This window comes from Marmota marmota, unplaced genomic scaffold, assembly GCF_001458135.2.
Source record: "Marmota marmota marmota unplaced genomic scaffold, marMar, whole genome shotgun sequence".
Lineage (NCBI taxonomy): Eukaryota > Metazoa > Chordata > Mammalia > Rodentia > Sciuridae > Marmota > Marmota marmota.
The window spans coordinates 87,363,286-87,507,464 of NW_026000026.1; the positions used below are offsets into that span (position 1 = coordinate 87,363,286).

At 38.1% G+C, this 144,179-nt stretch overlaps 1 long non-coding RNA gene across 1 annotated transcript; it reads left to right on the plus strand.

The window, feature by feature from the left end:
- The first annotated feature begins 11,329 nt into the window (after positions 1-11,329).
- On the plus strand, positions 11,330-102,842 carry LOC125619132. Its single transcript, XR_007350657.1, has 3 exons — positions 11,330-11,433; positions 100,081-100,156; positions 101,720-102,842. It is a non-coding gene; the product is annotated as an uncharacterized LOC125619132 (long non-coding RNA).
- Positions 102,843-144,179: the final 41,337 nt, after the last annotated feature.

The following is a 144,179-nucleotide window of genomic DNA, read 5'->3' on the forward strand; positions in this document are numbered from 1 at the left end:
CATAAAATATTTTGCCTCGTTGTCATTATAATCCTTGCTATGTAAGTGTAGATAGTGGTCAAAAGGTGAACTTAGTAAATAACATCTGCTATCTCCAAATTCTGGAAGGACCTCCAAACTATTGTCTCTCCAGAAAAGGTCTTTCTCATGGAAACCTGCAGATATAGACTTTATTCATTCAGTAATGGGTTCAGGGATTGTGATGTTGTTTCTCAGCAAAGTTGACCCTTGATAACAAGTGTTTTTTTTATAGATGTCAGTCATTGCAAAACTGGAGAATGAGCAAGATTTTGCCCATGGGACTGAGTGACAATATTTAAATGGTTGATAAGACATTTGGAATCTGTTCTATTGTTGGAAGAACCAGGTGACTTCTAGCTGGGAGCTACCACCTAGTGGAACCAGGTGAAGCCACCTTGGTGCTTCACAAAGGCCATGAGCTGTGGATACATCTGTGACCACAGGAGCATCCCTATTTGTGAAACTGCTCATGTGGTTTCTTTGCTCACACAGTTCTTTTATATGGAACCACCACATAACAGGGGTGGGGGGACTTACAAAAAAATATAGACTCTATTAAAACCAGTTTTTATTGTGGGGAAAGCACAATTTCTTATTTGGTACATGGAAAAAATCAGAAGGAGACATACTATTCCATATAATCTCCATCCCCACGTGAAGCACCCTCCCACTCCAGGAACCTTCTCTAGTATCACTTGATCAATGACACAGGTAAATTTGGCAAAACTCATGGGAGTGACTTGCTGTGGCTTTTGAGACAGGTTAGGGTAGGGCCTCTTGACATAAAGCTTCTTTCCCCCAGACATGACAAGACTGCTGAAGAGAGAACTGACAGTTATTCACAGTCGACCAAAGCTGAGACCTCATTCCAGCAGAGGTTTGATTAGGAGAACTGCCAACCAAAGTGACTGAGTTTTATTTTACAGAAGAAAGAACAGAGCAACAATGAAGACACAGAAGGAAAGGAGGTCAATGTGCTTTTTCTTAAAAAAAAAAAAAAAGCCTGGGCCTGGTTTCAAGTGGATAACATAGTTAAAGAGGTGTCAAATCCACACAGTAATTTACCCTGGAAGATTGAAGAAGAACAGTCATTGATTCATCCCTTTCCCCTGCCCCAGCTATCTCTACTGAGTGCCGATACCCTTGGAGCTGAATTTATTTTGATTTGGTTGATGTACATAAATAGTAGTGAATGTTAGGTTATCCCTAGGACTATTCTTAGCTTTGAAGCTGAAGGCCAGCGAGGCTTGCACATCCCCATCCTCCAGCCTTGTGTCATCAGGATGCCTAAGCAATGAAGAAGTGTCTCTGAGCAGAGTCCACCAATCATATAGACATTTATCAGCCAGTATCTTTGCTCTTCATTCTGAAGAGTTCTCTCTCTCTCTCTCCTTACCCTCTCCCCTAGGTACATAGCTGGCTTCTCACATGCAAAAGGCTCATTTCCAGATCTTCCAGCATGTTTGCAGCCTTATCTTCTGACAGGTGGCTCTATGTTATGGAAATGTGTGGAAGAAGGGGACTTGGGTCTCTAAGTCCAGCAATGATGAGGGTAGTTGACCATCTCATGTTCACTTAAGACTCACAAGTTTTTTCATGTCACTCCCAAACCATTTTATGTCTTAAAACTCACAAATCATATAAATACCAACATATTGCTAACATTCTCATGATAGGAAAACAGCAGGAACAGGCTTTGATCCTGTTGAGTATTCATTTATTTCCACACACATCACATCATACCATGCACACTAAAACATTTCAAAATGAATCACCACAAATGTTGTACAGGCCTACTGTGTGCCAGAAATTTTTCTGGAGATACATGAACAATGAAGTCACTACTCTCATTTATTCTCAAGAATAGCTTTCTTTGAAAATATGATAAAACTGCATTTATGTATTCTTATTTCATCTTTTAAAAAGCCTGATGAACAATACTAGTCATGCTTTATTTATCTTTAGCTATATATTTTGCAACATTTATTGCATATTCTACTCTTCATATTTTTTATTAATATATTTTAATTGCATGTATCAATGGAGTTTGGAGTGATATTTCCATATATGCATACAGTGTGCACTGATCAAACCTAATCACGCTTTTCTCACCCCAACTCCTACCCCCACCCACCTCAATCTCTACTAATCAGGTGGATTTTTTAAACTTCCACATATGAGAGAGATCATGAAGTACTTGCCTTTCTGTGTCTGGCTTATTTCACTTAACACATTGTCTTCCAGTTTCATCCATTTTTTTTTTTTTGCAAATGACAGGATATCATTCTTTGTTATGACTATATAAGACTCCACTGTATGTATGTATGTGTATATGTGTATATATATATATATATATATATATATATATATATATATATATAAAACACTTTCCCTATCCATTTATCTTTTGATGGACACCTAGACTGATTTCATATCTCAGCTATTGTGGTTGGTGCTACAATAAATGTGGGACTACAGGTATGTCTTTGGTATGACAATTTCATTTTTATGAATATATAAACCCTGGAGTGGCATATCTGGATGATATGGTAGACCTACTTTTATTTTTGATGGACCTTTTATATAGTTTCACATAATGACTGAACTAATTCACATTCTTATTTACTCTCTCCACATCCCTCCTAGCATTTTATTTTGTTGTTGTTGTTGATAATAACTATTCGAAAATGCAGTCAGATGGTACCTCATTGTGGTTTTTGATTTGAGTTTCCTATTTATTAAAGACATTGTTCTTTACCCCATGTTTGTTTTTGGTGACTTTGTATAGTTGCTTATAGATGTACAGATTCATTTCTGGATTCTCTATTCTGTTTCTTTAGTCTGTCTATTTTTATGCCAATATCATGCTTTTTTGGTTACTATAGATTTATAGCATATTTTGAGGTCTGGTATTATGATATCTCTAGCTTTTTTTTTTTTTGGTCATCTTTTTCTAAGAAGATGCTGAAAACGCCTCAAAAAGAAGGTTTGGGGTTCAACTACAAGAAGGTAGCAGTAGTTGGGGCTGGTGTTGTGGCTCGGTGGTAGAGTGCTTATCTCACAGGTTTGAAGCCCTGGGTTTGATCCTCAGCACTACATAAAGATAAATAAAATGTAGGTATTGTGTCCATCTTCAACTATATATACATTAAAAAAAAAAGAAGAAGAAGAAGAAGAAGGTAGCAGTGTGGTAGCCAGCATTCTAGGTGGTCCTAGTGATCTTGCCTCCTGGTACTAATGCTTTTGAGTAGTTCCCTCCCTGGGTCTCTTTTTTTTCAGTGCTGGGGATTAAACCCAGGGTTTTCCACATAGTAGGCAGACGCTCTATCATTGAGCTACATCCCCAGCCATTTGAATTCTTTAAGACACGGTCTTGGTAAATTGCCCAGACTGGCCTTGGATTTGTGATTTCTGCTGCCTTAGACTTGAGAGTAGCTGGGATTAGAGGGATGTACCACTATTCCTGGCCCCACAGTACCCGTGTATAGAACCAGTGTTGTTCTTCATGACCAACAGACATGATGGAAGTGATGGTGTATGACTTGTAAAGATAGGTCACAAACCATCACTTTTTTGTGCTTTCTCTTGGGGCAATTGCTCTGAGGGAAGTTACCACCCAGGCATCCAATAGGGACATCTATATGTCAAGGTACTGTGGCCTGCTACCAGTCACCAACACCAACTTCCCAGTCTGTGTAAGTCATTTGCATGCACATTCTTTAGCTCCAGTCAGGGCTTAACATGAATGCAGCTTTGGCAGATGTGTTAACTACTACCTCGTGAAAAATTTCAAGCTAGACCATTCTCAAATTCATGACCCACAGAAACTCTTGAGCTAATAAACGATCATTATTTAAGCCACTGAATTTTGAAGCAAACTGTCTGCAACAATGGATAATGAACACAATTAGAGTTCTTAGTATCCACTGGGACTTTCTGATGACTGATTTCCTTTTTAGTAAAAGCATTCAGTCTGAGGACAACTATAGGAACCCTAATTCCAAAAACTTCAGGTAAATCTTTAGACACATTGTTTCACGTATCATCTCATTAATCCATACAACAACTCTATGAGGTGGATATTCTTTATTACTATGTTTTATAGATGAAGAATTTGGAGTCCAGAAAATTCCGAGGTCATTCATGTAGGGTTTGCTAATGCAAGGCTCATGATTTTTTAACCTCCAGTGCCATGTGATCTCCCCGTCTAACTCTAATTCCACTTTAGTTATTTTATATCCACTTTTATGTGAAATTTTAATTTGTTTTCACCTTTGTCTAAATAAGATGCAAAGTGAGTTACAGACACACAGCTATTGAAGTCCCCCTTGTCTGAAACTGGAATAACACAATGAACTAGGCTTCTGTGAAATCCGAACTCAGAACATAGCATCTGTGATACATGTAACCATTCCCTTAGTAAAGCAAACCAGGTGGGAGGAAACATATTTCTTATTTTTAGACTTTTAGTTAAGTTGCCTAAAAATAGCTTTGCCTATACTAAGTGAAAAATTCAGTTTTCTAGAAATTATCATTTCAATTCATTCACAGAACTATCAGCTTTAGCTTGACCCTGGAAAGTAGAATTCATCACACAATCAGAAAGTTCTTTTCATGTCTTACATGAAACAAAGGTAGTATTTGCTCTTTAGTTATGAACTCTTCTCATAAATTTTGCTTTGCTTTTAAATAACTGTTATCTTTGTTATACGCCATATAGCTAAGTTGTATAAATGTGCCTTAACACTCCTCACACACACTTTTGTGTGTGTGTGTGTGTGTGTGCTGGGGATTAAACCAAAGCCTTTGTGTACTAGGCAAGAACTCTACCACTGATCTATCCCTAGATTTTGAGCACATAATTTATGAAGTCAGTACTAACGCTATACTCATTGATAGATGAGAAAAATGACGGTCAAGGAGATGAAGCCGTTGCCCAACAACACCCAGCACCCAGTTTGTAAGTGGCAGACTTGAGATTTGAACCCACAACTGCATAGGCCCAGAGCCTGTGCTTTTTCCCACCATTGCTCCTGCCTCACTCTGTAAGGACTGACAAAAAATACTGAACATATAAGAACCAAATGGTCCAATAGAACAGAAACCCACCACAAATAGCTTTGGGATTCAGATATGGTTGTGGAGTTAAAGGGTTTCCATGGTGGAGAGCAAAACCAATAACATGGAACTAGTTTTTGCTATACCAGGAGTTTCAGGGCTCACTTTCACTTTATTTTAAAAAGGCAATGAGCATTGTGACATATAGATTTCCTGGGTAACCAAATGCCTCAGGCTGTAATTCATCTGCCTTTTATTTGTAAAAACGAATTTCCAGTCAGCTAGGGTACATTTGGCCACAGACCTTCTTAATGTTAGAGTCAGAACTGGAATGTGAGTTTGCAGGTGCCAAAGCTGGTGGTTTTTGCAACACACTCATCTTCTTAGTAAAGTATTTTAGACCTAGAAAGTAATAATTTGGGGAAATACGGACCTAATATGTATACCTTTTTTTAAAAAAAAAATTAATGTTGGGAACTAACAGTTTTTGTTTGTTTGTTTGTTTGTTTGTTTGTTTTGATACTAGGGATAAACTCAGGGGCACTCAACTACTGAGTCACATCCGCAGCCCTATTTTGTATTTTATTTGGAGACAGGGTCTCACTGAGTTGCTTAGTGGCTCGTTGTTGCTAAGGCTGGCTTTAAATTCACATTCCTCCTATCTTAGCCTCCCAAGCTGCTGGGAGTTCACAGGCATGTGCCTCCATGCCCAGCTAACTAACAGCTATTTTAAGAGTAGCCCTCACATATCTCAATCTACTGTAATTTCTGCCAGATCAGTCTTTGATTTTTTTCCCCTATGAAGTCATTCTCTTTGAGTCTATAGTTATTAGATTTTGAGGGTAATAAACACATAAATATTTATGGAAGTAAAGGATAGTTTAGTTTTCCCAGAAACAGACTTGAATGTGATTTTCCCCCAACTCATCTTGGTTTCCTTTGGACTTAATGTTATTGACACTTGAATACTGCACACACACTCAAGACACACTGAGAGTGACCCTACTAGGTTTCTAGTAAAAGAAATGAACTTCACAGGTAAACTTCTCCTCCTGAAAGTCCAGATGTGGCATACATACTTCAGAGGGAGTGAAAATGTAGTTAGAGAATCTTTTTAAAGGACAGCAAAGTAAAGAAATTTGATGAAGTTTATTGGGAGGATAGATTACAGCTATACTAGTTCTCCAGAAACATCAGGATGAAAAAAACCAATGTAACAATAACTTAACATGACTTCCTTAGAATCAGGAATAATAAACACAAATTAAGAAGTAACTGATCTTTAATGGTTTATTCTTCTGTTGTATGTTCTTTTCCTAATTTACACACTATTTTAATTTAGTCTTTCTCCTTTACTAACTACACAATTATAGAATGGACAAATCCAATTTCATTCAGTATAACACACTTTTGACACCTTATTTACGACAGGCACAGAAATCTTTCAGATGTGTACAAATAACATTGAGCCTCTAAAAACATAGCTTCATACATTGTGACTGTGACGTACTTTTGAAAAAATGACAAGACTTTGACAATAGTTCAATAATATATGAAGTATGAATGAGTTCCAGAGTGGGTAACAAACTGTTCCCTTTGGACAGTGGTATGTTTAGAAGTTACAATAATTAAGTCACTAATTAATGAATATGATTTTGTTTGTCAACTACCTGCTCAGGCATGCTGTGCCACATGTAATCCACCTGCAGTGGATTTGGAGCTGTCTCCTTTGGATTTCGGATTTGGAGCTGTCTCCTTCTCCTTCTTAATTCTGGACCTTTCTCCTAACATGTGTAGAGAGATAATGAAGGAAATATCACCTAAATATTCCATATCTCTGAACAGTTGTCAGAAACATGGCTAGTCCTTCTCTGTGATCTGTGTATTCTTTGTATTGGGCTCAAGGACATGAAGAAAATCATTTTTATACAGCAAGAAAGGATGGGTGGTAGGAGACAGGGTCCTGATATTCTCCATACTGCAATCCTGTAGGATGGCAAAGACTGAAATGGGTTAATGATCTGCAACTAGTAACTAGCTATTTTAATTTGTATTGGCAAGAAAGGCAATAATCAAATGACTCCTATGGGGATGAATTATAATGATGTTAGCAATAAGCCTTCAAGTGAATTATACTAATTAATTTCTGTAGGTCAGCATTATCCATCACCTCCATCATAAAAGACAGCAAAGCCTCAATCCCAGAAACAAAGTTACATTTCAAAAGCTTTTGAGTGGGCATCCAGGGATTGGAATTCATAGCTTTGCTTTCCAAATGGGATGTAGAGTTCACAGAGTCAGGACAAAGCCCAAAGGGTTAGCTCTTTTCCTTCTCTGTAGAGATCCTGCATATGGGAGAGAAGGAGCAATATCTGGAAGGACAGTAGAAAGCTGTAACTGCCATCTTGGCTGGACTTGTGCTGCAAATAAACAAACTTCAGTCCAGAAGGCTCTTTGGTGTGCAACTTTAAAGGCATGAAATTCGCACACACAATGGTGATTCAATAGTCTAGTGCCCAGTAGGATTACTCTTTAAAAATTAAAATAAGATTGAACTTTCTATAAGAGGAAGCAGTTCTGCCCAAGAAATTGGTTTTACTTGGCCTTTTGAAAAAGAGCTAATATGAGTCTCCAGAGAATATATTTTATCAGAGCATTGTCTTATATTAGTGTAAATGGGGAAAAGAACAATTGTGTAGGAAAGAGAATGTGAGATTTTATTCTTTTTTGTAACATGTTTTTATTTTATATTACATATAATTGATGTGTACCACATAATGTTTTGGTATACATAATGAAATGGTTACAGCAGTGAAGCCAATTAATATATCCATAATGTCACATATTTACCCATTTAAAAAAAACTTTGTGCTAAAAGCATCTAAATTTCCAGGATTCAGTACAATATGAACAGTAGTCCGAATGCTGTGTGCTGGATAGATGTCTAGACTTATTCATCCTACATAACCACAGCTTTGTTCCTTTGACTTACATCTCCACATTATCTAATGTCCCCCTCCCTAGCATTCTCTTTCTCTCCCTCTCAGGCCCCTGATAACCACCACCCTTCTACTCTCTGTTTTTATGTATTCATTTTTTTTTAAACAAAAAGACCCTACTTATAAGTGAGATCATGCAGTATTTGTCTTTCTGTGCCTGGCCTATTTCACTTATTATAATAACATCCTCCAATTTCATCTATATTGTAGCCAATGACAGAATCTCTATCTTTGTTAAAGCTAAAATTCCAATTTACGTAGACATTGACATTTATTCATTCCTCCATCAACACTGGGTGGTTCCATATTTTGGCTGCTGTGGAGAAAGATTAATGAATATTGGAGGGCAGTTATCTCATCAACACATAGATTTCATTTCTTCTGAGTCTCTATTCAGAAGAGAAATCACTGGGTGATATGATAGTTCTATTTTACTTTTTTTGAGGAACCTCTCTGCTACTTTCCATAATGGTTGTACCCATTCACATTCCCACCAGCAATGTACAAGGATTTACTTTTTTCAACATCCTTGAAAACACTATTTATCTCTTCTCTTTTTGAGAACAGCCATATTAACAGGTAAGACATGATGTCATGCTATGGTTTTGATTTGCATTTCCCTAATGATTAGTGATTGTGAGCATCTTTTCGTTTACCGTTGGCCATGTGTATGCTTTCTTTGGGGGAAATGTCTGTTCAGTTTCTTTGTCCATTTTAAAATTTGACCATTTGTTATTTTGCTATTGAGTTGAATGGTTTCCTTCAACCAATATTGGATATATGGTTTGCAAATGTTTTCTCTCATTTTGTAGGCTGTCTTTTCATTTTTCTCATTGTTTCTTTGCTACTCAGAAGCTTTTTAGTTTGCTATAGTACAATTTTTTTGCATTATTTTGTCTGAGCTTTTGTAATATACAAAATCATCACTGCTAAAACCAGTGTCAAGGATTTTTTCTCCCTTGTGTTTTCTTCTAAAAGTTCTCTTTTTTAAAAAATTTAATTGATTTTTATTTTTTAAAATACATGACAGTGGAATGCATTACAATTCTTATTATACATATAGAGCACAATTTTTCATATCTTTGTATATAAAGTGTGTTCACGCCAATTTGTGTCTTTACACATGTACTTTTTTTGCATTACAATTCTTATTACACATATATACCATAATTTTTCATATCTCTATTTGTATATAAAGTAGGTTGAGGAATAGGTGAATTGTAGATAGGAAAGAGGGGTGAGAGGGGAAGGAAGGAGGGAGGAAATTAGCAAGGATGGTGGAATGTGATGGACATCATTATCCAAAGTACATGTATGAAGACATGAATTGGGTGTCAACCTTCTAGAAGTTCTCTAGTTTCAGGCTTGATGTTTTGGTCTTTAATTCACTAAAAGTTGACATTTTAGTGTGTGATATAAGAGCCTGATTTCATTCTTATGTATGTGGACATTCCCTTTTCCCAGCATAAATTATTTAAGAAATGGTATCTCCCACTGGATCTCCTGTTGGTTCTCTTGTTGAAAATTTGTTGCCTATATAGCTTTAGTTTATTTCTGGACTTTGTATTTGTGCCCTTGGTCTATGTATCTGTTCTTATGCTAGCACCATATTCTTTATTACAATAGCTTTGTAGCATAATTGAAAATCAAGAAGTACAATGTCTCCAATTTCCTTAAAATTGTTTTGGATCTTTGGGGTTGCTTGTGGCTCTGTATAAAGTTTAGAGCTTTTTTTTTTTCCTATTTATGTGATGAATGTCATTGAAATTTTGGTAGGGATTACATTGAATCTGTAGATCACATTGAGTTGTATGGACATTTTAACAAGATTAATTCTTCTACTCCAACACAGGATAGGTTCCTATTTATTTGTGCTGTCTTCAATTTCTTTTATCAGTGTGTTAGAGTTTTCACTGACCAGATCTTTTACCTCCTTGGTTAAATTTATTACTAAGTATTTTATTCTTTTTGATGCTTTTAAAAATGGGATTTTTTCCTTCATTTTTTCTTTGGATAGGTTGTTAGTATTGTAAAGAAATACAAATGATTTTTGTTATGTTGATTTTGAATCCTGTGCTGTTAATGAATTTGCTTATTAGTCCTAACAGTTATTTATTTAATGGAATCTTTAGGTTTTCTACACAGTCATGCCATCTGCAAATAAGAATAATTTTTCTTTTTTCTTTCTGATTTGATTGCCTTTTATTTATTTATATTTTAATTTTTTCTTGTCTAATTGCTCTTGCTAGTGTTTATAGCATTATGTTGAATAGATGCTTTGTACCTGATCTTAGAAGAAAAAATTTGAGGTTTCCCTCATTGGTTATGATGTTATTTGTGAGCTTGGCATATATGACCCTAATCATGTTAAGGAAATTTCTTTCAGTATACATATTCTTGAGTCCTTTTATCAAGAAATGACACTGACAATTCATCAAATACTTTCTCTGCATCTACTAAGATAATCATGCAGTTTTTGTCCTTCATTCTGTTTGTGTGGTATATCATATATAGTGATTAAACGTATGTTAAAGCAATTTTGCATTCAGTTGGCCATGCACTGGTCTCAGTACTGTTGAAGCCTGTAGGTATTTGTAGAAGTGAGGAGGAGATGAGGGATCTTTCTGTTTATCTTTGTCTCACAGATCTTGACTGAGAGTTGGGCAACACAGGAAAGGTGTTTCCTACACTTTTTTTTTGGTGCAAACATCCTTCTTTCTGTTCTCCACAGGATTTTTGCTACGCTTTGCTGTACTGTGCTATGCTCCCTTAACTATTTTAATTGGCATGTAGTATTTACTTCCTTTTCTCTATGGAGGAGATAGGATCTTAGTTTATCATCTTTGCTGATGTTACTCCTTGAGAATTCATTCTTTAAGTGATAAGACATTGATCATTTGGTTTTGTTAATCTCAAACAGGATATACAGACACACTTACAGCTTTTCTGCCATTTTAAAGGGCATGTATGGTAATACAATTTATTTGAACAAGACGGAAAACTGCTAATACTGGAAGACTTTTATGTCACATTAGCTCAGGAATTCAACTTCTAGCCATATTGGCTCTATGAAAAATATGCTTGGGACCTCAATAGCATAATGTATTTAAAATATTGCACAGTTTCCAAATTGAAGGGCACTATGTTCAGACACTCCCCTCCCCAAGAGTACTTGAAGCCATTTGCTATGAATAGCACAAGAGCTCATGTAAAAGTCTTGTGCTTTGGTGCTAGGCCATCTATCTCTGGGAGTTTGTTAGCATTTTATTCCTCAGTGACCATCAGCTTTCTTTGAAGAATAGTATTTGATGTACATCTTGCAACCAATTACAAGATAAAGGCATATAATTCATGAGTAAGTTGTCTTCATTTTGATAATATGGCTACTTTGGACAGTTGGTTTGAACTTTTATATATGATATTCAGATTGAAATAGTTATTTCTCTTATGTAAAATTTTCATCAACTCTTCCTGGGACATTGATCAATTTTAGTACTTTTCTGTCTCTCTAGAACTGCAGTATTTTTGGACTACTGTCAAAAAAGACTCTATTGCAATCCTAAGGGCTATATTCAAGGTCATGTGACTGTTTACTGCTTCAATAAAAAGGAACTTATAAATGCAAAATGCTGCTCACTATTTATTCATCTCATGTATTCATGAAATGCTCGTTGGCTTACTGTGGTGTTTGCTTGATATGTATTCCACAGAACACCTTTTGTTTCTGCAAAACTGCACATTATATCATTTTTGCATCTGACACTGACCTTCTTCTAAGGAAATGTTCTAATAACAAAAGGAAGATGAAAAGGCTACAGTGAGGAGCTACTAACCCTTGCAGATTTTCTTAACTCACAGAAAGGAAGGGAGGGAGATTTTGGATGGCACACTGACCTTGACTACTGAGAAATCCAACAGCAAAAACTATTAAACCATAGTTTATTGCCAAATCTTATCATGGTGCTTTCTAGTTTGCTTGGTTATTTTCATGTGAAGTTTCTTTTTACCCAGCAGAGATACATCATGGTTTACATATGTGAAACTCCAAACAGTTATGGGGAAAACCAACATATTTATTCTTTCTCCCATGAGAATTGAGACTAGTGACTTTAAGATTACTTCCTTCTCTTTTCAAGACTTTGGATTTGAAGATTAAAAGAGAGATTTCTCTAAATTCATCAATGTTAGGAGTGCATTTGGAAAGTTCTGCTCACTCATTCTCATAATTAATCCCTATAGACTTGAAGTTTTTATCTTAACCCTGGAATCAGTATAAGATCTGGGACAAAACAGATCTCAGTTTGAGTCTGGCTTCATTGCTACTGAGTTGTATGAAATTCATAGATCATTCTCCTCTGAACATTCCTTTTCTCATCTATACAATGCTGATAAAAATATCTACTTTGGAGAATTGTTGTACTTGTGTGTATATAACAGAGACTCAGCAAATATTGGTTCCTTTCTCATTTTCTTTTCCTTTAGCAAGGGGAAAGTAACTTTTCCCTCATGTTCATTCACATCTCTGAAGTAGTACTAATCACAATAATATAAATGGAAATTATTGAGCTGTAGTAATGCAACGATATTGTCTTTTCAGACCAAATGCTAATAGCCAAATCAAATGGCCATCAGGTATCTCAGGTATGGTGGCTTTAAGAGACCAAAAACCCAGAATTTAGATCTGGGTTCCTCCACATCTTAGTTGGGCAACATCTTCCAATGTAAGTCTGATTTCCTCTTCAACGGAACAGGGATTTAAAAAAAAAGAAATTCTAGTAACAATATCCTTAAAGGTTATGCAAGATTAAATTGGGTCATGTGGACAAGTGCTATAAATGTTCAGCATAGAGCAGGGACTCAGACACACTCTTCTCAGCACACCTAGACACTTGCTTTTTGGTCAGGACTCTGATGAGTTATGGTCTTGAGGATTATAGGTAGAGACCCAGTGATTCAATCCCATATAATTTAGCCATATTGGTAAAGATGGGGCCAACACCAGAGGAAGCATTTATTATCATCTGTTCACTAAATTATGCCACTTTTGTTTGAGGGTCAGGCTGCCAGCTTGAGTAAATGGTGGCTGCCATGTCACATGTCTGGGTGGCTCCACTTCATCAAGCTAGAAAGGATGCTTAGGATTCCAAGCGTGGAAGAGGGAGATTTGTTTTCTCTGCTAATTGCTTGAAGATGAAACTCAGTTTTAAATGATATCAATGTGTGCTACAATGTTTATTAGCATCTCTCAAATCTTTAGTTTGAACACCTTGAGGGCCTCATGGAGAAGCTATGGGCTTGCTACAGGGCCACAGGGTCAGTGTGCATAAAACAGCAGTGACCTGTGGGCTGATGATGAAGGGTAAACCCCCACTGTGTTCTAGACATGTATTCTCTCCAAAGGTAAATACTGCTGGACAGGAGGAAGGGCTCTCAGGAGTTCATCTGCAGCAGAGCTCAGAGTGGTGACTGTACAGAGATTGGGGGACAAGGGATCTTGTGTTGTTCTTTGAACAATGGCCTGACAGAGTGCTTATTTTTAACCATTTCCAGAGGGGAGCAACAGAGTCACATGGGAGATTTATTTCTTTTACAACAGAAGTCAATTGGGCATGACACTAATGTATTGTTTCAAGAAAAGTCTAACTCAACTAAATCGAGACTCAGTAGGAAATTTAAAGAGAAGCAATTTCTGTTATCGGTTTTAATGAATACCATTAAGTGATAACCAAAAAGAGAGAAGAAAAAAAGATTAGGGATTGCTCAGAAAACATCCTTCCCACTCTTCTAAATTATCATGACAACACAATCTTCAGCTGTGAAGTTAATTTCCTCCGTAATTACATTCTATTTAGAGGTGCGATTGCTTAGAAACACCCTCCTGGTGAGGGAGCTTTTCTATTCTAGTAAGGGATGAAGAAGAAGGGGTCCCCAGCACCATGTGGCAACTATTTGTTTTCTCTGTTTTACCCTTGGGCACTTGCCCATCGGGGTGCCTTTGGAGTCCCTCCTGTCCCTGTGGCTGCCTCTCATCCTGAGAGCTGTGGGCAGAAGGATTTATGTTGGAGAGACTCTCAGGAGAAACCTTCATCAGCAGGATGTGAATGGTACTTGCCTTGGGTTCTAGGGGCTCTCCCAAAGCACTCAATGCTTCCCCTGTCCCCTGGATTGCATGAAGGAGAGTTGAAGGGACCCTGGCCTTGCTATTACAGTTGTGTAGGTGAGAGGGCTGTGTACTTAGAAAAGAAATCTTATTTACAAAAAAGTTAATGCTGGTCTTCAGCTTTTAGGAAGCAGTCAAATCATTGCAAGCCTGATTGTACAATGACATGAATGAATGTATTTTTAACATTTCCATCACCCAAATCCTTGCTTATAAGCATTTCTTTCACAGTCCTTGGAGTGGACGGGGGGAGGTGTGGGGGCGGTGGGGAAGCAAAATTACCACAAAACAGGCTTGCTGTCTTTGAGTTGTCATGAGGTCTTCACCCTAAGGACTAAACAACAACAAACATAAAAGCTAGGGCAAGATAGTTTGATACGATGTAGGCCAATTTCCTATTTTCAAACCACCAGAAAAAAAAAAAAAGAAAAAGAAAAAAAAAAAAAAGAAATGAGGACATAGGATTCTGATAAATGATCCTAAGAGATAATCCCAAGGTCCTTTCCCATGTTTCACGCAAGATCAGACAGTGCTCACCACAGTCCTGAGTCCGGCTCGCGGAGCCTCTAATTCTATTACTGCCTCATCCAGGCACATTATTTTTGCTCATTAAAGAGATGGCATCATAATGGAGCATGCAGCAGCCAGAGTGATTAGCAAAGCGCCTCCTTCCATTCTTCAAAATGTCATCAACACACTGGTCAGGAAACAAACTCATTTTCTGACTCTGCCATGATTTGCAGGGTTTCAGGCACTGATGATAGCTTGTCTGCTTGGTTTAAAAGAGCTCCTGATATAACAGAACCTGACACTGTTTACTTCAGCCTATTATGCCTGCTGCATTCACTGAATGCTTCACTGGAGAAGAAAAATCGAAAGAAGGCTATTCATTGTAATGCCAGCTGCTTTTTAAAAAAGGAAATCAATTTTTGCTTGAGCTCAGAATGTACTCTGCAGGTCCAGAGTGACCTACCACTTTTGATGTCAACAACAAAAGGATCTGCCTGAATTTTCCACCACAATCGCCCAACAGCTCAAAGAACATTGAAAATCCTAGATTAGTTTCATTTTAGTTTATGTTCAAATTGGTATCCACTCATCCCAACAATATCACAAAATACAAAGGCCTGGGTGACACAGCCCCTGAAAGGCAAGTGCTAGGGGAACTCTGGGCTTTGCCTTCTCTGCCGGGTTTGTTATAAATTACTTGGCAGGACCATTTTATGACGGAAATAATTAGTTATGTTTAGTATTTATAGCTAGTATCATGATGCCTTTCTGCACTGCTAATTAATTATTTTATGGCCAGTATGTTTCAAATGCAATTAGTTAGGTATGGCAATGATCATAATATTTTGCATATTCATGACAACATTCTGCCTATTTACAGCAAAACTTGGGTGTCAAAATCAGTTATTTTCCTTTTATTATTAGGCAGAATAATTACAGGAAACAATAACAATGATCTCTTGCATGTGAATAACATTTTACAACCGAGCACCTCCATTCATGTCCCCCAAGCTTGCACCCCTGTGGTTTCTCATAGGGAAATGGAAACTCCATATGGTGACAAGTTTTGGCTGAGTCTTTAGCCAGCTTGAAGGTCACCAAAGGAGGCTTTTGCTCTTTTTACATGTAGTTGGAGCCTGATTTGGGGCTCTGGGATGGACTGTTTTCTAAAAAAGGAGTGTTGAGAAAGAGAATATTTGGGCTGAATAAGGAAACAAAGGAGTCAGTTGGTCCTCTGTTGCTTTGAACAAAGCCCCCAATTTTTCCTTCACTTTTACTATTATTATTTTTACAGTAGGCATGGAGTTGCCTCTAAACAAATAGAAGCAAAACCTCCTTAGTTTTTCTGTGTTGGGGGGCTAGGAAGACAGATTGAATTATTGTTTAACCAGACTCTGTATCAAGCACTGCTGTATTCGACACTGTCTCGTGTCGAACTATTGAGCACTTCTTAAATCCTGAGAGTCTAGAAATAGTATTGCCCTGCAAAGCCTGGGAATGTTCTCAATTAGCTTGAGACAAGATCAATGACATATGCTCTCTTCCAGATCTGTGACTATTTCTCTTCCCTTTAACCCTCCCTGACTAGTCATAATCCTCCATTTCCTTTTTTCCATATGTGTCTGCAAAGTGCTGAAATGGCGAAAATCAAGAAAAATATTATCCACTCATAACTGAGATTTAGTTATGAATTTCCTTTTATGGTATAGGGTATGAAGGCTTAGAAAATAGGAACAGGGTTTGGAAATGAGATATTTACATCTTTCCAGCTTTTGCTTCCCACAAACTAGACTATTAAAGAGAAAAAAAGCAGTGTATGATTTCAGATTAAAAAAAAAAAACAAAACCTTTATTAAAAACTGCATATACATGTGGACTCTATGACCTCAGGTTGCCATATTTCTCTCCCCAAAGGACATGAAATCCTTCCTTTCCTCTCACCAAATTCTCTCCTGCTTTTAATTGAAGCCATTTCCATTCATTGGGTTTGTTGCAGACATGAAGAGCAAACTGGCTTTGAAGTTAATAATCATTATTTTCTCATTTCTTGGGATGAAGGCAGAAGGAATCCCTTTAGTATTCCCTCAGAAACCATTCTTTACCCCTTTAATCATCTTTGTCACGTCTCTGAACTTATTCCAGTTTCACCACATCTGCACGTTTTACAAATATGAGTTCTCAGTGTTCCTAAGCACAACCCAGCTCCATGCTCAAAACATCTGCCCATATGCAGGGCCAAGTCTAAAATCGATCCTTCTGTTTTAACAACTCTGGTAGGGGTCACAGGCTGGCTGTTTTGTTGCCTTTGAAAGAACCAAACATAACAAAAATGAAAAGTCAAAACAAAACAGAAAAACCGGCAGGGAAGAGATATTTTTAAGGTGAGCAGCCAACTTGGGGAATAGCAACTTTCCCCTGTGATCTCAAAGAAGGGCTGTCTTCCAGTTTGAGCCTCAAGATTCCAACCAGGCCAAGGCACAGAGTTTAGAAAGTTTGCTGTTCAGAGCACCGGGGAGTGGAGAGGTCGGGGTGGAGGTTGACTAGTTCCAAGTGGATTCTGAGAGTTTTGTTCCACTCTGGGGCCAGCTTAGGATGGTTTGAGAGTATAGTAACCTCAACTGTTAGTATCTGCATGACAAACTGAAAAGGCAGAGTATAAAAAGGAGTAGAAATTTCTTATGAGACAGACATTACAAGTATGTTTGGAGGCAGATTCAAATAATCCATTCTTAATAATTGATGATCATTTGATTTACAGATTGTGCCACAACAAACTCTTCTATTCCCTGTCTAAGACTTTCAGTGACCTTCTCCAACTCCTCGCCTTTAACACTACTATATCCTTTACTTCGTGGCCCCAAGTGCTTCTGCAACATTTAGAAAAATTAAAAAGTGACTGATACCTGTTGAAGGTTGAATAACTAAAATTCATTTTCCTGTAAGAATTCCTCCCAGCTCTCTCTCCATAGCCCCAACTGTAGTTGCAGATGTTCCCTTCCTGAGAGAAATTCAAAATACAAACATATTGTAGTCCTGATGAGCTATTCATGTTTTTTTTTTTTTGTCATCAAAGAGTAGCATAAAAAGAATAATGCTGGTGCTGTGCTTTTAGTAATTGAGAGCCTAATCAATTCCACATTGTAATTGCCCCTGTCATCTGTTTACACACCTTTCATTGGTTCACAATCCTGCTCTTGAAAGGCAGGCCTGATGTAGCCCCGCAGGTTGGAAAACATCTGTATTCCCACTCTCTGAGCACAGCGTAAAGGTTATGTTGGAAGAGAAACATCAATAACGCTTTGCAAACAGATTTTGTACTCATTTAATTCATAATTGTGAAATATTAGTGCTGGGCATCACTGTCTGCCCAAACAGAAAGCTTTCCTCTTGATTTGTATATGACAGTTGATATATTGAGATAATCTGAAAGATTTTACTGGATGCATTATTAGTTTACACTATGCTAATGTCATTTTGAAAAATTTGCAGGCTAGTTATTGTCATCAAACTGAATAATTTCACATATTCCAAGTTCAGCTTAAAATTTTAAGGGTTTCTTTTTCTCCAATTATAATTTTCACACCTCTTATATTTCTAGAAACTCCACAGGCATCACTAATATATTTCCATGAAGATTGACTTGTAGCAGCCTTCTATAGGGATTAGAGCTGACATCTGTGTAACAGTGCCTGAGAGAAAAAAAATATTAATATAGCTCCTGCTATATGATGATAGACATTAGAAAGTCATTAACAAACCAATTTCTGAAATAGAAACTGACTCCATATTGGGCATTCTGATCTTGGTCTTGACCCAGCAATGTGATCTGGAACCAAGACATGATTGCCAAAGATCTATAAACAACCAATTTAAGAAGGAGCTTTTTTTTTTTTTTTTCCTTCTTTAAACTTCAGGCATGTGATATGAATGAAATTAGAGAAAGCAGTGTGTGTGGCTTTTCTGGTTTTCTTGTTTTAACTCCTGTTTTCACAGGCCAACTCCCCCACCCCCTGCCAAAAATATATATATTTCATTTTCCTTGGGAAAAGAGGATTAAGAGTAGAAAACTAACCACACACTTTTTAATACTTCAATTCATCTGAAATGCATGTAAATGTAGCAAAGTCAAGTGAAAAAGAGAAGCATGGTTGATCTCCGTGGTCTCTAGGCCGTCCTGGTTATTCCCAGGGATGATCCACTTCGTGCTGCTCATTGGTCTGCCTGCCAGGCCCTGCACAGCATTTCCACATGTAACATCTTCAACTTGAATGAGGGCAGGTCAGACTGGCTTATTCTGCAGTTCTTCAGTGGATATTCCCTCAACTCTTCCAAACTTTATAAGCTTACAGATACCATTTTAATCAATGCAAATGCTTTTCATCTTGCTTCATTGATTTAATTTACATACTTTCCCATCAACAAACATACATGAGTGCCTATTACTTGCAAGCTACGAGCGTTTCTACCACAAAGCTTCTTCATTCCTAGCCTGTTCATTCAAGTTGCTTGTCATCCAGGAGTCAACAGCTATATAATTAAATATGTCCTTAACTGGGTCTCTCTAGATCAGTCCTCTATTTTTTAAAATTGCATTTTCTATTATCATAAGGTTGTTTGACTTGGTTTGTCAGGGGATTACCATCTTTGGTTTCATCTATACAAATCTTCTCTTGATTGTGTTCATATTACCATTCGGATTTCATAATCTCCCTTTGAGAAAGTAGAAGTTTAAAAGAGGTGGGATCAGCACCTTTGAGGGAATAAATAAGGTGATCAGTCTCCCTGTTTCACAGGTGAGGAAGTTGAATACAAAAAACCTCAGAATGAAAAGTCCAGCTGGATACGAATGCACTGTGGCCTCTGGATGCACACACCAGGATAATTTCCCTTCCTCTTATGGATTGGACAGAACCAAACATTCCAGGAGTGATTGTTTGCAGGCCATGCTAAAGGTACCAGAGCAATTCCCAGCACTGCGATTTCACCACACAGTGTAAACAGATGGCCGTGGTTCAGAGAACCAGCTGAATGCTTCAATCTGTCTGATACAGCCATAAGGGTAGGCAGACCATGTCTGAGTCACACTGCAAGCCAGAATGCCATTGCTGCTGTTTGATCATTTTAGATTTAGGGACTTGCAGAGAAAATACCCTTTAGCCTTTTTATAATTTAAAAAAGATCTTTTAGAAAGTAGGAAGCAGGGAAGTGTCTTTTGTTGTTTTGTTGTCCCCATCAACTAAGAATGCATTTTTCATAAAAGAATTGTGTAATTATCCTTTTGTCTTGAGCCAATTGTTAGAAATTAATTTCCTCTGTTTTCAGGGCAACAACGACCTTGACCTAATGGGTGCCTTTGCTCTTTATGTGCACACAAAGTCATGAAAATCATGCAATTCTGTATTGATACCCCTCACAACATCTGAGGAGAATTCATCCAGTTTGGAGTAGTTCAATTTGAAAGGAATTTAATTGCCATAAACTGTATTTGTAAACTAGTTCTTTCCACCACATCTAACAATTTCATGAAGTAATTGTTAGCAGAAACAAAATCTGTACTTATTAATGTTTATTGTTTTTCAGCCGAAATTAATTTTCAAAGCATACTTTTGAGTGCCATTTACATTCAAAAATAAATACAGCAGATGTGTTATTAGGCCAGCTTCAGGATATTCCAGGAGGCCTAACGTGCCAGCATTTCCTGCATGAAGGCAAATGAGTAAAGCTCCGGAGGGCTTGGCTCCGCAGAACTAATGTTTTATCTAATCCACTGCTTGAATGAGACATGAACAGATTTTTGCTCTGCTACAATACTGGCAATTAGCAAAGTCTCCCTAGGTCTAGTTCCATTTAGTATAAAGTAAATAATATTTATGATTTGGCCATTTCTGATATATTCCTGTGGCTTCTAAAATTGAAAGAATGAATTAAAACAAGCTGTTGTATTGAACAAGCACCATGAATGATTTTCTAAAGAGTGTAGGATTTGGAGGGGAAATCTGATGTTTCCTATACCTAAGCAGGGACTTATGCTAACTAATATCCACAGGAGGGCTGCTTAATGTTGGTCTTCAAAACCTCCAGGAAGAACCATGTGTATTTTTAACTACAGGGAACTGATGTTTAATGATATAATTTTCATTCTTACTTTCTGGCCTCATTGCATAGGACCTGATAGAAGGTTTCCTGTCTCCACTTATCTTTTGCGTATTTCTTAAGATAAAGTGGACATCTTGTTAAAAGATGACAAAATACCCATTTTATTGCAAAAGTCTTTCTTTCCACATAAAAGTTGAGTCTAGACACAGGTTCTCAAATTGCCAACCTTCCTCAACTAAAGAAAGGTGACAGAGTGAATTAGTTCCCCCTCCTTCAGAACAAAGCTTTCCACACATGGTTGTCTGCTGAGACTGGGCCCTACCTACCTGGGCAGGCAGGTCATTCTCCATGACAGGGGAGACATCTGTAGTACCTCCAGTCCCCCAGAGTCCTCCACCTTCAGGAAGTCCCAAAGGCACTACCACGAGACTTTTCTAGCTGCTTCTGTCTTGATGCAAAACTTGTATTTTGAGGAAGGAATTTTCCAGTCTCAGACATTCCAGGATGCCTTTTGATTTTCTCTTTCACAAGATGGGGTTTGAATGTTTAGAAACAAAGTTTCAAGACCTTTGATGGGGTAAAAAATGAGTGTGAATCCTAGGAAAAATTTAAGATTTTTGTTTGCTAGGTTTCAGAAGTATGCTTTTTCCTTATGAAGGTGTAGAGAAACATTCCTCACCTCAGTGACTTTTAAATGTTGATGTCACTCCCTAGCAAACATTCAAAGTTGGTTTTGTTTTTCTTGCCTAACTGACTAATCGTCAGTTAGTATAGGGTTCATGTGAAATCTCTACTCTTGGACAATTTCTTCATGTTTCTGAGTATAGAAGAGTAATTGTGGAGTGTCTATGGGCTCAGTAGTTACGTGTCACTCTGACGCTCTGATTATTTTGTTCCTCCACCCTTTAGGCAGTGATACCCCACGGGGGTAGGTAGGAAAGTTGGACAGAGAAAGGCTACTTCATGAGGCTTTCATGGGGAATCAGATGACTGAATGCCTAAACTCATCTTTTAGGGCAATAGAAAAAACAAAAGGCTCTTTCAATATGTATATTTATGCAACGGCTCCAGATCAGTGAATCTCCTAAAATATGTTTGTGTGTGTGTGTGTGTGTGTGTGTGTGTTTGTGTGAGTACCTGAGTCTTCCTAGTCACAAACTGTGCCAATAGCTGATGAATTGTTGTAAAGAGTAAATATAACTTGAAGCATCAACTCTAATATCTGGCATGTAATAAGGATTAAATAAATATTAGTTGATACCGAACTACAAAACCTTATACACAAAACTTTAACACAAATTCTCCTAAATAGAGAATTTTATACTTTAAAGATGGCATGATTCCCTTTTAATGCTGTTGGCAGTATGAAATATGAACAGTCTAAATATTTAATGTTACTATCTTTACCTTTGAAATGAAAGGAACAGAAAGAATGTAAAAGATTAGGAGAACTGAGGGTATGTGGTCACAAATGAGGCTGCAGGAGAATCTGATTTGTTTCGTTTTGATTACAATAGCAGAAGCCGGTGAATTAGTTGTTCAAGGGATGACAGCAGTTTTCAAAGGCATTAATCTTTATTGTTTAATTTTTCAAGTAATTTAAGGCTGCCCAAGCTGTTTATCTTTTGAAGTTCTACATTGGTGTTTTTCAAAGTGGGGTCTTCTGATATCTAGGTGTCCCAGGACCCTTTTAAGGAGTCTGTGAAGTCAAAACTCTTTGTGTAATAATGCAGATACTTAATTTGCTTTTTTTTTCACTCTACTGATATCCACCCTGATTCTAGAAAAGCAACAGTGAATAAAAGTGCCTCAGCATAGTCATGGGGACAGCACTAAACAGTGACAGTAGCTATAGAATCACTGCTGTGTACTTGCAGTTAAACAAAAACAAAAGCAAGGCCAGTTTTTTTTTCCTGTGAATATCCTTAATGAAAAAGTAAAATTATTTATTTTTAAAATTAAATCTTGACTCTGAACACATGTCTTTAATGTTCAAAGTGACTAAAATATGCACAGAGTGCTATTGCCGCTGAGGTACAGCAGTCCTTTATGGAAAAGTATTGTGCCATTGTGGAGTTGGAGCTTGAACTATTGGCTTTTTTCCTGGAGCACCATTTTTTCTTGAAGAATGACTGACATTCAAACTGTGGTTATTCAGATTTGAGCTTTTGGCAGGCATTTCGTCAAACATGAATGAAGTGAGCTGGTTACTTCAGGAAAAATGACTGATAGTGCTTGTTGCCAATGATAAAATTTGAGCTTTCAAGGAAAAAAAAAATGAAAACTTTAGAAAGCTTGTATTTGCCATTATGGGCTTGACAGCTTCTGGAAACTTAAAGGCATTTCTGGTGAGATCAATGGTGATATTAACAAATGCGATTATTTGATATTGTGTCATGAAATATGTCAACTTTTGAGACATCTGCATAACTTAGGAAACAAAAATTTTCTAAAGGACCAATGCATCTGACAGCATCATACATGGGTTGAAGATCCATTAAAACCACAAGCTAGACCAATGGCTTTTAATAAAACACAGTATAAAAAGCTCACTTATACATTTCAGATTGCTTATTGCAACTAAAACATATCATTTTTAATGTTTTGATGTAATATTAAAGAAAAGTATTCACAATTATGTGAAAAAAGTCACTAAAATACTTTTCCCCTTTTTTAATTTATTAAAAAAAATTTCAGTTGTAGATGGACATAATACTTTTATTTTATTTATTAATTTTTATGTGATGCTGAGGATTGAACCCAGTGCCTTCCATGTGCTAAGCAAGTGCTCTTGCACTGAGCCACAACCCCAGCCCCTCCCTTTTCAACTACACATATGTGAGTGACCAGATTGTCTTAATATTCTTAAACCAAAAAACTAAATTGCAACTGACTGAGACAGAAATAGACATGAGGATACAGCTGTCTTCTATTATACTAGACATGAAAGCGATTCACAAAAACAATGCCACTCTTCCCACTATTTTTTAAAACATAGTTATTTTCATTTAAAATATTTGTTGACATATAGGTGATATAATATTATAATTTTAAAATAAGTTGATAAAAATGCTTTAAAAACTTTCCAGTTTTTCTTTCTAAATGGATAAATATTGACAGGTGTAACTCACAAAAGCAAAAACTTTCTGGAGGCCTCAATAATTTGTTCAGAATGTAGAGGATTTGGAGACCAAAAAGGATGAAAAATGTTATGCTGGGTAATCTCCCACAGAGAGTTGAAAAAGTTTACAAAAGTATTCAAGTTTTGCATATGGAATTTTCAGTCTGTGGCCTAATCCATCCTGGGCAAAGGTATTCATTCCTGGAATCAATTTAAAATGGGAAATGTTATAGATATTGTGCTGAATAATCTTCCCCAATTCCTCCCCAAATCAGAAGTTTCAAGAGTACATTAACAGATTATAAACTCTGCAAAAGAGTGAACATATTGGGTGAGGGAATGGTGTTCTGGTTGGTAAACCTTGAGTGATGAATGGTGTACTAAAGAAACATTTTGAGTTTTCCCACCTAATTTTTTTTCTTTCTTTCTTTCTTTCTTTCTTTCTTTCTTTCTTTCTTTCTTTCTTTCTTTCTTTCTTTCTTTCTTTCTTTCTTTCTTTCTTTCTTTNTCCTTCCTTCCTTCCTTCCTTCCTTCCTTCCTTTCTTTCTTTCTTTCTTTCTTTCTCTTCTTTTCTTTTCTAACCACAGATTAAACCAGAGGTGCTCAACCACTGGGCCACATACTCAGTCCTTTTTAGTATTTTTTATTTATTTAATTTTTTTATTTTGAAACAGGATCTTGCTAAGTTGCTAAGGCTGGTCTTGAACTTGTGATCCTCCAGCCTCAGCTTCTCGAGTTGCTGGGATTACAGGTGTCAGCCACCAGGCCTGGCCAAATTTAACTTTCTAGTTTTGTTAATGTGCATTATTGTCATACTTTGTATTGCTTTTGTTATTCTTAAAATATTTTATTTTTAATTTGGAAATTTCAAAAATTGACATAAATTCTGAAAAATAATGCAGCAGGCTGGATCCATGAACATACCATTCAGTTTTAACAGAGATTAAATTGCAACATTTGTCTTATATCTGACTCTTTAAAGGAAGAAAATAACAATGAAGAGAGGTAATTCAAATATATTCTTCTGTAATCTGCTTTTATTTTTTTATCCTATAGTTGTTTTTAAGGTTTTTATCCATGTTGAAACGTATATATCTGGTTAGTTTGAAAACTATTGTCAAGTATTTTATTAGATAAATCAATTTTCAAGTTCTTGCTTTTTTAATATTTAAAATTTCAATTCTTTATAAAGCACACATGTATATGACATAAAAATAAGGCAAAAGAATGTTTCTCATACTGGTTAATATATTTGATTAAATTTTTAGGAAAGCAGTGGCAATTCTAAGTATTTAGATCTTTGGACATCAAATAGTTGCCTGAACTGGATTTTGGCTCTTTGATTTAGTTTTGCACAGATATTCTAAGTAAGTCGTTTATTTATATAAATTATTACTAAGCCGAACTTGGTATTTTTAACCATAATCTTGAGCATAAACTATTGTGTAATGTAAAGAAAAAATATGTGGAATTTAATGCAATTCCAAATCATGTGCATTTCTATTCTTGAGAAATAGTGTTTGGGTACTCATTGTGTAATTGGTCTAGTAACTGTATGGATTGAGTGTTTGTGTTCCTCCAAAATTTATGTATTGAAGCCCTAACCCCAACATGACTCTATTTGTAGACAAAGCCTGAGAAGATAAAGGCTAAATGAAGTCTTAAAAATGGGGTCTTACTCCAACAGGGCCGGTGTCCTCAAACTAAGAGTTAGAGACATGCACAGTGATGCATGTTTGTGGTCCCAGCTATTTGAGAAATTGAGACAAAAGAATCAATTGTGTTGAGTTAAGGACCAGGCTGAGCAATATAGTGAGGCCCTTTTCTTAAAAGGGAGGGAGAGAGAGGGTCCAGAGATTTCTCTCTTCCAGGTGAGGACACGGCAAGAGGACTTCTGTCAGGAAGTCAGAAACAGAATGTTCACCAGCAACCTGACCATGCTGGCACCCCATTCTTGAACTTTCTAACCTCAGAATCGTGAGAAATACACTTGTGTTGTTTAAGCTAGCCAGTTTGGGTATTTTGTTTTGGCAGCCAAGCTAACACAATCACTTGTGTATTTTCACATTTGTGGGGGGGAATTGTAGCTTTGTAACCCAAACAAGGGTCTTCCTGGATTTTGTTTATGTTCTGCCTCTCAGAACTGGTGAAGCAAAATTAATGCTGGAGTGATCTGCTTCCCCTGACTGGTTCACTTCAGAATGGATGGAGTTACTCCTTATGGGGCCTGAGTAGTCCACTCTCTATTAGTATCTTAAGTGCTAATGGATAAGGTTATCACTGCATATTATTATCATTACTGTCTTAAAGACAAAGAAATTGACTTTCTAAGAGTCACACAGACTTAAACTACAAATCCATCAATCCGTCTATGCTACACCATTATTTGGGTTCAAAATTCTGTTCTGGACATTTTATTGGGATGATCTGTGTCATCTTAAAAAGAGCTCTGATCCTAGGAAAGTTTGTGCAAAGCCAGGGCAGTATTAAATGACCTGGACACTTTTAGCATTCCAAAGGTGATGTTATGTGGAGCGATAGCCACTTACAGGAAACAACCTCAAGCTAGTGAGTTACCTTGGTTAAGAGTCAGCAAAGGTAACTGCTGAGGTGGAGAGAGCAGCTTGGTGCAGGATTTAGGGAATGGTGGCTATTGGTCAAGGTCATGGAAAGAATAGCCCTCTCAGCTGGGTGTTTGGTGAGAATTTCCACAAGGACATGGACAGGGCTTTCAGAAACAAAGGATGTTGTAGCACCCCACGGGATATTAAGAGGGCAGATCAATTTTAACCTGGGGGCCTGAAAGGGATAGGGAGGGAGCAGTTCCAGAAAAATTCAGAGAATTGTGTGAAAAGGCCCCTGATGGGAGGTTCCAGTGCCTATGAAGACTCATAGCTGCCCACCCCAGAGTTTCTGCTCTACCTTCTCTTCCTCACTTTTCCCCATGTGGGGGCACCTTCATTCTTTCTTTATTACCCTGTTTGGTTTTCTTCCTCCTAGTTTCCTAGGTGATTAATGTCCTTCTCCTTTACCACCCCCTGCACATAGGAAGCTCTGTGAGCATAGGCCCTATCTGTCTTCTTCCCTGCTCTATCTCCAACCCCTGGACCCAGTACCTGGCATAGAGCAAGCTCTCCAGGTATGCTTATTGGATCATGGAGTGAGTGAATGAATGAATAAATGATTGGAGTATATTGAATGTGCAAAGTGAAGCATGACCTTATAAGTAAGAGGCTCAGAAGTAGCCAAAGATAATGTGGCTGAGAGCACCAGGCTGAGAGATGCAGAATTCTGTGGCAGAGAGCATCAAATTGTGTCTTTATGCTGGCTATGCTGTCGTGGCAGAATTTCTTGGCCCAGAATTTCACTGAACACAGTCATTATTGAACCCAGCATTCCTGCAGCGTTGTCCTTGCTGCCTGTTAGAAAGCATAAACTGGAGGGCTTGATAAGTGGCAGCAAATGCTCTTGTTTTGCGTGAGAATCTTGGAAACATTAGGAACAAAATCAATTTAATGCTTCTTTTGAGAAAGTCTAGTAGGTTAGGTAATGCATTTACATTGTTTTTCAAACTGCATGATTTAACTCTCCATATTGTGACTGTATTACAGAGAGTTTGTGATCTTGGTCTGTTGGACCAGAATTTTAAATATTTTTTATTAAATTAAATTTCTTATTCACTTCATGGGTCAAGAGGATCCCTTATGCCCCATTAGCTGATAGAAGCAGCGACCATGCACTCTATCTTTTTTGTCAAGCCAAGCTTCTCTCAACAGTTGGTATTTCTGTTGTGCAAAGAAATCTTCCTCCATCTTCTTACCCCTTGCCATCCTGCCTTTACTTTTAGCGTTTTCAGGAGTATTTCTGAATTGTTTTGTCATTCACAGAAAATCCGTTTTCCTTTTAGACATAGCTGAACCATGAGTTTTGGTATTCTTGCCCCATTTAAGATAGGTAAAGAAACTACAGTGAGCACATTGATTGATTGAGAATTACTAAAGGGCTCGACAGTGCTGAGCACTGCAATGTAAGGAAGAGCAAGGTTGACCAGGCTCAGGTCTCATGGAACTTCTTGGGAGTGAGGGACAAATTTTTAAAACCAAGAAAATGAAAAATAAATAAAAGAACCGCGTTGTATAAGATAGACCAGTAGTGCCCAGGGGCCCTACTTTAGGTAGAGTGTTCTAGGGAGTCCTTTCCGAGGGGCAGTCTAAAGGGTGAAAGGAAGACCAGGCAGAGTGGGGCACTCTGGGCAGAGGGAAGAGGGCCAAGTCCCTGAGTCAGGGAGGAAACAGTGTGCATATTTATGGCAGCAAAAGGAGGCCAGCAGGGGTGAGTCGCAGTGAGTTAGGAAGAGTGGCTTGTAGCAGAGCTGGAAAGAAATACAGTTCCCTGCAGGCCTTGCTGGGGGATGCTCGGCTTCCGCATAACTGTGGTGGGGTGCTGGTGATGGTGTTTAAGCTGGTGTGGTATGATATCATTCCCATATCAAGACACTGGTTCATCTGTGGTGAGTGGATCAGAGTCAGCAAGTGTTGCAGAGGGTAAATCAAATCAGGAGGCTGTGACCACGGGACACAGGATACCTAAATGGTGGTAAGGGATATGGAGAGCAGTGGACAGATTCATGATATATTTCAGAGCCAGAGTTAAGCAGACCTGCTGATGAATTATGTACATGTGGAAAAGAACAATAAACAAAACTTTTAGGTTTGTGGAGAAAGGACAGTAACTTGTATTGGTGGGAACACTGATCCTTGAGTTAGAGTGTCTGGATTTTTCTCCCATCTTGTAGTGACAACTCCTTCCTAAGATTTTTGTTTTGTTTTACTTTTGTGTTGTAATCCCTATTAATAACTGCAACCATGCTTTTACAATCATTCTTGCTTAGCAACTATGGAAAAAACTGGAGATGCCTGAAGAAGGGGGGAGAAATCAAGTTTACTTCTATGAGAAAGTCCTGAAACCTGAAAGTCTGCACTGTATAAAAGATACTGAGAACAAAAGGGTGATGCTCAGCTTTCAGAGAGGACTCCACAGAGCCTGTACCAGTGTTAAATAATGCTCTTCTTCGTCTCCAAGTGCTGCATGTCTCTTCCCAGTACCATGTTTTCCATATTTTCTGTAACAATTTAAGATTCTTAGTAGCTGCTTGACCTTGGCAAAGTTAATCTCTCTGCATCTTGGTTTTCCTCTCTCCAAAATGGGCCACATACAAATGTCTACCCCACAGGAATGTGGTGAGCCCCGAGGCTGCGCAGATCAGTTGCTTCCTGGCACACAGGAAGCATGGTTGAATGTCAGGATTGTTGGTACTTACAAAACAGGAAGGCTGAGTAGGCATTAAAAGGTTAGGGGATGGTTTTGAGGGGAACTGTCTCAAGTTCTATTGTTGATGCAGTCAGTTTGAATTGTTCATTGGAAAAAACAATGAAAACATCAATTATCCAGATGGACCTAAGTCTGGCATGCAGGGAAGCTGAGGACTCACAATTTAAAATCATCAGCATAAAGTTGATTTTTTTGAAACACGTGTAAATGGATCTCATTTGGGGGTAGAGGTGGGGTCCAGAGTTAATCCCTGAGCTCAGCCAGAGGAGTAGAAGCCAGTAAATGAGACTGGGAAAACGAATCTGACATAGGAAGGAAAACATGTGAGAACATAAGGAAAGAACAAGAGAGTAAATGTCTCTATTTGGAGCACTGCTGAGGGTCAAGGAAGATGTCCATTGGGTTTAACGGTATGGAAATCATTGGCCACCTGGACAAGGATGGCTTCGGTGCAGCCGAGAGAAGGTGGGATGTTGGGAATATGTTGAGGGTGAGAGAGTAACAATGGCTCTTGTAGACGACTTTCAAGAGGACTTGCAAAGAGTGTAGAGGGGCTAAGCCGCCATAGGGAAATAGATGTTCTGTGTCACTTGTTTTATTTCTACAAAGGAGCAGCTAGAGTGGCATTTTCAAAGTGAGAGTTTGGTGATGCAGGGGAGGTACAGGATGACTGAAGGAGGGAAATCCTTGAGAAGTACTAAGGTCCAGAGCAAGCATGGAGGTACTGTCCTTTAATGACAAGAGGCTTAGTGCTCAGGAAAAGAAAAACAATAAGATGTAAGTGTGGGCTTTGGTGGTCCTAGCTTTCCACTGGCTCAGAGTACATTGCAAATCAACAGTCTCCAATACCTGCTTGGTGTCTATTTCATTTTGGAAGTGGTCAGATGAACAATTTCTCTGTACTTTCTATTTTCTTAATGAAAGATGAAGTAAAATCATTAGCTGAAGATGAGGTTAGTAGAGGAGTTCTAGAAGCTTCCAAGCCAGGGAACGGTATGAAACAACAACCTCAGGAAGTGGGCAAGGTCACTCAAGAAAACAGAAGTAGAATTGCTGGCTGATGGAATCCCTATCTGAGGTTTGAGATACTGAATTTAAAAGGGGGCTAATATGCTTGATTGCACGATCTTCTCCGGTAGGATTCAGTGGCTGGGAAGCATATACTGTAAAATATAAGGTTATTCCTGCGGCCTTTAAGTTCAGGGATGGAATGAAATTAAGAATGCATTAGCTTGGGGCTGGGGATCTGGCTCAAGCAGTAGCGAGCTCGCCTGGCATGCGTGTGGCCCGGGTTCGATTCTCAGCACCACATACAAACAAAGATGTTATGTCCGCTGAAAACTAGAAAATAAATATTAAAAATTCTTTCTCTCTCTCTCTCTCTTAAAAAAAAAAGAATGCACTAGCCTAATATAGGAGTTGCATTAATGGAGACAGCTCTTAAAATTTTAAGGAACAACAACTATCCTTTTCATTATCGTGGCCTATTGCAAATGCCACTTCCAAAATGAAATAGACACCAAGCAGGGATTGGAGACTGTTTATTTGCAATGTACTCTGAGCCAGTGGAAAGCTAGGCCCACAGTTGTTGGCACATGGCATCGTACTGAGGTGCACTGTGCTTCCAGGAACAGTCACTGGATTGGTCCCATGGTACCAAAGGAGGCCAAGGTGGTGATACATAAATTGAAAATGCCAAGGAGAAATGCCCCAATAGTTATATCCATATTAGTCTTTTTTACAAGCTGAAAATGACTGCATAATTGTAATGAAATGACTCAGCTTGCTTTTAATTTTCTTGAAATGTCCCAGTGACTTTTGGTTTAGTTTTATGGCAATGTACGAGGAGGAACATATATGTGTGAAAGTACATGTGGGTGTGGGGTGGTTGTTTTCACTCTGGCAAAACTAAAGCATCTGTGCTCCACATCAATTCTTTCCACATATGCATAAAAACAGATAGATCCAATTGGCTTTGAGAACAGGCCAGAGCTTCTAAATATGTTCTCTTCTCGGGTTACCTGCTCAGAGAACTTTTCTAAACCAGGGCTGTGTAACCCTAGTCTGAATGTGTTCTAATTGTCTCTATCCATTACAGCAGGCAAATTCCTGCTCCTGAGGGTATGTGCACTGTGAGAGACCTTTATTTGATACAACAGCCATTATAAGCTGTAGCTTTGAAATGGGATCCATATGAATCTAAAGTGGACTGGAGAAATGATTTCTACCTGTTAGGAAATATAAGATCCCATGTTGTGAAAGGAGAGGGGATTTTATAAAGAGGCTCTGTTACAAAAACCTTAAGGGTCAGTAGAAATTAGTTTTGTTTGGAGACTTTTATGATACACCGGATAGAATGAAAGAAATCCTTGTGGGTTGTTAGTCATGGCAGTAACTACAGGGCCATGGCTAAGGACCCTACTGAAGCACAAAGTTGTGCATACAAAAGGGCTACAAGAAACACCCTTGGAAAGGCTTCTTCACTGGGGCAGTGCATATCTGTGGGAAGAACAGAATCTAAAACTCTCCTTTCTACCATGTCCCTTTGTCCTGGGTAACAAGGTAGCCAGTGTTGTGCACAGACAAATATTTTACCATTAAGCATAGTAATAGACCTGAATTTAGTACCATGTGATATTTGTAAGATCTTGAGCTCACACTCAACTGGGAGCTTGTAGGTTGCTGTGAAGCTCAAGTGAGCCTTGCAGATTTGGGGTGTAAAGTTTGGGGATGTCGTATGTGTTGCTCAGCGCTTTTCAGCTCTATGACTTGTTCCTGGTCGGTTTGTCCCTCAACAGTTCTCTCTGATGCTTCCTGTAGTAGCATCTCTCCTCAAATGTCTAATCTTAGAAACTTCTGTTTTACAGAGAAAACACTGAAATGAACTCCTCCAGCTTCCAAACTTCTCACCTACAAGTGAGTCCCATTCCACAGCCCCTCCCTGGGGCTGTTTCTCTTCCAGGGTGGTGAGCTCGGCCTCATCCTGGCACACTCCAGGCCCTTATAAATCATGCTCCATCTTTTATCCCCTTGGTTCCTTTATCAGTTTTTCCGTGTCTCCTTCCTCTCACCAAATGATCAAGCCCAAATCCTTTCTATTTTTAAAACAGTTCCCCACTTTGCAATGAGTTTCTTAAGCTTAAGAGGTAGGAACATTCTGGATTCTTTTTTTCACAAATCTAGTTCATCAGAAAATGCTCCCCCTCTCCTTGTTCTCTTCCTTCCTTCTGCCACTTCCTTAATTTGGGACTCACCATCTCTAATTAGGAACATGTCTTCTTGCCCCTTCTCTTTCCTTAAGTCTGTACTTCACAAAACAGACAGAGGTGAGGACAGGCAGTTTCCTCAAGCATGGCCCTCAGTTTGTGCTCTTCCAGCCCAGAGCTTCAGTATCACTGGGGAAACTGGTGAGACATGCAAATTCTCTGACCCCAGTCCAGATCTGCAGAATAGAAACACTGGGGACAGGGCTCATTACTACTGGAAAAACCCCCAGGTGATTCTGATGGTCTGAGGTTTGAGAATTACTGTCCTCCAAGGTAAACAAGGTGCTATGAACCTGGAAAGGGAAATAGATGCTGGGGGTGGCCTTGTGTCCCGCAGCCTTCCAGTCAACATAAGCTCTTATAGACCTTGTCTATAAATGTATTGGATCTCCAGGTGAAAACCAAGCATGTGGTTTCTTGAATAAATGCCTAATATGACCTGTATTTGGCTCTCCCAGGGGCAGAATTGAGGTTAGTTTCTTTCCTTTCCAATGAATTTTAGAGGTTTGTTCATGCTGGGAAGCAACAGGCTATCACTTGGACTCCTGAGAACAAATGACCTTTGTTGGCTAGGAGCTGTGTTCTCTCCCTAAAGCTTTCTGACAGCACAATCTCTGGTACCATGACCTTGGTGCTCCAACCTTCTGTGGCTCTATCCTTTGTCACAGTTAATTCTGACCTCGCTTGGTAGATGGCATTTGAGTGGGACTTAAGGGTTAAGAAGGAATTTGGTAAGTGAGGGGAAGGAAATTTCAGGCTGAAGGAATGTTACAAACAAAGACCAGAGAGATAAAATTACAAAACATGTTATGCCACCAACCAAAAGAGAACAGTGTGGGTTGATGACAAAAAAAAAATGAGGCTGAAAAAGTAGTTTGGAATCAGTCCTGAAGGGCCTGCTAAGGAATTTGGACTCTATATGGGAGATCACATAATGGAAAAATAAGAGTCATAGTGTTAGGAGTGTTATATCACGTGTTAGTATCTCAGGGATTATCTCTGTATCATTTTATTTTCCAGCCAAACACATGGATAGACATCCAATCTGTGCATCAGTACATTCAGAGCTGAGTTGAATAGGCTGATAAATCTGCCTGACCCCTTGCCTGGGGAACTGAGTAACAGCTACATACACATCAGCACACTGGGAAATACTGAGAGATCTGCTTTGACTAAGCTGCAGATGTCTGATTTTTTTTCCGAGGTGTTGACACTGGTGATCCAGGTGTGGGAATCTTTAGCGGTGACATATTAGCTCAGAGACATAAGAACTGAAGACAGCCACGTGGCTGTGGAAAAGCACCTTAAATGAGACTAGTTTCTTCTTGAACATTATCTCCCCCTTCTCTCGCTCATCCACCTTGACATCTCTTACTAAGGGATGGTTTTGATCGACCAGAGTGATGACTGTGACTTATTAAAGAAAACAACGATTAGGTTCCTATTACATGCCTGGTTTTTAACAGACACCAAGACATCTCCCTTCTGATGGGGAGTTCTTCCCTTTTTAAGTGGCTGAAAAGCTAACTATCCCTAGATGATCAGTGTGATCCTCAGTCATTAGTTTAGCCTCTGGCTGTTTTGATTTCCAAGTGATAATAAAGAACTCAATGAAGAAGCCACTGAAGAACCAGCCCAAGCCCACAGAGGAACTTCAAATGCCTGCCTCTGGTTAAAATGGATTTATCTGATCAGTTTAAAAGATTTGCTGCCCAGATCTGGCTTAAAAGTCTAAGACAAAGATTTAACAAGGAGAAAGGAGAAAGGGGCACGAAATTTTTTTTTATTTTTTTATAAATTAATGTCAGTTTTTCTTATTGCTTAATTTTCCATCATTATATGTTGGGAGATGAAAGAAAGAAGCAAGTCATCCTTTGACTCTTACTGCAAGACATCTCTGCCTCAACTGATAAAAAAAAAAAAAAAAGAAAGAAAAAAAAAGCCGGATGGTATGAAGCCCTAGAAATGCAGCTCAATCACTCCCTGCAATTACTGTGTCTTATTGATAACTTGCAGCTCTATCCAGCAAATGCCATCTCTGGAACAAAGCCTGTCACAGATCAGACTGAATCCATTAAAAAGCTTTGATTAACATGTCCCTGGGGTGTGCTGTGGAAACTTTTTACGCCAAATGACAGCCTATTGCTGCTGCTTCTGAATTGTCCTCCTGAAACACTCTTGTGTTTTAATCTAGTGCACAGTTTAAATTAAAAAACGGCAATGACTTTGTGTGACCTAAATACGATTCACTTCTATTCAGGGTGAGATTTATCAACTGCTAACAGATTAAGTGTTCAGAGAAGCAACAATTAACCTTACTGTGTGTGACTAATATTAATTATAAATTAATAAATATTTTATATACACACATACACACGCACTTATATGCACATATACATTATATGTATGTTGTGTATATAATCTCTGGTTCTTTCGTGCATTCTTAAACAAGGCCCAGAGGAAGGGCCATGGTTAACGTGCTTAATTTAGTGCATAAGGAGCTTTGTGTTCATCCTTAGAGGAAAACAAATTTGTGTGTGTTTGTGGAGCACAATAGTCACCACCCTCCCACCACTCTGCATTTTTATTGGCTCCTGAAATGGATGCTGTCATGAATTGCAGCCTTTTGGAGCAAAGATAAAGCTTAGTCTTCCAAACATGGAGTTGTTAGAAGCTGGGACCTGCTGGTTGTCTGCACAAATAACTTCTTTCCATCCTAGGGGGAAATTCAGTCTTGATCATCTGAGATGTACTTGTGCATGTGCATGAATGTGCATTTGTGTGTGGTGTGTGTGTGTGTATATTTGTTGCTATCACACTCTCCTAAAATACAAAATAGTGAATGGCTACATTTTGAAACTGTCATGAACTATGTTATACAAGAAAAAATGATTCTCTTAGATGCCATAATAGAATATGGTGAAAACCACCTAGAGAAGAAGGGCACCCATCCTCCTGCTCTTTTACAGTGTTTTATTATTTTTGATGCTAGCAATTGAACCCAGGGCCTCACACAGGCTGAGGATGCCTTCCTCCGCTGAGCTACACCCCCAGCCCTCTTCACGGTGTTTGAAGTCTCTGAAACTGGTAGAACACAAAAAGGTGCTTTTGTTGGCAGAATCCTTATGCCAAATTTATTATTGGTAGCTATGAATTATGGCCAAAGGTGAAAAGAAATCAAACTTGTACATATGGAAGCATATGAATTGGAGAATACAGTCACTCTGGGGTCCCTGTTCTGCCATCTCAGTATATGGAGACAGCCCTAGCTCTCCCAGCACCTGAGGACCAGAGTCACACTCTTCTTGAAGGCTCCCAGCTCACCACTGACTGTGAGTACATGGTACTGCCATCTTTCTCCAGAGGAACTTCAAATCCTTGCCTCTGGTAATATGGGCTATGTGGTCAGAGAGGGAGATGAAGGGATCTTAGAGATCTTAGAGAGATAGTTCTGATCATTTTTTTTAAAGAATTTTCCAATTAATTTGGGATATACAAAATGTAATGGCCTCCACGTGAAGAAGTGGCTCCTAGTGATTGGAACAGGCTGGGTGATGTGCAACATGTGGGAGGTGTGGGGACATGATTTGTGAGGCCCAACAGGTCTGACGCTCAGAAAAGTAAGCCAATTACCATCATGTTGGACCAAAAATGTGACATTTTCTTTCTTGGGAATTGGAATTGTTTTTATTTGGTTCTTTTAAAACTCACCCAAATCTCATCAGAATAGAAGCTTCATGAAGGTGTGTATGCTCATACCTTGCTCATTGCTTTTAGAACTGTGTAAGCACATAGTTAAACACCCACAGGCATATGCTGAATGAATGAATGACTAGTCTATAATACTTTTATTTGCATTACTTCTCAGAAAAGAGCACCTCATGATCTATTTTTACCAAATGAGCAATCCAAGCTAGGTGTGATGGCATAGGTCTGGATTCCCAGAAACTTTGGAGGCTGAGGCAAGAGAATCTGTAGTTAGAGGGAAACTTAGTGAGACTCTGTCTCAAATAGACAAATGAATAAAAAGGGCTCGGGTGTAGTTCAGTGATAGTGACCCTGAGCTTAATCACCCATACAGGGTGGGGTGGGGTGGGATGGGGATGGAATGAGCAATCTGTGCTTGTTCCTCTCTCTAGGGTTATGTCATGATAGGAGTGTCAGGCATCCTAAAAGCTTATAGGCATATCCTTGTTAACCTTGAACATCTGCTTGTAAATTTACTAGGAAAGGAACAACTTTTTAAAAATTCTTTTTGAAAATTATTTTATTTATTTATTTTGATGTGATGCTAAGAATTGGATCCAGTGCTTCACACATTCCAGGCAAGTGCTATGCCACTGAGCTACAGCCCCAGCCCCACAAATTTGGTTTTGACAAAAGAAGACCTTCAGCGATTGGAGGGCTTCCAGCAGTGAGCTTACATACCATCGGGGAGTCCAGCCCTTTATATTTAGTCTCTGTTCTGATACACACCTCTATTAATAGATCATCTCTGGCAGCCTGGGATAAATTGGAGTCAACTATATTAGAATAAATAGATTAATGACTGAATCTTTCGATCAGATGGGGTTCTGATCTGTTTAGCTATGATGGCTCATGGACCTACAGCACCATTTGCTCTAAAAAAAAAAAAAATAGCAGCTGATGAGAGCTAAGCATGAGGCTGCTTAGGAAGAGCTTCCTTGGAGAAGAATAGAGAGGTGGATGTAAAACAATGGACTGAGCATTTCTAAAACAGAGTATCATCCTCAGTGCCAAAGCTTTCCAGACACTAATATTCTTCTGAGTGTCTTAAAAGCTTTGGCACTGAGGATGATACTCTGTTTTGGCTTTGAAGATCTGTTTTTTACCCTTGGATCTGGTATTATACTTCTAAGACTTTCCAGTCAAGGAAGGAGTCCAAAGACAGGAAAAAAAAAAAAAAAAAAAGAAAACATTAGATGTGAAAAAACAGTCCAAGGAATGCCTTCATTCCAGGGAAGAACTGGAGGGAAATCCAAATGTTCCTAATAGGGAATTTTTTAAATTAATGATTTTCTAGTAATGCAATTGTATTCTAGATGATTATTAAAATGTTAAGTAATGATAGAGGGAAATCTATAAGAGAAAAAGTGCTTACTAAGCAAGAAAATACAAAACATACAGGTTTACAAAGTAGGTTTTATATATATATATTTTTTTTTTTTAAAAGAGGGAAGAAAAAAGATATTGAAAAATATCCCAGAAGCAAATTTTATGGAAGCTGGGAAGAGCATCAATCCCTGCAAGCATTGACCAAGTATTATTTCAGCACTTTCCCAAATGTTCTCATGGCAAGTGGATGTTGTAGGTATTATCATCTCCATCTGAGGCATGGAGAGACTGCCCTTCAGAGAGGTCTAGTAACATATCCAGGAAAACAGTAAAGAATTGAATGTTTATTTGATAGTTCTTCTCTGTAAAGTTGCTTTAAAATGCAATTTTAAAAGTGATATTGATATCAATGTTTCAAATATTAATAGACCATGAGTTAGCATTCAAGTTTCATTGACCCACTCAAGGCAAAAAACGTTGCTGATGAGTATATTTCAGTTCCACTTGGGAGAAAAGGAAAGATGTGAGTGAATGTGGTAGATAAAAGTCTTTCTCTGGGCTGAGGTTGTGGCTCAGTGGTAGAGTGCTCGCCTAGCATGTGTGCGGCCCTGGGTTCGATCCTCAGCACCACATAGAAATAAATTAAAAAATAAAGATATTAACCCACTTGAATCAAATGTATGAAATATGATATGTCAAGAGCTATGTAATGTTTTGAACAACTAATAATAAAAAAAATAAAGTGATGGATTTAGGGGGAAAAAAAGATATAAAAAAAGTCTTTCTCTGGCAGTGTATCTTTTTTTCCTCTTGTTTGTGAAACACAAGGGACTGGATCATGGTGCAGATGCATTTTCTGGTGCTATTTCGGCTACTGGATGTGGGTTCATTTTGGGGGGTTTGGGTAATAGCAATAATTTAAGTGGCAAATAATTTAAGTTAGGTATTATGGCTAACTTGGGGTTGAGAAATAAATAAGCAATCAATCTTTTGGTCACTACTTCTAGGTGGTAGACCTATCTAATTTAGAAATTATTACCATCCGTATGATAGTGCACAAGTTGCTTTAGTGTTTGGAACCTAATTTGCCTCTGCCTTATGAGGATTCGGAATGCGTAATATGTCAGAGAAAACATTCGGCTTTTGGTTTTTGGGGATTGTCTAACTTCACTTAGCATCATCTTCTCTAACTCCATCCATTTACCTGCAAATAATGCAGGTAAATGATTTTGTTCTTTTTTATTGCTGAGTCATATTCCATTGTGTATATATGTCACATTTTTTTTTTATCCATTCATCTATTGAAGGGCATCTAGGTTGGTTCCGTGGTTTAGCTATTATAAATTGTGCTGCTGTAAACATTGATGTGGGCTGGGGATGTGGCTCAAGCGGTAGCGCGCTCGCCTGGCATGCGTGCGGCCCGGGTTCGATCCTCAGCACCACGTACAAAACAAAGATGTTGTGTCCGCCAATAACTGATAAATAAATGTTTAAAAAAAAAAAACATTGATGTGGCTGTGTCCCTGTAGTATTCTGTTTTTAAGTCCTTTGGGTATAGACCAAGGAGAGAGATAGCTGGGTCAAACGGTGGTTCCGTTCCCAGTTTTCCGATGATTCTCCATACTGATTTCCATATTGGCTGTACCATTTTGCAGGCCCACCAGCTGAATGGTTTTCCTGATATAAGGAGGCTGATTCATAGTGGGGTAGGGAGAGGGAGCATGGGAAGAGTAGACGAATTCTAGATAGGGCAGAGGGGTGGGAGGGAAAGGGAGAGAATATGGGGTTAGAAATGATGGTGGAACGTGATGGACATTATTATCCAAAGTACATGTATGAAGGCATGAATTGGTGTGAATATACTTTGTATACAACCAGAGATATGAAAAATTGTGTTCTATATGTGTAATAACAATTGTAATGCATTCAGAAGCTGTCATATATAAATTAAACAAATAAAAAAGAAAGATATATGTAACATATGTGAAGAAACTGGAACAATCAATTCTGCTTGTTATTTTTAATAATAGTACAACATGGTGTAGAGTCTCTTGAAGTGTGATTCCCAGACCAGCACCACCCACATTATGTGTTTAAAAAAGAGGACATTCTTGGGGTTTAAGTCAGCCCTACTGAATCAGAAACGCTGGGTATGGAGCCCAGACATCTATGTTTTATAGGCCCTATTGGTGATTTTGGAGCCTGTTAAAGTTCGATAACTGCTGGTAAAATGGACAAGTATGGAGACCTTATCCAGAAAATGGGGAATAAATGCCTCTACTATATAGGTGCGTTTGTAACTTTTGCATCACTGTGAGAAAAATACCTGACGAGAACAACTTAGAGGGGGAAATGTTTATTTGGAGGTCATGGCTGCAGAGGTCTCAGGTCATCAATGGTTGTCTTTATTGCTCTGGGCCCAAGGTAAGGCTGCCCATCCTGGGGAATGGCATGGGGGAGGGAAGCTGCTCTCCTATGTCAGCGGTGTCAGGAGCAAAGACACAGGGAGAAAAAGGGCTGCAGGAAGAACATCCCTTCCAGGGCATGCCCCTAGTGACCTACCTCCTCCACTTATCTCCTGACTACAGTTACCACCCGTTGAATCCATTGAAACTGGGATGGGCTGATCAGATGACAGCTCTCATCATTTACTTATTTTACCTCTGAACATGCCTGCTTTAATATTTTTGGGGGCACATGTCCTATCCAAGCTATAACAATAGGGTAGTTCTTAAGATCTTGCAACAGTGTTTAGCATTTAATTTGTGTACTAGACAAATGTCGGTGTCATTTGTATCTGAGAACCAGAGAGTTTATATGCTAGAAAGAATATCTGAGTCAAATATCCTTATGTAGGCAAAATATAATAGCTGCTAGGTGCATTGACTTGTAGTTCAGACAACTTGTTTGAACACCCTAGTTATACACATAAAAACCTGTGGTTTTAGGAAACTCTCTCTAGAGCTCCATGTTCTTATCTGTAAAATGGGGATTGTAATAGTACCTATCTCAAGTAGCCATGATGAAACTATGACAGGCTTAGTGGGTGTTGACAAAGCTTCTCTTCTTGACCAAACTTTATCTGGGCTCTACTGAGCCCTTTGCTCAACTAGGACTGATCTAGGACTTCTATCATATCTAAGCGTTCTGGCCTGTCTCCAGGAAGAATCCTGTCAAGTCATTTTATACAGTCTTTACCCTGTTATTTTCTCTTACTAATCCTTCCTCAGAATCCCCCTCTTTTTCTTACTGTACTAGGAGTGGAGTCCAATCTTTCCCCACTGCTACAAAATCTATAGCAGTAGTACCCACACCTGCCACATTGTCCTGAATAACTACTTTAATGGTGTTGGAATTTTTCTTTAACAGTGTCTTGGATGAAAATATCATTTGTTAAGAATTATTCTTCAGATAGAGTCATCCAATTAAATGATAATGCTAACTCAATGATTTCAGATGTCTTAAAATTATCATGGATAATTATCCCATCATACATTCCCGCTTACTTTTGGAAATTCACTACAGTTCTGTAACTTTTTTTTTTTTTTTTGGCTTTGGTTCACAAAATATCCTATGACTTTCAATGAGATTAAAATGTATCTTATTTGATGTCCCTTGCTAAAAACAGTGCCAGTGTCCCTGTGCCTCAGAAATAGATATGACTAGCAGTTGCTGCCCTAGGTGAGAGGGTTATTGCCTCTGCACGCCTCTTGACAAGGACAGCTCCAGGTGACACTGATGTGGCTGTATTCACTGCCAGGCCTCACCCAAGTTCATGTTCTCAGGTGATGCTTTATTATTCTTGAAGACTGAGATCCCTGAGTGGGTTGGAAAACATTTCATCAAAGACTCTCTAAAAGGAAGGTGTGCATGCTTAACGAAACTGCTTTTGCTAGTCTCTATTACCTTCTTTCAGCAGGTGTAAGGCTTTATTCTCTGTATTCCTTTCTAGTGTAGCCGTCTGGCTCTAAGCCTTCTTTGTTTCTACCCAGATGCCAGCTTCTAGTTAACTATTCTTTTTTTTTTTTTTTTTTTTTTAACGCTACCAACCATCTGGAGGAAAACTGATTGAGGCTAGGGTCATTTTTTTTTTTTTTTTACCTTTTAAAATTGCTGTGTAGGTAAAAGGATTTGTCAAACCCATGAATGACCCTTCTCAGATCTCAAAGGCACTTCTGATTGGCAAAGGGCTCCTTCGTGGAAAAGCTGAGTTAAGCAGAGGTAGCAACAGAGGCAAAGAGGAGCTTGCTCAAGCTACAAAATGGGTTGAGAAATATAGATCTGCCCAATTATAATTCAAACAAAAACAAGTGAGAAACTGTAGTCGGTTGAGGCACTCTTGGCCCAGCATCTGGGCTTTGCATGCATGCATGCATAATTAAGTTTCAGGCAGCTGCAGGCTTCCACAGTGCACAGGGCGGGCAGGATATCATAATACACAGTAGGTTGCATATCAATGGAACTCTTTTTAAATTCACAATGAAGCCTAAGATAAAAAGACATCAGCAAAAATTAAACAACATTCAAAACGTCAGTGAATTGTGATACAGGCCACCAGGAAAACAATGGAAACCGACCTGGTTTCCCCTCATTGTTCTGTTTCCTCTACACAAATAGATAAGAGCAACAGTACTGACTTTGTTTTAAAATACACACACTCATTAGATCAAAGGGATCAATGCATATTTAAGCAACTTTCAAGGCATCACAGGAAGAGCGAAATAGTCTGCTTTATTTTGAAAGACAGCAGAGAAAAATCACACACAAGCATTGAGGTATTGTGATATGCAGATGGTTAGCTTTCAGGAGAATTAAATATTCATGGAAGATAAAAATCTCTCCCATTGTATTTTGAATGTATATGAGGCACAATGCCCTCTGTGTCCACATAACAGACAGACCCTGTTCTTTGTACACACAGTTCTGTGCACAAGGACAGCTCAAATCACATCCCGTGATGTCACCCTCGCCTAGGCCAGGCAGGCCCTTACACAATCAGGCTGCCCCGTGGTAGCTGGTGACATCACCCAGAGAACTTTGTCCCTGTGGTACTTTGATGTCCTTGGATGCACAGTCTATGCAAAAGACCCTCAGCTGGGTTTTGTTTACCAATTGCCCCAAGCCTTCACTGAATCTAGAGTGCCAGGACCACAGGAAACCTTTCAGCACCCAGGCAGGTCCTGGGAGGAGTCTGAGGTTCCTGGACACAATACAGTTTGCATTTGCTTCTCTTCCTCACCAGGTGCAAGCCCTGTACTCTGCCCGCTATCTGCTGTTTCTTTGCATACCTTTGTTTGGCAGGGAATCAAAGGGGTTTCTCAGGGGCCTTTAATCTGATTAACCACACGCGGGTGAAGAGTAGAACGGTCGAGATGCTCCAGGACAAGGAAGCATTGTTGCTCAGGGCCGCATTTGTCATTTCTGAAACCCCACACCCTCCACTGCCTGTTTTCTCCCAGCTTCCCGTCTTCCCCACCCCATGTGCCAACTCAGACAGAAAACAGGATTCAAAGAGGAGCTTTTGTTGAGGAAGAATGATGAAAAAGATGTGTTTGCTCCTCACGGGCTGCGGAAATAAAGAATTTATTAGTCATAGATCAGCCAGATGAATGAAAACTAAACCTGCTTAAGGGAAGGCATTAAGAAGGTGGGAACAATAAATATTCCCCTGGATTTCAATTTGATTCTGAATTTAGTTCATTTTAATCCTATTAGGAAACAGACTCTACCTATTGCATTCTTTGGAGTCATCTACTTTTAAAGTATGTGATTATCTTTGCTTCTTTTTCCCCATACTTTCAGACCATGTTCTCTGTAGAAGATGAGTCATTAGAGAATGATAAGGTCAGAATAGTCTTCGGATTCTGGTGGCATTCAAGTGATTGTATTTGCTGGTGAGATACTGCTTTGATTAGTTTCAGTATGCTGTCTTAGTTCATTGCTGTTTTTTTTTTGAGACTACCACAGTCCTCAAATAAATTCCATCTTATCTCCAACTCAGATTTGAAAACACTTGGTTTTTTTTTTTAGGTATTGTTTTTGTGTCCATATTTTAAATACAAGTATAACTAACTGTGCTGATGTTATTGGACCCCAAGATATAAATAGGAAATGCAGGAATCATACCTACTCTCTCCCCCTTTTTTGATAAAAAGTAAAGTTTCTATGTTGGTACTTTCTCTCTCTCTCTCTCTCTCTCTCTCTCTTTTAAATATTCTCTAAAGACTTGGTTTAGATACGAATCAAAAATTTTTATTCCAGTGAGTGAACAAGGCAAAAAAGTAGACATAGGGATCAAAGAGAACAGAAAACTCAGCCTAATGCCCCTATACAAGCAGCTATTGCACACAATCAGCCTCCTCAGAGGAGGCACACGGGCTCAAGATGCAGAAGGAGTTAGTTAAGAGGGCATTTCCTTAGAGAAGGCATGAAGAAGCTCCCTCTCCCCCAGCTTTATTGAACTATGATTGACAAATAAAAATTGTATGTACTTAACACATGCAACATGATGTTTTGATATGCATGTAAATTGTGAAATTATCACCATAATCAAGCTAACAACTCCACCATCTCACCCAGTTAGTTACTTTTGATTTTTTTTTTTTTCTGGTAAGAACACTTGAGATTTACTCTCATAGCCAATTTTCAGCACACAGTTCTTTCTGACTAATCATAGTCAAGGTGCTGGGCACTGAGCCTCCCAAAGGTACTCATTCTATAACTGAAGGTATGTACTCTTTTACCAACACCCTCTCCCTACTTCCCACCTTCTGTAACCATCAGTTTACTCTCCGTTCCTTCATGTTTGGCTTTTTATAAACTTCTAGTTATAAGTGAGATCATGCAGTATTTGTCTTTCTGTGCCCGCCTTAACTCAGCATAATATCCTTCAGATTCATTTAGGTTGTCACAAATGGCAGAATTTCCTCCTTTCTTAAAGCTGACTTAATATTCCACTGTGGTGTGTATGTGTGTGGGGAGGAATAACATATATAGTAACGTATGTATCATATTTTTTATGTCCTCATTTGTTGTAGGATGTTTAGGTCATTTGTGAATAATGCTGGAATGAACATGGATGTACAAATAGTTCATTGAGATGTGTTTTTCCTTTGGGTACAGACACAGAGGCAAGATTGTAGGATCACATGGGAGTTCCATTTTTAATTTTTTGAGGAAACTCTGTATTGTCTTCCATAATGGTTGTACTAAGTTACATTCCCACAACACTGTGCCAGGGATCCCTTTTCTCCACATCCTCACCAACACCTACATTTTTCCCTTTTGGATCAGAGCATTCTGACTGGAGTGAGGTGATAGCTCATTGTGGTTTTGATTTGCATTTCCCTAACAATTAGTAATATTGAGCACCTGTTTATATACCTGTTGGTCATTTGTGTGTCTCAAAAGAAGACACACAAATGTCTATTTGGCAGAGGGGAATAGAGGGCAGAAAGCGGGGATGGGAATAGGAAAGACAGAAGAATTAATTGGATATAACTTTTCTATGTTCATATATGAACAGTGTAACTCCACAACATGTTAAACCACATAAAGGTGATCCTGCTTAGAATAAGTTATACTCCATGTATGTACAATATCTCAAAATACATTGTACTGACATGTATCTAAAAAGAACAAATTAAAAAATGTCTATTTAGGTCTATTGTACATTATTTACTTGAAAGATTTTTGTTTTTTCGTTATTGAGTTGTATGAGTTTATCATAATCCTGATCATGATCATGATCATCATCATCGTTGTCGTCATCACAATACCAGGGATTGAACTCAGGGGCACCCAACCACTGAGCCACATCCTCAGCCCTATTTAGTATTTTATTTAGAGACAGGATCTCACTGAGTTGCTAAGTGCCTCGCTGTTGCTGAGGCTGGCTTTGAAGAGTTTCTTATTATTAACTATAAACTCTTATTGGACATATAATTTCCAAATATTTTCTTCCATTTCACATAGGATGCCCTGGTAATTGTTTCCTTTTCTGTGCAGAAACTTTTTCACTTGATGCAAATTCAATTCTTTATTTTTGTTTCTGTTACCTGTGTTTTTAAAGTCAAATTCATAATATCATTGCCAAGGCCAAGGCCAAAGAGCTTTTCCCCTGTGTTTTCTTCAAGTACTTTTTGTGGTTCGGGTCTTATGTTTAGGTCTTTAATCCATTTTAGGTAGTTTTTTTTGTGTGTGTATTGTGTAAGATCTGGGTCTAATTTCATTCTTCTGCATATGGATATCTAGTTTTCCCAAAAAGACTTATTGAAGAGACTCTTTCTCCCCACTGTATGTTCTTGACACCTTTGTTGAAAGCTAGTTGACCATATAGGCTTGGGTTTCTTTTCTGTAGGTTTCGGTTTATTTCTGGGCTGTCTATTCTATTCCATTGGTCTATGTGTTTATTTTTTCCAATATCATACTGTCTTTTTTAAAAAATATTTTAAAAATATTTTTTAGTTGTTGATAGACTTATTTTATTCATTTGTACGTGGTGCTGAGAATGGAATCCAGTGCCTTACATACGCTAGGCAAGCACTCTTCCACTGAGCTACAACCCCAGTCCACCATACTCTCTTGATTCCTATAACTTTGCACCATCATTTGAAGTCTGGAAGCATGATGCCTCCAGTTGTATTTTTCTTGGTTATTTGGGGTCTTCTACAGGTCCACACAAATTTTAAGACTGATTTTTCTACGTCTATAAAGAATTTTGATAGGGATCACATTGACTCTGTAGAAGAATATTTTAACACTATTAATTCTTCCAATCCATGAACACAAGACCTGTTTCCATTTATGTGTCTTCAATTTCTGTTATTAATGTCATAGTTTTCAGCATACAGATCTTTTACTTACCTTGTTCATTTCATTCCTAAGTATTTATTTTCTGATGTTATCTTAAATGGGATTATTTTCTTAATTTCTTTTGTGGGTAGTTTACTGTTAATGTATAGAAATGCCATTGATTTTTTTATATGTTGATTTTTTAGCCTGCAACTTTACTGAGTTCATTTATTAGTTTAAACTGTGTGTTTATTTATTTAGGAAACATCTGACAACATTTTTTACTAGTGATAAAATGTGAGCTTTCAGGGAAAAGAAGCATTTTGAAAAATTATATCTGCCATCATAATATATGTATTTATTTATTTTTGTGATATCTTTAGGGTTTTCTATGTGTAAATTATGTTGCCTATAAGCAGAGACAATTTTTTTTAAAGAGAGAGAGAGAGAGAGAGAGAGAGAGAGAGAGAGAGAGAATTTTTTAATATTTATTTTTTAGTTTTTGGTGGACACAACATCTTTATTTTATTTGTATGTGGTGCTGAGGATGGAACCCAGCGCCCGGCGCATGCCAGGCGACCGCGCTACCGCTTGAGCCACATCCCCAGCCCCAAGCAGAGAAAATTTTAATTTTCTTTTTCAATTTGGAGGCAACTAATTTCTTTTTCTTGCCTAATAGTGAAATTTCATGATTTCTTCTAAATACTGTATACCCCTATTCATCCACCAAACCACAACTTATTTATTTATTTATTTTTACAGGAGGAAATGGTGATTATTTATACCTTTGCATGTGACCACTTGCTACCAAAGCCCTCAAGTCTCTGGGGAGAGGAAGAAACCTTGCTTGGATGACAATCATACTGCCTCTTTACAAGCATGAAATAGTGCCATCAATTTTAGCAGCACTTTGGGAAACAAAGCAAAACAAACAGAAAAAACCTCTCACCTTGCTCCCTGCTGTCCTTCTTCCCAGCCCACACACAGCCTTTTGACAGCTCAGCTGTGTGACTTTTGGATCTTCCTTATAAGGATGTTTGAAAAGATATAACTGGCAGGAATCAATGCACATCATCTTAATTACCAAACACAGTTTACTTTATTGTAAGCCGTTTAGCTCCCAATGATTAAGATAAATGCTCCGTCCTCACACTAAGGCTGGGTCTACTTTTCCACAAAAGGCAGAAACATTAGTTAGGAAATTCTAATAATCCCAAACTGACTCTTCTGTCAAAGACATCTTGAACTATAAGGAGAACTGCCTCAGATATACAGACCCTACTTCTTTTTAAATATCCTAGTATCTGCTGTGCATCTTCTTCTTCCTGGTGTTATATTTCTGTAACCCACAAGTAGTTGTGGTACAACCTGTGGAAGGTCAGGATTCTCCTCTGACAATTTTTGTAGATACATTTTTCAAAATGTATATATTTTTTAGATTAGGGAGTAAGACACACTGATTGTAGAACAATACAATATAAAATATCTGAAATATGTAGATATGGACATAGACACTGCAGTGTAAAGGCTTCCTCAGTATCTGGGAATCTCTGGAGATTTGGTGATCACAGGGATGCATAGTTCCCTAGCATCCTGTCAGGGGACTAGAGATCTGCATAAGTATCCAGTGAGCTAATCTCCCAGGTGACAACCTGGGGACATCCCGTCATTTTCCTGGGAAGTGGGGCAGGGGCATTTGCATTTTCTACAACTCAATTTTTTTTTATACAACTAGAGACCTTGCATCCACCATCTTGACCCTCAAATCCACCTTGTTAGCTAGACAACCTCTGTATTTGGCATCCTCAGTTCCCTACAAAATCCCTCAGTAACTTCCTGCCTCCTGCAGTAGAAAGGCAAATAAGCTGTGTGTTTGGTCTTCATCCTCCCTGGTTGATTTCCTCTTCTGTCAATGCCACCTTGAAGCCCCACTAATGAGGATGCTCAGTGGTATCTCTGTAGCCCCCAGACTTGGATTATACTCTCCCTTCAGACTGGACCTTTTTCACCACTCCTGCCAGGCTTTCTCCTGCTCGTCCTGTAATGTGCAGCTTGGCAATCACCTTGTCCTGGAAGGGGCTACTCTATTTTCCCATGATCCTTTGCACATCTCTCTATCGTTACTGATTGGATAGATGAAATTTCACCCTGAGCTTAGTACTAGTGCTTTAGTCCTGGCTGAGATGTTGCCTGGAAAGGGGATGCTTGATGAATTCCCAGTTATTTCTACCTGTAAGAGGAAAGGGCTGCATTGGAAAGATAAATAAAAAAAGAGCTGAAGGGGTTCAGGAAAAATTATCCCCCCCTCCCAAAATGGCACCTCAGCACATTGAAGAAATAGGGAGAAGGAAGAAGGCCATTTGCACCTTACCTCGTCTTTCTTCATTAAAGTAGGTCATAAACCTAGGAGGAATCTTTCTGAACTTCCCCTGAAATAGATCATAAGACACTTATGCAAAAGGTGTCCTCTTTATACTAGGAAGAGGGGAATTCTCATTTCTGAAGGCCAAAGGTCATGGAGCAGAATAAGGACAAACAGGACTAAGTTCCCCCAGTTCATTATTGTTAGCTCACCCCTTCTGTACTTACCACGTGTGTATCTCCACGACTGCCCACTCTTCATCAAACCTGACATGTGCACATGGAACCGTTTCTTCAAGTCTTTATTTCCTTGTGAAGGCTCCTGGGTCACACAAAACTTTTTAAATAAACTTGTATGCTTTTATCTTGTTAATCTGTTTTTAATAATAGGGGCCTCAACCATGAACTTGATAGGTGAGTTCATAAGTTGTGCTGAGACCAAAGAGGCACCAGACTTTGCTCTCAGAGAAAAAGGCCCCAGTCAGAGTTGAGCCCTGGAAAGATCCACTTTGCCTATTCTGTAGAGATGTTGAATATATTGCTTTCTTCTATTCCATTTGAAGAAAGGAGACAGAATTGAGACCAAGACATAGTATCAGTTCACTTTGTGTGTGGAGGGCAGCTTTAAGACTCCAATACCGCTACAGTGTTGCCGTCTTTGTCCACACTGAACTCTAGAGCAGCAACCATTGGAGACTGCTACCCAGTCACATTTTTTTCAATAGTTTACTTTCTTGCCTTCTTTGGTCTTTTATAAAATGAATTCAAGCAATGTATACCCCACCAGGAAAATCAACTTTTTAGGAGAAATATTACATGCAAATATGGCCATAAAAATTAGATTTTTTTTGTCTATTCTAAATACTTTCACTTAAACTTAATTCCAGAAAAAGTTACAGACTATATGCTGAGAACCCAGCACCTCACTGACATTCCCTTATAAGCTAGGCATGACCAGGACCAGGGCCCTTGAAACTAGTCCTACTTCAGTGCTCACGACTCTCATGTTCAGAAACCAGAGTGAACTGTGCCAAATCTGGGACATTTGTCACCAGCCTTTGATTGCAGTTAACCCTAGTTAAGTTTTTTTGACTGGGTGGTCAGGGACAATCTTATTTATACTTATTGCTCTGGCATAGTTTAAACAGGGTGGTCTTTCATCTGCAGAAGTGCCACGTATCTAATGTGCAAAGCCACACACCCTCCTCAATCATGTATCTTTCACGATTTTTACTTTTTATACCTTTACTAGTTGACATTCTCTGCATCATCTCCCTTCCTCATTTATGTAGGAATTCCCTTTACTTCCTCTTTCCAACTTTCTCTACCCTCTGGCACCTATTCCACTGTGAATGACCCTCCCACCCTCTCAGCCTTCCTGGCAAGCTGATTCTCTGACCCATGCTTCTAGAATGGCTGGGCTAAGATCTGCTTATTCCTGTGTCAGAAATCTACCACCCTCTAAAAACTTAGAACTTATTCCCAGTGGATCTCAACCATCCACTCACCCTAGTTCCTCCTGGAATGAGGATGGAGGTAGGGGGAACTTGTTCACATTTAGATAGTTTTGGCTCCTGTTAGCCATGTGAAATCTGTGAGGTAAAGAATTGGATTTTTCTTTTGCTCAGTTTCTGGGAGATGTGTCATGTCACAGCTGGAGGAACATCTTTGTTCAGGGCAGAGGCTGATCACAACCAGATCTTAGGCTAGGACCAGACTTATTCATTCAGCATAGAGACCCAGGTGGACAAACCACGGGGATGGGCTAGGGTTTGAATCATGTGCTATTGTTAGCCTGGAGACTGAGACCAACCACGTGGGTAATGAGTCCATTCATCAGTCAAGCCTGCATAATGGATCTCTAAAAAAAAAAAAAAAGAAAAAAAAGAAAACCTTGAAACCTGGGCCTTGGCATGGATGAGTGTTTTTCTGGCTTTGCCTGGTTGGCAATACTCTGTGCTTTTTGCCAAACCTTCATGTCCTAATTCCCCAGGGAGGCAACAGCAACTTCCAGTTGAGGACCCTCCAATACCCTGCATTGTGCATCTCTTCCCTGGGCTGACTTTTGACCTATTTCCTTTCCCTGTAACCATGAGTATAACTGCTTTCAGTGAATTTTAAAGTACTTCTAGTGAGTTATTGAAACTGAGAATTGTTTTTAAGAATGCTATGAACTGGCAGTTGGTGTCAGAAGTGAGGGCTGTCTTGGAAGGAGTTCGTGCCCTCTAACGTGCCCAGCTCAGCTAACTCCAGGCAGAGGTCACCTTTATGTCTTTCCATTTTCCTAAGAGATGGGACAGGTTCCATTCCTCTGTCTCAGGAGGCTTTTGGCTCCTTTCCCAGGCAGAGTTGCCAGGGGAAGGATGTGAAATCCTCCTTTGGCAACATGATGCCTTACCCTTTGTACAACACAGTCTGAGTCTCATTTCTCAGGTCCAGCCAAACACGACCTTGCTTCTGTTCCTGGATGGTAAAAACATGGGACCATTTCAGAGTTGGCACTAGAATTTGTTTTCAAAGCAGGGAATACCTTGATAAGCTGAAAGTAGGATGTGACAAAAAGAGAGAAGATGATCTGTATAATATGAGAAAAATAATATTTTTACCTTTTATAGGCAAGGGATAGCAAAGTGTGGTGGCATACACCTGCAATCCCAGTGACTGAGGCAGGAGGATCAAAGGTTGAGGTCAGCTTCAGCAATTTAACAAGACTCTATCTCAAAAATATGGAGGGATGTGGCTCAGTGGTAGAGTGATCCTGGGTTCAATTTCTAGAACTGCAGAGTGGGGGTGGAAAAAGAGGAGTTGGTGAGTAAAGATGAGAAAGAAAGAGGGAGAGGGGCCCTCAGACTGGGGAGAGGCCAGGATTGATGAAAGCAGTACCAATGGAAGGCCTGAGGCACTGTGAATCCAGATGCTCTGGATCCCCTTGGAGTCTTTCTGTCAGCCTATGAATACCACAATTCCATGTGCCTTGCACCTACTTTTAGAAGCTTGCTACCATTTTATGAGAGGGATCCTGGGCATCTCAACTGGCAGACTGGAGCAGCCACAGGCAGCAGATGCCTGGAGTCAGCAGAGGACGTGAGGCCAATCTGTCCTGCAGTTTGCAGAAGCCTCACACAGGACTCTGGATGTCAAACAATGGACCTTGAAGCATTAAGGTAATTGCACCTTAGCTCTCCAGGATGAAGCTGCTGGCTGACAGTGTGGTTGCATAGATCATTTTCTATCTCACCGTCACAGAACACTGACCACGTGTTAGGCATCGTGCCAAGAGGTTGGCTCACATTGAATCTTCCCTACCACTCAGCAGAGCAGGCACTGTTAACTCCACTTTATAGTAGAGGAACATGACAGGCAAATTCACAGCTGGTCACCAGTAGGTTGATTCTAGCTCCTTCTTCACACATCCCATGAGTTCCTAGTTGCTTACATGTTAAATCTCAGTTACTTAGTTAGATGGGTGCTAAGACCCTATGAGATGTGACCCAGACAGCCTCACTGGACTGACTTCTTACCCCTTCAATCCTAGCGCTGACTCCTTCAGCCTATTGGACACTAGTGTGTCTACTAGTGGCTCTAGTTTCTGGGTCCTAGAGCCATTGCTTCCTCCTTCTGTTCTACCCTTTCCTTCCCTCTTGGCCTGGATGACCTCAACTCTTCTACCCTCCCAGATGCTGTCACCATCTCCCTAAGTGTCTCATATACCCACCTGGAGCCACAGTGTTCTGTGCCTCAATCCAGTTACCACCTGGTACTGAGAGAAGTCCTCCCTGGCTGGGATGGACAGAGAGAATACACTCTGTGAGAGTCCAAGGAAGCTGCACTCAAGTTTGCAAAAATATTGATTCTGAAGGAGGGTAAGGTGGTAAAATGGAGGCAGTTTTTTATTTTTCCTCATTGAGCTACTAGGAAGTGATGGGAGAAAACTAGAATTTGGTTATATCTACTCTCAAGGAATGAATGATAGAGCTGTTGAGGCAATGGGCAGAAGTCTAGTCAGGAAATGGATCTCAGACTCTGCTTATACTCATCATTACAAGATTAAGTTCTGTCAGCAATGTGTCCTCACCCACCCATCTCTTTTTCCCTTCTGTTATTTATCGTTCTGATTTCTAACACTTTAAATACACTTGGATTTTTAAATTCCTTACCTGGAGCATTAGTCGTTATGGGAAATAGACTAATAGTCCTCAGATATGTCCACATCCTAAACCCTGGAAATAGTGAACATATTTGGTTACATGGTAAAGGAGAGTTAAGCTGCCAACCAGGTGACCTCAGTACAGGGCTGTTACCCAGGTTTTCCCTAGGGACTTAATGTAATCACAGTTTTCTTAAAGGAAGAATGAGGTAAAACAGGTCAGAGCAAGAAGGTGGTATAACTAAGGAAGAGAGATAGAAAGATGCCGCCTTGTGTCATGTAGGCTGCTAAATGTTTGGGAATTCATTATAGCAGCAATAGAAACCTGATACTGTGCCAACCACAGAAATGCCTGTGAAAAATTCCTCTTTGTGGGACTAGTGTTTGGGAACCCAGAATCTGAGTCTACCTAGGTTCAACCCTTGGCTCTTGAAATTTTGGTTAAACCCTTAAGTGAGTTAATATATCTAACATGCTTAAAGTGGTTTCACTAAGGCTCCAGTAAATTATTGTTATTATTAATTTATTTTTATATTGCTCTGTTCATTATGCCACCCTAGCCAGGATCTGTTATAATTTGCAAATAATACTTATATTTAGTAAATAATTACTTTATGTTATATGCATAGAAGTACTTAAAACCCAATATTCTAATTAGAAAGTCTGGGTTTAAACCCTAGCTTTGCATAATATTCTTGGCATTGGGGTATTAGAAGATCTCTATTTGAGACCTGGAAAAAATGTTTTTAAGCTAAGCACATAGAACAAGCTAAAAATGCACAAGAGAAGAGGTGCAATTAAATCAGATGGAACATGGCATTTCACACAATTAGCTGATTGCCAGTGAGTAGACAGGTTTTGATTTTTCCCAAGTTGAGCTGCTAGGAAAAGTGGAGTTATAAAACTGGAGTAAGTATTCTTTAGCCATTTCATAAAGTATGATAAGGCAAAGAGTTTGTTTAAAAACATACTGCCAGATTGGGATGGGTCAGATTGAGTTTGTTTAGAAGCTCATTTGACAAAAGAAGCAAAGACTTTTTTTTTTTTTTGTAAGTCTAATTTGAAGTTTTTCAATATTTCCATCTACTGATACAAAGAATATTTGCATTGGTATACTGAATGGTTTTATACTTTATTTGCAAGTCCAGCCTGACAGTTTCCAATGCAAATCAGAATATTTGTACTTGCAAAAGGTACCCACCTGCATTCTGAGGATGATAGACTAGAAGGCTACAGGGTCTAATGTGCATTTATATTTGAATTACCTTCTCCTGCTCTCATTCCCCACAGCCTTTCTGTTTGTTCCTAATTCTTTTTCTAACACAGTTTATATTCCAGGATGAAACACCTGTGTCTGCCTTGCCTGATTCGTTCTCTCCCTTTCCCTGCTTCAACTTCATCCTGTTAATGGCAGAATCTAGATATTTCACAATTTCTGTATCTCATATATGCCCATCCTTCCTATTATCACTTCCCCCTCCTGGTTCTTACCTCAGTTCTTTCTGTCTAGACATGACCATAGCCTCCTGACTGTGTTCCCTTTCAGCCACTCCCCCTTCTAATTTGTTCTCTCTGTATTCAATCATTTTCCTGAAGTGCAGTTTTGATGTTATCATTTCAACTTGACAACCCTTCAACGTCTCTTGCTGGCTACTCAATTAAATATAAATTCCTGGTTCCAGCATTCAAGACCTGTGTCCATTCCCATTGTATATCTGAGGTTGCTTTTCCATCAGCTCCGAGGCTGCTTGGGCACATTCATCTTCCTCCTTCTCAGATGACTTTCTCAGTTCCCCTTTTGCTTTTTTGAAGTCCTAACTATTATTTAACCAAATTTCAAATAATATTTCTTGCTCATCCCTGGTTACCTCTCTGCATATTTCTTATATAATTTTATGGGGTATTTATTTTACAACACATGTGTGCTTACATTTCCCCCTCCCTAGTGTAATTTTTTGAGGACAGGGTCTATGTATGCTCCAAATCTATGAGTATCTCCTACATTTGGTACATTACTTTGAATATGGCAATGATCTAAAGGTATTTTATAAATTAAATTCAATAATCTGTGAGGGTACTGTGACAAAGAGAAAGTTAGGCAGTCCCTTTTCAGAATATAGTCAGGAAATGGATCTCAGATGTATTTAGCTTTAATTGGATCCAATTGTAGCTGTTTTAATTATAGTCCTCCCCTTTGCCCATCCCTATTTTAAAATTAGCTAATCACACAGATTGTAACCCTGAGCTCTTCCAGTCACGGTGAAGGGCAGAGCTGTTTTAGGGATAAAAGTAAGGGGACTGCCTATCCAGTACGCTTGTTAGCCAGGTTAGATAGCATGCCCTTCTGGCAGGAGTAAAGGTTGCCTTCCCCACCCATTTTCAAGCCTTTGTTTGGTTTCTTGTGGCACCTTGGTATTTCAAACAGAGATTATTTTCTTTCTTTTAGGAAAATGTAGAGAGAAATTCACGAAATACACATTCTAACATGAAAGTCCATAAAATGAGTAAGAATGGCATATTTGGGCACCCTTGAACTATGCTGTGCAACACAGGTGAAAGAGACTTATAGCTGCCTTTAGTATCCATCCACACAGGCACACAACCCTTGTTATTGGGCCTGAACTGAAATGACTTTATTTTTGGAGAGGCCTCAAGGTAAAAGGGTCTGGCCACACAGTTTAATATTGCCCTATGCAATAGTTACTTAAATAACAAATGAACCTAAAACTTAGTGCCTTCAAAAACAGTAAATATTTATTATCTCACAGAGTTTCTGTGGGTCTAGAATCTGGGAGTGGCTTACCTGGATGATCTTGGCTCAAGTCTCTTGTGAAGTGCAGTGGAGAGAGTAGCTGTGGTTGCCATCACAAGAAGACTAAATCAGTGCTTGTTGGGAGCAGGGGCTTTGTTTTCTTACCACATGGTTTCCCCTATTGGACACCTCTATGTATCCACTGGCATGGTGGCTGGCTTCCCCCAGAATGGGTGATCCAAGGGAAATGGTTGCCAGGGAGGGATTAGAAGAGAAAGGAGGGGACAGAGAGAGAAAGAGAGGGAGATGGTGAGAGAGAACAAGAAGGAGGTGTCAATACCTTTTATGGTTTGACTTCAGAATACATACACCATCATTTCTATGATATCCTTTTATTTATATAGTCAGCCCTAATCAAAGTGGGGGAAAAACTGTACATGGGCATGCATATCAGGAGGGAAGCATTATTAGGAACCTTCTTATAGGCCAGCTACTACATCTTAGCAATTATTAGGCAGTTATGCCTATGGGACCCCTGCAGAAAGAAAGGTGTGTTGTCTTCCCTTTAATTTCATGGAATTGGTAAGATCTAAGGGAACAGTTCCCAGAGATGGATTTACAGGCTTGTTCTTCTGGGAAACAGACTTGCTTTCTTTTTCCCAAATCAGACATACATATTTAGGGGGACCTTGATTCCTGGGACTCCCAGTCACCATTTAGACAATGCAGCAGCATCATAAACAGTTCACAGCCATCAGTGTACTTTGGACAGAATTTGATGGAACATTATAAAATAAGTCCTGATGCTGCCAGAATGCCCCAAGTACTTTTGACTATTTTTTTGTAGGGCTGATTTCTTCCGAATGGAAGGTATTTCTCTTGCTCTCTTTGGAAACAAATTCTTTTAATAAGGCTCTGGATTGGCTTCAGTTATTTACTCTGCACTCTCTCAGCTGCAAGTTGATGATTAGATACATTCCATTTCAGTGACACACACATTTGAAAGGATTCATGCTTCTAATCATAAAAAGATAAAGTTTTTTTTTTCTTTCATAACATCTGGAGTCTGGTGAATAATTACTATAATTAAACAAGAGACCATTGTATATTTGGGTATTTTTTGAGCCTCAAATGCCTCTCTGTGTGCAAGATTTCACGTTGCGCACCCTTTGTTCTAAAGCATTCTAGTGTGGAGCGCTCACGATCCACTGAGGCGCCTTTCTGGCTGGCATTAAAAGTAGGTCAAGGCCTAATCTGAATCCTGCCTATTCTGCTTCTCCAAAACCCCGAATAAGTAAACCCACTGCTGCATCCAGGATTCCACACCCTGGCTTCCCATACCTCAGGGTGCGGAGGGCCAAGAGAGGGATGGTTCCTTGCAGAAGTATTAGTTCTTCTCTTCTTTCCCATAGCCTTTACTGATTTGGTGATGCCATCCCCCCTGGTAATGCCATGCCAATGGGTGTGAAGACAATTAGGGACGTGATTAAGAGAGAGCAATGTAAAATATGAAACTGAAACAACCTGCAGTCAGATGTGTAGTGCAGGTGTGGCATCCTATACTTTGTAGTTGCCAATTTCCCACCAGATGACTATCACCATCCCCTCCCCTTTCACACCCCCAGGTTTCCTTCCCTTGGCATTAGAACCTGTTCCCTCTTTTGCAGAATCTTAGCACTTTGCTAGGCAAGCTGACCTTGGCACTGTGTCTGTAATCCAAGAACTTGCATCTACCTGTGAATTTGGTACCCAGTTTTGTAGAGAGAAGCCATGGAAATAAACCTAATTACCTAGAGCCTAGGGAGAATCTGGAAACACCTGAAATCTTCATATTTCGATGAGTTCACCATTTGTTAAGCTTTATGGTTGTTTATTTTTTGATGGGTGAAAACGTTACAAACAACTCTGGAGGTTTTTTTTTTATGAAGAACCGCCTTATATTTCCTAATATTCCTTAAATATCTCATGCATGGTAGATGCCTAATAAATTCTTACCAATTGACTGCAATAAATTCTGAATAGTCTTTTATTTGATATTTGCATTTGACCTATTGGATTATGGCTCCAGAAGCAGAAATAACCAGAAGTGGAGTAGCATTAAGTAAAGCAGGATCAAGTTAAGTTTTTTTTTTAATTGTTATTTTTTATTGTGGTAAATAGCATAAAATTTCCATCTTAACCCTTTTTAACTGTACAGCTTAATGATGTTCAATACTTTCATAACGTGTAGCTGCCACCACCACTGCTTCTATGATTTATTTTTACTTTGTAATCTGGAACTCTGTACCCATTATAAATAGTAATTCCCCATCTTCCTCTACCCCAGCCTCTGGCAACCACAATTTTACTTTCTGGTCTATATTTAGAATATTTTAAGTACATCATATGAGGGTAATTATTTAGTATTTGTTGTTTTGTGACTGGCTCATTTCACTTCATATATTGTCTTCAAAGTTCATCCATATTGTAGCATGTGTCAGAATTTCCCTCCTTTTTAAGACTGGATAATCTAAATTAAATTGTGTAGCTTTATAAAATTGGGACGTTGGTCATTATAGAAAATCCTTGATTAATCTGTATTAATATTTAAGTGAATATTTACTACTCTGTAGAATGTAATGTTGAGGTTATTACAAGGAAACACACGATAGAAATATTTCTTCAATGTACAAACATGGTACTACGGCATTTGAAGAATGTAGGGCACAATCACACCCAGGAATTAAAGGCTAATGAGCATCTTCACCTCTTCTCACTCACTCTGAAGAGGTTTCATGGAAGTCATGAGAATTCAACACTGGAGGTATTGCAGTGAAATGTTGTGTTTTAGTATTTTATAATTTTGATTTTTCATAAAATTATCCAGGCAAGGTTAATTAATTTATACACTCACCTTAATCAAGATAAATATATTGGAATGATAAACATTTTGGCAACTATGGCAAAAAAGTAGTACTTATGCTTAGAGTAGAAAGAAAAATATATTTTCTTATGTAATGTACACAATAAGACTTCTATATATACATATTAGATACACACGGGGAAAGAACTATGGCTTATGTATCATTTTGGAGAAAAATCCAAGTGAAAATTGGTTGTCTCTTGTAAAGTATTACTAGTATTAGATGCCAGAGTCCCAACTGAGTGAGGATTCTTTTATCCTCACAATGTAGCAGATGATCAGCTCTCATAAAAACTCCAATAACCTAAAACACCAGGGTCAGTAAAGACCTAGCTCTGAGTCTCAGATTTCAACAAGCTGAACTATTTACCCCAATGAGCACATCAGAGTAAAGACCAAACATAAAGGAACTATGGAATATGTGATTTTAATCATGTTTGATCATATCAGAACAACCTTTGTAATAACATGCTTTTGTCACAGAGATGTATGCTTTCATTCTAACCAAAATGAAAAACTTTACTTAACCTCTTCTTGTTCCCTAGCTAGTAAGGCCATTGTATTTGATTTAATTTGGTAAAGCTGACTGAAGCAATGCTATTCTGAGACATAATGATAACCAAGATGACAGGAGCCAATCTTGCAGTTGAATTCCAACTTTTCATGCAGAATCTTCATTCCACCTGCTACTAGGATAGCAATAGTGTCAAGGGCTAGATTCTGGGCTTGGGCGCCCATCACATGCCCCACTTTGCCTTCCAATGCTCTCTACCTCTTTCCTTTTACAATGATCCTAAACCCAAACAATCAACATAGGGTTCATAGCCACAAAAGTCCAGTGAAAGAAAACTTAGCAAAACGCTTTCTTTCAGACTAAGCAATCTTATTTAAAAGGGGGGGGGGGTACTTACAGATTTTCCACTAATAAACCAACCCATGCTTGAACATAATTCTATTTTTTATTAGTATTCTCAAACTACAAAAAGAAAAACAAGTCAGAAACAGGTGATTTTCCACTGTGGTTGGGTGAAGGCTGATCCTAGTATTGCTGTATGCAAATAATGAGGGAAAAGTGTTCTCTCCTATAGTTATACAATTGTAACAAGATAATAAGTGTCCCCAGAGATCATGGTTTCCCAAACATGATTTTTAAAAATCTGGAGCTAATGGTTACTATTTTTTGATTAGCAGGTAATGAAAAGTATACTCAAAAAACCCAGCTGAAACAAAATAAAATAAAACTACCCTCAAAGCCAACTGCAAATACTTCTCTCTTTCCTGGTGGGGAAACAAATGAGGGTGCAGACAAGCCCTCCAGACCCAGGGATTTGATGGGTATCATGAATGAGGTGAAACCAAACTTTTTATAAGAGAAACGATGAGATAAATGAGATGATGGTATAGAGAAGGAAGCAGCTGAATTAAAAGTATTGTCTTCTTTGATAACTACCAGTGATCCATTGAAAAAAAAATCCTAACAACAATTCTTATATATAAAAATGAGACATTCACATAACATCCCACTTTGAGCACCAAGAGAGCAACTCTCCCTAAGAACTTAGACATTTCAGTGGATGACTGTCATAATGATGTCTGACGGGTCTTGGATGAAGACTGTAGGCAACCTGGCAATTCATGATTTGGTTCTTTTAAAATCATTTCTATGGTTTTGGTCTTCATTGTCCCCCAAATGGCTGCATGCTAAGGGCCTGATCCCCAGGGTGGTGCTATGGGGAGGTAATGGAGGTGGGGCCTAATGGGAGGTCTTTAGGACATTGGGACATGCCTCTGAGAAGGATTATGAGATCCTGGTTTTCTCCTTTCCTTCTGTTTAGTTTCTCTGTCATGAGATAAGTAGTATTGCTCTGCCATATGCTTTTGTTGATGATGTCCTACCTCACTCAAAGCAAGGGCATCAACCAATTCTAGACTGAAACCTCTAAAACCATGAGACAAAATAAATCTTTTCTCTTTATAAGTTGATAATCTCAGGTATTTGTTACAGTAATGGAAAACTGACATGACAGTCATAATCTTTGCATATTTGCTTGTTTATTTTGAAGACAGTTTGCACTTTGTTTATAAGAAAGATGGAGGGGGAATACTGGGGAACTCTGTATCTACTTTCATATCTCAAGCTGTTCTGCTCTACTGGACTTGGACATTCCACTTAGCAAGGCCCTGACCACAGATCCCTGGCTCACTCTTCTTAGAAATCAGACTCAAAAAATGCCTCCTGGTGTCTCAGATCCACCCCTGTCTCCCATTCCTTCCTAAGAAGAATATGGTAAATACAAGTTTCTCTACCTCATGATGTATCCATGATTTTCTTACTATGTCTTATAGAACAGTGCCTTAGGCAGCAGCCTGCCTGATTCACTCTAAATTCAGCTTTGTTTCTGCCAAAATGTTTTCTAGGAAAGATAATCTTGTACATCTTGATCACCCTTTCTGGATGGTCAGAGACAGCAGTACTCAGTTTCTTTGTTAGGTTTGTGGTCCTGGTCACCATGCTTGCCTGAGGAAGCTGGTGATGCCAAGACACTGAGCGAGTATGCAGGACCAGAAGTGGTCTGAGCAGTCAGCAAACTACTGCAATAGCAGGACTGGTTGATTATTGGCTATAAAATAGATAATATTTTAGGTGAATAAGGTACAAAAAGTTCTTAATTTCAGGGAATGAGTATTTCTTGTAAACAAACCAAACCAATTGTTATAAAGAAAACAACACTGGACCTTTTCATTGTGGCTGAGATGACAGTAGAGTGTGTGTGTGTGTGTGTGTGTGTGTGTGTTTTAATTCAGATAAACAAATCAAAGCTCATCCTTGAAATTGGGCCTGAGGGTCATTCCCACTCAGAACACGGAAGGGATATTTTTTCTTTACATTTTTTTTTCATTTCTTTGTTTTCTATCCAAATAAAAGTCCAGATACTGATTTGGGATGCAAAAAAATTATTTTTCTTTAGAAGCCAGGGGCCACTCTCTGGGTGAAGTTGGAAAAAAGAGAAGGAGAGGGAGATGTGGTGAACCCTACATGGCTGTAATTTTCATACTCGTTACGAATTCATTTTCTGACTGTTGCATACATTTTCAAGTCACCAAATTGAAATATTAGTACAACTCAAGTGCCTATATACATACATATACACTCCCCAAGGAATAAAAATTAAGATATTTCATCTAACTGAAGATTTTTCTATAGTTTAAAACTACAAATGAAAACAAATGGGAGAATGGCATTTAAAGTAAATGTTTTTAAAATGTTTAGTCTTTGAAAAGTGGTTTAAAATAATAATTTAAAAAAATCTTTTAGGCCTTTGATGATAATCAGTCAGCTCATGTAGCAGGAAAGCCTGTGCTTAGACTCATTATCATAGCTAGTTAGGTCCATGCACGCACAGTCCCAGGGTTCTGCGTGCTGGTTTCCACCAGGGCCAGAGAGATTAATGCAGGGCAGCGTCTGCATTTCAGGTCATTACTGCAATTAGGCTTGTTCTCGTCAGGCTCTATTTGGAAAGGATTAATGTTTTAATGTTTATAGACTGCTATCATGGTTTTATTGTGGGCTCTGAGCCACAAGTTACTGAATCAGGGTTTCCCTGGAAAAATTTCTTCTTCCTCTGATCTTAAGAAAGCTGGTAGAGGAAAGAGAGCTGTAGGCAGGAGAGTCCTCTTGACTCGGGGCTGGTCTCCTCCTGGCAGTGCTAGGTCATCCGATCAGAACACTTCATAACCACACAGAGAGGGGCAAATAAAACAAGGAGCTACCTCCTCCCCGTGCCCACAAGAGCTTCTGTTGAAATCCATTAATCCCCTCCAAGGAAGGGCAAGTAGAGACAATGACAGCATTGAGGTGTGGAGCAAAAGAAATGTGACCAGCAGCTCTATTCTGTTTACCTCTCTGGAGGCTTAGGAATGCAGCTTTTCTGAGGCACCACAAAGACTCTAAGAAACCTCAACAGCTTTAGAGGTTGATTGTGAATATTTGAGTTTCTCTTTAGTCACATTAGAAGGTTCACATTGTTTGATTTGAAAACTCAATGACCCTTGCAATCTTTTTAAAAAACAAAATTCTCTTTACACCTGTGCTCCTAATAGCAATCAGATAAAGGCACTCCCCTCTAGAGCTCATGTACAATTTCAAAAGGAAAATGACCTAATCTGAGATTAAATAAAACCTAAATAAACACATTTTAACAGCTCACTGAGATTTAAGTACATGTCTTCTGTTCACCCAAGTACAGTTAATTTTAGCAGAAATAAATGTACCAGAGGCCCAGCCTTGAGCCAAATTAGAAATGAGGGCAGTTCTGTTCAGGCGTCTTTCAGGTTTCACTGTGGGTGCTGGCTCCCTCCCACCCAACAAGACTGTCAGACAGTGCCTTTCTCTGTCTGGCTTCCCACCTCCCAAGCTGGTTTGCACACTTGTCTTCCCACCCTGCCTCCCGTTTAGCTGTTCCCAACCTGCTGCCCCCATCTCTGCTTGGTCATTGCCTAACAGTTCACCTTTGAACAGAAAACAATACACAGAGGGATTTGTCTAAGAAGTGAAGTTCAGGACTCAGAGAAAGGGGGAAATACAGTAAAAGGGTGAGGTCGGCAGTGGTCTGCAACTCCAGAGATGACGTACCCCCTGCCTCCTCAGACCCACCTGCTAGTGGCAAGTGGGACCTAGTCTGTCACCTTTTCATTTCCATTGCTACCACAGACCTTGCTTTTACCACAGAGGTCACTATCTGTCCCTATTTACATACTGAATCTTCAGAAACTTGGAATTCAAAACAAGTAATTTAGAATCTAAATAACTAAAAACCATAATTTAAAAATAGGATTTTCCAACCCCAAGTGTGGTTCCCACATTAGCAGTATTGCTGTCATTGGGAGCTGGTTACAAAAGCAGATTTTTTCTGGGTGTGGTGGCACATGCCTGTAATCTCAGTGGCTTGGGAGGCTGAAGCAGCAGGATCCCAAGTTCAAGACCAACCTCAGCAACTTAGCCAGGCACTAAGAAACTCAGTAAGACCCGTCTCTAAATAAAATATAAAAAGGACTGGGGATGTATCTCTGGGGATTCAATCCCCAGTACATATACACACACATACACACACAAAAAAAAAAAAGAAAGAAAAAGAATAAGAAATAAAAGCAGAACTTGGGCTGAGTTCACACCCATGGGATCAAAATATAAGATTCCAGGTAATTCCTAAACACATGAAGTCTGAGAGACACTGCACTCCCTGGCAATGCTGACCCATTAAGGATTTGGATTATGGGCTCTTCCTTGGTAATGGAAAATACTATGGGGACATGAAAACTGCTTTTCCAAAAAGAACTATTAACATCAGATGTTCATATGGAAGAGCATTCTAACTTGGTTCACTTGGGTATTTTGGCCCACAGGGAAGAGGTGTGTCATTACCAAAGAGTGTTATAGTACCACATTTGGAGGGAGGTGTGGGATACAGATAATATAGATTTATTTCAGGTCTGGAGGAATTTTTGGAGTTTGGAGACTTTTGGGGATGTTGTAGTGTGTAAATGAACAAAAAAGAAAGAAAGAAAGAAAGAAAGAAAGAAAGAAAGAAAGAAAGAAAGAAAGAAAGAAAGAAGAAAATAATTCTTTAGAGATCCAGGTATAGACTCAATTTTCTCTTTCTGGTATTAGAGAAATCCAAGTCACTAACATGAATTAATTTGAAAGCACATTTTGATTCTACAACCATTTTTTTTTAATGGCAGCACGAAGCCTGAATCTGATGATGTCAATCAGTGCTTGTACAGATTTATAAAGGATTCATGTGCAGAACACCATTGAGGCTCAAGACTATGTTACTGTTACAATTCTGTGAAATATCCCACAAGAAAAGGTTATGTTTCAGGCCATGTTCATCTGTGGACAGTAAGCTAAACAGTGATGAGAACAGTGGGGCCCAGGACCCTGTTTCAGTGAACAGCATCACCCTGGCTATGGCATCTACTAGAGTCAAAAGAAGGCTGTGCTGCGCTTTGATAGTTTGCTGGCTGTGTTGCTTCATTCCAGCACCACTGGGACAAATCCTAACAGTAAACTATACAATTGGACTTGGCCTACTCTGTTCATCACTGCAACTATAGTATTTTTTGAAAAATAATCTACAATACAAAAACATACATTATTTTATTAAAACATGACGTTTTAAAAGCATGTCTTAAAAAAAACTTTGTGAACATAGTTGAATAGCTATCAGGAATGCTGTTACTTGGTAGAGAACTGTCAGGGTGAAGAAATTTCTTCTTTTTCCTTTAAAAATTTAATCTATTCTTGTGACAGATTGTGTTTCTAAAAAAAAAGTTGCCCCAAAACATTCTCATCTCACATATTTTTCCTAGAATGTGACATTGACATTCTTTCCAACAAACCTTGGGTTCTATGTTGCTTCTTCTTGACACCGGGCAGAGTTTGATGACTATTTTGACCAATGGAGTATATGGAAATGATCCTGTGAGGACATCTTAACTTGCCCAGGTAGAAAGAGCAGATGAAGAAGGGGGAGGAGAGAGAGAGAGAGAGAGAGAGAGAGAGAGAGAGAGAGAGAGAGAAGGAATAGAAGCCAGCCAAGCTCTGGATAGTCCAGTTGTTCCAAATCCATCACAGAGAGAGAGTAAGTTAGAACCACCCAATCTAATTCATGACCCACAGAAACCATGAAAAAAAGATAAAATAATGGCACCTCTTTGAAGCTATTAAGTGACTATGAATATTTTATTTGTTCTTGTGTAACAATGTTTTGTACTTTCATGCCAGTTTTCTGCTATGGTATTTAAGAACATGGCATTGTCCAAATGATAAGGAAGGTCTTCAAAGAAGGGCAGGATTCTTGTAGTACCACCAAATAAGGGAGCACCGTGGAAGAAGGTGACATAGAAATCACTTAAGCAGAAAACACTTTCATTGGGGCAGATTGAAGGGGAATTAGGTTATAGAAAAAAAGGAGGGCCTGGACTGTGGGAATTATTAAATGGCAAGTTGAGCTTTGGCTTCCATCTGTGTACAAGAAGGACTGATTGATGCTTAGTTTTCTGTAAATGGGTGGGGCGTGGAGTGGGTAGTGGTGCTAACCAAATTGCTATGTGGCACTTCCAATTGTACACATTGTGAAATGTGTCTGATACACCTCATCGTGAATTCCTACAATACCAAAGCACAAAACATGCTTAGTCTTCATAATTTGTTTCTTACGTGGCAAGAGTACGTGCTCACACTTTATAAAAGCAGAGGGAATATAGCTCACAGCTGTATTTGGTCCACTCCTACTCCAGAGATTTCACTCCTTTTTTCTATTTTTATAACCGTCTTTGTCACTTTCACTTCTTTTCTTTTTTCCCCTTTTGATTCAGCTGCAGCCGTATCCAATAAAACACAGTGACAGATAGATGGATCTTACAGAAAATCTGCTGATTGCTCTCTCTCTAAACCTCAAATGTAAACAATAGAGGGACATTTGTTTCTCTGTCATGTTTCTTTTAGTACATAAGGATGAAGAACAAAAATCAATGTTGGGAAAAAATAATACATTGTGATTCCCTCCTGGTTGATATTTTGGTAGCCATTCTCCCTCAAAAAGGTGTTTTTGCAGCAAAAGTGGACTTTTAATATTTTGCCTGCCTATTTCACTGTGAAAAGAATTTCTATCGCTCTAATTTTCAGATTTCTTAGTGAGGAGATTCTGGAGAAAGGAGTCGAAATCCTAGCTACTGAAATTTGCTGTGTCCTTCTGGATTGCTCTGAGTCTATGAAATAATGTGTCTAGACTGACACCAAAAGAACACATCAGAATTATTCTCTATGGAATATTTAGGAATCTGCTAAGTTCTTGTTGTGAGAAAATGTAAATACAAAATGTTTCATTATTTTGAAAAGAGCCAGGATCTTGACACATGCAGTTTGCCCCTGTACTTAGCTCTTCTTTCCCATCTCCTCTTTAAAATGACCCAACCAATAACTGAGATAGACTTGAAAAAGATATTGGAGCTCAACACACCATGGATAATTTCTCAGTTAATTTCGGTTGTACAGTTACATGCTTATTCCCTGGTAAAGATCTCTTAGCTCCACCTGGACCCCAGTGTTTCCCCTTCTGAACATAACATTCGTATTTGTACTTTCCACAGCTGGAAAATGCATTCCTTGGTCAGTAATGTAAGGCATAGAAATTATGCCCTTGTAGTCAATAGCAGTCAAGCACTCTGGTCCCTCGTGAAGTCAGAGGACAAGGATCCAAACAGCATTACAGATGGATAATTTAGGCACCATGTGGTCCCTTGGGGTTTGTACTGCTGGAAAACATTTCCAGCCCCAAGTAATAAAAATGACAGACAGTCACTCAAGCCTACATGGAATTGTATCCTGTCATCTTTAGTCAGGAAAATCTCCCTCTGAAGTCAGTAGGGGTTTTAGACTGAGAATTGACCATAGTATATATGCCTGTTTCAGTGAAGACAATGGAATTAATGTTTAGCTGAGCAATTCAAATGACATGTCTGAGAAATTATGAAAATTTTTCTATTTCCCTTAAAAGTGCATCATCTCATTTCTAGGTATCATGGTAGCCACCAATTTGTCTCAGAGGATGTATTTGACTAGCTTTTTCTTATAATTCCTCTGGGAAAATAGCTTTTCTTTTCTTGGCAAAAAGTCTATTTAGAATCTCATTCTACCATCAAGTTCTGGCTAGTTGATGGCGGTATAAAGTGCCCAACAGGGATTGGAAATAATATTCCTTGCCTTTGCTTAATTCTCTGAGGGTTTTTGCTTAAGTGCTTACACCAGGATTGAGTTCATATTGCAATGAGTGTGGTGGTTGGAATGCAAAAGTTATTTTCATGGAGGAAAGAGAAAACAAGAACATTCACAGAAGGAGTTGCTGGAAAGACTGAGAGCCAGACCCGGGCTCCTGATTTATAGTCAAAATATGGAAGAGGGTTTTTCTTCTCCTTCTTTTCTGACACACAGGGATGACAACATCCTTCAAATAGGCATGGTATCAACTCTACAGAGAGAATCATAATCTTTTGTGTCATCACTGCTCATTCATTCTCAAAATATAAAACTATTCTTTCTTTGTAAAAAAGTAAGTTTTTTTTTCTTTAAATTTCTTTTCATAGCTCTTTAAGTTGAAGACCAGAGGATTGAGGACAACCTCCTCAGTAATCTTAATAAATTTCAGATACATTTATATGTCTTCCACTTGCAAACTGCATGTGGATATAATGTCCAACACATTTATAGAGTGAATGTGTGCTCCATATCTTTTGTGAGAGTGGGTTTGATAAAGGTAAGATGGGTGGGCCACAGGAGCAGGGCAGGGACTATTGCTTTGATGCTTCAGTTTTTCATATAAAGTGGTTGGTAAAATAATAAAAGTAAAATGTCATTGAAATACACAACCAGGGAGAAATGTGACCAAGATGCAGCTGTACTGTTGTTGAACTTCTATCAGTACCAGTTTGCTTTGTTATTTCCTTGAAATTCTTTTAACTTCTACTTCTCCCCTGGGTTTTTTATTTTTTTATTTTTCAAATGTCCAGTGATTTCCATCAGGGTTTGGTTGGATGACAGGCACAGATGTGTCCCTTCTCCTCTGCCTTACTGGGGGACAGTGCATATTCAGATGCAACTCTTGGTAGCAGACAGATGAACTGGAATACCTGAAGGAAGACAAGCAGAACAAGTGACAATTCTCCCTTCACTGCTCCTTCCCTGCCTTGCACTGCTGTTGACTTTCTTTTTTCTACCCCTCCGACAGTATTGCAGGATTCTGAGATGAGTTTGACTAATGTTTTGCTCAGATTTTGCTCTCTGTACCCATGTCAGCTCATTCTGGTCCTGCAAAATCCTTTATAAAGCACCAACAATCTGCTAAGCTCCCTGGAAATTTTTTGTTGACATTATAGGTACTGTCTTGTCTGCATCAGATTAATATAGTGGTGGATTTGCATCCACAATAGGTAGTGAGGGACAAACATAGGCTGTTAGCTGAAATACTCCCAAAGAGCAAATAGCCACAGACATTGACCTTGAATGAAACTATAAGGTTTGGGGATTAAATATCAAAACAGACCTCTCTGAATCTATTTCACCTGCAACGTGATGCAGATTTGTCCAGTTTCCTTTTGAAAAACCTATGGCTCCTAGATAAATGACTTGCCATTATGTCCTAATGCACTTGATCCTGGTGGCTTAAATTCTCGTCAGAATCCAAGTGTAAAAACAACGTGAGTGAATAGAGCAGATGCCTCTGCCTCTCAGTTCTTGCTTTTTGGGAAGCAGAGTGAGACGGGTGCAGACACTAGATACCACTGTACTCGGTGGCACCGGGTACTTCTTTCCCTGCCAGCACACTGTAATTAAAGAAGAGAGACATCAACGTGGAACCAGATCCGAGGCGCTGTCCAGTTGAAAAGGTCACCACCGCAAATGAGCAATTAGTGCTCCCTGCTGCCGCAGAGGCTTTGGCATCAGAAAGAGCCAGGGAAACACAATGCCTGGATAAACCAGCTTTGTAATCTGCTTGTCACAAGTTCAGTCGTCAGAGGTCTGCCCTGAATCAGAGAGGATAATGCTGTCCAGATTGGGGGGAAAAATCAGATTTTTAAAATGCAACTATCCATGGAAGAGAGCAAAGGGATGTCTCCCATGCTGGTAGTAAGGGTGTGGGGGACAAAGCATGGGGTCTGTGGCCATGAAGCCTCATCATAAACCTTAAATACTTGGGAGCTGCTTTCTCTGACAGCCTGAGAGCTCAGCACAAAGCTTTGTTGCTTACCAAATGGTAGTTTGAAAAAATGGTTACAAATGCCAGAGTTAAATTGACTGTGTCATTAGCACTTTCTTTAAGAATCAGTTGCTTTATTAGGGATTATTCTTCAGAGCATTTAAAGCCCAAAACCTCTGGGTGGGATAATAAATAGGGGAAGGAATTGGAGGCAGTGACAGGAGGACAGGAGGAAATGAGGGCTTGCTGTTAGAGGGTGAGTGAGCAGGACTGAGCAACAGAAGGAGGGAGAAAGAGAAGAAAAAAGTGGAAAATTCTTCCCGAACTGCTTTTGGCTGGCAACCCTAGTTTTTCTTAATCTTCCTACCTGTGCCAAACTAGTGCTTCAGCAAACAGACAGGATTTTCAGGATCCCCTCTGGATTCCGAGGTTTGACCTTGAAGGCAGGCGACCCACTCTAGACTGTTAGAAACTTCATTTCTTTGCCAAGTTCAGTCAAATCCAGAGAAAGAAATAAGACAAATTTCATCTTATCAGCCCCAAAGGCAAGATTTTGTTTTATGTTACAGACAAAGCCCTGAAAATTACATTTGACAAGAGAGGTTCCAAATAGTGAATCATCTAAGGTTTTGACACATGAATCAAGATTCCCCCCCTTTGTGTTGTAAGGTAAGCTTTCAGATTGTAAGGTAAGATGATCAAGCCCTCTTTGTCTAATAAAGAAGGGGAGGTGGCTGTCTCTCCCCATCCTGTTCCCTTTACGGTGTCTCTTTCTAGTCATAATAAGCTCTGCTCTATAGACTCAGTTTTTAATCCTACAGTGCACATTCATGGTCCTGAGGTTTATCACTATAAACAAATACTTCCAAGATTAGCTTAGAAGTTCCTCAAGGTGCACAGGAGGTCATCTCAGGGAAGGACACTTTAATTGTTCATTCTACTTCTCTGTATAAACTGATGTGAAAATTCTGCCTAGAGTTTGTACACATTTTTATGCATGTGAATCTACAATGCCTCCTCTTTTTTTGTCTATGCTGGCATGCAGAGGTCTTTTGTTAGCAGGTTTATTTTATTTCCCTGACAGTATCAAGAAGATGTGATGAGAAAGTAGAGCTGGTCAGGAGACCACAGGTCACTGGGGCAGTAGGAGGTGGGGGTGGGAGGACAGATAAGGTGCCAGAGCAGGAGGGATCATCAACAAAGATGTCAACTTACTGATTTCTACCAGTGCTGTCCCTTCTGCCCATCCCTGACTGGGATTAAGTTAGAGGCTGCCACTGCTCACTTAGCTTCCAACTCTCAAAAATACATTTCCCTAATGTATTCGGGTTTTTGACTTCCATTTATCTGTTCTTATTATGCAACTTGACTGAGTCACGTGGAGGCTCAGATGGCAGTTGGTGCTAATTCTTGGCACTGAAAGCTGCTTTTCTTCTCAGGGGCTCAACTTATTTCACACAGGCATTTTGTCGTCAAGACCTGAGTTGACAGCACAGTTCCCATTACTCAACAGAAATGAAGTTTATAAGCTTATAATTAGTGTTTTATATTTGATATTTACACAGAGATTTACAAAGCTCCTAACAGTCTACAAAAGGAAAGGCAAAGTAAACAAAAACAAAACAAAGCAACAAATGTTGGAACAAGGGGATGGAGTGGTAGGGCATTGTGTAAAACTGGAAGGACATGTGAGAGAAAGATACCTTCCATCTACAGGATTTATGGAAATTTTTACATGATCATTGAAATATTTGGGGGGTATATTCTCGTTTTTTATTTGCTCATTGACAATTCTTTAATTATTCAGAAATCATTAATTCTTTTATTCTAGTAGTAATGCTTACTATTTCCAAGTTAGGTCAAATTTAGATAATGACCATAGACTTTCAGGCTGCTTTAGCTCAGGATACCAGGATACTAACTCTTTTTTCTCTTCCACCTTCTCCCTTTCTTTCTGTTCTTTATTCTGGTATAGTATTTTTTTGTTGTTGTTATTATTGTTCAATCTGTTTTAATATTAAAATTCATAATAATATAAAAATATTTCTTACTATAAGATTGCTGATAAAGATACACACCCTGTCCAGGAGCCCATCTCTAACCCAAATTCTCTCTTCTCCTAACCATTATTTCTAGATTGGTGTATGTCCTTTGGAATACTGTCCCTGAATGTATATGTGTGTATATGTGTGTAAAGTGTTTGCATGCACAAAGAGAATACTTCGATTTTTTAAATAATAATAATGATGATACTAACATCTCTTGCGTTCTCATTATATGTCAAGCACTGTTCTAAGAACATTAAATTTAGTCCCTACAACAACACTTCGAGGTTAAATATTATTTGTATTCCTATCTTACTAAGGAGAAGACTTAGGAATCCAGGCAGGTAAGTTAAGTTTCCCACAGTTACACGGTCAGCAAACAGCAGAGTCAGAATTCACAGCCTAGTTGATACTTCTAGACACTAAGCCCTACTGTTTTTCAAGATAAATGGTGTTTTTCAGTAGGAATTGTGCTTTGTACAGGCAACAAGGTTTGGGGGAACTTTTCAAAAATGCTCATGCATTCCATTTTGCTTTATTCATATAAATTGTTATTTAGTTTTTCAGTTATGGATAGGACATATTGATTTAATCTAGCCCATTCTCCATTACTCAATATTTTGGTTATTGCTAGTTTGTTTTTTCTTCACTAATTTTTATATTATAGTAAAATATACATAACATGAAAATGACCATCTTAACCATTTTTAATTTTACACTTCAGTGGTAATAAGTACCTTCATAGTGCTGTTCTACCATAACCACCGTTCATATCTGTTCTATCCATTAAATAATAACTTTCATTTCCTTCCTCCCCCCCAGCCCTTGATCTCCACTATTCTACTTTATGAGCCTGACTACTTTAAATTTTTATATATCTATTTATTAGTATTTGTCTTTTTGTAACTTGTTCGTTTCACTTAGTGCAATGTCCACAAAAATTTATCCATGCTGTAACATGTCAGAATTTCCTTTCTTTTTAAGGTGGGATAACAGTCCACTTGATGAATACACCAATTTTGGGTCACTTCCATATTTTATCTGTTGGTGTGAATATGGATATACGCATGCCTCTTTGAAACTCTACTTTCAATTACTTTGGGCATATACTCAAAAGCAGAATTTCTGGATTATCTGGTAATTGTATTATTAATATTTTGGGGGAATGGCCATGTTGTTTTCTACAGCAGAATTGTACCATGTTACATTTCCACTAATAGAGTACAAGAGTTCCAATTCCTCCTCCTGAGTGTGAGGTAGTATTTCACTGTAGTTTTGATTATCATTTCCCTAATAATTAGTGATATGGAGCATCTTTTCAAGTGCTTATTGGCCACTTGTATATCAGCTTTGGAGAAATGTATACTCAAGTCCTTGACCCATTTTTGAATTGGATTTTCTGTTTTATTTTTATTTTATTTTTCTGTTTGAGTTTGAGGTGTTCTCTATATAATATTCTGGTTATTAACCCCTTACCAGATATATGATTATGATTTGAAAATCTATCACATTCTTTGTGTTGCCTTTTTACTCTGTTAATAGTTTCTTTTGTTGCACAATTAATTTTTTTTATGAAGTCAACTTTTTTTCTTTTGTGGCTTGTCTTTGGTGTCATCCCAAGAAACCATTGACAAATACAATGTTGTAAAACTTTTGTCCTAAGATCTCTTCTAAGAGTTTTATAGATTTTGTCTTATATTTAGATCATTGATCCTTTTGAATTAGTCTTTGTATTTGGTATTGTATAAGGATGCAATTTCATTCTTCTGAAAGTGGATATCCAGTTTTCCAACCTCTATTTGTTGAAAAACTATTATTGCTGCATTGAATAGTCTTGGCACCCCTGTCAAAATCATTTGACTATATATGAGAGGGCTTATTCTTGTGCTTATTCCAATTGTATTCAATTGACCTATATGTCTGTTTTTATGCCAATACCACATTGTTTGATTATTGTTACTTTGTACTGAGTTTGGAAAACTGAAATTGTTACTCCTCCAGTTTTGTTCTTCTTTTTCAAGATCATTTTGATTATTTAGGACACTTTGAGATTTCATAGGAATTTTAGCAGGGGTTTTTCTATTTTTCCAAAAACACTTCTTTGCAATTTTGATAGGGATTGTTTTCAATCCATAGATCACTTTGTGTAGGATGGATATCTAACCAACATTAAGTCATGAACATGGATTAGAAGAATTAGGATTACTAGAATTAGAAAGTACATTCATTTGGCTTTTGAAATTTCTTTGAGCAGTGTTTCATAGTTTTCATTATAAATTATTCACTGCCTTGGTTAGATTAATTATGATATATTTTATGCCTTTTGATTTTATTATAAGTGCATAATTTTCTTTTCAGATTATTGATTTTTACTATGTATATAAATAAACGCAACTGACTTTTTGTGTTGACTTTATAGCCTGATACTTTCTTAAATTCATTTATTTGTTTTACTTTTTTTCTGGTGGACTCTTTAGGGTTTTCTACACATAAGATAATATCATCGGTAAAGAGAAATAATTTTAATTCTTCATATCTAATATAGCTTCCTTCTCCTCGCCCCTTTTCTTGTATAATTGCTCTGGCTAGAACTTCTATGTTGAAAAGAAATGGTAAAAGTGGCATTTTTCTCTTGTTCATGATCTTAGATGAAAAGCTTTCAATCTTTTACCATTGAATATGTTGTTCACTATGAGTTTTTCACATATGACTTTTATTATGTTGAGGTAGTATTCTTCTATTACTACTTTGTTGAATGTTTTTTTTTAATCATGACAAGTTGTTAAATTTCATCAAATACTTTTTCTTTTCCATCTATTAAGAGGAACATATGGTCCCCCCCCCCTTTGTTCTACTAATGTGGAGTATAGGAATAACTCAGAAATAGTGCAGGTTCAGTTTCTAATTTCAGTAATATTGAATCTCAGGGAATACAGAGACCCAAAAAGAAGCAGAGGATGGTAGAGCAGTCAGAGTATCCACAGCATTTATTAATTTTGCCTTCTTATATGGGTGTGGTTCATGGTACCACAAAGAAAATACAATAATAGCATCAAAGATCACTGGTCAAGATCAGTAAAGCAGATATAATAATAAAAAAATTGAAATATTGTGAGCATTGCTAAAAAAGGAAACACAGGTGTGAAGTAAGCATATGCTGCTAGGAAAAGGACATTGATAGACTTGCTTGATGCAAGGTTGCCACAAACGTTAAATTTGTAAAAATCACAATTATCTGTGAAGAGCAATAAAGCAAAGTAAAATAAAATGAGGTATGTCCATATTACATTGATCAAATTTCCTGTGTTGATGGGCTGGGATTATGGCTCAGTAGTAGAATGCTTGCCTAGGATGCATGATGCACTGGGTTTGATACCCAGCACCACATAAAAAAAAAAAAAAAACTAAATAAACAAAATAAAGGTATTGTGTTCATAAATATATGACAACAGAATGCATTACAATTCTTATTACATATATAGAGCACAATTTTTCATATCTCTGGTTGTGTACATAGAGTATTCACACCAATTCATGTCTTCATACCTGTACTTTGGATAATAATGATCATTACATTCCACCATCATTAATGACCTCATGCTCCCACCCTTCCCCTCCAACACCTCTGCCTTATCTAGAGTTCATCTAATCCTCCCATGCTCCCTCTCCCTATCCCACTATGAATCAGCTTCCTTATATCAAAGAAAACATTCAGCATTTGGTTTTTTGGGATTCGTTAACTTCACTTAGTATTAGCTTCTCTAACTTCATCTATTTACCTGCAAATGCCATGATTTTATTCTCTTTTGTTGCTGAGTAATATTTCATTGTGTATATATGCCACATTTTTTTTTATCCATTCATCTATTGAAGGGCATCTAGATTGGTTCCACAGTTTGGCTATTGTGAATTGTGCTGCTATAAACATTGATGTGGCTGTGTCTCTGTAGTGTGCTCTTTTTAAGTCCTTTGGGTATAGACCGAGGAAGGGACAGCTGGGTCAAATGGTGGTTCCATTCCCAATTTTCCAAGAAATCTCCATACTGCTTTCCACATTGGCTGCACCAATTTGCAGTCTAAAAATGTTTTTTAAAAAATTATTCTATGTTGAATTATCCTTGCATTCCAGTAATAAATCTTGAATACACATTGTAATCGTTTTAACATACTGTTGAGTTTGGTTTGCTTGTATGTTGTTGAGCATTTTAAAATCAATTGTCCTAAAGAATATTGGTTTGTACTTTCCTTGTAGTGCCTTTGTCTGGCTTTGGTATCAAGGTAATACTGTCCTTTTATAATGAGTTAGAAAGTATTCTCTACTTTGTAACTTTTGGAAAAAGTTGAGAAGGATTGGTATTAGCTCTTTTTCTAAATGTTTGGTAGAATTTATCAGTGAAGCTGTCAGGTTCAGGATTTTTCTTTGTTGGGAGATTTTTGATTATTGATTCAATTTTCTTCTAATTATAGGTTTACTCAAATTTTCAATGTCTTCGAGATTTAGTCTTGATAGACCTCGTGTTTCTAGGAATTTGTCCATTTAATCTACTTTATCCAATTTTGGGGTGTACAATTGTTCAGGGAACTCTCATAATCTTTTTCTATGTCTATAGAAATAAAATGTCAGTAGTAATATTCTTACTTTTATTCCTAATTTTAATAATTTGAATATGCTCTTTTTTTCTTAGCCCATTTAGTTAAAAACTTGTCTATTTTGTTGATCGTTTCAAAGAATCAACTTTTGTCCCTCAACTTTTTTGAGGTGCTAGCTCAAACTCTAGGCCTCGTGCATGTGAGGCAAGGGCTTCATCACTGAGCCATACCCCTAACTCCCGGGAACCAACTTGGCCGTGGGCCTAAGAGTAGGGAATGGGTAGGCACTACTATGCTAAGAGCTCAAACAGACCAAAATTAACCATGATTTTTGATCCAAATCTTATTCTGAAATTTGCTAACCTTTAATAGAATCCAGAGTTCCAAAAGTGTTACACCAGACAGATTCCACCAGAGCAACTGTCTAGGCATGGAGATAGATTCCTGATGATCCCTACTCTACCAGAATCCTGGTTGTTATTAGTTTTTTAACCATACATATTTGCAGTAAAGCAAACCCTTGTTTCATGAATATGTGTGCATATATTTCTCAATGACATAGAAGAGAAGTAGAATTTCTGGATTGATAAGTGTATGTGTGTATTTCTATATCCCTCTCTCTCTATATCTCCAAGTTGCTTCAAAGGTTGCTCTCATTTACACTTCAAACAAACATTGTATGAGAGTACATATGTCTCTTTCATTTTGTCAACATTTTATATTATTGATGTTTAAAATTTTGCCAATTAGATGGGAGAAAATGATCTATATTGTTTAAATTTGCATTTTTTTCATATGCTTGTTGGTCATATTTTCCCACTTCGATTTTATTTTTATATTTTGCTATTGTGGGAAGCCATTCTAAATTTTAGTGCGACAAAGGTTTTTCCAGGCCATTCCATCTGGGAGTGCAGATGGAGTCACTTTAACAGCAACACTCCATGCCAAGCACAATGCCTAGAACATAATCATAAATAATAGTTGACTGAAAAGAGGATCCAAATTTTACTGACTTCTGACACTGTCTACTTCTGTAGAATCTTTCACTTCATAAAAATTATCTTCCCTCAAGCATATATAAGCATATATAATGTTCTTAAGGTCCATTTCACTCATGGTTGCAAATATTCTTGTTGAGCTGACAGTGCCACAGGTCTGTGGATTGTCTTAACTTCTGGTGACCACACCACTACTTTGCTCTTCAACTCCAGGTCCTTTCTGCACCTCCACCAAACACATAGTCCCCCTCTGGTGTCTTTTCTGATCATTGGGACTGCCCCATTGGATGATCCATACAGCAGTCTGAGATAATACTTTAGAAGAGGAAGAATGACTTACTCCTTTTCATGTTTCTTTTGGTTAGAGGCCTCAAACCAGTGTCTCTTATATTCTAATTCTTTAAAAGTTTAGAGAAACAGTTTCTTTTTCAGTGTTTCACTACAACCTCAATCTTTCTCTCTCTCTCTCTTTGTGTCCGTCTTTTAAAGTCAAAAATTAAATGTCTTCACCCCCACCCCTTGGGATGAATCCTTTTTTTTTTTTTTTGCCCTCAGAATAACCTCAGCTCTGTGAAAATAAACCTTCATCGGGTCTGTTCTACCCATTCATCAAACAACTTCAGACAAGGCTGAATGCCAGCACTAGCCGGTGGTGGGATTTTAAGTCTTGCTGTCTCCCTGACTCTCTGCAACCCCGTGTTTTGTGTTGTCAGAAAGTGTAATTATTAATAAAAATAATTTCTTAATTTAGAGGCAAAAAGATTAGGACCAAGGCAATAATTTGGGAATATTTGCATAAGAAAAAGTTTTATAGCTATATTAAAAGAAGTTTTCCACCAGAAAGATTTCTCAATTTATTCAACAAACATGTATTTGATGCTTAGTACAACATGGAATTAGGCTGTGAACACAGAGCCATACCTTCCAGGGTTATATAGGGATGACAAAAAGGTTAAAAAGAGTATAGCAAAGCACAGCTTGTATTCTGATGATCTGGAAAATGTTCCAGGAGTCATAGGTGGGTGTGTCAAATCATAGAGGAGGTCAAGAAAACTCTCATTGTCAAAGTGATACTTCAGATAAAAGACTACTTTAAAAAAAATGTGAATAGTTGAGGTAAAACTTTAGCCAAATGAATTGATAGTAGCTCAAAAGAAAATGGACATGTAGCCTAGAACAAAACAAAACTACTTTCAATAAAGATGACGAGGACATTTTGCAAATGTATATGTTCATAAATTTTATAAATATTAGCATCAATGTTCTTTCATAATAGGAAATATTGTGATAACATGAAATTGAACAGACTCTGACAAGCCCTTAAAATCACATTGTACTTTGAAAGCAATTGGTCATGGTAGCAAAGAAGGAATCAGTGCCACTTGTTTGGCTTAGGAGTTGGCCCATGGCTTTGCATTCATATAGTCTGTCTTTAAATTTGTATATTCTATATCATTGTGTGTATATTTTATGTTTTCATAGAATATATGAGCTTTAAAGACAATAGAAACTGATTTAGATGAAGTCTTTCTGTCCTTAGCATCTTAATACATTATATTTTTAAATGAGATTTTCACAAGTAGAAGGTGAGAAGAAGGAAATTTCTAAGATATTTGTGATAGTTAATCTTGTTTTGAAGGTCAAGGGATAAATTATGCCATGTTTATCTGAATTTTAAGAAAACAACTTGAAATGTAAATTTTTCCTTCATTTTAATGTTCACAAATGAACCTAGAAGAAAGGAGGGTGGAGATGAGAAGTTAAAATGAGTGAAAATAATATTTATTGGAGAGATATGTATCTACAGACAATGCTTATTTATTGACATAAGATAAGTAAGGAACACATACTGCGTATTAGGCAGTGTGCTAGAGGGAGGGCATGAAAAGATTATTTTTTCTTTTTAAGGAATTTATAATCTATGTCAGGAGAGACAGACCAAAATGTGTAATTATAATGCCATACAAAATGTGTGTTAAGGAAATTTTAGGATGGGAATTATTTACCTAACTTTGGGGAGCCAAGGAAATTTTATATTAGTTTTTTATTTGCCTTAAAAAAAGGGCAGTTATAAAACCCAGGAAATAAAGAAAAACACAACAAAAGTAGAATGATGTCATATTAGTAATAATTTTTTAGAAAATCCATATGACTTAGTGTTTAATTCACTTGATCCTTTTCCTTTCAATGGCACAAAGATTGTGACCTTGGACATATGAAGAAAGAAATAGGAACCTAACACACTGCTAAACTTGATAGTGAACACTGTTTTATGTGTTATAACATTCCAAAATTTTTAATTGTTTTTCAGCTTTCACTAGTTAAATCCTCATCTTCAAGTTAAAGTAGAATGCTAAAATAATATAAATAATTTTGGTATAATTTATTATTTAGTCTTGATTAACTAAATGAAAACAATTAGATTAATGTAATTATCTCTGGAATGCAGGGCCCTTGGGGAAAGAGAAGGGGGACAATGAGATGAGGAAAATTTTTGAATATTTAAAACCTCTTCTATAGTATTTGATTTTTAAGTATGGTACATGTATTACTGTGATTTTATTTCTAAGAAAACATCATTAAAATACTGAAAATTTATCAAAATTGCTCAATGCAAAGAAACAATTGTTGAAAATCACCACCCTTAGCTGTAAGAAATCTACAGCTCTAATGGGTAGTTTCATTTCCCACTGTATGCCTCTGATAATACTGTGCACAGTACTCATGTATGGTGGGACACTTCTTGTGTCATGTGGTCCTGTGCATTTAGGATTTTAGAGTCACATTATACCCTTTGGTCCCCATTTCCTCCCCCCCACTTTCAACTTTAGGCAGGTAGAAGGGAAAGAATTGAAGAAACATGGTCCAGTAGCCGTTTGTCCAGAAGATAAATGGTTACGAGTACTTTTGCCACTAAATTATGCTAATCCAGTCTGTAATCCAATCACTATTTTCTAGATGACAGGGGACCCTAGTGCCAAAGGAACTGTAGTCAATTTTCTCCCTTCTCCCAATAGGTCAATTACTCTTTTTTTTTTTTTTTTTTCCTGAGGTTAAAGAATAACTTGGAACTTATGAGAGCTCTGAAATGCACACCACCCACAGGATCAGCCAAACTATTATCGCTCCATTAGAACTGGCTGAGATCATAATTACCTAAGAAATGTCATTCTTCAACTCCAGGTTCTTGGATGTCAGTGACTCCAGGCACCTCAGCTCATTCCACATTGAAGATTCATGTATCCTGCCCTTTATTTTCCCTCTGGATTTCTGTGATCCCACATGCTGAGGAATCCACACAGTTGGGCCTTAGAGTTAGTTCTGTGGAAGTGAAAACTCAACCATTTGGAACTAATATGTTTATTGTAGTATCCATAGGAAAGGTAGCATGAAAATTTCTTATTTTTAAAAAGCATGAAAACTCCTCACACTTTGATTCCTGAAATAACACTGTACACACAGGGAAAATTAGAAAGGACTAGGAGGTCTCTCATCACTTAGATGGTTACTGTGTATAGAAATCCAGGAATATAACACAAATATAAAACATTCCCTTTCTAACATTACTTAGGCTCAAAGTTGCAGGCACCATGAAATGTGAAATGAATATAAGGCAGAAAATCTCTCCCAAAATAACTGATTTTGAGGAGTTCCCCCCACCCTCTCTTTTTTTTTCCTGATTTCCTGCCACTTAACTTGCCCTGTTTGGAAGATCCTGATGTGTGTGTGTGTGTGTGTGTGTGTGTGTATGTAGGGGGCAGGTGTCTTGATTAACTTTGAAGTGTTCTTGCATAACCAATACCATTCTGACAGGAGGTGGCTCTAACATCCAGACCTCATTGTTGCAAAGGCTTTATCAGGTACTTCCCTTGGTCTCTGACACATTCAGAAAATTGCTATCAGTGATTTTTCATCCCTACGGGGATGTGGAAGACTGACAAAACACATTTGGAGTCAAGCCTGGTGAATAGATGGTTGGTACTAAATCTGGAAAACAGAATGTTTAGAGAAATGACAAAAAAAAAAGTCCTGAAACTTTCTTTTCTTTCTTTTTAGCAATGGGCATTTTGCAATAAATAGAATATATAACACCATAAGGTGACTAGCTATGAGACTTAAATTTGTTCTGTGTAGCAGCTAGAGAGAGGCAATCAGAGGCATGCCTCTGAGAAATTGCCAGGTGGGTGGCAATGTTATTTATACAGATGAATAACTTGGGAACTTCCACAATACTCTCTTCAGATAAATGGAGTATATTATCCCTGAGACTCAGCCTTCTGGCTCCTTCTCTCCAGTTCCCAACTCTCAAGTAATCACCCGGCCTTCACAGCAAATGTCATTAACCTGGGGAATGGAAAGAGGAAATTTGACCTACTTCAACATCTTAGATTCTCAGCTTGTTGGATATGCAGGCAGCAGAATTACAAAAAGTCCTGAGAAAGCCAGCAAACTATAGACACTACCTCTTGTTCATCCCTTCACTCCCCAAATAAAGTAGAATTCACTTATTTTCTGAGACATTTATGTATTCTGTAAGCAATTACTTGTAAAACTCTTTTTTTTAATGGAGTGATACAAAATTAGAATACTGCAATGAATCTCTTCTTTATAATATCAAAATTTTTTCTTTCAGAAAAGTACTTTCAAGAAAAAAAAGATATTAATATTTATTTTTTTATCCCAATTCCAAACCCTCAAAATCACATCCTACAAATTACTCTCTTTGTTTTCCAAAACATTTTATTTGCTTTGACAAGGTTTGTCTTCCTTATTAAGAATAGTTGTTACTGTAGAAATATTAACTCTGTGCTTGCTCTGCAATAGGGAGACAGATACAGAAACCAACAACAAAAAAGTGCTAACAAATCCCAGAGCTAGAGGAAGAAAACTCACTAAAGAAGTCACAGTAAAGAGAGGCATTATTTCTAACCTGCAGTCTGGACATTTCTGTTCAACCTTCACTTGAAGAACTATTTTGAGAGCTGGGGGAATAGTTTAGTGCTAGAGCACTTATCTAGCATATAGATATATATAGCCTCCCCCCGCCACACGTTTTCCCTGGTGCAAAATAACATCAGATTTTAGTACTTCAGAGTTTTGAATGAAAAGTTACGCTTCCAGATTTTTCATGTAAGGTTATGGAATGGCAATAATTTATAAAATACATTTTATCTATGTGGTATATTTTACTATAAGAGGGCCTAGCATAGATGGTAACAAGCAGAAATTTTAAGTCTGCATGAACTCACATGTTCATGAACTACTTCTTTCATGTCTGTTCATTCAGTGGGTATAGTTCAAGTATTTTCATGAAGGCTCTTTCTTCTAAATTGAGAATTATTGTAGGATAGTAAAGCATGCACTATCATACTTGTATATTTTCTCACCTTCTATTAAAATATTTGCTCCAAGGCTGGGTGCAGTGGTGCACGCCTGTAATTTCGGCAGCTTGGGAGGCTGAGGCAGGAGCATTGCGAGTTCAAATCCAGCCTCAGCAACAAAGAGGTGCTAAGCAACTCAGTGAGACCCTGTCTCTAAATCAAATACAAAATAGGGCTGGGGATGTGGCTCAGTGGCCTAGTGCCCCCGAGTTCAATACCTGGAACCCACCCCCCCCAAAAAAATGTGCTCCCAGAGATGAGCCTGAGAGTGATGCTGGAAATAGAAGTTTAATATTTTAGTTATGGGGTTGGTAGATTCTATGCTTTGGGGTGATTCCTCAGGTGCTATGATTCTAAACTGAATTATTTTCTTTTTGCACCAAAAGTTGATGAAGACCTTAAATATGACTTCAGACAAATTATTTATTTAGCGATTTTAAATTCCAAATAAATATTACTGATTTCTTTTTTATTATTTTTTATTAGTTCTTTTCAGTTACATGTTATGATAGAATCTATTTTGACATAATTATACAAATATGGAATATATCATATTCTAATTCAGATCCTTTTACCTCTCCTTCCCCTTCCCTGTCCCTACCCCCTGTTCCCTTCCCTCTTTTGATCTTTCTTTCATTTACCCTTAGTTATTTTTTAATTAATTTCTTGTGAGTGTACATGAAAGTGAGATTCACTGTGGTGTGTTCATCATATATGTACATAAGAAAGTTATATCAGATTCATTCCATTGTCTTTCCTATTCCATTCCCTCCCTTCCCTATACTCTATTTTGTACTGGTTTCAACAAATCCTGCAATGGTCAATTAAATTTTGGTGATGCTTTAAAATGTGTCCTTACATGGGTAAAGAAAAAAAAAATCTGAAATTCTCAGAAATTACTCAGAGAAATAACTCTCAGATACTTACTGCTCATGCCAGGCCTAACTTTTGATTATTAACAGTACTTTCTTTTGGGAAACAGGCTTGTGTATTTTTGTTTTTTGAAAGGCATTTTCTTTTACAGTTATTATGGACTTAAGTATCCCTCCTCTAAAAGGCAACAATTATAGATGGCTTCAGAGCCAATTTGTCATTACTTTCAATATTTCCAAATGTAAATGTGTCACTCTGTTGTGCTCTGGCTCCATTAACATTGCTGTACTATATTAAAGAATGTTTTCACATCTAGATCCCTGTACACTAAAAGGGAAATCTTGAAATAGACTCATGATATTAGTCACATAAATGCTAGCAAATAGTGTAGGTGTTTCCAATTAACTTGTCTTCCTTTTGCTGCTTTATGGAGAACAGATGAGAGACTCACACCTCACTTCAGTGAAAAGAGCCCTAGATGTGAAGCCAAAAGACTCAGGCCTGGGAACACTTTCCTGCTATGAGAACATAGGCAAGTTATTTAAACTCTTTGAGTTTGGGTTTTTTTTTTCCCCTCTCATTTAAAATGAGAACACTATCTGGTCTACTAATGTCAGACTGTTATGGGAATGAACTTGGGTACAAAATGAATAAAATGTATTGTCAAGCGTGGACCATTGTATGACTATTGGTGTGTATTAGTTACATATCTTTAATTACAAGCCATAGAAATGAACTGTGGCTAACTAAGGATAGCAGGAATGCATTGGAAGAATACCAGAGACTCAAAAACCTTCAAGGAGTCATGGAGATGTTGGGGATGTGACAAGAAATTATTCAACTTCAGAGGCAAAGAAGCAGGATATTCCAGACACTTCAGTGACAACAATTCATGAGGATAAAATGAGCCTCATTCATTTCTAGCCCCCTTTACTCTATTCTCAGCTTTAAATACTGGGTATCTGGTTGGATGAAATGGAGTCTTACACTGGTCCCTTGAGTAAGAAAGGGCATGCATGGTCCCTGAATTCTTTTCACCTAACTATGTCTGATGGGAAAGAGTACATTCTTGAAAGAAAAAGAATGGATGTTGGGCAATCCAAAAATCTACAGATATAAAGTTGGTATTCCTTACTTCCCTAGTTTGGGATATAAGATTTATATGTATTCAGTGACTCTGAGCCCCTGTACCTTGTGCCATGGTCTAAATGTTTATGCTTATATATTGAAAACCTAACATCCAAAGTGATGGTATTAGGAGGTGAGGCCTACGGGTGTGATTAGTCATGTGGGTGGGGCCTCATGAGCAGGATAGTGCCCTTATTAAGAAAACTTAACGTTGCTTCTTCCACAACCTGAGAACACAGTGAGATGACACCAATTATGAACTAGGAAGTGGGTTCTCAAACTGCTGGTACTTGATCTTGGACTTCTGAACTTCTAGAACTTGAGAAATAAATTTTGATTTTCGAAGCTACCTAGTTTATGGTATTCTGTTATATAACTGAAGAAACTAAGACAATATTTTGAAATCAACATGCCTATATCCTTGACTTGGGATTAAAACTTGCATATTCCAATATAATGAATCTGAGCCCTTGTTCCTCGTAAACAAGAGGATGCTGTGTTTTTCTTCCTGATGATCTGACAACTTCCTCACATAAGAGTAATTATGGCTCAGACCATACCTCAAGCAAAAGAGGGTGCCTAGGATCTGGCTCAAACTGCTGAGGAGTCCTTGTTTGGAACTGGTGTTGATACTGTTACCCATTGTGGCCCTGTTGAAATCTAGTTGCTTTGACTACTCTGTGTTGGCCTCCTTGGGCACTGCCTGAATTTGGGGATTGGCCAGAGATCCACTATAGATTGGAGGGCCTGTGTGCTGAGAAAACATGCTGTCTATCATTAAAAATCCTATCCTAAAATTAGGTTGGTTTTGTTTGTTTGTTTGTTTGTTTTTTGTTTTTTTCCTGAGTGCAGGGTGAAAGAGGGATCCTGCATCCCTTGTCCCTCAAATTCTTTAGGGCTTGGTCATGATGACGGTGACTAGAGGATTTCTTGTTAGTCATATGCTGTGCCTAGATCTCAGTAGAGGAAAGTAGGGAGTAGAGGAAGTCCCCTACTTTCAGTTTTAATGAACAGTCCCATGTGCTATCCTACTAAAAGTGATTTCTTTTTTTCCCCCCCTTTGGAGAGGACAATTTTTAAAATGTAATAACCTTTTAAAGTCTACTGCCTGGATGTTCTAATGACTCAGAGGTAAATACAAGAATGATGTATGCCAACTAATATGTCTACACCACTTCTTCAGATGAGAGAGTAATTTTGTTTTGAATAAAAAGTAAGTCAGAGGAAAATAGGGTACTCTTATGGGTTGGATATGAGGTGTCCCCCAAAGCTCGTGGGTGAGACAATGCAAGAATGTTCAGAAGTACAATCATTAGGTTATGAGAGTCTTAACCTCATTAGTGGATTAATCCACTATTGATTAACTGGGTAGTAACTGTAGGCAAGTGGGGTGTGATTGGACAAAGGAAGTCACCTGGGAGGGTGGAACTTTGGGGATTATATTTTGTCCCTGGTGAGCAGAGCTCTCTTTCTACTTCCTGGCTGTCATGTTCTGAGCTGCTTTCCTGTACCACACCCTTCCACCATGGTGTTCTGCCTCACCTTAGGTCCAGAGCTATGAGGTAGGCTGACCATGGACTGACTCTCTGAAACTGTGAGCCAAAATAAAGATTTCCTCCTTTAATTGTTCTTCTCAGTTCGTTTGGTCACAATTATGCAAAAGTTGACTAAAACAGGTACTTGAAGACTGAAATGCAGCTAGGAAAATAAGACTGGTCAGCTTGCTGAGGACAGAGCCACATGTACCTTGTTACATTCTCTGCTCCAACCTGAAGTCCTTCCATGTTTTTCCCCATAGAATTTGACTTTTCTATTTATTGTACAATGGAAAAATCTTATCCTTCCATGGCTCCCTATAGTTATCTGCGTTTGTAGACCAAATAAAAAAGAGGAGCGATAGTGCCAGAGAGACCATGGAAGGGCAGAGGAGAAAGAATGGTAAATTTGAAGTCAAAGTCTACAGAAAACTGGGGAAAAGTAAGTACGAAGAGTAGTTTCAAACTGCTGGGGCAAGGTCAAGAGAAATTCCTAGCAAAGAAATATACTTACATCCTCTTCCTCTTCCCATCTCAAGATAAGCTCCAGTAGCCTTTGAGTGGAGACAAAGTTGCCACAGGGAAGACTTGTTCCTTGTCCTCCTGGGCTGATCTCACACATCAAGTTGCTTGCACAGAGGATGAGAACTCTGTATTCAGAAGAGTCTTGTGGGACATGCAGAAAAGACCGGAAATAGGCTAGAGCTTCTAGTTCTTCATTTGCACTAGGTTAAGCTGTCCCATGTTAGGACTTTTAGTAAAGGTCAAGTGGTTTTCAGTTTGTGTGACAAAGAACAGTGTATGAGCTTGTGTCTTTACTCAAGTTTTCTTTTGACCAAAGAAATTCAGTGGATATAAACTCGAGAAATGATGATACCAGGCTTTTCCATAATGCATAACCATCAAGAATTATTTCCAAGGATGCCACAAATGGTTTGTTTGAAAAAAATTCCTCCCCAAATGTCAACTGGACCCGTGTTTGCTATGAAATCAGAACACATGAGAGTAATCAGATCTTCTGGGAAGATGATAGCTTGGAATTCTTACTTTCCAAAACATTTCACAATTTCATGTGCGGTTTTTCCTGAGAACTCTATATCCTCTGGTGTCTCTATCTGGTTATAAGTGCCTCCAGGCTATATTCTACAACTCAGTCGGCATGCTATCCAACACAAGTTATGTTCATTTATAATACATCTCAACTATTTGGCAGGAGCTTATCAATATGCTTTGGTTTATCAAACAGAAAGATTAACATCTAGTTTGTGCATTTGCTTTTTTTCTTGAACACAGATGTACTCCCTTCCCCAAGTCAAGACATCTTGTTCAAATATTTTTGCTCAGCTTTGGATGATGCTTTAGACGATACTTTCAGTGGGAAAGAGGACCTGTGAGATATTTTTGGTGAGATCTAATGAATCAAATAAAGAACAATGTACAGAAATACCTTGCAGTTTTTCAATACATGAAAAAATATGATCAGAGAATTAAAGGAAATAACTTGAAACACACTTGTTTTTTGTTTGTTAAAAATTTTTGGCAATCGCCACAATTGTTTACATGGGGAACATGAGTCAACCTAATTTAGCATGATGTCAGTGTGTTTTGGAATAAAAAAATGTGTGGCGAATATGATAAAATCATGCTCTGGCACTAGAATCAAATAATGTTAGAGCTGAGAGGGTATCCAACTCCATCCTCTCATTTAAGAAATGAGAAAATTGGGGCTTGTTGAAATGATTTGCCTAAGATCAAATAGCTAGTCATTTGTAGAGCTCAAATGAATCTGAGCTTATAATCTTCATCTATTCTTCTTTCTACCTTCTTACAGAGATGGGGACCTGTTTTCTCTGGTCTTTCTCCTCACCTTTAAGTTACTACTTTTAATACCTACTTCAAAGGGGGAGAAAAATATATCAGAATATATGTGAAAGATTGAAAATTAAAACTAAGGGTCTAAATGACTGCCCTCTCTCTACAACTTCTGCTTCTCCTCCATTAGCCTGGAAAAAAAAATAACTTCTCAGGAAAATAGGGACTATTCATGTTTTCTCTGAAATTTCCAACATGATTCTGTGACTGAATTTGGCCTGAATGAAAATCCATTTCTATAGAGGAAAATAGACCTTTGAGGAAGGGCAAAATTGGAGATCAGGCAGACGGCATTAAAATCTTCTAAAGGGGAAACAGAATCTCTTGGAAAAATATGCTTGAAGGAAATCATTTGTTTGTGTCCTGATGTATATAGAGGAGAGAACAATTTCTACAGGAGCTTTGATCATAACCAGTAGGATTTTTATTTATACAGTCAATAGCAGGTGTCAGAAAGACCTGGACTCAAACCTGGCTCTGTCTCATAAATGTGATTTTAAGCTGGAGTGTGAGTTTCTTTATCTAAAAGAGCAATAGTTGACCTCATCATGTTTCAGTAAGCTCACGGCATTTTTGTAAGTAAAGCAAGACTCCTGTGTAGTGGCAGAGTAGATTAAATATGAAATATGATGTCTTGTGACACCAGGAAGTAGAGTCTATTCCTTTACCTTGTTGCCTCTGAGCTGACCTGGGGACTGCCTTTGACTCTGAAAGTAGAAGAAGTGATCAGAAGTGATACTGTGTGTCTACTGCTTTTACACACACACACACACAACCCCCCTCCCCAAACAAATCCACCAATAGTTTAGACTATTGAAGGATGTCAAAAACAAATAAACAAGCAAACACAAAAAAACCAACAAAACAGGATCCGCCCCTCTAATAGGTTGGTGGGCAACCGGACACAAGAATGAAGTTTTTTTAGATCTTCCTGCCCAACCAAACCTCCAGTTCAATGCAGCTGTGTGTGACAGCCCAGGTGATAAAGTTAAATGTGCATGCATGGCCACACTCACACTTTTGTAGGGTGAACACATGCTGTCTTGGTGAGCTGAGTTTGTGAGGTGTCCCGATCCCATTTTACTTTGGATTTTCCCTAAGGTTGCTATTTGGGGCAGTCTGCTTCATTCTAAGATGGTATGTCTGTCACTTCCCCTGTCTACATAGTTGGGACACTGAGTATGATTTCTCCTAGCTGCATTGTGCCTCAACTTGTGGGGTATATAGAAGAATTTTGGCTCATTTGTGATTTCAGCCAGAGTTGCTGCCACTTATGGTTATAAAGCTTATAAAATAATGTACAAATATAAAATGTTATACAAAGTTGGGGTTTCTTTATCTAAGTCCCATAAAGACACCAAATTTGACAGATTTGAAGTTCAGCCCCAGCATAGGACAAATTTTTAATAAATGTGAGCAATTTTAGTATTAATAAGTACCAGATAATAGTAATTGACATAGTACTTTGTAAGTTATAAAGTAGACTCAACAACTTTATCTTAATCCTCATAATAACCCCACAGGGAAGTTGCTTTTTTCCATCTTATGAAAAATTAAGCCTAATGTTACCGACTTTTTAAAATCCTTTAAAAAAGTTAGAAACAGGCTCATACTGAGTTCTTTTGATGCCATTTAGTTTCTCTGTCCCTGCTTCCACATAAGTGGCATATAAATACATCACTGGTGATAGTGTATTAAAGCTTGGTATTAAATAGTAAGTCGATTATGGAATTGGATTTCAACTTTTCCTAGTTAGTTAATGTGATGTCTACCTTCCTAATGCCCTTGCTTTGAGATGACCAAGTTATCCTTGATTAATTTTTCCCCCATTGGAGAATGATGTGCTACATGTTCCCATAAAGGTGTGGCCCAAAAAGGACCTTTAGCAGCTGTCTTACTGCTGTACATTCTGTATTGGCTATTAGTCAACTTGAAGGCACAACGCAGCCAGAAAAACATATTCTCAGGACCAGGCTTCTAGTGGGAGTCATTGAAATGTTTTCTATAATAGACTAAGGTAGTTTTCTACCAGGGATGTGCAAATCAAAACCTCAAGAAAATATCATTTTGTGACCCTATAATGGCTGTACACCAAAGGACAGATAACAGCAAGTGTTGGCAAGATGTGAAAAAAATTAGAATCTTCTTGGAAATTTAGAATGATGCAGTCACTTTGAAAAACAGTCTGGAAGTTCCCCCAAAAGCTCAAAATAATGTTGGGAGGGGTGGGAAACATTCAGTGGTAGAGTACCTGCCTAGCATACATGAGGCCCTGAGTTAGATCCCTAGCACCACATGGGGAAAAAAATGCTAAAAATAGAATTTCCATATAGCCCAACAATTCCACCTTTAAGTATATACACAAGAAAATTGAAAATATGTGTTCATGTAAAATCTTGACATAAATTATTATATCAGCATTGTTCATAATAGCTAAAAAAAGAGGAAACAACTAAATACCCATCAAATCATGAATGGATAAGTAAAATGTGGTATATCCATACAATGGAATATTATTTGACCATAAAAAGGAATAAAATCTAATAAAACTAAATTTTTTTAAAGTTTTTAATTGTTGATAGATCTTTCTTTTATTTTATTTTTTAAATTTATATGTGGTGCTGAGAATTGAACCCAGTGCTTCACGCATGCCAGGCAAGTGCGCTACTGCTGAGCCCCAGCCCCATCCCCTAAAACTACAAAATTAATGGACTTGGAAAATATTGTACTAAGTGAAAGAAAGCAGACACCAAAAGCCTACACATTGTTTGATTCCATTTATAGGAAATGATTTGAGAAGACAAATTCTAGAGACAGAAAACAGCTTAGCAGCTGTCTAGGGCAGAAGGAGAACTGAATGGGAAGTGATGGGTAGCATTTCTTGTTGAGGTGGTGAAAACAATCTAGAATTGACTGTGCTGATGAATGTAAACCTCTGTGAAAATGCTGAAAGCCATTGAATTGTGCATATTACATAGATGAATTATATGTATATTTCAATAAGTTGATAAAATAAAGAAGGAGATTAGGGCATTGGTTCAATATCTTAGCATGCCAAAAATTGATCCAGTATGAATGGTACTAATAATTTGAAGGAGATAAATAAAAAGGGAGTGATCTACCTAAAATATAGAACATAGAATTTCAAGATAAAAACTCTCTTCATTATGAGCCAGGGAAGCTGTCACTGGGGTCTGGGGCATGACCTTGGTTCACCAAAGATGCTGTTCCTTCCTCTGGCTGCTCTAGATTGCTGTTGATTCCACTAAACACTCACCCTCATGCTCTTAATTCTTGCCCCCCAAACTGCAGAACTCTGTGGATAGAGGTGGTGCCGGTGAGAATCTTGTTAGCAGATTTCTCACTGTTTATTAAGAAACAGGTATTTAGGTCTCTGCATGGGCAGTAGAGAAAGTGGGTCAGAGAAAGGGGGAAAGAACATTAGTTCATTCAGATTGGCTAATATATCCAAGGCACTCTCCCAGGACCTCTGTCTACCTTCTAATTCTCACAGGCATCCAACCTAGTAGGTGTCATTATTTTCAATTTATAGAGTTGAACAAGTAATGCTGAAAGACAACCATGGTTCACCTACCCCACAAGGGGCAGCACCAGAGTAGAAAAGCAGGTCTCTTTCTCACCAAAGCCTGTGACTCTCCTGTCCATTAGTGTGATTCAAAATCCTTCATTCAGACAAACATGGGGATTTGACAAGTAAGAGTTTGGGGTCTGCAGAATTGAGAAAAGACAAAACACTACACCAAAATTAAAGTAGCACTGACTTGCCTTTAACAAGCTCTGATTTGACTGATCCTATTTATCTTTGGTTAAAGGAAGAAGGTTATGTCCTGCTGCCAGGAGGCAAGTACCTGAGGGAATCCTACTGACCATTAGAATCCGAGCTAGGCTTGCTGAGCACATCTGATTGTTCTTTGCAGATGGCCAAAGCACTGGCCCACATAGCTAGATGTACCCCAGCCTTTGAGCTGTCCCCTTGGCTGCTTTATGTAACAGGACTCCAGGCAGCTGCTCTGAGCTCGGAGGTCAGGCGAACTCAGACTGAGGACATAAGGACACCTGCCTCTTGCATGCGAAGATGGAACAAATGACAACATTTGTTGCCTTGAATCTGAGCAGCCCGGGCAGCATGTGTGAGTGCCTCACAAGCTCTGTTTTCTTCATGAGCATGGGTCCCTCTTTTCATATCTGGAGCAGGGAACAGATGTTTCATCAAAAGACACATTTAAAATAAAGATAATTATGCAGTAAGAGGCTTAATTACATCAGCTGATTCAGGTCCACTTAATTGCCTGACAGCCCGAGTGCCTCCCACTTATTTGCAGCAGAGGCTCTTGTGTTTTGCTGGTTTATCAAATCCTTTGATGGCTCAAGGAAGATGTTATTGACTTAGCAATTCAGAAAATATCAATTCCTTATATACAGCTGGTGGAGGAAAATGTAAATATTTTTAACAAGCAATAAAGAGTCATCATTTTCCTGGAGGTGGCTTATGGTGTCCTATAAATGATTAATAACTGGAATGACTTAGAGAGGTAAGCCTGAACTCAATATTTCATCTTTAGTTGTCTCTTGGTCATATTTGCAACCTTTCTGTCATATTAAAATTCCGGGGAGAAAGTGATTTGCTAATTTAAAGAGGCCATTTGGATCATGTGACAATAAGGCAATTGACCAAAAAAAAAAAAAAAGGCAATTTTATGGTGTTATTTCCATGTCTCTTAACTTTAAAGGCATAGATGAGTTCTGTTTCAGACTGATGTCCTATCTCCTTCCCCTCTCTGCCCCATACAGCACAAGCCTTTTTGAAGTAATAGTTTTTGCTCACTGCCTCAATTTCCTTTAGCAATTCATTTTTGCCGTCAAACCTTGCAACCTGACTCCTGTTTACACCAATGTTCTGGAGAGAGAGAGAGAGAGAGAGAGAGAGAGAGAGAGAGAGAGAGCTAAATTCTGCTTCTTTCCAATCTTTATTCTGCAGTCTGCAGCATTCAACTCTTCTACCAGGGCTTCCAGGATATTGCACCCTAAGGGATTTACCTCTGAGTCAGTAGGATTCTATCTGGAAGCAGATGGCACATTCACATTGAGTAATTGAAAAGGGCATAATGAAGGGACAAAGATGGGGCAAGACTCCTGTGTTTATTGCAGCACTGTTCACAATAGACATGCTATGGAATCAAGCTAGGTGCCAATGAATGGATGAATGGCTAAAGAAAATGTGGCACGTGTATATAATGGAATACTATTCAGCTACAAAAAAATGGAACCTTTTCATTTGCCACAATATGGATGAACCTGGAAGATATTATGTTAAGTGAAATAAATCCGGCATAGAAGGACAAAACCCCCATGTTCTTACTCATAAGTAGAAACTAAAAAGGTTGATCTTGTAGAAAAAATGAGTATCATAGTGGTTTTGAAAACCTGGAAGAGGTTTGGGGGAGAGAAGATAGTCAATGGGTACGGTGATGCAGTTGGATAGAAGAAATGATTTCTAATGTTCCATAGCACAGTAGCCTAACTATGATATACAACAATTAACTGCATGGTTCAAAATAGCTGATAAGATTTTAAATGTTCCCAGCATAAAGAAATGATAAATGTCTGAAGTGATAAATATGCCAATTATTCTGATCTGATCATTACATAATGTATAGATGTATGTATATATTGAAATACTATACAGTATCCCATATATATGTGCAATTATTATTAAGTTAAAAAATTAAAAAATAGAAAAGAAAAAGATAGGGCAGGGTATGGGAAGTTAGCAAAGGAAGGGGCAGAACTCTGGAACTACAGATAGGAGGCGACCACCCTTAGAGACTTCTTCCCACTGCTGTAAGGGGCAGGGTGCCTGACACCTTGAAGAGCTGTGGACTTCAGCGAGAGATGCGGTCATCCTGGGGAAACTCAGTAGAGATGGACCCAGTGGAATAATTCCCCTACCTTCACTCTCTGCCCAACCCTGACCTCAACCAGTGCTTACCCCTGGTCAAATTACACCCAATGCCAGAGGACAAGGGTCTTAGCCTCACCTGTTGGAACTTCTTCTATCACCATCTCTGAAAGTATACTCTTCCAGAAGGCTCTGCTGCCCCCGCTTCTCCTTGTCCTGGACCATCTTACCTAATCCTTAGCTTCAAATATCACCTCTCTATTGAGGATATCCAAGTCCTTATATTTAAGTCTTTCTTCCCTGAGCTCCATTTGGTGGGTGTTTTCATGTTAAAGGACTAGTTGATTCCTTCAATTTAGAATAATCAACTGAAAATCATCCTTCCTTGCATTCAGCACCCTATGAATTCATCTCATGGTTTAATGTTCTTCTTCCACATACTGAAGGTAGAATCATCTTAATTTCCTTACTTACATCCAGACCATTGCCTACTAAGCTTGGTAGATTCCATCTCTCAGTTCTCTGCAGTCTTTCTTCCTCCTCCTCCAGCATCATGGGTAAGGCTCTAGGTCATACTCACATGTTTTTCTTGGGTGTGTTCCTCTAAAATAACCTCCTAACTTCTACTCTTTAACTTTAAAATTGTGTCCTTCACATTGCTTCTGAAATCATATTTTTTAAGAAGTTTACATTTTACCTAACTCTTAGGTGGAAGCTTTCTTAACATTACCCAAAGAACACATCTAATAGCTTAGGATGGTTTTCATAGCTCTCTCCATCATATCCCAACCTTGCCTTCTATCCCCATAACTTAGTATATATTCTGTTAAGTAATTCATACTTTATACCTCTCCTGCTTTGATCAGGGCAGATCCTCTGTATTTGCTATTTCTTTAATTAAGATAGACAAAAAACAAACACAAATGAGGGAAGTGGTCCATGAAACACACGGAGGAGTAGAACAGATTTGTAGGGATTGGAGAGAACATACAGGTGTAAGTTTTTATTCAGGTCCTGTGGATTGTTTTCATGTGGGAATGAAGAACCTTTGTTTTCACATCTTCATTTTAGAAGAGATCCTGAAAATTTGAATATTTATATGAAGCTTTCATGAGTGTATCTTTAAGCCACAAAGAATCATGGGAGATTATCATTTGTATTAGAGTCTGACAGTTCAGCCCAAGAAAACCCTCAATACACATATCATGCATTCCTTGAAGAGAATAAGTTTTACTTTCCATGAGATATACAAGGTTCCAGATCTAGCTGCCTATTTTTCAGTGAGTATCAATGACTACGTTCCATGGATAGATGTCTTTATCTCTCTCTCTCTCTCCATGTTTTTATATATCATCACCATCACCACCCTGTTATATTACATCAGGTAGCACTGTGATTTTATATATATCACATTCTGAGTGATATCAACCATGCCTGTTAAAAGTTACAGGATAGTCATGTTTCTCTCTCTCTCTCTCTCTCTCTCTCTCTCTCTCTCTCTCTCTCTCTCACACACACACACACACACACACACACCCATCACAACACATTCCTGCTTCCTGAGGGATTTTGGGGAGTCCATCATTTTCCCCGAACTATCATGATAAAATCACCTACCCATGGAGACCCAAGGCTTCTGAAGTGGTGGAGTGATGGGAGGTTTGCTGCTTCAGTAGGGTGACACTGAGTGCAGGGCTGACCCCAGATTCCTAGCCACAAGATAGTCAAGTTTGACAGCTTTATCAGTCTGGATTGTTGGTGCTATAGACTTTTGTATACATTCTCCTCTGATTCTCCCCATTCTGCATTCTCCCATGATTATCTGAGTAGAATGGTTTAATACCTTGACTCGAGCCTTGGGAAAAGGTCTCAGGAAAGTTCATGATAAGTTTTTCAGAAGATTAGAATCCTTCCACTTCTTGGCATTCTGCAAGGCTAGAGTTTTGCCCAAACTCACAGAATAGTAACTAGTTACTGCATTGGATGGATGTGCACATACATATTTCTGCTTTCAAGGTCTCTTGTGTGTACTTGAAAACTGGATGTATTACCACATAGGGGCAAAAGTGCCAGTGCTGTGGTCAGGCCAGGGGCTTGGTGCTGTCCAGTCTGTGGGATGGCAAGCATCCTGAAACAGTAACCGTGGCCACTGGTGGAGAGAGTCTCTTACTTCTACTTTTATCATCCTCTCAACATTCTTGTGCCAGACTTCATTTTAGATTTCTCGTCCTCTGGCTCCTGTAGTCCTGATGGTGCATGTGCTTTTTAACAAGCTGTGCTCTATGTCTTGAACTTCACCTTCCCTCCTTCATAATGACTTCCACAACCCTCCTCACAAAGGAAGATTTTCATCTCTTTGCAGTACTGATCTTCCTAATTTCAGTCACTTGCTCCAAGTTCATACCCAGATCATGAGAGCACTGATCAAATGCCTTCATTCCACAAACATGTTCATCTCCTGCTTCAGAATGAGAGCTGGAAGGAGCAACTTACCTGGCCCCACAGGATTCTCTGTTCCCACTCACAGTACAAATCATGACTTCTCTAGACACTGTGCAGAACAACTGGGTCATCTACCCTTATAACCATTGTGGTATCTAATTCTCCTTCATGTCAGGTGGTTGGCACTTCCTGTAGAAGTTACAGAGTGTTCAGAAGGACTTAATAGACATATTCTCATAATTCTAAAAATATGTAAAACATAAATTCCTGTCACTGAACCTCAGGAGAGATCATTTGAATAAGATATGGCATCTGAGTTTGTTCTCAAGAAGTATATGCCTGTGCTCACAACTCTAGGATTAGTCCCTGGTGCCTAATCTTTCCTTTTAAGTTTGTCTTTCATGAATGGCCTTCTAAGCCCTTATATTCCAGATCTCAGCTCCAAGGATCTGTGAATTATTTGACTCCAACTTAGACTGTATAAATACAACCAACTGTGCATTCTACCACACAATCGGGACATGGGACAGCCAGTGGCGAACAGCACAGCCTGTTCCAGGCTGCTCCCTGCTTACTCTCAGGACATGGTCCCTGCCTTCCCTTCCCACAGAACCCTCATCAAGTGACCTTACTCCCCACCTACCTAACACGAGACCTCAACCCTAGAAAGCCCTACATCCCCTCTTTATCCATTGAAATCCTTTCCATGGTTCATGGCCTAATTCAAATGACCACTTGCTTTAGTGAAGTTTTCCTGGTCACCCAGACAGATTAATGGATTCTTCTTCTGAGGTCTCTTAGGCATCTGTAGCAGGGAGGGATATGATAGGAGTCCAATTATATAAGGACTTCACAGTGTAACAGATCTTGTGACAATCAGAAATCTTGTGTAGTGTGCCTACATTGTGATTTAGTGTTTTTAACTCCATTTACAGGTTAGTAAAATAAAGCCCTAAGAAGAATATGTTATAGCTTGCTTAAGATCATGTAGATATCAAGTGGCAGAACCAGAATTCATATGTGAATCTCTTTTGGATGAAAAATGTGTTTCCCTCTATAACATCTTGTCTCTCCATTTATTCCATGGGTTTGTGTTGTGGCCTCAGTTGTTTACATCAGTGTTGCAAACTCAATTGCTTCAGGAGTTAAATGGGTAACATAGCTTTGGGAAGTTGTCAGATGTAAGTTCCCAGAACATTAACTGGAAAAGTCATGACATAAAACATTCTAATTACAAAACTCAACAAAGCTGTGTACCAAATTTGCCTACAAGCTACAAGATTGTATCCATTAAATCCTAGATTCTATGATGAAAGTGTAAGATCTTCAGGGCCAGGCCTGCAAACTACTTATCTTAAAAAACTCAATGGGGTCTGGATAAGGCTTCTTCAGAAAGTAAAGATATCCAATGGATGTCCATTCAATAGAATTAAGAAAGTAAAAGCATATCTTTCATCTTCAAATTGATAGTCATTTTGTTTCTGTAGAATATCTATCTACCCCTTAACAAGGTAATTTAGAACTATTAAAATGGTCTGATTATCTGCTCCCCCCCAACACCCAAATATACACATTTTTCTTTATCTAGAATTTGGAAATGAGAGAAGGGACACCAAGGCCAGAAATTAATTTAATTCCTTGTCATTGGCCTTAAAAATCACAAAACAGACATTTGGTTTCCCAGTGCCCCTTAAGATGTGGCCTGCTCAATAGGACAGTGTGGTTTTACCACTGAGGTACATTTTGTTTATTACCCACAAGCTCTGCTTTAAATGAGGGCATTACATGGTGGAGGCTTGAATGAGACTCAGGTGTGCCTGGTAAGTGCACCCGTGGGAACAATGGCTCTGGCCAGTTCCTTGTTCTAGAGGTTACCCATCCTCACTAGCCAATACATCAATCTAATTGGCCTCCAGGAGAAATCCTGGTATGTGGTTTTCAAAATACAGAAAATGAAAGAGAATTGCTTCAAGGAAGCCAAGATACAGAAACACTGTCAATTACTGTTGGTTTTCTGACAAGGAAGATTTATAGGTAATCTTATTTTATAAAAATTATAAAGCCTCCAAGCTAAAACTAAGTACCTGGACCCAAACCAGAGGATGAAAAGATTATGTCATCATTCCAGAATGTGTCTGCCTTCATGTTCTATTATTGTAGATTTTGTGTGCTTTAACACATATTAATTTTCTCTGTATGAAGTTTAAACGTGCCCCTAAAATAGCAGGCCCTAGTTTAGTCAGAGTTACCAAATGTATTATAAAGTAGGAGCAGGATTTCTTAAAGTCATTAAAGGTAATGACTTTAAACAAATGCTCATAGTTAGAGTCATTTCGAGCAAATGGTCACGAATTTCAGAAACTTTCCCAATAAACTTTACTGTTTCAAAATCATTTACTATCATCCTATGGTTTCATTAACTACTCTTTTAAAGTCAGTCACAAAGATTTTTTTTTTTATTTGTGATTGGAAATCTTAAAACTGCTTTCCCTACATTTAAGTGAAATTAGCACATTCTTTGAATTAAGTTTTGTGATAGTTTGTCTAGATTTCTTCAAATAATCTTAATTTTAAACAAATACAGTCTCTACTAATATAATATACAGGACAACCTAAGTCTCCAACAATTACTACCTAGTTTAATATTCCTGTTTTTTTTTTTTTTTTTTTTTAGCTTGCACATTGGGATTTCTCAATAAATCAGAGACTTGTCTTTAAGTTTTTATCAGCAATATTTGAGATGCATTGAGGTTTCTATTGATCTTTGGAAATTTTGGAGGAGGGAGGGTACTGAGGATTTAACCCAGGAGTGCTTTACCAAGAGTACCCAGTCCTTTCTATCTTTATTTTGAAACAAGGTCTTGTTAAGTTGCATACTCTTGCTAAATTTTGGAAGCTGATTTTGAACCTGTGGTCCTCCTATCTCAGCCTCTTGAATTGCTTCATTTATAGGTGTGAGCCATCATTCCTGGATGATCTTTGGAGTTTGATCCCCTTTCACCTCATTTCCTGATCCTAACATACACCTCTCCCTACTTTATTCTATCATTACAGTTATATCACATTTGGGGGGGGGGTCACCAACGATTGAACTCAGGGGCACTCGACCACTGAGCCATGTCTCCTATTATTTTATTTTATTTTATTTTTTTTAGAGATAGACAGGGTCTCACTGAATTAGTTGCTTAGGGTCTTGATAAATTGCTAAGGCTGGCTTTGAACTTTCGATCCTCCTTCCTCTGCCTCCTGAGCTGCTGGGATTATAGGCAAGTGCCATTATACCCAACTATATCATATTTCTGGTTGCTAATATTCAGTGTTTATGTTATTATGACCATGTGTAAGTAGGCAATTATGTAAATATGATCACATACACCATGAAGTCTATATATTATATTTAATATATTTGAAATCCTTTTTATTTTCCCCAAAGCTAAGAATTTGATTATTTTAAGCTGGACATATACTCCCCAGATCATTTCTTCCCACTTCACATAATTATATTACTCACCTGACTCCTAAAGGAATTATTTTCCATGATCCTATATTACATACTAGTACTTTCTGAAGAAATTTTAAAATTCCTTTCAATCTGGTCTAATATATCAATTTATCAGTTTTTATTTGTTTTTATCTTAGACATTTCCTCTCTGAAATCTTTCATCCTCCTTGTCTGATGTGTGCTTCTTGTTCTCTAGCTGTTGTCTTGGAATTTTGCTCTAGGAGATGGTAGATTACAAAATGCCCAATATCCTGAATCTATAGCCTTTGCAATAAGACTTTGTAGTTCTTCTTAGCAAACTGAAAATTTTGAATGCCTTCTCTTGAATCACAGCTGGTGTTGTTATTTACTTTGTCCAATAGAATGTAGTGGAAATGACATTGTTTGACTTCCTTTGAGAACTCTCTCTCTTTCTCTCTCTCCCTCTCCCTCTTTCTCTCAAAGATGACCCACCCTGACTGAGGCAGCCCCAAAGCTGACTGCAGACACATGTACCGATCCAAAATGAGAAGAACTCAAGGTGAGTCTCTTCTTTCAACATGCCAACCTACAGGATCTGGAACTAAATAAATGGCTGCTACTCTAAACTGCTATGTTTTGGAGTGATGGTGCAAAATCTAATGTAACTAGTTCCAAGAGAATATGCCAGTGGGTAAAGAAAAAATGGCATCTTGACGATGGGATCATAATATTGGTCCTCATTAGGCCCTGGGGGCAGAGGATTCTTAAGTACTGCAGCAGTTTTCATTAAAAAATATGTTTAAGCCTGGCATGGTGGCATATGCCTGTAATTCCAGCTACCTGGGAACCTGAGGTGGGAGGATCCCGAGTTCAAAGCCAGCCTCAGCAAAAGCAAGGTGCTCAGCAACTCAGTGAGATCCTGTCTCTAAATAAAATATAAAATAGGGCTGGGGATGTTGCTCAGTGGTTAAGCACCCCTGAGTTCAATCTCAGATAGCCCCCCCCCCAGATGATTAAGAGTTAAAAAAATGTTTAAGGGTATTCATGCATCATAAAACTTACCCCTTTAAATTTAGTGTAGAATCTGGTGTATTTTAATATATCCATAAGATTATGCAAGCATTACCACTAATTTCAAAGCACTTTTATCATTTCTAAACTCTGTATATATTAACAATCACTCTCCATGCCCCTCCATCCCATCCCTGTAGGAAGCACTAATCCATTTTCTGTCTCTATGGATTTGATTATTCTGAGTATTTCATATGAATTAAATCACATAACATGTGGTCTTTGATGTTTGGCTTCTTTCAGGTAGCATTTAGTTTTAGCTTTTACATTTGGATCTTTGATTCATTTTAGTTAACTTTTACATATGGTGTGAGGTAGAGGGTCCAACTAGCTGAATATACTCAACGCATAGGTACAATTTTTCCCTAGTCACTTCTAATACAAGAGGCAGAGGTTGCAACAGAAGCTGACAAAGGCTTTCTCCAAGACACTGTGCAATCTGCATTGCCACAGAGGGCTAACCTGCAGGCAGAGTCTGAGTTCCAGGAACTAAAAATATGTAAACTCGGTAGTTAAATATATTGGATGGAAAATGTGTGCAGCTCAAAGAACAGCTACTGACTGGGTTTCCATCATTTCACATTTCTAAGCTTTGCAACAAGGCTGCAATATCTCAAATGCCACTCTGAGAAATGAGACAGCAAGTTAAGAGAGATCACCCACAGAAATGGTGAATGAATGCAGCCAATATTAATATGTTGCTGGGAGACTTCACCCAGTTGATGTTAAGTTCATAGCTTGTGTATTCCAGAAAATAAGCATCAACTTGGTAGTGATGCTGAACCAAGGATTTTTCCATCTATTCTCTTCCCTTCAGACATAATTGATTCTTTTCTGGATGGGCTCTGGCAACCCTTAGAATTAGGTTTTCTGAATTTACTTTTCCTGCAGTAATTATACCCAAATCTGGAGTTTGTCTTATTTTCTCAATTTAGTGGTTGTGGCGCCAGGGCTGGAGTAATCTTATGTGTTATAATGAATTGTTCAGGATCTTAGGAAATGGATGCATATAGAAAACTAGCACTGAACTAATACTGTTCTTGATGTACAGAAGGAACTACATCCATCCCAAGGAGAGACAACCCAGAATGAAGCTACTGATGGAACCTTAGTGTTACTGAGGCATCAGGAAATTCCTTTTGGAAACATGAAAAAAAAAAAAAAAACCCTCAATTAGGAAGGATGGATTTTGAACTTTGAGAATTCCTGACTACAGATCTTGAACTGGGTAGGACAAGAAAAACTGATCTTTAACTTTCATGCCTTGGACTTTAACTTGCAAAGGGCAAAATTTTATTTGCACTTATATTTGGTATGTTATGTCTTTGAATTTTAATATGATAATGGGGGTGTATTTTTATTAAAATTTGAACAAGTTCTGCATTGTTGACATTTTATTATTGAATATCTGTATGCATTTTATGGGATATTTTAATGCTGCCACTTAATCTCATTGCTGAAGCTCTCATATATTCTGTTAAAAAACACCTCTGGACATTATTTAGGGTGGGATATTGGGTAGTGAATGGATTTTCAGCTTTGGATGCAGAGGGTCCCTGAACTTATTTTAGTTACTTCATTACTCAAACTCATTTTAGAGCATTCCAGTGGGGGAAAAACTTCTATTTCTCTTTAATTGTCTCAGGAGTATAGCTGAAGCAGTGGTATTGTGGGAATGATGTCATGAAGAGCTGTCCTGATGTACCCCCATGCTCACCTGCTCCCCTCCATCCCCAAGTGACCATATACTTCATGGTTAAGTACAACGCATTGCAAAAAAAAAAAAAAAATCATAGGAAATTTTATGCAGAAAAACTTCTATTCCAAGTGTTTCTGTCCATGTAAAGGGATTTCATCACAGTAACTTTCTACCCCTTCTCCACTTTTGCTCACTCCACAGAGGAGGATGGAGACTTCTCACTGCATGGTGTTTGCTTTCTCAAAAGCAGCATCCAAATAGCAGGCATTCTAAGAATCTTGGGCAGAAACTGCAAGGTGTATGATAAAGTAGCCTCAGAGGCTCCAGAATGGCATGCCTGATGTACTCTGCTCATTAAACGAGCCTCAAAAGCCAGCCTAGGTTCAAAGAGAGGGGAATTGGATTGCAGCTTTTGATGTGAGGAGCAGCATGCTTGTCCAGGCAGGTAGGAATGGATGGCAGCCTTCTCTGGAGATTACCCACCACATGCTTATACCTTCTGCCATGATTTTACTTTCAACTAATCTGAGCTTCATAACAATGATATTTCTTTATAAGCAGCATAAATTTGTCTTGGTTGTTTAATCCAACCTAATAATTTCTGTCTTTTAATAGGTATGTTTAGTTCATTTACATCTAATGTAATTATTGATAGAGTTGCCTCTAAGTCTCCCATGTTGATGTTTGTTTTATATTTAATCCATTTGTTCTTTATTCTACTCTTCCTCCTTCTTGTCTTCTCTCAAGTGAATTGCATTTGTGTTTGTGTTCTGTTTTGTCTTATGTATTATCTTTATGATTCTTTGTGTTAGATTTGTCTTACATAATTGTTTTAGAGTTTATGGGATGAACTATTAAAATGTTATCTATTTCAAGGAACCATGTAAGAACCTTAAAACAGAATAATTCCTTCTATACTCCTTACACTTTGAATCCTTGTCATTTTAGATTTTACTACTATATATATTACAAATACCATATTCATTGCTAGTCTTTGCTGTAGATAAGCGTTTTTAAAAAAATCATATATTTATATATGTGTATATGTGCTATAGGTGGATATACTACATTACATAGTATTATATGTATATTACATATAATTATGCATGTAAATTACATATAATTCTAAATAATATAAGGAAATCTTATTGTATAAAAAAATCACCTGTAATGTGAGTATGTGTGATCCATTGTGTATTAAACCCATGAGGAACATCTCTGTGAGCTCTCTTCTGCCCTGCTTTTGGTGTATGGCTCCTGGACTCCTGAGAACTCAATGAAGACTCATGGAGAAGACACAGTGGATAGTTGGAGCCTTACTCTGTGGCTGGAGCATCTTTAGACTGCAATCTGTTGTGAATGCCACATGAAGCTGTTTAAAGTGCATTAGAATTTGGTCTATTCAAACTTTGGTAGATTTACCTTCCTCCTTCTGCTCTGCCGGGTATGAGAGCAGTGGTAAGACATTTCTTCTTGTAAAGAGTTCCTTGCTTTGTGGAACTTAGTTCATGTGGGTTTCTTTGGGTCTTCTTTTTTTCTTTAAAAATGCAGCTTTTCCAACTTTTTTTTTTTTTGTAGGATGAATGTGGCCATTTCTTATTCTTTTCTTTCTTTAAATTATAGTATGTTATTAAAACTGTTCCACTTTGTTATTGGTTATTGTTATCTTGCTAATATCTGCAGATGAATTAGAACAGAGTTTTCCAAATTCTTTTAGAGTTATGAGGCTTTATCTATATTGTTCCTTCAACTCCAGACTCTTAATTTGTCTTGCTTCATGTTTATTCCTCAGATTTTATATTAAATACATTTTCTCATGAGAGGTTTCTTCTAATAATCTTTTTATTTCTTTTCTAGTTGTAAATTGTTCTCTTCTCAGCAGTTGTCATAGTGATAAGAATAACACCCTGTGATTAATGTAACCTGCAGGAAATAGGGTTAGCTAGAGGATTCTTAAGATAGTAGTTGACTGTGTCTGCCTGCCTTGCCTTTCTTTGTTATCTTCTACTAACAGTGGCCCCTGTTCCTTTAGGGAAAAGCCTTCCTTGCATTTTATGTCGACCTGAGTGGCTATTACCCTACAGCAGTGTCTTTCTCCTCCCCTGAGGTGGGAGGAGAGATGTAAGTTGAGCCAGTCACAGCACCCTGCTCCTATCAATAGCATGGGGATTATTCAGTGCTCCCCAGTTACAGGCAACAGTATTCCAACTTAAAGACGGTTAATCAAAACAGGGAATTCATTTGTTTATATAACTGATAAGTACAAGAACTTTGTTTGAAAGATTGAACCACAGCATTTTTTTTTTCTTTTTTTCTTTGTTTGATCCCAGGGATTGAATTCTGGGATGTTCAACCACTGACTCACATCCCCAGATCTTTTTATTTTTTATTTTGAGAGAGGATCTTACTAAGTTGCTTATAGTCTTACTAAGTTGCTAAGGCTGGACCTGAACTTGTGATCCTCCTGCCTCAGTGTCCCAAGTCCCTGGAATTACAGGTGTGCACCATCATGCCCAGCTACAAGCATTTTTTTCAACATGTGGGAAATTCTCACTTAATAATAAAAACACTTCTATTCTTCTGTCCTTCTGCTATTTGGGGTATTTCCTAAGAGGTTACTTAGGATCTAGTTTCATTACTAGTGCCTTAACAATTGGCCAATATCCTGCAGTTAAATTATTGCTCACCTTCACACTTTGTATGCTAAGTGGGAAATGCCAGAATGACTAACAAAATCAGATTATTATGGAGGAGCATATCAGTGCCAATAATCATGTCTTCAATTAATCTCAGATTGTATAATTTCAGGGATACAAAATTAACATGATATAGACTGCTTTGAGCATTCATTATCCCAAAATCTGAAATTTGGAGTACTCTAATATCTGAAACTTCTTGAGTGTCAACATATTGCCAGAAGTGGAAAATTCCATACCTGACCTCAGGCGACAGATTGCAGTAAAAACAAGCTGCGCTAAAAACATTGTATAAGATTATCTTCAGGTTATTGTGTACGGTATATGTGAAACATAAATGAATTGCATGATTAAACACAAGTCTGATTCTCAAGATATCTCATTATGTATGTGCAATATTTCAAAATCTGAAAAATTCAAAATCTGAAATACCTATAGATTTATTTATCTACCTTTCTCTTTTTTTCTTTTCTTTCTTTCTTTTTTATTTTTTTTTAATTAGGATGCCTACAAAAATTTCTATTAGAATAAAGGAGACAATAAAAATAAATATAATGGCAGTTTATTAGGACAGTACAAGCCAACGAAGAGTCCCTCAAGTGTTCTAGTATCTTGTGAGGGTGGGACATTTTCTATTAAAGTCATTTAGTGGAAGGGAATTCCCCAGGATGAGGATCTGGCTAAGCCTGATAGGCTCTGGGGCAAGGTTACTACCTCTCCAGGGCTCTTCACTTGGTGGGTTGTGATGATAACACCAGCTCTGAGTACAGGAGATTTTCATTTGATGAGTGGTCTGAACATCTACTTAGTGGTTATAAAATATCTGCTGCTGAAAGCCACAGAGCATTGATAAACAGATCCTGGACAGCTGAGTTATTGCAATCTACTTAACATGAGGAGAACAAATTATGAGTCAAATGTTCCTGTTTAATAACCTTACTCAGGGCAGAGAGCCGCTCAAGGCTGGCGTTAACCCTGCGTGCACTGTGTCTGGCCAGGATCCCAGAAAGGGCCGCACAGGCACTGAAGCGGTTCAGGTGGATTTTCCATTAGAATTAAGGTACATAGAGAGGAAATTTAAAAAGGTCCATCTGGTGAAGGAAATAAACAATTTGTAAAACTGCTGAATGTTATTGAATACACTACCTAGACTCCCTCTGTGACTTATATTTCATCTCCCTTAGATTACATGTGTTGAGGCTTATTACATCTTGTCTTCAGCATAATATTGTATTCTTTGACGATATTGGGGGAAGGGAAGGACCATTTGTCTGTTCTCTATTAGTCATTTGAACCCAGGTCAGTCATCTCAGCCCAAGTACTATAAATACTCCTGTTGAAACCGGACTCCTCCACCTCCAACACTATGCTTTTCTTTAACACCGTGCAGAAAGGGATGGCTTCATCTCATTCACCAGAAACAGATTAGGGATACATGAATGAATTTAAAATGATGTGTGTTTCTGAACCAGCTCCCAAACATACACTTTGAGGTATGTATGTAGGGTGCATGTGGGAGGAGTCAAAATATTTCTACAGGGAAGAAGGGAAATAATTTTGTTGTTTCTCATGATCTGAACATTGTTCTGAATATTTTGCTTGACTGGGGCTAGAGAGGGAAGTCACACTTACCTTAGCCAGATGGAGATGTCACCCTTCTATCCTCCATCTCCACTCCTTTCACTAGCACTCTGTTGCATGCTCCCTCCCCCTTCTCCAGCAACAAGAACACACATACACATGTGTGTGCTCTGAACCTGGGCTGGGACTGCTCCGAAGCCCTTTACCCCAACAAGCCATTCTTCATTCTTTATTTGAATATGAGGTTGATATGGCTGCCAGAAATTTACCTGCAAAATCCAAATACTCTGCAGGCATAGAATTGGAAAATAGAGGTATGCAAAATTTATGTTTAAAAAAAAATACCCAGAATCAAATTAAGGCCACACAGTATTTCTTTTTTCTATTGGCATACTCCCAATAGTTTCAAATTGGTTTTCCTGAGCCAAGAATTTCCTTAAATGAAATGCACCGTGCTAGGAAGGCTTTTAAGACCTCTTCACCTTAAAGTGCAAGCCTCTGAATGGGGCCCTAGAAAGCAGAGTCTAGATTTGGCATGCCACTTAAACCATGATTAGTAGAGAGTATCAGCATGCTAGAAATAGCTGTATTTGTGAACCTCCTGTTCTTCAGCTCTTGACTGCCAGCCAAGCCTCAAATCAATTTCAGAGAATGAAAACTAAGATAATGAGAAAATGGACTTTTCATGCCAAAATTCAGGAAAGCATCTCATTCTCCATATGCTGACTTTGGGCCACATGAAACAGGGAGCAGTGACCCTGGCCTGCTGGTCCTGTCTTCAGGACAGTTTGCTATTGTCATTATAGACATACCCCCACCTCCCATTCTTTAGGTCTCAGTTTTCTTTACAGGAAGCCAAGAGCCGGTTGTGTTCTCTCTTTCTCTCTCTCATGTGGAATAAAATACATTCCTCATACCTGTGTGCTTGGTGATTTCAATCAACTAAGACATTTTGGGGGAGGAAGGTTTTTTAGTGGTGCCAGATATTCAGCTTAACTCCTGCTCTGTGTTAGCATGAGGCAGACTTGATTTTTTTTTCTTTCCATTGAAATGTATTCTTGTGCTTTACTTGACAAGCTGTTGTAAAGTGCTTAGAAAGATGTCTTTTGTTTTCAGGCTGTGTTTGCTTGCTTGGGTCTGAATCTGAACTGGGCGGAAAGGGACGCACTTTTCTCTTTCCTTCCCTCTATAGCCGGGTGGGCGTTTTCTTACTGCTGCTATTTGTTATGAAGCATCAGCCATAAATCAGTACTCATTTCCCATTTTCTTCTTATTGATGGAATTGCTGTAGGAAAACAGCTTGTCTCCCAAGCTCCTGGAGCCCTGCAGGACTGAAAGCTGCATACAATAAAAGTTGTTTTGACAGAAAACTGACCAAACATGACAATGGACAGAGGGAGAAGACAGAGGGAGGGAAGAGGGTGTACATGCTTGTCTGTTTTGAACTGAGGCAGCTCTCTCTCTCTTTTTTCTTTGTTAAATTACTTTTTCATATGAAGGACACAAAGGGAACGGCCCCTACTGGCAGCCAGAAGGCAGAAAACAAACCCTTTGAAATTTCTAATTTGTTTATAGATTGTCCTCCAGGAGCCGGCTGGAAAATAATTTTGTCTGCCAGAGACAGCGAACAGCTACCCGAGGGTGTTGTGGAGAAAAAAACGACTCTCCAGTTTTGGTCCTTGAATGTCTTATTGTTCAGCACTCAGTAGTCGTTCTGAAATTACTCATCTGGCAGAGAAGGAAAATGAAAGAAAAATCCCTCCTCTACTCTCTGGTCTGAGTTTCTAGGAAAGGCACTTAAAAAACCACACACACACACACACACACACACACATTATTTTGATTTGGCTTTAAACCACGTGTCAATTAATTTTAGAGTTACATAAAGGTTTACTGTTATTGTCCCCCGATATTCTTTTTTCCTTCAGGGGGGACGTTCGTTACATACCTCCCAGATTAGCTAATCCCACTGTTCAGGAGGTGCTCTCTTCCCTCTATGATATGCCAACAAGTTGAGCTGCTTTTCTAGGTAGCATCATAGATGCCCTGGACCTCTAAATGTTCAAGCCTTAATCTGAGGGGTTTCTGAATGTGGGTAAAATGTGAATTTACAGGGCATCAGGGAATCTTTATTCTTGAATGTAAGAGATTTTCTAGAAGTTTGCCTTTCTAGAGGTTTTTGGAAATTCTGCACTTGTGAAATGTTTTCTCCAATTTATGGTTACATTGTGGAGTTATCTTTGCAGCAGATACACAGTTTTCACAGAAATTTAGATCTCTCACAGGGAGGAGACTGTTTTGTACAATCCCATTATTTTATGGATTGGAGAATTGAGACCCTGTGCCTTGGCGAGGGACAGTTGAGTCTCAGCTGTCAGCCTCCCTACTGTTTCCACTATTTCTTCCATTCTCAGGGCACTGAGAGTAGTTATTGTATGTAATGTGTCAATTTTACATGCATCTCTGTTAACCTGTGGATTAGGCTCCTCCCTGAGGGTCCAGGCAAGAGCTGGCTAGTTGCTGTCCAAATATAGGAGAGGAATCCAAGTGGGCCTGTCCAGCTGCCTGCTGCTCAGAGCCTACGCCTGCTGAAAACTAAGAAAATTATGCAACTCTGAGGTTGAGTGCAAGCAGCTTTCCGATCTCCAGGGTCTACTGGACTCTCCACGCTACCTGATAGTCCTTCTCTATTTTCCTCATACACTCTTTTTGCTCCTTTAGCTTCTATTCTGCTTCAACTTCCTGTTCTGCCACATTCAAACTGAGTTGGATGGCCCCACTTTCTGTGTTACAGACAAAACAGATGCTGACTACCAAGGTCTGCACCCACACACTTACATCGCTATCATTCCTGTTGTCCTTCACATCTGTGTTGCCCTCTCTCTGGGGCTCTTTATTCCAATTTTGTGCTTTTTCCGAGGCCTCACTCTACTAGTTGTGCTCCTTCTTTCTTACGGCTTCAATTTTGCTCTCTGTGGTCATTCTTTCCATTCCACCCTTGAGCCACTCCCATAGACCCCCTGTCCCCCTTTGGCTACTGCATTTTCTTTCTCTTTTTCTTCAGAACAAACCTTCCAGAAACAAGAAGTCTATCTATCTATGCTACTTCCATCTTTTCATCTCTCACTCTTCAACTGCAAATAATCTGGATTTTGCTCCTGTTTCTCTTCCAAACCTATCCTTTTCCCCCAAGTTACTTCTCTCATCAGAAGGCATCAGAGCTGAGCCCAAGATCCTGAGAATCCTCTGGACCTCTTTCCCTCAGCAACGCTTTCCTCCTGGGTTCTCAAAATGTTTCATATGATCCAAACTATTTCTTAACTTCATACTATGTCCTCTCATACCATATCCTTGTCACTGTGCTCTCCTGCTTGGGTTACTCTATGGACTTTTTTCTCCTATACTGCTCCCAATTCATTTTCCACTCTACAGCCACAGTGATAGTCTTAAAATGAAAACCTGTTTAAGTCGCGGTCTTGTTTCAGCAGCTTTTCATTGCCCTGAATGGATGATGCTGTGACTCCTTCTGTAGGCTGCCTGATCTGTCCTCTACTCATGCACTTAGCTTCATCTTATGTTTACCCAACCTGCTCACTTCACTCTAGTCATGGTGAATTTCCTTCATTTCCTCCAGTATGCCATCCTTTCTCTTTCACTCTGTCAATAAGTTATTGAGCACGTGGTATGTGAGATGTTCACCTGAAGGCCTTTATGTGCTTGCAAGTTATTCTGCCTTCATTCCTTTTATTCACCTTCCTTTTTGTGTTGCTAAATCTCACTGGTCATCCTAGACTACCCTGAGGATTTCTTTTCCAACACCATCCATGTGATGCGTCCTGCTCTAGGCTTCCAAGGCACTGTATCTCTTTCTCAGCACTGTTTACTGCTCTCTTATAAGTGCTTGTTCAATTATCAGTCGTCCATGATAGATTTTATAGGTATAAGAGGACAGATCCCAGCTGCATTGTGTACTACTATTTCCATCATCTAGGAAAAAAAAAGAAGAAGTGGTTTAATAAACATTTACTGAATAAATAGATAAATAAGGCTTTAAAAAGTTTGGGGCTAGAGGTGTGTTTCAGTTGTACAGCAATTGCCAAACATGCATGATCCTGGGTTCAATCCCCAGCACCAAAAAAAAGTTTGGAGATAGAATGTGCACTATTATTAACAGTATCACCATTCAACTAAATAATAATAATAAATAATAAAGGATGATAATGAATATGATATCACCATGCCTGTCACCCAGCAAGTAAAGTTGCTTTTAAATGTCATCCTTTCATTCTGAAGAATTTAGAACATGCCTAGAAAGGCTTGGCATCAGAGAAGGGGGAGATAAAGTAATTTGTTGGCATGACACAGTTATAAATGTCTACAGAAGGTTTCAGACTAGTGCCACATTGACTAATGCAAACAGAGCCACAGAAGGAGATGTCCCCACTGTTCTCTAGTGTTGGGAGCTGGATAGCCCAGATAGCACGTGTGTGGTGTTGATGTCTAGACTCTCTCTCTGGCCTGTAGACAATGGGAAGGGATAAGAGAAATTTGGACAGGAAGCTCAGAGGTTTAGAGTGATTGTCGAAGGTCAGCAAACTCTATGCTTTTATTCCCAAAGCTTAATTTCAAAGCTAAATGGGCTATAGCACACCCAAGTTAAGATAAAAGATAAAGCAACATTCATGTCAAGTTTGCTAAATGCAAGGATTTCTTACTAGGATAAAATCACCTAGAAGAGCAAGAATAAAGAGTGACAGAAAATGACTTTATAATAGCACAGAGTTAATGAGCACAGGAGTAAAAGGCCTAGGGCTAAAAGGCGAAGCTTAATATTTGTGTAAAAGATAGCATGGTGGTCATTAATAAGACCGATAATGCATGGTTAATGGGATCAGAGCTAGCAAAGTAGCGGAATCCAACACAATTGTCCTATTAGGTTATTTATAATCTGTGTGACTATTGTAAAATATCCCTTAGAAATATTCACGTATCAAATCTAATAGCCGATCAGATCTAATACGAGCTATATTGTTTACTAAGTTTTATAATATTCCATAAAGAGTGCTAAGACCTTATAAGCATTATTGGATTTAGTCTTCACATCAACCATGGACTAGATATTATTATTATTCCCATTTCACTTCCTGATATAGACCATTTGTAGTGGAGATGGGATTATGACTGCATAGCCTGTGTTCTGAATGCCTGTGCTATTCATTCATTTTCCTTTTCTCAACCACTAAGAAAATACACCTAATTGATGTACATTTAATTCTCAAATTAAAGGTCCTCTTCAAACCAGATACTCCATGTTTCACTGAAATAAACTCAAAGCTCATGGAAAAGTTTCTTGATGTGACACATGTGGGGTGGGCATAATGGAGCAGTTGTAAGGAAGAGGAAAGAGAGTGGAATGTTATCTCCAAGTTTCCCTCCCACCCTGAAATTATGAGTCTTTAATTAGAATGATTTTACATACTTAGGTGATTCACTTATCCTAAAGGGTAGTCTTAAAATTTATATCATTGCTTTAAAAATGCTAGGCAATATTATAAGTAGACCCCTGTTATGATAATATGAATGATAATACTTTAAGTGAGCAATTGAAAAATGCTTTTTTAGAGAGCCTTGTGTGTCTAATTCACTAACAGGCATTGAAAAATCATGTCCAACAAGAATGATTGATAGATACACAACAAAATGACATGCAAAGTATTAAGAACCACACCTAGGATTGTAACAGAGATTTGTTAAGCTGGCCATTCCATCATCTTTTCCCCTTTCTCTGTTGGTAAAAATTCTTTTTTTCTTGAGAGAATTCATTCTGATTGTGGGCATGAGTTCTGCAAATCACAGGGGTGAGCCCAAGTCTGACACACAACCATTCAGAGAGAAAGTACTCCATTCTCACATCTCTCCCCTCCCAAATTCTTTCAGAAGTGTGCCCACTTGTGGTTCAAAACAAATCAATGACATTCATAATCTTAGGTATTTGAATTGTTGACTAAATTGCATGAGGGTAGAAAATAGTAGTAGTTCCATTTTGCTGAGAGCACTCTGGAGAGACAGTCTATTATTGTCCACCACCAAGATCCCTGGGAACTGTCCTTCCTGGAGTCTGACAATTCAATTCCTCCTACCAGTATGGGAAACTTTGAGTTCATCAATACATTTCTAAATTATACCTCCCTTCCTTTCTTCTCTCTCATTTCTCTATCTCTTCCCCCTCTTTCTTCCTTATTTTCTATTTTTTCTGTTATCTTTGTCATTTATTTGCTGAAGTCTGCTTTTGTTGCTCATAACCAACAGGCCCTAACAGCACAAAAAATTGGTGTCAGGAATGGGATGTGGCCAGTAACCATGGCAGTCAGACAGAGTGAGGAATGTCCCATTTTTGCCTAAGGAACAAGAAATACTTGTTCAGGGGCAGCAAAGCAGCTTTCTATGTTTTTTTTTCTTATTTCTTGATATAGAAATATGCCTTCTTAAACTAATTTTGGAAGGTTTTGTAGAAAAATCTGAGGATCTTGAATTTGTTGATTACTTTTTATGTTAATAAATCCATATTTTAGAGAAGTTTTAGGTTCACAGCAAAACAGTGCAGAAGACATAGAGTTTCTATATATTCTATATATTCCCTGTCCTGCATAGCTATAACCTCCTTCAAAAATTTTCAATAAGGTAATAAAAGAAACGTTACCACCTTAGGTTTAATTTGGGCCATATAACAGCGGAGAGATGAGGAGTAAGCTCTGCTGAGAGAACTCTTCAAATTGAGGGCTACAAGGATAGACTATCCTAGAGGCCTCTCAACTAAGAGGTGGAAACAGAGAGATAACTAGGCAGAGAAGCAGAGAGATAACCTAACCCAGATTTAGAAACCACATCTTGTCAAATCCTCTGACTTCACTTATTATTCTTCAAGTTTTCTAAAAAGTTAATTGAGCAATGGTCAAGTGAAATTTTGAATTACTTATTTTCATGGCCCTTTGACTACAGTCTGCCATCCCTGAAATTTAATTCCATAGTAAGAATTAAGATGCTATGACAATTAAGCCCCAGAGAAAGAAATGCATGCTTATGAAGAGTGATGGACAAAAATGGTCTTCCCAGAGGAGTGAAAAAGGATGGTTATATCAATTGACCTGCAAGCCACTTCACTGCCTAGGTAGGGAATCTTTTCAATCCCTGTCTGGCAGGATATGATCTAGGTTGTGGGGCAGTAACCATTGTATTGTAAGTGGTTTCTACATGGTAGTTCTTGCTTGCTTAACTGCCTTTAGTCTAACTTAAGTGTATGAAGATGGTTAATTTCTAGGCTGCTTTAAAATTAAGAGCCTCTTTTTCTTTGACTGAGACCAGACACCAGATCATGAAATTGGCCATAGTAATTGGAAAAATTTTTGGATTGTCTTTTGACTGTTAGTCAAATAGTACATGGTGAAGGTTACTTGAAATGGTATGTAGGTTATTTGAGATGTATAGGAATGTGATCCAGATAAGGAGGGGAATGAACTGGAAAAGACTAGAGATAGGTTTTGAAGCATGGGTTTTCCAGTCAGAGTATAGGAAAAGGCCCTCGTGCAGAGGACATGGAATGATGGAGGAGGAGGATAGTGAAGACTTTCCCTCAACTTGATACTTGAGTCTATGAAGTGAACTGACAACAGGCAGATTAATAGAGGAAAAAGCACACCAATTTTATTACACAAAGAAGGATAAAGCACAACAGGGAAAGAAAAGTGAATACCAATTACAAAAAAAAAAAAAGTCAGTGAGATTGAGAAACTTCTTTACCTTCTGCATGGGGGTGAGTCATAAAAAACATAGGAGAAAATTATTTGGGGAAACGTGAATAGGGGCCTTAGAAGAACAGGTGGTAGTTTGGGACAATGTTTGAGCATGGTATCAGCTTCTAGCTTCCTCTCCTGTGATTCAAATTAATCTTCCCTGATTCATGAACATCTCAGGGAGGACACTGAGGACCACGGAGTTTCTTTTGGGCAGTAGTCTTTAGGCAGATAAGGAGAGTGCAGATAAATCTTCTCCCCATCTATGTTGATTTTCAAATGCCTTCAGATAAAAGTAATCAGTATTCCAAAGCAGCATATTTTGGAGTAGCATTTCCTGAACTACATCAGAAATAAGACTAAAAAGAATATGCATGATTTTGAGATGGGTGATCTCTTAGGAAGAGAGAAAAGGCAACCCTTAGTAAACGAAGACCTGAATCTATGAGCATAAGTAGCCATGCTTATCTCTTTGGTTAGATGAACAAAACCTCCAGTGCATACTTGTATCAGATCAACTAGAAGAAAAACATAATCAATTTAAATGTTACCAGATTCAGAAGTCCTATACATTGTGCCCACAACTGATTCATGGCTAGACTGCCTAACCAAGAAGAAATATTCTGACTCCCAAATATCAAGTGCTTCACATGAGACTGAATTCTCACAAAAGCTTGCATGGGAACCTGAATATTTTCTTCCCCCCCAAATTTTATATATTTTATAAAAATTTCATATATTTTTTATGATATATGAATGATTTTTTTATTTATGAATGATTGGAGAGCTCAACACTGGATGCATTACTTATCTTCTCTGAGAGATTAAGGGCCTCTGTACCTACCTTTGGGGTATATAAACCTTTGCTGTCCTTTAGTAAAGTCTTTGCTTAATTCTTTACAGAAGTGTGTCAAGAACTCATCTGGGCCAAGTTGAAATCTGTCTGTCTCCTTGGACCTCCTTGGATCCCTATCTGGTCACAATATCAAGGGCATGGACATTCCAAGCATTGGTATGTAGGGTGGAGAAATGGAGCACAATTATTGTGAGATAGTTGGGGGTTAGATTATGAAAAGCCAATTGGCTGTCTAGGTGGTTCTGGTTGTATCTAGTTCTTGGGGATATTCAAATAGAAGAGTAGTAGCAGAGAAGAATCAGGTTTGACAGACAGCATGTGGTGGGGGGCAGAGCACAGGTTCAGGGCCCAAATGCCTGGAAGCAAATCCTGGTTCTCTTACTTAGTCTCTATTTGACTTTGGGTGAATTTTTAACCTCTTTGTGCCTCAGTTTCTTCATCTGTAAACAAAGGGTAAGATGAATAGCACTTAATGTGTAGAGTCACCATGAAGATTAAATAAGTCAATGTAAAATATCCATGAAAAGTTTGACACATGGCCTGTGTAACTCTACATCATGTACAACCAGAAGAATGAGAAGTTATACTCCATTTATGTATGATGTATCAAAATGCATTCTACTGTCATGTGTAACTAATTAGAATAAGCAAATTTTTTAAAAAAAAAATTGACACATGGAAATGGCTCAATAGAGATGTGATCTGTGACTTACAGATAAATTCTGTGAAGAGAATTGAAGATTTGGGGGAGGTTGTAAGGAAAACCATTGATTATTTACAAGTATTATCTCTTCAATACAGGATTTCTCAACCTAGTTAGCAGTCCCCTAATAAAGAACTCCCAAGAGAATAGGATGTAGGAGTAGCACGTTGGGTAGGAGAACAGGAACAGGGGAAAAGAGCAGATTCAGGGAATGTGATGCCACTCAGAAGATTTGGGCATGCTTAGTTGGGGGTGAGGGGTACAGTGGCCAGAGAGTGGCCTGAGATCGCTGTGGATAAGGGAAAATGGCTACACTCAGGGAGAGGGAATTCAAAATCTAGTAGCCAATAGGAAAATTTTGCCTAGAGATGGCCTTGTCTGTAGCAAATCAGGGGAAGAGTCTTTGAAGATGTAAAGGATAATTCTTCAATTGAAGCTGCAGACAAGGGTCTGTAGCAGGCCAAAGCAATAGCTCTGAGGCCAAGGGGCCAGATCATTCAGTTAACACCACAGTGAGAAATTCCACAGTACCCTTGATAATCACAACTAGTCAGGGATTCTGTTTGATGCCCTATCACCCAGAACACAGGTTTAGCAAATGCTTTATCCCCAGATGTCAGCAGCAGGGTAGGCAAAGCCCCTCAGGGCCACTGTCAGGCTTAAGTCACTGCAGTAAAAAATCTCAATGTACTGAAAGACAGGAAGAAAGGAATGCAGAAACATAGAGAAGGAGAAAGTGAGAAAGAAGAAAAAGGAGAAAGGAGTTTTATATGGTGAGAGTGGATGAGCAGCACAAACATTTAATACATTCTCTTAAAGATCAGTTTTTATTCTTCCAAGGGACATTCTTGGGGGATGTGGCAAAACCAGATAATTCTATTGAGAAGTCTATTTTGGTTTTTCTGCTGCCCTCATTTAAATTACTGCCTTTCTTGATATTAGAGTTAGAATACGTGAATATATGTGTGTTTACATGTATAATTTTCTTATGTATAAATAAGTCACCATTCACCTTACATTTGCTGCATGAGCTGAACTGACCCTCAGATCCTGCAGGCAGTCATTGGAGCCTTTCCTAATTATTGAAAACACAAGTTTCTGTAGTGTTCCATGAATTGCAAGACTTCATATTTGTACTACAGAGTCTAGATGTCTGGCTAATAGTAGTTGCTCAAAAAATGCTAACAAATGAAGTGTCAACTATTTGCTACAACTTAAAACAACATAGTAGGTTATGGAGGAAAAAAAAAAGTGGTTAGACTTACCTGGGTTTGAATCATAGCTCCATTAGCTGCGGCTCTGTGATCTGGGACAAGTCACTTTATATCTATAATCCTTATTTTCTCGATCTACATCATGTACAACCAGAATATAGGGATAATAACAACACTGACTCCTTAGGTTCTTACTGAAGATGAGTTGATGTGGTGTCAAGTAAGTGTTTAATATATGTTAGCTGAATGTAAACCAAGTTTTCCTTTCCTAGAGTAGTTTCTTAAAGTATTGCCACCCACATTTGAAAGAAAAGTGAGAATTTGAGGAACTAACCTCTGTCACTACTAATTGTCTGATCCTAAACAAGCTGCTTCTTTAAATCCATTAAGTCCTAAGTTTACAATTTTGCAAATAATAATTGTATGAAATTTACCATAAGTGGCCCACTGTAAGTCTTTAGAAATGCTCCACATCTGGGACAATGGGACAGAATGGATTTTAAATTCATCTTGGACAATCTGTTTCGTTGAATTATTATTGGTGTTCTCCCTGTCTAGAAAGAATGTCACATAGAGCAAGCATGCAGTGATCATTTATTGATCAATGTATCTGTAATTGTTAATGTTTTTGGATACTTGCTATGTACCAGATACTATTCTGAGTGCTTGATGTTAGCTAATTCACCGAATTCTCATAATAATCCTGTAAAATATTTAAGATTATCATTTTAACTTCATACATGGAAAATCTGGACAAATAAATGAAAAAATTTCAATGAAATCAAATAGTTAGGAAAGACCAGATCAAGGGCTTCTCCTAGTGACTATATGTCACTAGAATATAAGGTCCTAACCACAACATTATACTGAGCAGCAGGATGGATATTGTAATTGCCTGCTCAGCCTCTCATTCTACCACATTTGGGTAACTACTCACATTTTCATTCAGTAATTCAGTCTCCACCATGTGAAGTCCATGTGCTTTGGAAAAAGTGGCCAACTGGTCAAATTCAAATGAAAAAAGATTCTTATTCCCAGCACAAGGATAGTATCCTGAATAACCAAATAGAAGTTTCAAAATTAGTAATCTTAACATTGATTCATTACTTTCATCTTATAATCAAGTCACATTTAAGTTTTGCCAGTTGTCCCAATCATGATATTTATATCAAAATAATCTAGTTCAAAATTTTGCATTGCATTTTGTTTTCCTGCTTCTCTGCCACTTTCATGCTGAATCAGTCTCTCGGTCCTTTACTTTCACATTCACAACACTTTGCTAATTATTTTATAGAATAGCCCTCATTGGAGTTTTCTGGTGTTTATTTATGATTACACTTAAGTTGTACATCTCTGGCAGGAATGTCACAGAAGTGAAGCTGTGTTCTTGTCCTTGGACCCCATTAGGCACCATGTCTGCTCATCTCAATCACTTTCCACTCCCCACTGCAGGACATTGCCTAACTGACTAGGCTTCACTACTCTACTCTGTACTCTGCTCTGGGCTCTCCTGCCTATGTCAATTCTGTCTTTGCTCAGGCTCCACCTAAACTGAATTATGTAGGACTGGAAAGGAAGGCAAAATGACAGGGTAGAAGAAGAGGTATAAATTCCCAGGTTTGAACCCTACCATACCTCTTATTTTTCCAATAATACTAACCAACTAATTCTATTTGGGGTGTAATCCAGTTTAAGAATCAGTTGGTTGTTATTATTATTGCAGTGACATGGGAGGCTGAGACAGGAGAATTGCAAGTTTGAGGCTAGCCTCAGCAACTCAGCAAGATCCTGTCTCAAAAAATTAAAATGGCTGGGGGTTTGGTTCAGTGGTAGAACACCACTGAATTCATTCCCTCATACGTTATGAAATTTAAAAGACACTAACTATTAAAAAAACTAAAAGTAAATAGCAGAAAGATAAGTAGAATAGAGGAAAGGAAATAAGGAAAGGGAGGAGAGGGAGAAAGGGGAAGTACTAGGGACTACATTAGAGCAAACTGTATTCCATGCTTTTATAATTATGAGAAAAGGAATCTTAATGTTATGCAAAACTAAAAAGAATCAATAAAATGTAAAATAAATAAAGTTAAAAGTGAAGAATATAAAATAAAAATTATATACAAAGTTCATGATAAATAGTAGGTAAAAAAAATAAATGAAAGCTATTATTGTGATGCTGATGCAATTGCACAAAAAGCATTGGACTTTGAGTCACAAGCGCTTAGTTAAACCTAAGACACAGCTGCAGTACATTGGACAGGACACTTGGGTGATATGAAGCTCCAGCTTCCTTATATATAAAGCAGGAATAATTCCTACTTTATGAACTGCTATTAAGGTACTGTTATGAGTTGAATTGTGATCCGCCCCCAACAAAAAGACATATGGAACTCTAGCTCCCCAAATTCAGAATGTGATGACATTTGCAAATAGGATTATTGTGGATATAATTAATTAAAATAAAATGAGGTTATACTGAAGTCCAATAGGCCCTTAATTTTATATGACTGGTATTCATATTGAGAAGGGCTATAAGAATATGCAGAGATGAGGAGACTCAACATGTAGATGGTAGCAATTGGATAGCTAGATCTACTAGTCAGTTTTCACTAGAACAGAGGAGAGAGGTATAGAACAGATTTTCTCTCATAATCAATACTATTTATACTTTAGTTTTGGATTTCTATCATCCAGAACACACACTCATAAATGCATGAGGAAAAGAATTGTTATTTTAAGCCACCCAATTTATTATGGCAGCTTTAGGAAAATAATACACATTTTTAAAAATTTAAAGATGTATGTGAATATAAGTGATTATTATCATATCTTTCTAAGTTTTCCATTGAACATGAAGTAAGTCATTGGAAAATTACAATCCTTTCAAAAGTTCTTTTATTTGGTGCTTATATAAATGCTGGAAACAACTTAGAATACTATGAACAGCCCAAAAGATGACCTCATATTTTTTTATATCCTGTGACACACAATTGACCCCCTAGACCAATCATAAAAAAATAAATAAACACTTGGAGGTTGGGGTTGTAGCTCAGTGGTAAAGTACTTTCCCAGCACTGGGTTTGATTCTCAGCACCATATATAATTAATGAATAAATAAATAAAATAAAATAAAGTTCCATCTACAATTTAAAATAATAAATATTTGTTTCATCTTTAAGGTATTCCTAAAAGTTTAGGCCTCAAATGATATTATCCAGACAGGATCAACTTTATTCCCAAGAGATGTACAGTTTTCCTGGGTCAAGATGTGGTTTGGGGGCTTCCAGAAATAATACTAACAGTAAACTGTTATTGCACTATGACTTGGCATCAGATATCACTCCAACCAATTTAAGTGTGTGATCTCATTTAGTCTCCACAGCAATTTTATATGATAGGTATATTATTGTTTTTATTTTTCTACTTTAGAAAACAGAAGCACATATAAATAAAGTAACATTCTTCAAGCTGGGTTTCAGTCCAGGAATCTGTATCTCAAACTACCAGTGTGTACTGCATCTTATAATCATTTCTGAATATTAATTTTACACAGAAACATGGTTGTGTATTAAATCATAATATCTCAATTTATGACAGGTAACAATAAAGCAAGTGGCACAATTAAATATAAATGCACAATTTATATGTATTTATATTTGTATGTTATACCTAAGAGAGTAGAAATATATAGATGTTATACAATGATGACTAAGGATATATGTGTATGCATATATGTAACAATTGAAAATTCTTGATTTATGCAAGCTGATTAAATGTGTACTGGGAATAGTATACTGTTCCCAATTATTTCTTTTAAAAAGTAATGATTAGCCATGTAAATATTCAATACACCTTTATAAAAGTGGAGAAAAGCACTTTGTTTTAATAATATTGCAGTATTGATAGTGTAAGAGAGAAAAAGTATCTTTTTCTCACCCATCTTAGATCCATGGCTGGAGCCCCAATAACAAAAGACAGATTAACAAGGGAAAAGCACATAAATTTATTTAATGTGAATTTTAAATTGTATAGGAACCTTCTTAAGGAAAAGAAGAGCTGAGGTGTGAGGAGGTATGATTGTATAAAGGGAGCATAAACTAATAGTAATAAACTGGGAGGAAGGTAGCAAGGTCTGCTGATTCAGATTCTTCTTTGTGATCCTTGTTCTTTTGGAGCTAAGAAGTTTCCTTTCCTTTGGGTACAGGGAAAGTACTTCTCTCGTGAGGGCTTATGACCTGCTTCTGGGGAAAGTCAAAGATCCTTTTTAGGTTTTATGACCTGCTTTGGGGGGACAGAGAATATGTTGATATAAATTCCTGCCTCCTCTAAATCCTTAAGTTCCAAGATGCCATATTTGGGGTAGTGTCCTGAATCCCATCAACAGGATGATATCTGTAATAAGACAGCTTATCACCAAGGAATGCTATGGAAAGAAGAGCCTGAAATTCTGATTCCCTCAGGAGGGTATGCATGTACCTAGAATGGAGCAGGTAGCCCCAGTGGGATTCCAGATTTGAAATGAGGAAGATTCTGAGTGTGTGTACTGATCAAAAGTTCATCTTAAAGTACTCAAGTGAGAAAATAGATGACATCCACCAAAGGCTACTGAGATTATATAGCTCAGTTAAAGCCAGTGTGAACACCATCCAATGACCATGGAATGGATATCTTTTTCCTAGTGAGCTGTTCTTAGAAGTTTCTCTTAAAAGTTCCTCTTGGTTGTTGGTGAGGATGTGGGGAAAAAAGCACACTCATACATTGTTGGTGGGACTGCAAATTGGTGCAGCCAATATGGAAAAGCAGTATGGAGATTCCTTGGAAAACTGGGAATGGAACCACCATTTGACCCAGTTATCCCACTCCAAAGGACTTAAAAACAGCATATTGTAGGGGCACAGCAATATCAAGGTTTATAGCAGCACAATTCATAATAGCTAAATCATAGAACCAACCTAGATGCCCTTCAGTAAATGAATGAATAGGGAAACTGTGGTATATGCACACAATGAAACATTACTCAGTATTAAAGGAGAATAAAATCATGGCATTTGCAGGTAAATGGATGGAGTTGGAGAATATCATGCTAAGTGAAGTAAGCCAATCCCAAAAAAACAAAGGCCAAATGTTCTCTTTGATATGAGGATGCTAGCCCATAATGGCGATGGGGTGGGAAGCATGGGAGGAATGGAGAAACTTTTATAGAGCAAAGGGGAGGGAGGAAAAGGGAGGGGGTAAAGGGGTAGGAATGATGGTGGAATGAGTTAGACATCATTACCTTAAGTATATGTATGAAGACACAAAGAGTGTAAAAAAATATTTTGTGTACAATCAGTGACTTGAGAATTGTGCTCTATATGTGTAATATGAAATGAATTGCATTTTGTCATCATATATAACAGATCAGAATAAATTTTTAAAACAGTTCCTCTTGGAGAAGAAAGTAAAATAAAGAGAAAAAGGAGTCAGTTGGAGAGAGTCTTAAATTTGTCAATATACTTGAAAATGAAAGCATCTAGAAGAACTAAAGTTATATCTTGAACTGGCAGTATGTATTCTGCCATTTGTTAGTGTGGAAGATAAGGAACAAAGAAGTTGAGCTGCTGTGTTAGATAGCTTTCCATTACTGTAACAAAATACCTGTGATAACAAACTTAAATGGAGGAAAGGTTTATTTTGGCTCATGGTTTCAGAGGAGTCATTCTATGTTTGCTTAGCTCCCTTGCCTTTGGGCCTGTCATAGCATAGTACATCATGGCAGGGAGCATGTGACAGAGGCCTGTTTACCTTATGGAAGCTGGAAGTAAAGAAATGCAGGAAGGAGCTGGAATCCCAAATGTCCCCTTTAAGAACAAGTGACCTATCTTCTGTCCAGTAGGCTCCACTTCTTAAAGGTTCCACCTCCTTGCATAGTGCCACAGGCTAGTGACCAAGCCTTAAACACATGGGTCTTTCGGGGACATTCAAGATACAAACCATAACAGCTATAGTCAAAAAAATTTACACATTTGCCCACTGAGTTTATGGTGATGAAAATTGCTCTTGCTACATTAATTACCAAGTAAATGTTTTTCAGCTACTTTATTTTTGAGCATCTCATTTGTGCCTGGTTTGTGTTCATTGAACTGGGAGTTTATTAAATTATACTACTAGCTGAGATTTGCCAATTAGAAAATCACCTGTACAAAGTAGAGGACACATTCTATCCTCTACTAAGACAGGAAAAGCCTAAGAGATAGATAGCCATCTACAGGGGTCTTAAGGTGTCTTATGGTTTTGATCTGAAATGTTTCTGAAGAGTTCATGTGTTGTGTAGTGCAGTGGTGCACACTGGCAATCCCAGAGACTTGTGAGGATGGGGCAGGAGGATGGTGAGTTCAAGGTCAGCCTCAGCAATGTAATTCATTAGATCCTCAGCAACTTAGGGAGACCCTGTCTCAAAATAGAAGATAAAAAGAATTGAGGATGTAACTATGTGGTAAAGAACTCATAGGCTAAATCTTCAGTACAGAGAGAGAGAGAGAGAGAGAGATCATATGTTGAAGTCTTGGTCCCAGTATAGCCGTGTTCAGAGGTGAGCCCTTTGGGAGGTGACTGTATCATGGAGGCTCTGACCTCATCAATGAATGATTAAAACATTGAGGGATTCATAGCTTGATGGGCTATTGGGAGGTAGTGGAAACTTCAGGAGATGGGGTCTATTTAGAGGAAGTAAGTCACCCTTGAAGGGTATATTTTGTTCCCTGCCTGTTCCTCTCTCTGTTCCCCATTTGCCATGAGATAACCAGCTCTGCTCTACCACACGCTCCTCACCTTGGTATTCTATCTCACCACAGTCCAGAAATGATGAAGCCAAGTGACCAAAGACTGAGCCAAAGTAAATCCTTCCTCCTTTTAAGTTGATTTCTCTCAGGTATTTTGTCACAGCAAGGGAAAGCTGACTAATATAGAGAGGGAGATCCTCTGTATTCATTATAGTCACCTCATAACCCTCCTGCTCTGTTGCCTCTGAGCACTTTGCCTTCTAATAATCCCCCACCCATGCTATGTATTCAAATATGCACAACAGTTCATGAATATATGTTATAATCTCTTTTCATGACTCCTGGGTTGATGAAAACCCCAGGGGCACTGCCTTTTCATCATTATTTCTTACAAGTGAATTGTTTTTAAAGTATGTATTTTTCATTACACATTTTACAAAGACATTTTTATTGCACAGGCTAGAGTACCTGTGTCCTTTGAAAAGCCTGGGGGGTGGCTCTAAAATTTATCTTGAATTTTTGTTAGAAGTAAATTATACTCTTCACAGTTTCTCCTTAACTTACTACTTAGTATTTTCTCTAGTGAAAGTCTTTTTAGTATAGCATGAATTTGCTCATAATAATTATGTTTATTTGCTTCTCGACTGAAGTACTCTGGTCACCCAATTTTCCTTTCTAAATTGCTTCTTGTGATTTCCTTGATCATACTCGTACTCTGCTGCCTCACAAAATGTTTCCTTTTGAGATACACAGAGCTTAGTCTATCAGCTCATTATTTCTTGTAGCCAAAAGTAAAAGCTTATTTCTATTGTCTGCCAAACAGAGGGAGGTATTTTTCCCCTGAGGAGCATTTGCAAAGTCCCTTTTCCTCAATGGTACCATTGATTTAACCACACACAATGCTTTAAGTTATAGATTTAGTAGCATCTCTTCATTTGATTTCTCATAGCAGTATTTTATGACTCACTTGCTTTGGAAAAGACTTCAAGTACAGAGGTCAAGATGACTGTGCCTCTTACAACAGAAAATGCATCTAATAAAAATCAAACTGCTTTCTACTTTTTCAAGAAGAGAATACCATTTGTGACAAATCAAAATAATTAGATAATAGATTTTTTCCTCTAACATTAAAACCAAGTATCTGTTTTAGTCTTGAAATTTTATCTAGTTTGGAAACAGTATTTATGAGCTATTACCATGTATTCAGTATTTGTCTATGTGCTTTACCTGTTAGTCTGCACAGCCTTCTAAGGAAGGGAAGATTATTAGCACCATTCTACCAATGATGTCCCTGAGGCTAGGAGAGGTTAAATCAGTTATCTAAGTTCTTAGAGTAAGTGACAGAGACAAGATTTGAACTTGGGCAGTCTGACTCCAGGCCACTGCTTTGCATTCTGCTGTACACACATACACTGAGCTGACTGCTTCTCAAGAGCTGCTGATCAGTTCTCAGTCATGGCATCAGACATTCCAAGCTTAGCTACTTTCTGAAGCCACATCTGGTTGTCATTGATTTCAGATGGATTATTATCTAGCTCTATGAAACTTTCTAATTGAGTTTATTTAGAATTAAGTAGTGCATCTTTCAGAGAAGTTCACACAATAGAGAACTTTATTTGGGCATTTTTTTTTTTTTGCATTTGGTTTATGCTTTAGCAATAGAGCTGCATTCTAATTCCACAAAATAAATTTTTTTTGTTGTTGTTGTTATTTTTTTACCCAAAAGTCAGCTCTATGGCTGGACAGATTTTTGAATGCGCTGGTCCATACATTTTACCCACTGTTATTCTCAGTGTTAAGTCCAGTACCTTAAACAAAGGTGCATCAATTTTCCTGATGAATAAAACAGTGGAACTAGCCACAGGGAGTCTGTCAATGGCCAAAAGCAAATTTGACCATAGCAACAAATTCAATATCAAAAAGGAGCTGATTTTTAATGTTTTGGAAGATAATTTTTTATTAATCAAAATTGTGACCTCTTTTTCAGCATTTTTAATGGTAAAAACAGTATTTCACCAACACAGAAAGGATTAGGTATTTTTTTGTTGTTTTCTTCCCACTTATACAAAGTTTAAAGAAATGAGATATAAGTTATAACATTAAGATGAGAAATAAAGAACAAATAACAAATTTTAAAAGTATTTATAGTCTGATGACTCTGTTTGAAAATTATCCCTTATGAAAAATACATAATCAAGATAAAAAAATAACCAACAAAATTGCTTGGTTTTGAAGTACAGGAAAAAGGCTCTTGACTAAAGAATCGTGTAGTGGTGTACTGCAGAATGCTGCTCAATGTCAGTCCTTTCCATGGTCTCTCTGGATCAGAATGTGAAGAAAGTTCAAGGCCTTCAGTGGTGGTTAAGTTTACATGTCAACCTCACTGCACTGTAGATGCCAGGGCTTCTGGTTAAATTCTACTTCTGAATGTATCTTAGAGTATTTCTGGTGAACTGAATAATGCAGATTGTCTTTCCCAGTGTGGGTCAACCTTGTCCAACCTGTTGGATTCCAAATAGAACAAAAGGCAGGGCAAGTTTCAATTTCCCCTGTGACTGACTTTCTGTGACTGACTTTCTGAGACATTGGTCTTCTGTTCTTGGGTGGGATTTAGCACTACCATACTACTGGTTCTCTGGCCTTTAGACTTGAACTAGAGTTCACACCACCAAGCTTTCCTGGGTCTCCAACATTTAGACTAGAGCACAGAGGACTGCTCAGGCTCAGAGACCAAGTGAACTCTCATCCTTCTAAGACCTGCCTAAAATTTATGACTGGGTTAATGAGAGGTCAAGGTGAATGGGCCAAAATCCTGTCTGCCTTTATCACCTACTCTGAACAAAATACCCCCAAAATTTAGGACAAATTCTGTGGTTGTAACCTTGAATATTGAAGGTGTATCTCTAATTACTGCAGAATTTCTCATGTCAGATAGCCACATGTGTATAATAAGAAATAAAATGCAACATGGTTGCACATATTTCAGCAATATCTTAAAATAATTTTCCATCTGCCCTTTTTTGTCTTCCTTACACACGCATACTGTTAACTTAAACAGAAGTATAACCAAAGATTTGTTGTGCAATTTCTACAAAATAAGGAAATAATGGAGGTGTTCAGCTTAGGCCAGAGGGACTCTACTTGTGTATCTGCATACATGTGTCTAAGCGTAGAGATAGTCATACATAAACTAATTAAAAAAAAAAAAAGATCAGTGAGAAATGTAATGCTTTAGAAACCATGATACCAAAAAGAATGTGCCTTTAAAAAAAAAAGCTCTTGCTGCTTTGCTGAACCACAACAGCTAGTCACTTCAGAGTCACTGGGGCAAATCACACCATGTCATTATGTCATGGATCATAATGAAGCACAGAGGCTGATTGAACCAAAAGGCCTCAACGCTAATCTCCATGCCAGACTGAAGGCTTGAAAAGTTTTCTGATGGGGATAAAGGGGAAGAGATTGAAAGCTGAAGTTAATGATTAAAGCCAAATGAACCCCATAGGTGAAATTATTTCAATAGCAACATGTCTCATAGCTAAAGTTTTGATGATTAATAAAATGAATAGAGCAGGTCAGAAATTCCCAGGCCACCTCAGGTCACTGAGTAGAAGGGTCAATCAATGCACAGCAGGATCCCCAGCTGCCTGGGGGCTAGGCCAGAGATGCATGGGGAAGGGGGGATATGGGTCACTGCAGAGGAAATGGTTCTTTCTCACCCCTTAAAACTGGAAAAAGTAGAAATGTATGCATCTTTTGTTCATGACCTATTCGTTTTTTAAATTTAAGAAATACTTCAAAGAACATGTTTCCTTTTTAATAGCCATGGAAGAAAATTTTTACAAAGAAGCATAAATAACAAGATGCAGAAAATTTTCCCTCAGCCATTTACCATAATAGGCCAGTTTAAGGAACTATATTTTAGTTCTAGCCATTTTTTCCTGAACATGAAAGTAACATGTGACTATTGTAGAAAATATTGAAAAACATGCTGAGGAAAATAATCTACCAATGACATGTCTGATTTTCGTAATAATGATTGTTCATATTTAGGTTTGTTGTCTTTTTATTTTCTTCCATATATCCAGATTTTTTCCATAGTTAAAACTGTATGTGGATATATAAGTATAAGCATTTTTAGTGGAACTATGATATTTTACTATATTTATCAGTCATAGTATGTTTATTTGTTCTCATTGTATGGACATTTATTCTTCCTTTTTTGTTACTATTTAATTTTGGAGATCTTGGAACTAAGATCTTTGTTCATATTCCTGACAATAATTTAATGATTTATATTGAGAGTTTTTTTTTTTTTTTACTTATGCTCATTTAGGGAAAAATGTAAAGGGCTCTCAAGTGAGTACATGTAATATCTACCAAATGTGGAGCCATTTGTGGGAAAATTCCTGACTTCATCTCAGTTTAATTGCATGATTTACCAGTGAATATATCAGATATACATTGGGTAATTTGAAAAAAATATCTTTGTTCCTCCTATTTCCTTCACTACCCATAGGAGGTGGAGAGTCAGCCTGATGGTCCATGTGAAACTTTGTGGAGTTGTGGATACTATGGTTGGAGATTCATTGCTTTAGGCATTATAGAAATGCAACATTTTAAAACCAAGTAACACAGCTAGGTAAATGATACCTTAGGAAAGTTACAAATTTCTATCACTTGATTTCAACTGGAGAATATAATACCACAATGCCAACTCCCCCGAACTCATTCAGATCACAAACAATGATAGACTTTCCATCTGATTTGACATGGCAGCTGAATCTTCTGTATCCATTTCTGACTCCACAAGACTGTCAATCTCACCACTGAATAATATAAGACCAGCATTTGCCAAGTCTCTTGCTAACATGCCAGATGGAGGAAAACTGCCACCATATCCAATTTGTAAGCTTGAGTCTGATCAGGAAAAAAAAATCATTATTCTCGTGGCCAAGAGTGGAAAGAATCATGTGATGTTCCACCAAAGTTGAATTTATGGAGAAGAAAAGAAAGGGATATTTAGGTTGATAATACATTCAACATACTGCTAGACAAGGTTAATAATTAGAAAAATATATTAATGCTACATTTTATGAAAACTGAGTATGTTCTAGAAAGTACTTCTCAACTTTGCAAAATTGCTGTAGACCTATAACCATTTGATAAATGAGCTTTCCAAGGATATGCTAAACAGTGGGTCAGGGAAAAGTTAAATACATTATAGATGAGGGAATTAACCTGATCAGAGTGTAAATATTTTAGAATGTAAATTTGCACAGGTAACACTAAGCTTATTTCCATATTTCTGTTTAGAGCTGGCAAAGAGTTGTACATTTTAAGACACCGTATTTACTATGTGATGATAATGATTGGGGATAACAACAATAATACTTTAAATATTTAGAGGATCTTATACCAATGAAGTGCTCATATTCATTATTTTATCTGAATGTACACACACACATTTAAAAATCCTCAAGGTAGACAGAAATGAGACTTCTGTATGAGCAAACTGAGACTCAGATATAATTCATATCCAGCATTTCACAGTCAGTAAGTGATGGGCCTAGGACAGACACCCATGTTTTCTCATTTCATATCTTTTTACTACACTTGTACAAAATCCGAAGTTTAGCATTAAGGAACTCAATTTGGTACTCTCTCACAAGAGCCTTGAAGATGGTACTTTCTTGCCTAAGGCTTAAAGAAGTACTCAAACAGAAATGGCTCATTCAATCATATATAGTTTAAATTAGTATTTTGATGGTTAATAATTAGCAGAAGAAGCAATTCTAAAATGGTTGCAGGAGGAGTTTTGTAGTTTGGGTTCTGTGACCATTATAGTTATTTCCTGTTCTAGCATCCCTTTCCCTCTATCTTTAACCTTTATATGCTACTAAGTGTGTGCTTCTGTAAGAATAAAGTTAGTGAAAGTGTCACTCAATGGCAGTGTAGCAGGTGGAGTTAGAAAAACAATATGGATTTTGGAGATGTTGACACTATGTTTTGGTTTTCAGTGATCTTGGGTACATCAACCAAGAGGGAAATTGGTAAAGATTAATAAAATAACATAAGTGGAAGCATACTGAAGTTAAGAGTAGTGAGTGTGCACGATTGTGCTATTATGACTATGATGCTATCTTTAAATGATATTCTTTCTGTGTGGATGCATTTGTCCCTGCATCTCTATGTTTCTGTCCACATGCATGTCACCAAAGCAGGGCCTAACGGCTGACCTATTTTTACTCCATCTTGCCTTCCTGACCTTTTTTCATTTTTCCTTTCTTCTGAGTCATTCATTCTCTTCTGCATTCACCTTGGATTTCAGAAACAAGAGATCTGATGGATAAACATCTTGTGACAAGTGTCAAAACTATGCCCTAGACAAGAGCAACTTTCTTATTATGACAAGGATCCACCCAACAAATCTTGAGATGAGGATCAACCAGATCACACATGACCAAGATTACCTGTTTTGGTACCTATGCAATCCCTCCATTGCCCACTTCGCAGAAAGTATCAAAGTCATTGCCCCCCAAAGACAGGGCTAAGGATGTGGGTCCTCCTGGTATTCCCATTGTAGCTACGCTGATTAAAACTCCTTTCTTGTTTTTCACCATTATTTTTCCATTTGGTTTTTTGAGGCAACAGCCTCAATCTATTTGTTGAGTCCCTAAAAGTCAGGCCTTGGCATAGGATTCTAATAACATTACCATGTGCATATGTGTATAATGCCTACATGCATGTGCCACTGTATTAGATGTGTAGACATATGCATGGGTGTTGTGCATGCTTGTAGTGTATACAAGTTTGGTATTTACATTGCATGCTAAAATGTTTGGATAATTCATTAGACCTGTGAACTGATGGCCCAAAATGACCTCATGAGACATTTTTATCTTTTTCACACAAATATTTTTATAATATTTGACTCTGTGAGTAAAATTAACATTTGTACATTCACTGAAAATAAGTTATGAATAATTTTCCTAGGCTTTTGTCCTCTTTAAAGTCTTTTCCGAAAATGAGAAAGAAGGTCTTAGGTAACATGATTGCATCTGAGAATATTCAGTGTGATCTGATCACCAATTGGCCAATTATAATTCTGCACAGTTTGGGTCAAAGGCATAGCTTTGTGTCCTTAGTTCTGCTGAGTGAATGTGCTGTCACTCCTCTGATGGATTCCTGTTTTTTTGTCTTTCTCACATCTTCATCTCTTAATGGACCATCTGGGAGGTTGGAGGATAGATTCCAGATTTCCCTACCTTGGTTTCCATCACGGAAGGCTCCAGGTTCCCTTCCGACGTGGTGTTTCTTGTGTTAACTTTCCCTGGCACACCCCAATTCCTCTTCTCTGCTCCTCTTCACAAGAGATGTCATTCTTTGTTGTCATGTTTCACTATTAGGTTCTTTGTACCATATGGGCAGGGTCCTCATATTTGTGTCTGGTACCTGATAGAGGCTACTGACTGAACACTGGCCTGAAGGCATGAATGAATCAATAGCAGGTGACTGGGGAGAGCTCCCAGGATCTAATGCAAATGCTGAACGTTAAGAATTAGTCCTGGAGGTGGAATCCTTCTGCTCTGCTGAGGAGGCAAACAAAGCCAAATTTTTGAATGATTACATTGTAAATGATATTAGTGGCACAATTGAGTGGAGAAATGAGATAGCCCATGTTAAAAAACAAACAAACAAAAACCTCTCCTTTCTCTAGGAGACTGTGAATTTCTTTTAGATAGTTTTAAATGAAGAAAGGAGAATACTTTATTATAAAGGCATAAATGCAGGATGAAGAACTTTGAAAAAGGAAAAGCAACTGAGATTCTATATAGAATATATTTTAAAAGGCTAATGAATGTACAGTGTCATATAGTTGGGAGTAAAGTGACCATGAAAGGGAAAGGAAGTAGGCAGATAAACTCTTGTTTGTACCAATAAAATGTAAATGCATGTGATTTCCCTATGAACATCATCATATTGGATTTGTAGAGTACTGTTTTCCAGAATTTAAAATGCAACAGTCCATAGAGAGAAACTGTTCCTCTGGCAACCAAACCTGGAAAAAAAAAATGGGATGAAAAGCAAATATACATAAACAGAAACAGTTCTTCTTAACCCACATACTAGAAATTAAAGCAATTTTCTTTTAAACTATTAGCAAGAAATGCCCTGCCTATTTACCACCTGCATTTTCCCAATAATTTATAATTAGAACTCAGTGGTAAGTATTGATTTCCAATTGATGGATATCATCTGTGCCCTAATAAACTGACCTTCAAAAATCTATCCAGGGAGACCTTTAGAATACATGACATGAGTTAAATATATTTTATTTAACACCAGAGGAAATTTGCATTTCATCTCTCAGGCTTTTATGAAGCTGCTGTAAATGATTTAGCTTAGCTTTTAGATTTCAGAGTCATTTCATTTCAATTTGGGCACACTCTTGTATAATTCTTAGCCTTTGTTCAACCAAATGTAGACTACTGACATTTAGCATGTGGAATAACATGTCAAAAATATGGGATGCTTAAATTCACGGTTTGTGGATTTAGTAAAGATGTGAAATAAAGCCTTTGATGCGTGTAAAAATCACAGTAAAATGTAAGTGAAGCCTAATTGTAAAATGTAAATGAGGTCTAATTGTTTACCATGCTCTTGTAACTGGAATCCTGCTGGGTAATCTGCCACAGCATCCCTCAGGATGCCCCTGTTGAGTGAAGTCCAGGGAGGCTGAGCACCACAAATGCTAGCATTGCCTATGAGCAGATGAGTGGGGCTTCTCTTCCAGTAGGAAGAGCTCCTTTTTATATGGTTGGCAGCCTATTCATGGGATAGCCACTGAGAATAGGAAAGGCTAGCTTTTAAGAGAGGAAACAAGGAATTAGTGTCCTTACATGATTGCTCTAAAGGAACTGAGGTGCTTAGTCTAATGCATTATTTTATAAACACCTTTTCCAATCTGAGAAAAGAATCAGGCAGAGAAATTCTCATCATTAGATACCAGGCATTACTAATGTGTCAATTTACCATCACTTTCATTTAGATTTGTGTAGCAGAACCAGGTAGTTTTTAAAATTTGTTCTTTTATCCCCCACCCCCTATTTTAAAGAAAGACAACAATTTACACACAGGTTTAAATGTTTAACATAAAGTGGAGGCTCTTAGGCATTTCTATGTGGATTTTGTTTGTTTTCTGAGGGGAAAAAAAAAAGATCCTATTAGCAGGTTCATTTGTATAATAATCATTCATTAAAATAGGCTCCATGGCAATGAAATACTGTACTTGAATTCCAGCACAAAGCCTTTAAAAAGCTAAAATGTCAAAACAATAAAACTAATTAAGGCAACAAAATAGCTTTTTCCAGCTTAATGACAAGCTGGTCCAAAAACACACTTCAATGATTTTTCTTTCCTCCAGAGACACTTTAAGTAAAGCAAGGATAGAATTTTACATAATCATTATCCAGCCCAGCCTCATCTAGGAACCCAGCCCAACTGAACTGTCTGGCAGAGGGGTCACATGTCAACTTTGGCTGGCAGCCCTCCTTCCCTCCTGTTCTCCCTCCCTCCTCGTCTTCCACAAACAGTTATGAGCGTTTACCATGCTCTAGGAACAGCAGAGGGGTAGCACAGGGAACCAGCTGTGGATGCTGAAATCAAGCAGCTGATCCCGTGGAAGGAAAGACCAACAAATAAATAACTGTAGGGGTGAAGTAACATTTTAGTGTTACAGAAAAGATGGAAGAATAGTACAGAGAACTCCTGGAATCCCCTTCCCCAGAGACTGAATTCAAATTTTACCAATTGTCCCAGCAGTGTCCTTTGTAGCATAGGAGGATCCAATCCAGGATCACTGGCTACTCCAAGTTGACACCTTGCTCACCTAGTCTTGTTGATCTGGAACAACTCCTTAGTCTTTCTTTGATTTTCATCATTTTGATGGGTAGGTTGGTCATTTTATAGGATGTGATCCAATTTCAGACTGTCTTCCAGTTTGATGTCTCCTCATGATTAAATCCTGGTACAGGTTGATCATCCCTAACTTAAAAATTCAAAATCTGAAATGCTCCAAAATCTGAAGCATTTTGAGAGCCAAGGTGGTGCCATAAGTGGAAAATTCCACACATGTGACTGGTTACTGTCAAAACACAGGTGCACTGAAAATGTTATATAAAATTACCTTCAAGCTATGAGAATAAGGTGTATATGAAACAGAAATGAATACTATGTTTGGACTTGGGTACTGTCTCCAAATGTTTTATTATGTGTATGCAAATATTCCAAAATCTGGAAAAAAAAAAGACCGAAAACCCAAATCTGCAACACTTTTGGTACCAGGCATTTTGTGCTAGAGATTCTCATCCTATAATATACATTTGATTCTGGACTATCCCAGACACTGTGTCTTTATTATTGCATCCTATTGAGGGAAACAAGTCTATTACCCCCATTACTGGTAGTGTTTACATTTATCATTTTATTTAGATAATATCTTCCAAGATTTTAAACTGTGATTTTAAACAATATATAGAGATTAATGAATATCTGGGGGTACATACTTTGAGATCATATAAAATTCTGTTCCTCACCCATGTTTGCCTATAGCTCTAAACTCCATTGATGTTTCCTACCTGAAATAAGTATTGATGAAGTGGTAGCCAAGAGTTGGGTTTTTCATGATCTTATTTCCTTTGTAGCCATTTTTTATCTTAACTAGCATATTTTTCTGTTATGTGGAACAAGTTTTCTCTTCTTATTAATGTGTCCTTTTATTTATTTATTTATATTTGTTTTGACTCATAGATTCCAATTTCCTGGGTAATCCTATTATTTAATGGATTTTAATCCTTTGGGTTATAAAATTAGGTTATAGTCAATCAGTTGTAATCCAGTGGGATATAATCCTATTATAATTTCTATTATTATTTATTCTATGCTCAGTGTTTTTCCTCAGATTTGCCCAGTTGAAACTCTCACAAGCTTGCTTCAGTGTGTTTTGATGTCCCAGTAGTCTTGAGCATTTCCTTGTTTTCTGGTACCATAAATTATTTCAGACTCTTCTTGTGCCATGACAATCATCCATTTTTCCAAGAAGCCCTAGAATATTTGGAGAAGTGTTTGGGAATTAAGATTTGGGCTGCTGGAGTGTTAGTGCCCCCTCACCCTCTCTGTGCAAAGAGTCAGGAGGTACTTGCAATATATGCACCTTCAAATAAATATGAACATAATTGCACTCATTTACAAATAAATTTATATTGTAGGGGGAGAAAATAAAATGTTTCTTTTATCCATCTCACCTTCTGTAACAAGGGTCCTGTAAATGAGACTAACAAAAGACTGATTATCAAGAGAACGACAAATTCATAAATATATTCATTACACAAACACATGGGGGCATTTGGAGATGAGAAGACCTGCAATTAGACAGGTGGATAGACCTTGAGTTTGTTTAGCACCTTAAGAGAAGAATCCTAAATTTGCCAATGTTAAGGAATTGGAGCGCGTCTAGGGTGGCAGATCCTGGAAAGGTAAATACATGGGGAGCTAATGGGAGGCAAGGCTAGGTAGTAAGGTTTGCCACATAGATTCTTCTGGAGTTGTTAGTGACTAACGTTCATCCTTCCTGCCAGAGAGGGGAAGAAAGACACCTTTATAAACTTAAATTCTACTTTTAGGTCAATTGGTAAAAACAGAAAGTTTTTCTTCTATCTGCTTCTTCTCAACTGCCTTTAGCTCAAAATATTCTTTATGCCAAGGTAGTATATTTGGGGTGAGTCAGGTTCTGTTACCTTGCACCATTCATCTATGCATGTTAAATTTACATTGATGCCTCCAATTCAAAGCCAATACCACATGCTTCTTTCTAGCCCTCTTTTTTTCCCATAATTCTCTCTCTCTTCTCTTAAAAGGAGAAATCAGATAGATGCACTTTTGTACTTTCTTCCCTCTGCCCATCTCTCTCTAATTGGGGATTGAATCCAGGGCTTCATACATGATAGGAAAGTGCTTTCCCACTGAGTGACACCCCCAGCCCCACATTGTTTATTATCTCAGCATTTAGACAGTCTCTGACACTATTCCTGCTCACACACCCCACCCATCCAGTGCAGGCTGGGATTTGCTTATCCCAGTTACCTGCTTGTTCAGGTCTGTTTAATGACTTTTTGACAAAGGAAAGAAAGATGGATCAAAGGAAGGGAGGAATCGAAGAAGGGAAGAATAGATTTTTAAAAATTTATTTATAGTTTTTGGTATTTGTGGGTTCTTATTCTTGACACTTGGATGCTTGGTGTATAGACATGCTTCAGTTTAAGTAGAATTGGCTTTGATTTGATAGGTGTTCTAGTTTTTGTTTATGCAAGATCAATATTTGTTTACACAACAGTCACTGAACTGGCCTTTGATAATTCTCTGGATAGTCTCATAGTAGCTATCAGACACTCAGGAGCTCATGGGATACTGAGACCTTTCTCGTCTCTTCATGTTTAAGTCCATAATGTCAATAATATTCCTTGGATAGCAAATAACTAATTCTGTTTTCCTAATGCTACTCATAAACTTGATACATAAATTCCAAATAAAAACTGTCATTATTATAATGAATTCCCATGAATCAGTGGTCTGTTTCATGTTTAGCTTTAATGTGTCAACAGAGAGGTGAAGGAATCATCACTGAGGAGGTACCTGAACTGGATCTTGAGGAGAAGGTTGAACTTAGGCCATTGTGTCTTCAGATTAATTTCTTTCTTGTTTTCTGGTACAAGTGAGGGATTGAACCCAGGGGTGCACAACCACTGAGCCACATCCCCAGCCCTTTTTAAATTTTGAGTTAGGGTCTCACTAGGTTGCTTAAGGCCTTGCCAAGTTGCTGAGGCTGGTTTAGAATTTGTGATACACCTGCTTTAATTTCCCAAGATGCTGAGGTTACAGGTTTGTGCCACTGTGCCAGGCTAGAATTAATTTCTTAGAGCATTAGTCCTCAGACATATTCTTCAAAAACGTGCTTGATGCTCAAGTAAATTTGGTAAATATTTCACTTTATAGGCTTACTTCAGAGAGTCACAAAAGGTTCTGAGAAGTTGCTATAGTTAGGATCTCAGATGTCTCCTGAAGACCTATGTGTTCAAGTCTTGGTCTCCAGGAGATTATTTTGGGAAAGTGGTGGAACCCTCATGAGGTGGGACCTATTAGGAACCCTTAGGTCAGGGTGTGCACTTGGAGAGGACTATGGGACACTGGTTCCTTTCTTCTTTTAGCTTCTTGGCTATGAGGTGATCAGTCTTGCTCTGCTACACATTCCCACCATGATGTGCTGTCTCTCCACAGACCCAAAGCTATAAGGCCAACAAATCACAGACGGAAGCTACAGAACTATGAACTAAAATAAAACTTTTCTTTTTGTAGGTTGATTCTGTCAAGTATTTTGGTATAGTTATAGAAAGCTAACTAACATAGAAGTCCTTTAGTAAAGAAATTTGTTCAACATTTTTACTTAGTTTCCCCATACTTGTTTGCTTACATGTATGCTTGTTAATCAGCAAACACCTTATTTAGAATTGTGGGAAAGAGATACTTAAAAGTCAAAAATAGAAAAGTGGGGGGACTTGAGTATTCCAGGTTGGTGGGAAAATGTGATTGGAAGCAATGATACACAAGGCTGCAAGTAGCAGAATCAAATAACAAAAATATTAGATGTGGGAATCCTTTTTTTGAGCTTTACTCAAAATGCATATTAGATACTTATATTTTTCCTCACTTTTTTGGATATAGATTTAAGGAGAAGAAGTAGCATGTATTGTGTGTCCCTACATTTCAGCAACACACACACACACACACACACGCACATACACACTCACAAACACGGCATAAGTTACTAGTCCCACAGAACAGAACTTACTCCCTACATTACCAGTACTTTACTTTTCTATTGTGTTTAGTAACTACTCCAGGAAAGTCTTTCCCAGGTAAACAACACGATTGTTCATTACAGAAATTTTTCAAAACAATAGAAAATATCAGTAGTTTACAAGCTCCAATATTCTTTAAATTCCTTGTCTCAAAGATCCTGACCCTGCTATTTTCACCAATCCTAAACTCTTATTTCATGATTTTTATCCTGCCCTATTCTGGCCTCCACATTGAAAGACCCAATTTCCAATTATCAAAAAATTCCAACCATTTCCTCCTCTGAGGTACTACCAAAGTGATGTGGAGGCAGAATTCTCCCCCGCTGTGGGAAACAACAAACTTGACTCAGTCCTATCAGCAAGGTTAGTGGGTGATAGCTAAAGAGCTGGCCCCTTCCTTCCTCCCTTCCTTCCTTCCATTTGTCTGTAATTTTGATAATTTTTTAAACTGTAAATTTCCAACATTCTTAAACTGCTAAATAAAGAAGTGGTTATTGGAGGGGATGGTTTAGCAGTGCTATGCAGAAAAGGTTTAGACCTCTGAGTTGGTATTATTTTAAGCTACAATACTGACCTCAGTTTGGCTCCCATTCTCATTTTGTGGTTAAGAAAAAATAAAGGGCATGATTTGGTGGTATACATGATACACTACCCGAAAATATGGCCCCTTGGCATGCTAAATATTTTAAGATTAAAGAAACGGAGAAAACCACAGAAGTAGGAAGGTCTCCCTGCCATTCTTGGTCTCTCTCCTGAAGAAGGCCCTAGAAATGGAATTGCCTCCCCCACTTTAAGGAAGACCCTGATACAGGCCATAAAATTTAGGAAGGTGACTCTCTGCCTTTCTCCTTCCTTCCTCCCCTAAAGATTCTCATGTAGCAAGTCTTTATAACTCATAGCTGTACCATTTTTCATATTTAAATCTATAAACATTTGAATCTAGATTTTTTCTTTTGCTTTATTTATTTGTTTAGAATGATTTTCACATTCTGAAGTTAGAAGATTATCTATATTGGTTTTTGTTTGTTTGGGGAGAGGGCTTAGTTCTGTTGAAACTTCAAAATTCAGTAAAAATTAGAAAGATGCATTAGCTTAAAAAGATCTTAAGTCAAAATAACATTACTATAAAGGATAATAAGATAAACGATAGCATTTTGGAGTTAGATAGAAATTTCGAGTTCATTCAACTCAATTTAACCAACATTGATTTCGTGTCAGCTACATAAAAGTTGTTTTGATGGATATTCCAAGCCAGTGGTTCTCGGCCTTGGCTGTCCACTGGGAATTTCATTGAGAGCACTCAGTCATGCTGTTGCTTGGGCCCTCCCTCCAGAGATTCTGGATAAGGGCCAGGCATTGGTATTTTTGAAAGTACTGATCCTAGATCCTTCTAATATGCAACCACCACTGAGAACCAGGGAAGTCGTATAATCTTTTCCCTTTCTAGAAATAGAAGCTAAGACTGAAAAGAGAATTCAGGATATTGGAGTTTAGGTAAATGTTCAGGAGACTTGATTGCTGGCCTAGCTTTCTTACCACTACACCTCAGTTTTTCTTTTAATCAGAAGATCATGGATGAAATGCCTGAGGACAGTTTTCACTATCTCTGAAGGCTGCCTCCTCCCCCTCGCCCTGCTGGACAGTTGGTTTCATGATTATATTATGGATGATCCTTGACTTATGAAGGAGTATGTCTCAATGAACCTTTTATAAATTGAAAATATGATAAATTAAAAATGTACTTAACATACCTATTCTACTGAACTTATTAGTCTAGCCACATAGAGCTTTGTAAAACACTAATTGTTATCCCTCATGATCATGTGGCTGACTGGGAACTGGGACTTGCTGCTGTCGCCCAGTACAAGAGTGTCACACCATGTATCACCAGCCCAGGAAAAGATCAAAATTCAAAATTTGAAATATAACTTCTACTGAGTATGTACTGCCTGTGCACCATTGTTTGATTAAAAAAATTAAAAGTGGAACCATCACCTGCACTCTTTTTCTGATTTCGTCTGCTGCTCTATAACTAGCATGCTGATGTCCTCATCTAATATTCCCCTTCTTACCCTCTTCCCTGCCCAACGATAAACTGAGAGACTTAAAGAGCCACATATTTATTAGGCATTTCTACTAATACTGGAAAGTTTGCCTTACTTTGTCCAATCAGAGATTCTCACTGGATTGAAAAAGATCTGGGACAGAAAACAGATGGATGAATGAGGAAGAATTGGAACAAGATATGTGTTGAAATAATGGGAGAGCCAGAAAACAATACAAGGACCCAGTCCTCTCTATGATGGGATCCCATTCATGGACAACGTGCTTAGAACATAGCAAAACCCTCTTAAACCCCAGAGATGTAGGAGGAGAGAAATGTTCTCTTGAGCAAAGGGGAGCAGTAGAAATTGTGTATGAAACTCAGGTGTTTGATAAACTTTACAATGATAGGGACAATGCTCTGCATTTTCTGAGCATCCCCAACCACTAGTACAGTTTCTTGGGTCATCTAAGCCTCTACTTTAGAAATGAAGGTAGCTCTGGGAAAGCAGTTTGCAAATGAGCTTTATGTGACTACTTCCACTTCCAAATAGATGAAAATACACTTAAGCATAAATTAACAAACCAGATGTGGGTACTATGTTTACTATTAAAATCATAGTTCTGAACACTATGGTATATAAGGTTGGAACCCAATAAATTATTTAATGAATGGGTGAATACCAGGTCCCAGTCATACACTTAAATTTGAACAGGGACAGGCAGACAACATGTGAATTGATCTGGCTAGATGGAGGATGAGAGAGAAAGAGGTATCAAAACATCATATTGTACACCATAAATACATATAATTATTTGTCAATTAAAAATTTAAATAAAAAGGAAAAAAGCTGAATTCTGTGGAAAACTGGACATCTTTTTTTAAAAAATTAAAGTGTTGTGCCAGTCAAGCAAAGTATAAAAAAAAATATTGTAATCTCTGTACCTAGTTGCCATAGTATTTTTAAAATTTTTCTTGTGTTTAGATGATAGTGGAACCAAGCCCCTCAGAGTCCTCATTTCTTCACATTACAAGGATTTCCACAGGTTGCTTAGAACAGAAAACTCCAACATTTCAGAGCTAGATGAGTTCTGAGGGATGACAGGTACGATTTCACTTTTGATCCTAAGGAAGCTGTGGTCCTGAGGGGTTATGTGACATGGGCGGATGAAACAACCTGTTAAAGGGTGAAGCTAATTCTGGGACCAGGGGACTGAAATCCCAGCCTGGCATCATTGCTCCTATACCACGCTGACTATGCACTTTATGGAAAAAGCTTTATTGCATTAATTCTCTAAATGATCATTGCTTAACTGGAACCAGGCCTGCCTTTATTTTAATTGAGATTTTATTTTCGCCTGCCTGGAGCAAGGAGAGCATTATGGTATTTTAAATGAGAAGCAAGGAATTACCTGCACTTCAAGTATTAGCAGTTACATTCTGCTAAGGACGCATGTGGACTATCTATTAGAAACATGTCGTAGGTAAACCAGAAACATTTCATACTAATTGTTATAAGCGTATTATCCATCAAAATGTAAATTTCCCAAAGTGGGCTTTATGCGGATCATAATTTCCTTTATTACAAAATGGCCTTGAAAACTCTGGCTGGCTCCTTGTCCTTATGTAAAACCTCCATTTCCTGTGGTGCCTCCAATTTATTTTTTCACAGCTTTAACAGCTTTCACACTGTGATTTTCTATATCTGTTGCAAATGTTCAACAATTTACAGAGAGAATTTTAGTCCATGGCTTTCTGCTTTTAGCTTTTCATGTATAAAGATTAAAGAATGAATGTGCAATCAGCAGATATATAGAAAACATCTCCTGCTCGAATGAAATAGATGGTTCAACTTCTGAAACCCCAGTGGAATTTATAATATCTACCTACAGCACTTCCTCTCTTTTGTATTGTGCCTTCTGATAAATAGGTTCCCAGAAGAGACAATTTGGGAAGCTAGAAAGTACTTTATTTTTCTTTATAGCATGACATAGCATTGTCCAGGCCTTGCGGGTGGGAGAAACATCGGAAGCAGAAAGGCAGAAAGAGATCGAAGGGGTGATAGTGACTGACAAATCAAAAGAAAGTTTACGCTGCCTAATGCAAACCTTAAAGGCTAATGCTCTTTTGGAAAATAGCACAGAATTGGAGATTACATCTAGAATATTGATTATCAGCTGTTACTACCTCAGGACTTAAAAACACAATGTGGTGATGTCCATACTAATACATTAAGTTAGAAGCCAGGGGGTCAGTTCTTCATACTGTTGGAACATGTTGTGTGAGAATGTACGTGTGTGTGGGGGGCATTGTTTTTTAGTAAAAATGCTAGCATTTGTAAAAATGGTTTGCTTTGAAGTTTGATCTATAAAAGCAGAACTAACACAGAGGAAAAGGGCACATTCTGTCATCCCATTCAGCTCTGACTTATCCATACGCGCATCGTGAGTACTGATCAGGCCACAGGGGTATCACTCCCATGAGACCTCAAATCCAATCTGTCTGTCCCTGATCTCTCTGACCTAAGGTTCTTTTAGAAACAAGACCTAGTATCTCAGAAATGTATTAACACAAAAACCTTTTGTTTACATCTTTATTTTGTAGCATTTTATGTTGAGGGAACTGGATGGAAATATGCCAACTGTCCCAGGAGTGCTAACCCAAGCTGCTCTTGCATTTGAACGGCCATCATCATGGCCAGGTTACCCATAAGACATTATGCACAGTTCACTGGGTCAGCAGAACCAGTGAGGATGAAGCAGGGTGTCCTGGGCTGAATGGTGTGGCCCTTGATTCATATGTCAAAGTTCCATACCTAGGATCTCGGAATGTGACTGCGAGTGGCGATGGCCATTAAAGAGGTGCACCAAGGTAAAATAATGTCATTAGGGTGTCAACAGGACAGGTGTCCTTATGAGAAAAGGAGACTAAGACACAGAGACACACAGAGGAAGGACCATGTGAAGCCACAGGGAGAAAGAGGAGGACCAGGTACAAGTGCAGGAGTGAGGTCTCCCAAGGAAAACCTGCTGCACCTTGACCTCAGACTTTGGACCTCCAGAACTGAGAGGAATTGAATTTCTCTTGTTAAAGCTGCCCTTTCTATGACACTCTATTATGGCAATACTAGCAAACAGATACAAGGGATTTTAAGACTAAATTAGCTTAATTTTAAGCCATTTGACCTCTTGCTAGGATTCTCATATCTAGCCTCTCTGTTGTGTCCCTAATGACATGACACTTCTAAAGACCACCTGCATTTTTTCTTATAATACAATTTCAATTATCACGTGGGGTTTGTACTTCTTCAGTTGATCCTTTCCACTGCTAGGTCTCCTAACAAATGAAGTTGCTTCTGGCTCAAGTACCATCTTGGCTCCATCACCTCCAGATTGAAATCTAAACAATGTCAACTGCAATCTAGGCTGGCTGTCATCTGAGTGCATGTGGCCCACCTGCCCACTGCCATGATCCTTCCTAATTCCCAAAGATCTTTCCTTTTATGCCTTTCCTCAATCATCCTTAGATTTCCACGTGTCTGGTTTGCTGGTGATATTCCTTGAACCTGGAAGGCATCTCTCCCATTGCTATCAGTTTACTGTCACTCTATCTCCTTTAAGTGGCACTCTGCTGTGGTTTGCATGTGTTTTCCCAAAGTTCGTGTGTTGGAAACTTAATCCCCAAGTTAATGTATTGATGGCATTTGGAGACGGATCTCTGGGAAGTAATTAGGATTAGATGAGATCATTATGATGGGGCCTCATAATGGCATCGGTGACTTTCTAAGAAAAGGAGGAGACTCTGGAGCTTACTTTTTCTGTTCTCTTGCTATATGATTAATGCCTTTTGTCATCTTATGATACAGTCAGAATGCCCTCACAAGTGCAGCCCCTTGACCTTGTACTTCCCAGTCTCAAGAACTGTAAGAAATAACTTTTTCCTTTATAAATTACTCAGTCTCAGGTATTCTGTAATAGTAACACAAAACAGACAAAGACACCTCCCTTCAAGCTTCCCCCACTTGCCCAAATCAGAAAGAATTATTCTTTATTTTCCCATATTATCTGTTTCATTCAATCTTTATATGAGTGAGAAAAATATCTATCTCACTTATGAAATTATAAAGTATTCATGGGCAGGCTTTGTGTAAGTAGTATTTGTAAATTCAGAGCCAAGTATAGGGTTTGTGTCCAATACTGGTTTGTTGATGAATAATAAATTCTGGGAGCTTACAGAGCCAGCCAGAGATCG